The sequence below is a fragment of the Hippoglossus stenolepis genome, chromosome 1, assembly GCF_022539355.2.
Source record: "Hippoglossus stenolepis isolate QCI-W04-F060 chromosome 1, HSTE1.2, whole genome shotgun sequence".
NCBI lineage: Eukaryota > Metazoa > Chordata > Actinopteri > Pleuronectiformes > Pleuronectidae > Hippoglossus > Hippoglossus stenolepis.
This window is the reverse complement of record NC_061483.1, coordinates 25,092,822-25,194,730: the sequence shown is the minus strand read 5'-3', so window position 1 is coordinate 25,194,730 and position 101,909 is coordinate 25,092,822. Positions and strand designations below refer to the sequence as shown.

General features: G+C 40.8%; 3 protein-coding genes across 4 annotated transcripts; all 3 read left to right on the top strand.

Moving 5' to 3' along the window:
- The first annotated feature begins 5,265 nt into the window (after positions 1-5,265).
- Positions 5,266-48,980, top strand: igf1rb (insulin-like growth factor 1b receptor). Its single transcript, XM_035179770.2, has 21 exons — positions 5,266-6,232; positions 12,865-13,431; positions 29,978-30,281; positions 30,655-30,791; positions 32,322-32,466; positions 33,827-34,035; positions 34,260-34,386; positions 34,943-35,178; positions 35,777-35,944; positions 36,039-36,246; positions 37,367-37,674; positions 37,769-37,902; positions 38,652-38,811; positions 38,951-39,050; positions 39,565-39,635; positions 39,726-39,955; positions 40,215-40,322; positions 40,861-41,023; positions 41,836-41,965; positions 42,102-42,236; positions 43,593-48,980. Exons 1-21 carry the CDS (start codon positions 6,142-6,144, stop codon positions 44,116-44,118), a joined length of 4,257 nt encoding a protein of 1,418 aa, XP_035035661.1. The 5' UTR covers positions 5,266-6,141; the 3' UTR covers positions 44,119-48,980.
- A 1,089-nt stretch (positions 48,981-50,069) lies between these two features.
- Positions 50,070-56,080, top strand: lrrc28 (leucine rich repeat containing 28). The gene is made up of 10 exons (XM_035179985.2): positions 50,070-50,241; positions 50,520-50,754; positions 51,262-51,302; positions 51,795-51,832; positions 52,086-52,223; positions 53,465-53,671; positions 53,759-53,861; positions 53,969-54,153; positions 54,505-54,664; positions 54,796-56,080. The coding sequence occupies exons 2-10, from the start codon at positions 50,587-50,589 to the stop codon at positions 54,863-54,865; spliced, it is 1,110 nt and encodes a 369-aa protein (XP_035035876.1). The 5' UTR covers positions 50,070-50,241; positions 50,520-50,586; the 3' UTR covers positions 54,866-56,080.
- A 5,972-nt stretch (positions 56,081-62,052) lies between these two features.
- On the top strand, positions 62,053-100,358 carry LOC118113410 (synaptosomal-associated protein 25-A). 2 transcript variants are annotated; one of them, XM_035163123.2, is made up of 8 exons: positions 62,053-62,211; positions 77,909-78,014; positions 79,270-79,311; positions 87,852-87,900; positions 93,168-93,285; positions 97,038-97,157; positions 97,924-98,068; positions 98,918-100,358. In XM_035163123.2, exons 2-8 carry the CDS (start codon positions 77,943-77,945, stop codon positions 98,984-98,986), a joined length of 615 nt encoding a protein of 204 aa, XP_035019014.1. In that variant the 5' UTR covers positions 62,053-62,211; positions 77,909-77,942; the 3' UTR covers positions 98,987-100,358. The 2 variants fall into 2 exon arrangements, with proteins under 2 accessions (XP_035019014.1, XP_035019015.1); XM_035163124.2 differs by lacking the exon at positions 93,168-93,285 and adding an exon at positions 92,805-92,922.
- Positions 100,359-101,909: the final 1,551 nt, after the last annotated feature.

Sequence of the window (101,909 nt, the reverse complement as noted above, 5' to 3'; positions counted from 1 at the left end):
AGTGTTTTCGAGCCAATGTCCCAATGACATAACCTTAGTCAACACTGTTGAGGGTTTACATTGTTTCTCTTTTTCTTTGTTGCCCATGTTACATTACATTACATTTCATTTAGCTGACGCTTTTATCCAAAGCGACTTACAATAAGTGCATTCAACCATGAGGGTACAAACCCAGAACAACAAGAATCAAGAAAGTGCAATTTTCTTCAAGAAAGCCAAACTAAAAAGTGCTAAAAGTAAGTGCCATATGAGTTCTACTAAATGTATTAGTTTAAACTTTTCTTTTTTCTTTTTTTTTATTCAAGGTATAGTGGGAAGAGATGTGTTTTTAGATGTGTAGACTTCTGCTGTCCTGATGTCATTGGGGAGCTCATTCCACCATTTAAAGACCATGTGTCATCACAAGTTCTGAGACTTTTCCCACATCACATCATTTTGCAGTCTTGTGACTAATGCACCAGCAACTGAGGCATCGGGTGATTAGTGGACCTTTTGTACCTTTTGTCGCTGCCTTGAAAACTGAAAGCTGGGGATGTCCCACCGGCGGAACCTTTCTTTGTTATGATGTTGTAAGCTGGAGAAAAAAGCTGAAAGGAACAACGTTCATGAGTCAACCCTGGCCGACACTCAAACCACATCTATGGCCTTAGGAATGGTTTGGGTTGATTTATAAATAATTGATTAAAGTAATATGGTTATTTGACTGACAAACAAATATTTATAATCTTAAATTCAAACATTACAGTTGGTGATATCTTAATAAATCATTAATCCTCCATACTTAATCAGGGTTACTGGGGTTCATATGGGATAAAAAGCAAGTTCTAGCAGAACTGATGAGTCAGGGATGCATCACGGTCTCCTTCATGGGCAGCAAAGCAGCCCCAAGTCTTGATGTATCCCATTGGGATGTCAAGTCGTCCTTAGTTCCATCAGTCCATAGCATGTTCCTGTAGATTTATTGTGGAGGGTCAAAGTGATCTTCAGCTGTGCAGTGATTTTATTATGGTGCCCTGCCATGGACACCATGCTCCATGCACCATGATTTATTGATTCCATCTCCAATGATTCCTTTAAGCCTTTAACTGTCACCACACTCATCAATTTAAATTGTGCCTTTGGAGTCATCATAAGAGTAAACCCACAGGACTAAATCGTCCTCCATCTAGACAGTTTGTCTAACTGTGGACTTTTGTTTTATTCTGTATGTTTTATTGACTTGAAAACCAGGTGACCCATGTTGCCAGCAAAGATGCCATTCAGTAACGAGATATAATTAATTGAGTAAAGTAAAAATAAATAGATAAACTGAACAATGGCAAAACATATTTTGTGTGTACATGAGGCTATGTCACAATGAATACACACTTCATCCTTTGTTTTTCATTTCCAACTCCTCATACTCATACTTAAACTGTTTGATACAAATTCAAGCCAGCCATTCAGTTTAGCTTCAGGTTGTTTGTAAACCAGCAATCCATCATGATTTCTTCACAAATTGGATTTTCTGGTTCGATAACTGGGTAAACAGTGCTGGTCTGAATTTGAACCAAACAGTATTTGCATTTTACCTCAGGTGCCGCTGACATACTAAACTTTTGGGGAGTTCAACTCATCAAGATCATTGTGGAACTCTTTCTAAAGCTTTAGGCAAATATTTTACATCAGCAGATGCTTCTGCTCAAAATGTCAGTTTTTTAAAATTTGTATTCACACCTCCAAACTTGTTTCCCTGACTGTTTGCTGACTCCATGACTCCAGTTACCTTTTGTCTATGTCATTAGCTGCGGGGTTCACACACTTTATCTTTTGTGAATGTTGAAATGATGTATTCATGATTTGTGCGTTATGAGTAAAACTATATTATTTGTTCAGAACTGTAACTAAGATAGATGTGTGACCATATTTAAGACAAATTATACACAAATACAGTTGACTTAAAAGAGTTCACTTTTCCTTAAGTCTTACTCTACAGAAATATTCCATGCAAGGCCTCACATCTATTTGTGGGGTTGTGATGAATTTAGCTATCATAGGACATATTACATTTGTAACCTAGAGTTATCAAGATACATCGTTTGCTGGTTCTCAAAATGAAGATCTGTGCAATCATCCTGTGCCACTGCACTCAGGTACTTTTCTGTACCCATAATATCCCATCTGTAGTGAAAGATGTATAGTGTGAACATATTCTCTGCATTTAATTTTATTTTTTTCACTTAATTTTTATAATTTCACATGTTCACCTGCGTTTTATCTTATCTGATCTCATCTTGTCTCGTCTCATCTTATCTTACCTAACTACTATCTTAACATACATGTCAGTGTGGGAGAAGAGTGAAAAGTCACTTATGAGAATAGACTGGTCTGTCATCAAGATAGACCAGAGACTCAATACAGTGTCCACAGTTTATGGAGTAGACAAGTATAATGCTACACAAAATCATAAGTGTCTTGTAAGACTTGTGTCTTGTACAAACCTTTGGGGGGATGGTGGTCCAGTGTCACTCTATCAGCCGATCCTTGACCCACAACTAGGGTAAGTTCAAACCGGCCCGACACCATTCTGTATTTCTGCATGATCAGCCTTCTTCAAAAGCTACAGCTACATCAAAATGTCAGAGCACATTTCCTGTTCTGATTTCATATCCATTAATTCTCTGTTGTATGTTTTTCATCATTAGTGCTGCAAAGCCACCGTGCTGTTGTCTGCATATCATCTATTATTTCCCCACTAAATTCCCTTCCTCCTGCATGAGCACAGTAGAAAACAAACAGACGCTCATTAGCATGTGTGACCCGTTGGTGGTAAACAGGCTTATTTCCACATGAGTGCAGTGCGAGAATGGATTCCACCGGGATGGTCGAGGTAGGTGGGCCCGCCGGCTGCCTTCATGGGGACTTTAATAGGCACTTAACAAATGCAAGTGGACAAGCACAACATTCTCTGGCACAGGGGGGGTCATGTTGGTACAGTGAGCACTTGTTAGAGGGTGACTCACTGTATTTGGACTCTTGGGTGGTCACTGATATTCACTTCATTTTTAATGTGCATTTTTTTCCCTTTCTCCTCTCAGTGCTAATTGTTGGATTGTGATGGATGCCGAGCGCTGTCTGCCAGGGCTGAGGTAATGTGTGGCGTCCAAATAATGCCTCTGTGCTCTGCTCTGTGAAGTGATGAAAGCAGCCTGTAATTACAGGGATAATCAAAACTGTCAGGGGCTCTTCTATGGACGGTTTTGTTTACTGTCTACTTCTCTCACAGCATCACAAGCTGCATGGCCCTCCACCTCCTCAGCCCCGGGCCTCAGACCTCCAGAGATCATTGCAACTGTACCTGTCGGGGTCTCAAACAAAGTAAAAGTCCCGCAGATTTTTGACGATTTCTCCACAAAAGAAAAACTAATATGATCAACATCTAAATATATTCAGTTCAAAGGGACGCAACTTGACTTAGTTTTGTGGCTTTTATGGAGCTCAGTAGGTTGTGAAATCCCCTGTTAAGCTCTATAGGTTGGATAAAGCCCTTACACCTCATGGGGTAGGGGGTCTATATCCACTGTGACCGGCAGTTACAGTGCATGTTACTGCCGGTCACAGTGTTTTTAGAAGGAACACACAAATGTATTCATACTTTCTCAAATAGTAATTATAATAATAACTTAATTGATATAGTAAGTGCAGCACAACAAGAAAACAAACAGGTGGTATATAACAGATATAGCCTCAAGGTGGCAGCATTTAGGTGTCCTGATGTGACATATGGATTTGAGAGGCTCATTTTCACAACAATGGTTACATAGTGTGTGATTGGATAACAATAAGATAAAAACAATAGCCACTTCAAGTTAAGTAACATGGACATATATGAGCAAGGTCCTGTGTTGCATCTAAATGGATGACAGGCCTCACTATATCTCCAGTTTGCTGCATGTCCCTCTCTTAATAGAATATGTTGCTTTACACTGTCTTTACAATCTTCATCTTTTGTTTTTCATTTCCAACTCCTCATCCTCATACTTAAACTGTTTAATAGTAACTCAAACCAGCCATTCAGTTTAGCTTCATCTTGTTTGTAAACCAGCAATCCATCATGATTTCTTCATGAATTGAATTTTCTGGTTCAACAACTTGGAAAACAGTGCTGGTCTGAATTTGAACAGTATTTGCGTTTGACCTCAGGTGCCGCTGACTGAAGGACGTTTTTGGGAGCTTAACTCATTGAGATCATTTTCTTCCTAAAGCTTGATGTGAATATTTAACATCAGCAGATGGTTGTCGTTAAACTCAAAATGTCTGTTTGTTTTTTATCATCCACACCTCCAGACTCGTTTCACTGACTGTTTGCTGACTCCATGACTCCAGTTAACTTCTGCTGATGTCATTAGCTGCGGGGTTCACACACTCTTTCCTCAGTCTCCACCGTTGTCTGGGGCTGTGTACAGACCTCAGTACACACGGCCCTCTGCTGCGTGTCTGTGAGAAGCAAAACAACCCTGATCCAGGACCAGTCTCCTGGATTTCCATCGCACCGCAACGGAGGCGGCACGCCGGTGAGCAGAGAGGAGAGTGAGGCACGAGGTCTCACTTCGTCTCTATTTTGGAGACGATGTGGAATTCTCTGAATAAGGGGAAAACAAATGATTTATTCTGTTATTCGGGTGTCTCAATGTGTGGGCTTCTGCCTGATCAGTCACGGACCCCCACTGATGTGTCTGATGCGTCTGTAGAAATAAATATGTCGTTGTGAAATTGTTTTCTCCTGCAACTATGATATGTTGTGGTGATACAGATGTAGTTTATGGTTTGTTTTCTTCTGCACAAATGATATGTTGTGGAGATACAGATGTAGCTCGTGGTCTGTTTTCTCCTGCACATATGGTATGTTGTGAGGATGCAGATGTAGCTCACGGTCTGTTTTCTCCTGCACATATGATATGTTGTGATGATACAGATGTAGTTTATGGTTTGTTTTCCCCTGCACATATGATATGTTGTGGAGATACAGATGTAGCTCGTGGTCTGTTTTCTCCTGCACATATGCTGTGTTGTGAGGATGCAGATGTAGCTCACGGTCTGTTTGCACACTGTAAACACACACACACACAGATAAATCCGGCCCCTCTCGTGATGAGTACCAGACCGGTCTCTATGGTAACCGCTCTCCTACGGCGGCTCGGCTGCAGTGAGGGGAGCGACGCCCACTCTCGCAGACCCGAGGGCGGAGTTTAAAGCTCGAGTGATTCATCTTGAGAAACGGAGACGATCTGTGCGCACGGCGCCGTGTTTACAGCGGACACGGGCAGACTGCAGACTGTGCGTGTACCTGTGCATTCATCCAGCTCCGCGAGCCGATCACGCTGCCGATGCATCGACGGAAGGGGGCATTAGATCAGAGGAGCTGAGCGACCCCCGGAGCAACAAGGTCAAACACTCCGGTTCTTCCCCCCCCACACCCGTTGACATGAAGGTGCATTACAGCCACCACAACAACGCGGTGCGTGTGTGCATGATGCGAGGCTGAGGAGGAGGAGGAGGAGGCTGCTGCGGTCTGAAACCAGATTTTATCCTGGATATTTCGACACAGGCGTCGTGCCGCTCGCTTCCACGGGCTGTGTATGTGTTTTAATATGACACCGTGTGCTGCCCGCCGCCTCTTCCCATCCCGTGTTTGAGGGGGGGGGGGTCTCACCCGTTCTCTGCCTCCCGAGGATCCTCCAGCAGCGGGACGTTGAGCGTTTTTTTTCTTCCAGCTATGGAGCGTGAAGATGCGGATTACAGAGGAATCCCCGCCGCTGCTGTAGCCGCATTGTACACCCCGACACGGCGCTGTTTTCGGCAGGAACAAGCTACACTATGAATTCGCATTTTCAGCCTAGAGGAATAAATCGGTGAATTTAGTCTGGAGCACGGTTGGACTCCCCCCCCCCCATTAGGAAACGTGTGAGAGAGAGAGGGCGCTATCCCTGCTAGCCTGTGTGTAGTAACGCTAGCTTCTAGCTCCTTTAGCCGGCTAACTGCTAAAAGGTGCTGGCTGGGGGATTGAAAAGCGATTTAATAATTCCGGCCAGGCTTCGCCGAGCCTTTCCCCCCCTCGACATATTTATTCACAGGGTCTGGGGGGATTCACTCATTCCAGGAATGAGGTCTCGAACAGAAAGGAACCGCTTGACCTTGTTTTGGGGTCTGATGCTGGGTCTGTCGTCCTGCCTCCGGCCCGCCACCGCAGAGAGTAAGTAACGCTGCTCCACACGACCCGACCCTGGTGCTCCAGGCTTCAATACTGCTCACACATGTGCAGTGAAGTCACATTTCGTTACAGGGGAAACACAATATTTTGAGGTTGTATGTTGTTTATATAGTACTGCACTGTAAATAGAGAAAACAATCATTTTCTTGTGAATTTATATATTAATTTTTATAGCCAAATATCAGTAATATTAGTGATTTCTTAATATAGAAGAATAAATATGGTCTATCACAGTGTAATTATGTGGTTATAGGATAATATAATTATAATCTGTATCAAGTATTACACAGAAAATATTTGCATGTAGGAAATGAAATTTCATCTTAAATGGAAAAAACAGTTAAATATGTTTTTTTGTGCAAATACATGTGGTTAATTTCATTTTTGGTAACTGCTGTGCGTCTTCACAAAGTCACCTTGCAGTGCTGTAACTTAGTTTTAAAACAGACTGCACAGATAAATCTGTTTTAAGTGTGTTGGTATATACATGATACCGGGACTCAGCCAAGGCCAGTCCAGCTTTATTTACACCACATTGTCAACTCTGAGTCATGGTGTGAGGAGGACGATTCAACAAAAGCTGATGGGGAAAATTGGGACACAAATTTGAATTGAGCAATAAAAGAAACTGGGTGATTAAGTTAGGTTGGTCTCCTCCCCTACATCGAACAAGAATGGGATTTATATTTTCACACTGAGAACATTCATAAAAATGTTGGCAAACATTAGACTGTGGTCGCTGGATCTGTTTGTACCAATAACTTTGACAAATTCATCTCTTTAGACGTTAAATTACATAAACAACTACAACGCATACAAAATGAGCATGCATAGACATATTTTCTATATACATGTTTTCATTGTTGGGAGGTAGAACTTGTTGTAGAAGGATGGGGAATCCCAGTATTGATGTTTTCATGGTTTTAGGATTTTGAGGGGCAGCTGTACGAAGTTAGTGGTTTAGACTTGATTTGGCACTCTAGAAGAATTTTCATTTAACTTTAAACTTTTCAAAGTTTCTGATGACACAACCAGTTCTATGTATTCTTTAGTATGTAGGTGTTCTTTACCTGGGGCTGTTCATGTCAATATTACTCCCTCAAGATTTAAAGAATCCAATGCACAATATTTGTCAAATGGCATCACTGTGCTTCTTCCTGGCAGTGCACCCCTCAATTATCCTCCTTTGCTAAACAAACCTGGGAACACCTTGACCTTGGGAAAAAAATGTCATGCATGCCAGACTGCTGCAGTTCCATTGATCAGACACAGCAACATCCTCCCATCAGGCAGAAGACTGGAACCACACAGCCTGACGTTAAAGAATAGTCCAGTGATATTCCATTGAAGTAAAAAGTACTGCTTTGGAACTCTGACAGAACTTTGGGACCAACTATGGCAGCATATCGTGACTCACAGCATCTGTCAGCATGCAAACCTTCAGATTTAACTAATTTAAAGCTTCCATAGCTTTGTGTTACCATCTGAAGTGTTGCCATGTTTCCAGCTATACTGTAAACCAAAACTAGGCTTCCCGATTCATCCCATTCACCGTGACATGTTGGGGAGGGGCGGGTGGGTCAGGGGGTTGAACCAGGGTCTGGGTTTTAAAATAGTACAAGCCAAAGTACATTCACAGGCAAAACAGACTAAGTTCTGTTGATTGGAAAGAGTGAGGAGCTTGTGAACTGTGTCTTATGGGGTTTACTGTTAGCCCCAGTGGTCACAGGACAAACCTGGGAAAAGCAGAGGTGCTCCCATCGAAATCCTACATTTATTCTCAATGCGATGTGGAGCTGTCTAAAGGTCCCTTGTGTGGCTAAACTATGAGCATTCCTGCTGGTTTACTGTATCAGTTGGGACTAAAGAGCAGCTGGCAGGATTGGGTTAACCAGGTTCAGCTTGGCTACTGCACACACAACTTTGCAGATGTACCAAACAAGTTTGATCTGTCAGGAAGGATCTGTTTCTCATGCTTCCCTGTGCATTGCTTCTCACCTTGCCTCTCATGTGTAAAAGTATTTATGAATATGTTCCCCCTCGGGCAGTCTGTCTCTAAGAGGATGGAAATGAGGAGTAAACAGACTCGCTGCAGTCTAGTGGCAGTGAATGAAGCACCAGCTTAGAGGGCGTATTGCTTCCTATTTCTTGTCATATTGGGCTTCTAGTGGATTTCCTGTGATTGTCTGCGGACAGTCTGGGTTCCGCAGTCACCCGGGGAAAAGGTTATCAAAAGTAAATATGTGGTCTGGAGGCTCATCAAAGCGGCAGAGATAAGCTTGTGTACTCAGCTGTTTTAAAATGTGTCGCTGTGGTAGTGGTGCGATACCTGCTATTGATATTTTCATGTTGCCAGTGCACAAGATGAAAATTTGATCAGAAGCCTTTGCTTGGGTGTTTCACAAGCGTGGTCAGGAGCAGTTCCCATGAAAGATGGCCATGCTGGCGTTGCAGTGAGGCCACAGAGGGTGAAGCGTCGAGGCTGCGGTGATGTAACATCACTAGGCAGTGTGTCTTTTTTACAGGCCTGGGTGTTGGGATTGTATTAACAGGTATGCAACTCACTCAGGGCTGCTGACGGTGTGCACTGACAAGTAGATTATAGAGAAAGACATGACCGCCATACCAGCACACTGCCTGCTTTAAATCACACCAAAGGAATTTTATAATGGCACACACACCAAAGGCTCTCACATCCTGTCTGGAGAAGATTTAAACACCTAAAGCCAATTAAAATGCCAAGTAAAAATAAAGGCCATACAACTTCAATGCATTTTCAGCAGTACACTACAAGCAACTAGCCACAGCTCTAGTGTGCTTTGAAACTTCTGCCACAAGCAGGGTTGAAGGAGGCCAACTTTGGGAAAGTTTATATACTGGTTGTATGTGGAGTTTACTGGGCTAAAACATGCCCAAATTACAGAACACGCTTAAATTGTTTTAGCCACTTTTAGCCACTACTAACTTGATTTTCACAAATGTGTCTAGCTTTCATTTGAACGATTTATGTCCTTTACCCCTTTTTCAGAGTGTTGCTGCCAAAGATATGTATTGATATGTGCAGTGGCATTGAACTGGATAATATGTATAATATATGATTGGGAATAAGGAATTTCAAATTTTCTCCCCTTGTTATGGAATGTGATATAGTTGCTAGTTTTTATTTTCCAAAACACATGAAGTATGAAATATAAGGAATTTTTTACACTTGATTGTCTACATCTACTTGAGATTGTAGATTTATGACCTGTATCCAGATTTCCCCCCCAATTCTAGTAAACATTAAGGTAGAATCAGCTTGTTTGGTATTTTGTCACTAGTCATTAGCTGAGGACTTTGAGTTTCATGGACATCAGCATTAAGCAGATACTTGGTCTCTACGCTGGTCACGACCTGTGTGGCCCGAGCTGCAGGCGCCTGAACCTGTTGCTTCATGCTTTGTGTGTAGTTTTTTAAACTTTATTCCCAAAAATGTTTTGCAAAGCCCTGAGTCATAATTACAATCTTAAAGTTCAGCTTCACTTTCTCTGAGCTGCGTCCAGATCTGCTGTGATGTCAGATATATTTCATTTCCTTTTCATACAAGAGATGCTGGTTTGACTTGCCACAGCTGAGCTGGGTTGTAATACATCGCCCCTAGTGTCATGTTTCAGAGTTGCTCCCTTGTACAAAAAAACAACATGTGCAATTACAATATGTGATGACTGATTGCTCTTGAAATTAGTTTGTATCACTTACCTGCAGTTTATATTTGGGTACTGCCATACAACCATAGTGGTGTATAACAATCACAGTTAAGTCTTTCCTATATGAGGGGAAAAAAATGTTTATTGACCACAACAAAAATGTTTAATTTAGTTTTCAATGTTCATGAATCACGATCCAGCAGTAAGAAAAAAGGTAAAATCGGAATACTGTTTATTGAAAATATAGAATGGTGATACTGGTGTGTAGCTGATAAGTCATAGACCTGTGTCGTGTTAAACTACGCCGTCAAAAAACGTGCCGGGAAAAACTTTCATTGCCAGCAGAAAGGTTCAGCGTGTTCTTTCGGAAATTAAATTAAACAGTTCCAACTCTGTGGTTTCTGAGAAAAGACTACTTATGTTTTGGAGAACTACAGATATTCATATCGGCAGAACTGTCCGTGACTGACTTCATAACATTTAGCCCTGAGACATTTACAGATTTTTACAATATTCCCATTCAACATCAGTTTGTGGAGCAGTCTTTCTTTCACGTCATTCCACTGCTTAAACTTTGGTATGTTAAATATTACACTATTAATTTTAAAGCGATGTGCCCATCCCTGGGACATGGCAGCTAGTGTAGGATTATGTATAGCCAGAGTACATTGCTCTAGATCCAGGTGATACTTGTAGGGCAATGCCATGAATGAAAAAAACTGACATTTATTTACACTCATTAAACCTGCAACACCAGCCCTAATGTTTGATTATGAAAGCTTAGAATTTAGAGAACAAATTTGTTGTCTGAGAATGAATCATCTTTCCAAAACCTTTCAGGGCCACATTTGTAAAGTAGAACTTTAGACCAGCATTAAAGTGGTAGTGTGACAACCTGTTAGCTGATTCGTATGAGTTTTCCATGACTCACTGCCCTGCAGCTTTTGAAGTGTAAATCCTCCTCACTGTGATGTGCGATAATGGCCTCCATATTTCTGTGGGTGCTGCTGGGGCTTCAGGCTAAGTATTGTTTAGAGTACACCACAAAAGTGGGAGTAAAAGCTGAAGAGGCAAACACTCCACCTATCAACACCGATCATATCCATCATGCCGCACCAGACTTTTTCTGATAAGGGTCAGGATTATTTAAAGGCAAAAAAAGGCAGAGCAGTGCCCTTTTTAATACTTTTCTTTATAGTTGTTTTGGTTTGTTCCATTTCTTTGTCAAAATAGAGTCAGACTTTACTCATTGTCTCAGGAAATTAAAAAAGTTCAAGAAGTACAAAACAAATTTCATGGGAGGCTCAATGAATAAAGGTGGGGAAAATAAGTCATGTATAAATGAACAGACCGCTCAGAGATACAGTGGTTTTGGGGAATTCTGTGTTTTTCTCTCTTTTCCAGAGTCAGACACTAATGAATGTCTCAGGAACAGACCTATTATGTATTTAGTGTAGTCTGACCTTATCTCAAACAACAATTATCAAGTAACCAGGATTGCATCAACAACCAGCATCAACAAATTGAGCAAAACTAGATAAATAAACCAAGGTGGGATGAGGAGGTGCCCTTTTTCATCCTTGGTCTGGTTGGACACAATCTCAGACTATACAGTATAGGGATTACCATTACATTCATGGTTCCCATAGGATGTATCCTACAAACCTGCATTACTTTTGTTTAGTGCAACCAACAGATTGAAGTTTTCACTTGAACTGTAAAATATTTCAACATCTGTGACAAAATGTGGTATTGCCATTCATGTTTCCCAGGTGCTATATTCTGTTGACTAAAGTCATCATCTGAGTTTTCCTCCAGCATCAAAACATTTGTGGTGTTGTGACAACTTTTAGATGGGTTGTCAGTTCAGCGTTTCATGTATAATGGTAATAACTGGTGATTTCGTATCTTTTCAGCTAGCTCGATCATCTAGTCGAAATTGAAAGTTGTCCACAACGTTGGTTTACGTGACTTAAAAACAGCCCTACCCGTAGTTTAGTTTAGTGCTAAATAACACGCTAAAAAGCTAACATATGATTATGAAACATAAAAAACTAAATATTGTATACACTAAACATAAACACTGTAGTTGTGAGTATGTAAACATGATTTTAGCACAAAGCTTCACAGAGCTCTTACCGTGGCTCCAGGCTCTTTATTTCATGAAAAATGAATTTGTTGTGACACTCCTCCACGATTCTTTCTGCTCTTTGTTTAACTTCTTTTCAACCCCATTTTTAAAAAAAAATCATATTTTCTGTATTTGATCAACTTACAGTGTGTACATATTTTATGGATGATGTTTTTATGGCAGCATAGGCTTTTACTGGAATTGTATTATGAAAGCTTCATAAAAGCAGACAATAAAACAAATAAAGTGGGTCATGTTAGGTAGACACAAAGCAACAATAGCCTGAAAGCAGAGCAAACTAACCTTTATTGCACTGTTAAAGTACACTTAAATAGAACACGACCCAAGTATTTACTTTGTCACACAATGTGAAGTTGACATTGAAAATGAGAACAGTTAGGCAAACATGTTCTGTCAACAATAGCTGGGCTCAAGTATACTGTCAATATTTAAGAAAGCTATTTGCTAAATACTTCTTTGTAAATATCAATATTCCTGAAATGGAGAATGTTTTGTTGTATATTGTTACATTTAACAGTTATTTATTGCTCTGTTTAAATAGTGGGTCAAAACATTTTGAAATATTAAGATCATCTGTGAGAAGGTGTTCTCATGCATCGCTTAAAAAGAAAAGGTAGGGTAGTTTGATTTAGCTGAAACGACATATTGTGATGAGGAGACTGTTTTCCGTGGAAAGAAAATATATATCAAAGAAACAAATATGAATGAATGAAGGAAGTGGGTGGTTGGATGTTTATGTTACTCATCTTACCCTCTCCTTTTGTTTTCCCCTGTAGTCTGTGGTCCCAGCATCGACATTGGCAATGATATCAGTGAATTCAGGCGTTTAGAGAACTGCACAGTGGTGGAGGGCTACTTGCAGATCCTCCTCATCGGTGACAAAAACAACAATAATATCAACCTGGAAGTCTTCCGCTCCCTCAGCTTCCCCAAGTTGACCATGATCACTGACTACCTGCTGCTATTCCGGGTGTCTGGCCTGGACAGTCTAAGTGCGCTCTTTCCCAACCTTGCCGTCATCCGAGGACGTAACCTGTTCTACAACTACGCCCTTGTAATATTTGAGATGACCAGCCTGAAGGACATCGGCCTATACAACCTGCGTAACATCACCCGTGGTGCCATCCGCATTGAGAAGAACCCTGAGCTGTGCTACCTGGACTCTATAGACTGGTCACTCATCTTGGACGCGGAGTTCAACAATTACATTGCCGGGAACAAGCAGTCCAAGGAGTGCAGTGATGTTTGTCCAGGCATCATGGAGAATAGCCCGCAGTGCAGAAAGACCATGTTCAACAACAACTACAACTACCGCTGCTGGAATTCCAATCACTGCCAGAAAGGTAAGCAGACTGTCACACATGAAAGCTCATTAGGGATTTGAATTGCAAATAGATTGTGGAGACAGTCTAACCTTTGGCCTGTTTTTGTAACTTTGTGATTGTAATGAACAACCCAGTGCCCATAGCAGTGGCCTGCCAACGGTCACTTCAGTAGTTGTGTTTGGGCTGCAAGGAAGGAGGAGCGCCGAGGAATGTCGTTATATATCTCAGGTGTTTAAATCCAAGTTAAGAAGACATGAATAAAGAGCTAATTAAAGGTATCAGTGCCGACAACGGTTCTGCCTCTGCCCATGTTGTTGTGGGTTTTCTGAGTATGAGCATTGACACTCATTGTCAGCATCTGTTTAATTAAATACAAAATTACGTATATTCTAGGTTGGTTACCTGTGGCAACACAATGTGCTGCAATTCTCTCAAAAGAGGCAGTATAGATCAGGTGTGTAGAGACAGTTATTTTAAGCTATTTGGTTTAATTCAAACGTTCTCACCTGCATTCCCTAAACAAACTGATTTAAAGCAGCAAGTAGATTGGTTTATAATTAAACCACTCAAAGCATAGTGAGTTTGAAGTATCCCTTTAATTCTGTGTTTACGACTGCAGTGTTTTCGATGACTTGTTTTGCTGGTGCTTTTCAGACGATGTGTTTTGGCTGACTTAGTGTGTGTGTGTGTGTGTGTCTGGCTGAATTGTTTCCCTGGTGACTGGCGCCTTGCTGCAGACTCAGCATGATGATGTTTTCAGTCTTGTGACATGAAACTGTCGCAGGACTGGCCTCGATCGCATGCATGTACACACACATGCACGCCCGCACAGTCGTCATCATTTAAACGTAGTTGAAGCAAAGACAAAGATGCAGGCAGGCATACCTAAACATGCAAATTACGGAGATGCAAATATGTCTAACGTATACGCATACACCTGGCCTGCTTTGTGCGTTGTTGTAGTGGCAGTGTGAGCATGCTGGGAAAGAAATCCAGGGGTGGAATATGGATGAAGGGATGTTAGATGGATGGAGGTGTTGGAGGATGATCCAGGGGGTGTCAAGTGGAGGAGTAAAAGTTGGTACTATTTATTAAAAATAGAGACCCCTCCTCTTTTTCTTTATTTGTGGAAACTTTAATGCAACTCACTTAGAAACATGTTTAGGTCTGTATGTAATGAGAAACTGGGCAGGGCAAATTAGACTATGCCGGGTCACCACAGTCTTGGTAATTATTGGGAAACACTGGACACAGTATAATTCCAGATCATGTAACTAATCATCATATGGATGGTGACCTAACGTTTCCACCATAAGTCCTGTCGACAGCTACCTAATTATTTATGTGACTGTTAGTGTCTTCTTTCAGCAGCAATCAAATGAGCTGGAATTCCTATATCATCAACATTACAGGTGAAGTGATAATGTGAGGAGTGAAAGTTTATCAAATATAATATTTGTATTATGTGACACTAGGCATTGTTTTAGGATTTGAGGCATTTTGTCTACGTATCTTTGTTGTACAATTGGTTAGGCGCTCAAGTGTAACAGTGTGGTGCAGTTTCCCCTGGTTGGAGGACATCTTTCTGTCTCCACGCTGTTGAGACTAGACTAAAACATATTGTTTTTCACAGGGCGGGGGTTGTGAAGGACAGGAAATAGATTTCAATATTATTTTTAAATAGCCAACTACTTCAACTGAATACCTTGGGTGGAAGAACTTCTATTACCAGTGCTACTGCAACAGCTGCTGCTACTACTGTTTCCATTACCACTGCCTTAACTACTAAGCCATCTGCCAATTCTGCTACAACTAATTATATTACTACAACTGCTACGTCTCCCACTAAGACTTCTAACAGTTACTTCTACCACTTGGTGCCACTACAACCACTGTTGACACTACTAGGCATGAATGCTGGGGCCATGCTCTCGTTGACAGTGGTGTGATGTCCAACAGACATTGCTACACTCAGGCTTCATCCACACTACTAAGAGTTTTTGAGCTCCTAAAACTAAGAAATTTGGAAATGCTGTTGGCCCCATTTTAGTTTGAAAACTACAGGGCGTCATTGTAGTCTGGACAGGCAAAAACATTGCTTTCGCAACTGCGTCGATGCGTCGTGTGGAAGTCAAAGCATGGACCCCACCTGAAGTGCAACCTGAACCGAAAAAAACCACCCACGATTCTCTAGCATAGGACACCAATAGTCGGGCCGCGGTCCGGACCGGACCCAGAAACTGTTATTAGATCTTTACGGAGCGTTTATATTTTAACCTGCACAGCTTTTTCCGTCTTTACAGTAGTGAATCCTGGCAGCACACGGTAGAGTTTACTTCTGTCACTGATCCAGAGAAAGTAGGCACAAAGTAAAAGGGTTAAAGCTGTTTAGTTGTTAATGTTTGTTGAGATTGTCTATATGTGAAATGTAGTTATATATTAAGGAAAAGGGGAAACTCAAACTACATCTTTTTATTTATTTTTTCAAAAATTAAGCCCTTTATTTTAAGATGACTTTTTCATAAGCTCTTTGTTTTTTATGCAAACCTTATTTTACTTGAAACAAGAAAAGAATATTTATTTTATTATTAGAGTACACTTCAGTTCAGTGGAAAAAATAATAATAAACATTGTTGAAATTCAGTTTTTGACTTTATACAGAGCCAAGTAACTACTAGGCTACTTCAAGACTATTTTTTGATAGACTGCTAAACTTGAATTTACAACATTTTGATATTACATTTTGAATTTTACTTTGGTTTTCATTTATTTTGTTGATGGACAGCTTAATGTAGATTGATAGATTCCCTTTTGCTTGAATGGAACAAGCTCTTGCACAAATTTTTATTTTGGAGAGATATGGGACTGTAAAAGGCAGATTAGCAGTTCAGACTGGGCTATTTTTAGTTGTGGAATAATGCCTTGCAGTGCATACTTTGTTTTTTGTCAGATTTGTTTGTATTTAAGAGAAGATTATTAAATAAATATAAATGACTCAAACTTTGATTTTTGATAAATTCATTATTATATAAATCGAGTAATACAAAATAATCATTAGATTAATCGATAAAAAAATAATCGATTGGTGCAGCCCTATTTTCAGGTGTGTTAGTATGTGAGGGGTCATTACCGATGCAGAGCTAAATGGTTTGTGTAGACGGAGATCATTTTAGTTTGGAAACACTGTTTCAAAATGAAAACATTGTATTATGGACCTAGGCTCAGACCTCTGCTACACTCTTGACTAACTGCTGCCAGCACAATAAAAGTGTAATTTCAGAAATGTATTCTTAGTTTAGAAAAAGAAAACTCGGCAGTTGAGTGTTGAGGAAGCATCACCCACTATCCTGAGATATGGGGTCCAGATAAATTCCCCACTCGGTCTCATGGTAGCAGTTTGTTCCCGGTCATATCTCAGAACCTGACTAACTGGATGGGATAGTTGCAGGCATGGCTAATGTGTTTGTGTTCAGCTGGCATCCTCTTATCCGTGAGGTTGACATGTCTTGTTAAGTCTGTTTTAAATGGACTAAATATAGAAGAAGAAGAGAATGACCCCGTGAAGATGCATAAGCAGTCTACCACGCTCCAGAGGGAGTGTGTCAGCCAGGGCAAATGGGCCATCAGTTGCCACTGCCGCCGCCTTAAAACAGAATTGATCTCAGACAACATGAGCTCCACTGCTGTCTGCACTGCAGAGACTACATTGTTGGGCTATTTATTAGGCACTTTATTGGAGAGGTCTGGTGGTAGTAAAGCCAGGCTTCATTAAAGTGACGAAGGCCGATAGCAGAGTTGTTGTGAGGGCTGACCACACAGTGCTGATTTCCTCAAGTTGTTGTCTGGCAGCTCTAGCCCCTTTGGATCAGAGGTTGTCTACACATACTTACTGTACAATCCTTTTGTTAGTAGCACGTAGCTTTGAAACAAGTAAAACCTGGTGCTGCTGTTCTTTGAATTATGACTGGTTATTTGATATTGTGTGAATAGCAGCAAAAACTGTGACCACAGTTGACCATATTATCACAATTGTCATTTGTGACCTCTGATAAGGCCCCCTATTGAGCTTCAGTAGTCTTATATGTGATCTATTGTTTAAATGTGTGCCTTGCTCTCCGCCTGAATGCCGGGCTGACATGAGAGTCAACTCAGAGGCATTTTATTTTCAGGCCCGGTCATTCGTCAGATCAATAAATGACAGAAGGGAAAAGTGCTAGGCCTGTTTTTGTAAAGTTGATACAAAGGACATGCTTTCAGCCTGAGCGCATTCATAAAACTGTTACAGGCAAAAGAGGGTTCAAGGCCTGTTTCCTTCTCCAGGAAAGTGTTGTGTTTTTTTGTCGTAGTGGTGGGGGATACATTCTCCAGTGTTTACTTCCCTCATTTGTTGTTTGGAATCTGGTTTGGGTGTTTTGTCTCGTTCATAACTCAAAGGCTTCTTCCAAAAAAGAGCCATGTCTGTGCATGCTGGGACACAAACACACTGTCTCTTCACACACTCGCTCACGCTCTCTCTCAAACCCACACGCACACACGCACACACGCTCTCACATTGAACAGCATGGGGGATGTTTTTCCGGTGCTTTGTATGGTCTGAGGAGATGAAAGCACATCATTAAAGTACAAAGTAGGTCTTCTGGGATTTACTGGAAGGAATTTTTGTCTTTTGTTAACCCCTGACAGAAGGGATTACACGTTAAACTAGAAGGATTGTCTTCAGGGCTGTTGTTTAGCCTGCCACTATATTAATTGACCATACTTGACATGTCAGTGTTTGCTCATTTGTAGTCATTTAGCTGACGTATCTTCCTGGTGAGACAGTGGACCCCCTGCATTGATATTCTGAGTTCGCAAAAGTAACTTTGAGTGTACTTCATGTTTGAATGATCTATTTTTGTCTCCTTGTTTGAATTAATTTTTCTATTACAACATGTATAAAAATATATGTAAGTAAACAAATTATTAAACTTAATGCCTTTTAGTTTGTCGGGATTTAATGTTTCTTGGTTACTTACAGTGGTGGAATCAAAAAAGACAGACAGACAGAAGCATACACTACCACCTCACCCCACCACACTACCAACAATTTTTCTGCCCTAAAATATCACTTTAGCCCCTATCCCGTTGGTCAAAAAACCCACTTACCCCCATCAACATCTGACTTTTGTCTGCAATGGGAATTGATACAATTGGCTCTCACTCCCGTGTCAAATGACTGTACAGTAGACAGGTTTTGTAAAAGAGGTATTTGAAAAGAGCTTCTTGGGGTGAGTGGGTAAGTGCGGGGACTTGGACCCTCAGATGAAATGGTCACATGCTAAAGATCAGTTTACCTCAAACAGTTGTTTTAGTTTTGCCACACAATTTAAGTAGCGAAATATTCAACGGTCTGTTTACACACTCTGTTTTTACAGTAGAAACTGCTTCTGTGATTTTACAAATGTGTATGTGAAAGACAGTTGGTCAGATAGTCTGAGTTCTGTTAAGCTAAAACCTGGTTCTATGGATGCATGAAGTTATTTCAGTGCCTCCAGAACCAGTTATTGAAACCCACTTGCTTAATTGATGCTTCTTTCAGCTACACTTTCCTCATGCACTTTATACAACCAAAAGTCTGCACTGCAAATGTGCTATATATTTCACTCATTATTTTCCCTCTGTGAGAGAGATTCAGGTGTAGTAGGGATTAGATATCAGCATTGGGTGTAACACACAGTATTGGTCCACTAGTAATTGAGATCCAACCTGGTTCAGGTCCAAATTCTACTCGGTCTAATTGGGTCAGGTAGGGTCTTGTTTTACTGCCGCAAATCTCAGGTTTATGTGGTCAATATGTCTAATATCTGAAAAGGTTCAAATGGACCTGGATTAATCCAGTTAAAGGACTGGTGTATAGAATTTAAGGGAAGCTACATGTCCTTACCTCAGATTCTTACTTGCTGAAATCATCCTACTCAATGATGTCTCTCACCCGAGCCTTAGCCAGCTCACCTTGCTGAGGTTCGTTGTTTGATCCACGCTGACAATACGCTTTGTAGGCTAAGACCACCGAAAAACCAACAAAATGTATTTCAAACAATTAATTCAGCATTCCGGATGTAAATTCCAGCGAATAACAATGCATTCCATGGGTCACACGGAATAAGAGAAAGTTATCACAAAAGAAGTGTCATTCCTACATCTCAATCGACTCTAAAGGGAGAAGTATGCATATGTCAAACCCTGTCCTAAAGGGAGCTACATGCATATGTTGCAACTGACAGTGTCATATGAAATGCTAGCACGAAAGCATGGTTCAGTTTCATCCGGATCAAGGAGGGAGGCAAAGGACTGATACAGCTGTAATGTAATACAACAAGATGAGTGATGTTAAAAAAACTATTTGTAATTCAAGTAAAATCTTTTTCAAGAAACTGGAGGTCAGACCCATTCTTTTTGTATGCAATCCGTAAAATGGCATTAAGATCTTGTCCTTTGAGGATTGTAATAACAGCTTTATACTGTATTAAGCTACAGCAGGCATTCCCAAAAGACGTTATTGATCATCACAACTAAATTCACAACAACTAGTCATGCACCCCTTACCCTCACCCAGAACCCAGAGGCTGACAGGGCTGGTAATTATAGGGGCTGCTAGTAAACCAGGCACATCCATGACTACTTTTAGTGAACAGTCACACCCATCCCTGGAATTCCTGGAAGTGAACATTACTGGTTTGGCTGCGTCAAAGTGCCTACTGTAATTATGTGGCCTTTAATTGTGCTCTGTTAACACCGTCAGGTCGGGATGAGCTGCGACCAGGGAATGAGATGAGTCTCTTGTCTGTGGATTTGAGGTTGGTTGGAATTTGCCGGGAATAGTTTTTTTCTTTTTTTCCATCATTTCGCTCTGACGTGATCACAGGAGAAAAACAATAAAAGAGATGAAAAACAGAACATTTTTGCCCTGTTGGAGATTTTTTTAGTTCTTTACTTAATGGCTGTTTTCATCGTCTGTATTTATCAGGGATGTAACAAGCTCCATATACTATCACAAAGAACAAAAGCATGAACAGACGGCAACTTTTATTCATTGATAATACTGTTCTTTCTCTTGTTTCTTACCCACGATTATAGAGGGGTGTCCTGGAAAACCCAAATGCAGGTTTCTGATTTGAGGTTTTGTTCTAGTAACATAACAGAGAACCCTCCAGTTTAAGGAAACTTATCTTGATGAGGTGTGGTACATTAGAACACAATAGTTTGGGAAATCTCTTTATCAAAGAAATGTGAATGTGCAAAACATCCAGTTTGTTGAACTCTGGTTGAAATTATAGCCTTCGGGCCAGGATGCCACAAGGTGAACGGGAATCTTATCCTCTGCCTCCTTCATCCTTTCCATCAAATTCCAGGGATATTTCTGCCTTCCCACACCAAGTAAACACTCTAACACAAAGACTAAGGAATGTGGACAACTCATTCGTGTGTGTGTGTGTGTGTGTGTGTGTGTGTGTGTGTGTGTGTGTGTGTGTGTGTGTGTGTGTGTGTGTGTGTGTGTGTGTGTGTGTGTGTGTGTGTGTGTGTGTGTGTGTGTGTGTGTGTGTGAGAGAGAGAGATTTGGAGTCAACAAAATGTGGAATTCATCATAAAGCAATTGAGCTGTATTTATTGTTCTAGAAATATTGTTCCATAAACATGTGTTATGTATGTGTTGTAGCAATTACAATGTTGGCAGTGGAACACCTTATAAAATATATTATTTAATAATGAATGAGATAAAATAATTGATTTAATTTTAGCTTACAATTTCAACAGTTTACCCATTAATGTTAGTTATTTATTTTAATCATTTACCAAGTACCTTTAGCTAAATATTTAAACGTTTATAGCACTTTGTTTGCTAACACACCCTCTACACATGGTGTTCATGAGGTACAGAGGACTCGATATTATAAATTTACTTTTGATTCACATTGTAATTAACACTTCGGGGAACTATCCCTTTAATCTACTTAGTTGAGGTACAATCTGTCCACATATCTCTAAGGAACTATAAGTACCCCCGTGTTGGAAACCCCTACTCTAATCACCACTCTCAGACACCAAAGAAATTGACCAGCATTCATGCTGCCTCATCACTCAGAAGGTATAAAAGGGAGATTTGATCTACAGTCTCACTAACTACAGTCCATCTTGATTTGATGTGACGAGGTGACAGGCAGCAGGATCTTGTGTGAATCCTGTTTTATTGAGGAGGAGTCAGGGAGAGACACATGTCCAGCTTATCATCACCAACAAGACTGATGTTCTGCAAGTGCTTCACCTGTGTTAGTGTTTTTTTTTTTCTCCCACTGACCACACTGTAATTATGCACAGGAAGCTTTAGACCACACATCTCCTGTGGGATGGCTCCTTACACTAGGAGGAGCGAGGGGGGATGAAGAAGAGGAGGGAAACCCAGAACACCGTTTGATATTCTTGTCAGCAACCGTGTGCAAACTACAGCTCTTTACCTGAACTGAACAGCAGCTGCTTCACGTGATCACTGCCTGTACTTGTTCCAAGTGTCTCGTTGTAAAACCAATCTAAATATCTGATTCTGTTGAAAAGTGAAACCTCCACTATCCCCCCCCCTTTTTTTTTTTTTACTAGTGATTAATTCATTAATTTAATTACAACAAGACCCAATGAAGTCATCTAATTGGAATCCTAAAAGAAACTAGTTTGCACCAGCCAATGAAAACTATACCTCATTTTCCCGTTTCCAATAATACTTATTGTTTCCATCCAAATGCTGTGCAGGTTGTTTAAACACACTTCTGAAACTTCTACTGGACACAATGTGATACAGTGGTACATTGTGTCATTTTGTTTGAATGTAGTGATTTTCCTTGTTCATGGATTTTGGCTGCCCAGACACTGTCTGTTACGGTCGATGATGTGCTCACTCTTTGTGGCTGTCTCTGATGCTCAGAGCACTTTATGAGCCGTCTGTGTGTCAGGCCCAACTGATTGGCAGGTTTTGATGTCTCGTATCTGCTGGGAGGCTCAGGAGATGAACCGGACAGCACTGCTCAGCCATGTAGAGCTGTGAATGGACCGAATGAATGGAGATCCTTGTTCTGCTGAGGCGAATCAGCCTGTAGACACGACACACGCTACTGACTGACTGGTTTTCTGAACGACTGATTCACTGACTAAACCTTCACACTGACAGACTGTCTGCTTGTCACAGAGCAGGCTTTGTCCGGGACTGGAAACACCGAAATATTGTTGTGTTTTCTGTCCATCATCAACTTCTTGTTCTGCATCAGGATACTGTGTTGGTGTTGTTTCCCGAACGAGCCCGAGTACTAAAACACACTGGGAGGTCACAGAGTGTGTGGAGTTGGAAAAAGGGCAGGGATAACTCCACACTCACTTGATCACACAGTCAGACACACACATACACCAAACTTTGAAAAAATAGGAAAAAGAAAGTAAGTCTGGAAACATCCATTACCCAATGTTTTCATCTGTTCTGAGTGGATTCTGTACGTTTATACAGATTTTATTTTTCTGGGTGAGCAAGGCAGCACACTAGTTAATAATACAATGTTTGTTTGAGACGTTAGACTAGGGCCGAGGCCCATTTCAGTTCGGGCCTGGAATCACAGCTGTAGTGCACATACAGTGAGTAAGAGCTGAATGCTGATGAATGAAATGGTGCAGATCGATATTCTTTTGTCTGCCGCTCAGTTGTAACAGACAGTTTCATGGCCCTGGTTATTTTTGTTAGTGGTGAGGGAAGGTCAGGTTCTAATCCCACAAAGCTCGAGATTAAATATTTTCCTTTAAATTTAAGTGACATGGTAAATGCCTGACTTCAAATGTTTTACTTAGGTCTCCATTATTATTACCTGCACCAAGGAGGTTATGTTTTTATCTGCATTTCCTTCGTTGGATCAGGGAAGAATCCATTACGTTTTGGATCAGATCTGGATCAGGGGGAGCCAGAAATGTTTTTCACTTTCTTTAAAATTCTTGTGAAATATGAAAACGTTTTTTTGTTTTGTTTCAACATTTTGTTGTCTGTCTAAATAATCTCCTCAAACCTTGACTCAACAATTAGAAACCATGGGCTCCTATCAGCGGTGTTGTGATAGGCCAATAGGCCAATGAGCCAAGTCCTGGAAGGCACATGCACGCAACATGCTCTTGCACACTTTGTATACCTGTACCTGTCTTCATTCAGACAGTACCTGTGTTATGCTGAGTTCTGGCTGCCTGGCAAGGACAGTAAAACCTTATCAAGGCACCAACGTGGCGTGTTTTCTCTTGATGCTCCCAATGGCCAGTGCAACTATGACAGACTGGTACGTTGTGAATGTGTGTAGGAGAGATAGAGAGATAGCACAGGTTAAGGAGAGGCAGAGCAAATCCATGCACTGGCAACTAATTACCTAGACTTGAGATCAATAATCGAAAACACTGCTTTACCCGGTATTTAAGGTGAAACATCCTGACAATCACTGATGAATTTCTGGTTAGTGCTGTTGGGATAGAAACCAATACAGATTCCTATCTGTTCAGACTAGGGTTGCAAAATTCCGTGAATATTCAAAGTTGGAAACTTTCCATGGGAATTAACGGGAATATACGGGAATTAATGGGAATAAACTGGAAACTTTGGGGTAATTTATACTAACTGTATTTACCTTGTCATATACAGACATAAATATAAACATTTTGTTTTGTCATAAGCAGACATGCATGCAAACATTTCTAATACAAATTTTAAAAATGACATTTTTGACTTAATCCATTTGTGAGTAGAACTCTACCGTCTCTATGTGGATCTCAGGATAGAACCCGGTCAGTGAAAACTTATCAAAACCTGCAGGAACGATGGACTTAAATATGAAAATCTGACCTCAGCAGTTTCCTCTATGTGACAGTATGTTGGAGATGAGTATTGGTGGTTTCTGAATATATTTTTACTTTAGAGGAAATGGATGTAAAGTGCAAAGGGGAAGTAGTTTTACACATAAATGTCAGTTAATGGGAAGTAGTTCACAGGTGTTAAATTTCTCCTGTGGCTCAGTGGAGCAGAAAGCGATGTTGATGATGTCATCGACCATGATCAACCATGATCTTGGTTGTTTTAACCAAGATCATGCTGCAAGATCTAGAATTGCTAACGTTAGCCACTTGCCAGCAAGACAATTTTGTTCCTGTGGACTATAAATACCTGTTTGCGTTGTCAATCAATAATGGATACAGCGTGCTTTCTCGGACAAGAGGACTTCGGACTTTCATTTGACGCATTTGATCATGTCGGGTTGAGAGAAAAATAAAACAATCCATTAATTCTGTCAATTTGGTTTACAATAGCTAGCTACATCCTTTTCAAAGAAACACAGCGTGTGCTGCATTCCATACATCTTTAAAATAGAGTTTTGAATGACGTTTTTATTGCTCAGCCTTTAATTTGCGGTAATTACTTTTATTTTTGATAAGTAGCCCAACTCTCGCTTTTTTGATGGACCCCAACAGCCGCGAGTAATCGAGGTGATGGTGTACTTTTGTGTGGACATACATACATCCTACTCTCACTGCTGTAAAAAGTTAGCCTACTGTATACAAATAAACTTGGTATTAAAATGAACATGGCTTCAGTGTAACAAGTAATCAATATGCTAGGTAATGACAAAGACGTTCAAAAACAACAAAGTCATAGGTTTACGTTTCTGGCAGACAATGTTCCCAACTAGCTGCATCCAGGTTCCAGCTGAGCTAGGCTTGCCTAGTCTTGTTTTCAACTACATTTAAGTTACCTGTTATAAGCTAACATTTGCAACCCTAGTTCAGACATCCGACTCTCCCTGTTATCGTGGTACTGAGTCGTTCTTCTGCTAAAGCCTGGAGCGTCATCAAAGCAACCCGAGTCTGTGTGGTACATCCTGTTCTTATCACCTCAAGGAGGGGGCTGAAAATAAGGATTAACAATCGGAAAGGCTTTTAATTCTTATTCCATCAGCTGACCTCAGAGAGAGAGAGAGAAACAGCTACAGCTACCTGCCACATCCACTGTTTAACCAGCTGGCACGATATTTAGAATCGAATCGGAAGTTCTCTTAAGTTTTTTTTCTTCATATTTGTGTGTGCTACTTTTTCAAGGCTGCTAGAGTAAATGAGTTCAGAAAAGACAGACATTTTCCCGCCATCCAGCTGGTGACTGGTGTGAGTTTCTCAGCCGACCTTCCTGCTGGGCTGGTATGTCTGTTTCCCTGGACGCCTCGTATTGGCTTTTTGACCCACAGCAGTGATCTTTATCCCACAGTCGAGTGAGTGCCCTGTAATGACAGAATGGACTGCAAAATGTACAGTAACTTTTTTACAACCATCCCTTAAGTTTCTAGTAACCCTTTCTGACTGAAGCAACGATACAGGAAATACGCTTCACTTGTGTGGATGGATACATTCATAGATTTGTAATATCAAATATGCAGAATTAAAACAATCAAAATATCTTGTGTGTGTGTGTGTGTGTGTGTGTGTGTGTGTGTGTGTGTGTGTGTGTGTGTGTGTGTGTGTGTGTGTGTGTGTGTGTGTGTGTGTGTGTGTGTGTGTGTGTGTGTGTGTGTGTGATCTCCATCCTTAACTATCCTTCTCTATTCTTCCTCTTCTGTCCTCCTTACCACATCTAATTCCTCCTCTTCCATAGTTCATTCTACTCCTCATCCATCTACATTCTCCTCCTCTGCCCCTTCCTTTTCCTCTTAATCCTTCACCTCCTCCCCTTGAGCTGTAGCTCTGCATTAACCTCTCTCTTAAAGTGTAGCAGGGAGGAGACAGAGGATAAAAGCTGGGATCTATTATGTAGCAGCCGATGTACACTGTGTACCCATCTACCCCTCCACCTCTGCCCACCCTATACTGGTCACTCAGTGAGGAGGCTTCAGACTAGCAGCTCCAAACCGAAGACAGGGAAGATCTCCCTCCTCAACCCCCCCTCAGCTCTCTACAGGCACATTGCAAAATTACACCTTTCCAGCACAGCTTCCATCACCCCATGCAGGGGTCAGAGGGCGAGATGGAGTCGGTGGGCGGTGGGGGCTCCAAGCAGAGAAAGAACATTCTGTACCAGAGAAATGCAGCACTGGTTTTGTCCCGCTGAGCACGAACAGCCTGCTGAATGGTTGGTGGGACCACACAGTCTGAAGGGCCTGATTGGCTTCCGTGTCAGTCGGGAGGCAGCCCGGAAGGTCATCTCATGGTCACTGCCTGATGGTCAATCTTTGTCCAATGGGAAGCACAGTAGATTTCTTCTTCCTGAGTTCAGATCCAGTCACCCACTTTTCTAAATGGGAAAGTGATGACACTGCTCAGACACTGTATTAGATTTTTGAACCATGCATATTAGGTACTTCCAAGCAGGTGGGCTGAATTCAAGGTAGTTAGTGTTTGGTTAGTATTAGTATTTGGTCAGATAAGTGTGGACCAACAGTAAAAAAAATCAAAAAAATCTATCACTTTTTTCTCCTGTGGTATTGTTGCTCAAAATGGCTACTGTCATTTTCTCTGTCGGTCCACAAAACACATGAACGTGCACTGCCTGACAACTGCTAGAAGCTGACTTTTTTCTATGACTCGCTCTCGAACTTCTGGCTATCATCTCTGCTTCAGTGGTGTTTGTCTCTTCACCTTATGCGCAGTCGGAGCATGGGCCTGGTGCACGCAGGCAGGCAGGTCGGTCAGTGACAGACAGGTACGCCAGCCAATCATTTTAACTTGGTCTGAATGAAATGATCGGTAGTGAGGGCCACAGACACCAGTGTTTTAGCTTTTTTTTTCAGACAACATACTACCCCTACCTCTACCAACCCATATCTTCATGAATGCATAATATGATGCACATCAGCAATTCTGCCAGAAACCATTCAATCCATGGCAGTAACGGTGGTACACGTGCATGCTCACGAAGGTCACTCACACGCAACAGATTCAGAGTGACAGATTAGTTATCTGGTGGGACAAAGCACTGGATTGCATGCCACAACTGCAGCTGAAACTATGAGGTCTGACTGTCTGCTTGTATGGTAAAATTGTTATAGACCATAACGCGAGCATGCAACAGCGCTGTACACTCCCAAGTTAGAGAACTCTTATCAAAATATTAAAGGACAACATATGTCCAAAAATAATGGCATGAAGAATCCAGGTCCAGAGAACTCTTATGTTATTATTAGAAGTGTAACAATGTTTTGGTTCATTTTGTTGCAGGTTGAAGGACAAATCAGAATATGGCAGGCCGCCGAGTCTAGATAATGAATGGGAAACACTGGAAAACACCACACATTGTTTTCCAGTGTGGAAATGCTGGTAATGTCCTGATGTGTTTAAAACGCCATATAAACAAACTTTATTGTTATACATGAGAGCTGCAACAATTAGTAAATAAGTGGGAAGTATTTTCCTGTAGGATGAGTTGCTGGCACGCAGCTGTAAAGACATGTTTCCTAAAAACCACACTTCCTTTGAGTGTTGGGTTCCAAGTTATAGAGGTAAAAGATCAACCAGATGGTTGGAACTTTTCTGTTGTGTCTTAGGCCCTGGGAATGACTTCCTATTCCAATTTGACATCTGTTTTCTTTTTCTTTTTTTGAAGACGCTGTTCTTCAAAGAGCTTTGCATTCGGCGTTCAGCTCTTTTCAGTTCATCCATTTTGAAAACCGTAACAAAACAAGGATAAGCTGCAAGTTCGACGACTAAAACACCGATTCTGGAGTCATTAGGGATCACTGAAATTGACTGCTGTTATTACAGTAACAGTATACAAACCCTTTGGCCCTGGTGTCTTCCGTTTGTTCGACACAGCTAATAGAGGCAACATGTTGAAACGTGTCTCTGTGTTTTTATCTCTCAGCATCCGACATGATTTTCCATAACTTCTATTTGCCTGGTTTCTCTGTAAACACAGCCTCTGGTTAACCTAAGCAGATGACATCATGACAATTACAGTCTTTTGTTCGTGGAGTTGTTTTTCATTCAGATATGCCTGCCCCTTTGTTTATGCCCTGCACTTTAATAACACACACACAAAATTTCAAGAAGTGAGTTTCTGTTATTCCTTAGCAGTTGGTGTTTGTCTCTGTGGCAGATAACAAAAGTGCTTTGAAAGAAACGTTACGCTCTGTGGATTCTTTCTCCGTCTCTGTGGTGGTAAGGGGCTAAATGGAACCTCTATCTTTGGGAGGAACTGCAGTTGAGTTCAGCGAGGCCAATTCTGGACCCAAACATGGCATCATTTACTTCCCTGCTCTCTCAGTTAAGGTGTCAAATTGGGAAATGGGCTGTTGTTGTGTCTGCTTGCTCACTGTCTCCATCATACTTGATTTAAATTCCTCTACTGTCAAGACAAAGGCAAGCCGGGAGGTGTGGCTCCGCTCCATACGTAGGTCAGTCCAGTGTTTTCCCTCTGTAGCTTCCGATCAGTTTTTCCTGTCATCAGTTACAGTATCCTCTTATTTAGAGGGACACCACAGCAACTAGAGGAGTTATTTGTAGCTGTGCTGGTTGGAAAACCCGTACCGGAGGGGCTTTGTCACTGTGGATCTGGGATGAGCCTCGCACTGCACTACTGGGCTCAACACCAGCAACTGAGTTGGACAAAAGCTCTGACTCGCTGTTTGTTGGATTTGGTTTTGTTGGCTGCATTTTTTTTTACACATACAGAGTTGTTGGTTGCCTGTGAAGCAGTTTGCACGACTTCCTTTTGATTGTCGGTTTTTATTTGGTGTTTTACAAGCTCTATTCTGAGCTGGTTCACATGTCTGTACACACTCATCGTCAGTCATTCTCTAGTAAGTCTAAATCATTTGTTCAGGACTGTAGCCAGCAGTGTCGTGCCAGAGGCTAATTTGAGCTGAGGACTCAGTGCTTGTGTTTATTTGTGAGACTCTTTCATTTGCTAAAAATGGGGTAATGCATCTTTACTCTGTGTTCTTTGTTGTTGGATTTAGATCATAAGAACAGGGAGACTCAGGCAGGTTGTCTGTAATACATTAAGCAGATGTGTATTTTAGCTAGAGCTGCTTTTTTATTGTCATGATTAATTGAAAGTCTAAAGGATGATGAAAAATATCCATCAGAGACAAGTGCGACCTCTGTAGTTGTCTTGTTTTGTCTGACCAAAAAATCCAAAACCCCAAGGAAAACCCCATCCTTCCTGCTACAATAGATCTAGATCAACACTCGGAACTGATATTACCAAAAAAACATGGAGCTTTTAGCCTTAAACATTCTAGGAAACACTCAATTTAGAATATATTTTGTTGCATAGTTATTAACCTGAAAACTGCTTTATCAATATTAATATAGCCTATTAACTGTGTTCTGGGCAACTGTGATATGTAAATACTGATATGAGATCAGTGGATATTCTGCCAAATGAATCCAAATGTAATCACAGGCATGAAAAGCTGCCTCCCATGGAGTAGTATCGAATGGATGTCCTAATGTGTCACTTATGATTTGTAGGGAAAAACATTAACTGAAATATGTTTTTAGTAAATAACTCCCCTTGTCTCTGTCTCCCTACCAGAATGCCCTGAGAAGTGTGTGCAGCGAGCTTGCACAGCGGACGGCGAGTGCTGCCACCCTCAGTGTCTAGGCAGCTGCACAGTCCCCTTTAACGACACAGCATGTGCCGCATGCGTGCATTACTACCACCAAGGGCGCTGTGTGGCCGACTGCCCTCCCGGCACCTACAAGTTCGAGGGCTGGCGCTGCATCAGTGCCGAGCTTTGCTCCAAAGTCCACCTCCCAGAGTTCGACAGCTTCATCATCCACAGTGGAGAGTGCATGCCCGAATGCCCGTCTGGGTACACGCGCACTACACCCTACAGGTGAGCCGTAGTCTACCCTGAGCTAGGCTGGAATGGAGCCACTGGGTGGAGGTACTCGGATTGTTGGTCTGACATTGGTACCAGTTCCACACCCTGTCATTAGTCTTCATTCTTAAGTTTCATCAGGGCAAGAATAGAGTTTAATACAACAGCTACGATAAAAAGCCGCTATTTTCTAGGTTCTGGTTAAATCTTGTAATCATCTGGCTGGTCTTGTGAAACACTCGACATAAACTGTTTCAGGGACAGAAATAAAAAGTAAAAGGTCAGGGGAGACTTTAAAGACTGAAGTTAAGCAATGTGTGTCAGTGAACTGACGTACTGCACATTTAGCACCTCCTGTTTCTCACTATCACTCTCTGTCTGTCTCCAGTATGAACTGTACAGCCTGTGATGGTCTGTGTGATAAAGTGTGTGAGGAGAAGGTCATTGACTCCATGGACGCTGCTCAGTCTCTCAAAGGCTGCACTGTTATTAAAGGCAACCTGCATATCAACATCCGCCGAGGCCGTAAGTACCACAGCACGATACCACAACAACACGACACCTAACATTTCCACTGCTTCCAGTGTTCGTTAAAGGAGGACAGAGGAGTTTAGATTCAGTTCAGCACGTCCTACATGTTTCTCAGCAGGTCTAGATTATGTAATGACTGATGACATTACAAAACATTACATATCATTAGGCGGCAAAGTGACTTACAATTAATGCATTCAACATCTATGAGGGGCCATTTAGGGGTTACGTATCTTGCCCAAGGACACTTGCAGATGGGGAAGACTGAGGATCGAACTACCGATCAGAGTTTCGTCCTTATTAAACTTAATCCTCTGAAGAATAATTTTATGCACTTAGTCTTTCAACTAAAAACATAATGATAAAGACGTTATTCATCAGTTTCCTCTTGCATGTTAAAATGACTTGGGGACTAAATCATCTTTTTGTATTTGTATTATCAATCTGCTAATTCCAGAAATCTCCATATATGGTTCAAATATCTTTAGAACCATTCATCCTATAGGCTTCACACTTGTATGTGTATTGTTAAGGGCTTTGTTGAATGTGGTGCGATTTGGACTTGAGATACATTCAATATTAATACAATTTGAATAAACATGCAACCAGCGCTCTCTAGCAGTGGCGGCTGGGACTGCACTCATAACTGTAAGTGACGTTGGTGATCACAACAGTGTGTTCTCAGTAATGGGCGCTCTCACGACAATGTCAACGACAGCCGATTCTGTAGTTCTCGGAGTTCGGTTCTATGTACTGAGTCGAGCTTCACCGAACTTTCAATAATCAGGTGAACAGCTCCTTTTGTTGCAGCAAGGGCACGTGTTCTGTGCTAGTAAAGGCAACGCCAGAATTAGTCCTGAAAAACTAGGAAGTCATAGTTGACTGCTTCAGGTTTTCTCAGTGACTGATGCCCATGTTTAGAGGGCAGGGTGTTGATAGGGTAGATATATTAAAATACAATTTAATAATATAAAAAAATTAAACACAACATTGCTGAATGTAAATGAAGATTTATTCAACCCCAATATATTATCCCCTTTAACAAATAAAAGTATTTGAAGATTGAGTATGTGTTTGCTTAAGTAGACTGTGTTGGTTAAGTTGTTTTATTATTTCAAAATTTGAGTATCAAAAAACTAATCTCTGTAATTCTTGTGAAATAGTTGAACTCTTGTTCATCAGTCCTGATTATCTACACTCCAGATATCAGCGCAGTTAATCAGTAGATCACTACTAGGAACTGTATAATTAGACGATTTGAAAAAATCCTATTCAAGGAGGCAAATAGGGCAACAAAGAATTGAAGGGAAAAAACAGTAGCAGATAGAAGATGTAAATCAGTTGAGGAGGTTTTCAGTCTCTCAACAAATACCTCAAATATACAAGTTCTATTTAGCTCAAACATAATGGTGTCATGAACCGAGTTAAGTCAGTGATAAAAACTGAGTGTGTAAATTAGACTATATGAATAAGATATGTGAATAAATAATTAATAATGGGAGTTTGTCTGTGTGTATGTTTTAGACAACATGGTGGCAGAGCTGGAGAGTTTCACTGGTTTAATTCAGAGGGTGACGGGATACGTGCGGATCAGACACTCTCACACTCTGAGCTCCCTGGCCTTCCTCCGCAGCCTCAGATACATCGACGGAGAAGACCTTCTGGATGAGTACGAACATGCACACACACAGATGTTAATATATGGTCACACTCCTAAGTTAAGTTCTGCTCTATTGTTCTCTCACATTCATAAATTAATGAAAGAGGATTCCCTTGAATGGGTGTTTACTCTAAACCATTTTCAGACATGGACATTGGAAAAATTCCTCTAACAGTGGAGTCCATGTCTTTTCCGGAGTTTGCCTTTCACATATGAACAACGCCGCAGAAGATTCTCCGTGTCAGACACGTTCACAACAACAGGCAGGACGTAATATGTTAATTCCACTGCGGAGATCACGTGTTGTTGTTGTTTACAACACTTCGACTCTGGCTTCGGCCCTTATCACCTAAAGCTCTTGAATCTCTTTCTCATATCAAGTTTGCATCTTCATCTTTTGTTTTGTTCATTTTTGCGTCTGTCAAGACGTGTTAGAAACATTATCATCGCGCCCACTCGCTCACAATGAATCCTCCGGATAATTTCCTGCTGTATTCTAGCATGGGCTTATTCTGACATTATCCAGAGTTTTTGCTGGGGGATGGCAGGAAGAACTTGAGAAAATGTCCACAGCCTTTGACAAGGACATTTGCCTTCTCACATACAGCCCCTCTGGATAATTTCAGGAGGGGCTGTATGGGAAAACAGCTCTAGTGACTATTCTCAGCATCAGGCAGACTTTGAAAAATTATGTTTTGTTGCAACACTCTAACAAATGTGAGGAAAGAACCTTGTGTAGTGTTTGTTTTATAATGTGGTTGGTCAAGGTCATCACTGAAATGTTATTTTGTCTGTGAGGACGAAGACAGACTTCCATGTTTTGGTTTGAATAACTGTACTGTCACCAAAGTATATAAAAAAAACTCACTCAAGAATCTTGTTTTTAACTTGAACGAATATCAACTGCATAACCCCCTTTTTATAAGACCTTGAATGCAGCTTAACTTACAACCGTCCAAGGAAAGGCTCTCTCAGGGTCATGGAGTGGCCATCACTCCCCCCTCTTTCTGCTTCTCCTTGAGCTCACAGGAATCTTAGCATCCCAAGGCACACATTACAGTCATTCCTGGATGTCTGGGTGTTACCCAATGACTCATAAAAGCTCCTCTCCCCGTTTCTCCTCTATACCCCTATACCCCCTCTTCTCATTTCCTCTGTAAAACCCCCCTTTCTTTGACACCTCATTGTGCATTCTTTCCATTAAGCACTGAAAATAAGGCATTGTTCTTGGTGGGAAAATTGGTCCACAGCTTGGCACAAATTCCGATACACACATAACCTTAAGCAGAAACAGTACACAGTGAATATAGAACTAAGAGACTCATTGTTGACTATCTTTCATTCATCCTCTCCTCTTTCCACCCTCCAGCATGTACGCCTTCTCAGCGTTTGACAACCAGCAGCTCCAGTATCTTTGGGACTGGAAACAGCACAATCTCACTATCAAAACAGGAAAGCTGTTCTTCAGAGCCAACCCGAAGCTGTGCAGGTCTGAGATCCGCAACATGTGGAACAAAACGGGTATCCAGGGCCGCTATGATGAGAGCGATTTCCGAAACAACGGCGACCGAGCCAGCTGTAAGGGTCAAATGAGCATTAGTCTTACAACCACAAAAATTGTAATTGCTATGTCCAGTACATGTGCAGGAGATACTCTACTTTACTAGCAGTTTCCAAACACCTCCTGAGTCTGATGTGTCAGTATTTACTGCATTACTCTGTCAACATGACTAGTTGCTGCACATTTTAACAGAAACATATTGAAGTACTTTGATTTTAACTGTGTTCCCACTCCCTCCTAGGTGAAAGCACTATCCTGAAGTTCAAGTCCAACACCACCAGCAGCACACGGATCAAACTGATCTGGCAGCGGTACCGGCCTCCTGACTACAGGAACCTCATCAGCTTTATTGTCTACTACAAGGAGGCGTAAGTGTTTCAGAGTAGCCCCAGTCATTGGCTTCTGATCGTAGCAGTGATCGGCGCTGCAACTCAATTTCCCCAGCTTATTTTTACACTGCTCAACAGGATTTCAAATGCACTGAGCAATAAATAAAATAAACAGTAAATAAACGGTCAATGAAAGTCAATATCTAAAAATTACTGTACAATAAAATACACAAACATTCATTGCCCTTTACATTCCAACACCTGGAAGTTAAATGCACATCATCATGTCACTAAGAAAAAGTGCAGCATCAGCTTCTAGACTGCCAAAGTAAAGACAAAAAAGAAATTGGTCACCAGTTTGTGTTTCATCACTGCTGATCGGATCCGATAAAAACTTGTTTTTACTGCAGAGTCATTTGACCCGGGAGTTAATGCTGATTATATCCATTCTCATTGCAGAAAAAAGCCAGATGTTAGTAGGTGTCAGTGGGGTTTTTTATCTGTGGAAAAGGGGCTTATATTACATGAATGTAACTAATTAACAAATTTAAAAGGTTCATGATTATCTATTAACCTAATTTCTTCTTCTTTCCAGGCCATTCCAGAACATCACAGAGTTCGAGGGGCAGGACGGCTGTGGCTCCAACAGCTGGAACATGGTGGACGTGGAGCTGAGGCTGGACAAGAACTCTGACCCTGGCGTTCTGCTGTCTGGTCTGAAACCCTGGACGCAGTATGCCGTCTTCGTCAAGGCTATCACGCTGATGGTGGAGGACAAACATATGCCGAGTGCCAAGAGCAAGGTTGTCTACATCCGCACAAGCCCCTCAGGTAAACATAGACTGAGAGTAGAGAAAACACATGTTACTATGATCCTAGAATGGCTGCAAATGATATAGAGGCGCTAAAAGAGTGTAACTCTTTTTAACTAAACCTCCATTAAATCTCGCAAACATTCATCGTGCATGAGTGTTGGGGAAAGGTCAGACCATCAGTAGTGTTAGGAAGTTTTAAATTACGATTATATACTAATGGACATTAGATTTCCCTTGTTAAACTGTGATATTAACAGACTATACACATGGGATTTTTGCGATAACATTCCCGGGTTTAATCCAGATGTACTGTAAGGAGATGAGGAAGAGAGTTTTTAAATAAACACAGCTGCAACTCAAAGAGATGGAGAAAACCCCATTTACAAAAACTATAATACAATTAGATGAAAAGGAAGGGTGCTTTAAACAAATCCAGCTGCAGTGGAAAGATGTAGCAGTGCTGTGATGTCAGTGAATCACATCTGCACTGGCACAATCTGCATCCTACCCTGAAGGAGAGACGTTTCCTAAAAGCTGGTGGAAATCAGGTTTCTCAAGCAGCCACATGGTGACGACACTGAGGTCAGAATAATTTCAACTTTTATCTCTCTCAGCGCCCTCCATGCCTCAGGATGTGCGGGCATACTCTAACTCCTCGACGCAGCTGCTTGTGCGTTGGTCGCCCCCCATCGCACCAAATGGAAACCAGACTTATTACCTGGTCAGATGGCAGCAACAAGCCGAAGACAGAGAGCTGTACCAACACAACTACTGCTCTAAAGGTGCGCACATAGATAGACATACAACTTCATCACTCAACTCTACTGCTCGTTGTGTACATTGGTCATGAAACACATCCTCCTACTTCTCCTGCAGAGCTGAAGATTCCCATAAGGATTGCTGCCATAGGTGTGGGAGACCAGGAAGAGGACACCAAGCCCACTAAACCGGATCCTGAGGGGGGAGATAAAGGTCCCTGTTGCCCCTGCCCCAAGTCAGTGGAGGACCTGGAGGCTGAAGCTGCTGACGCCTCCTACCGAAAGGTCTTTGAAAACTTCCTGCACAACTCAATTTTTACACCAAGGTAAGCTACACATCATCATTATCTCATTGTTTAGCTAAGCTTTTTTTGTATAAAAAAGTGACAACCTAATTTTATTCACAAATTTGATGCTGTGCTGCTCACATGTAGTTTTTGTGCAATATCTCTATAAATTCAGTTAGCCATCCCGAGCTGTCCTTTGCCATCATATAATAATGTTAAGTGTTTAAACAACAGAAACAAAAAGGGAGAAGGGTCCAACATAACCCTAACCATAGTCAAACAACCTCGTATTTCTATCCTTGTGTGGACACACATTGACATAATCCATTCCCTAGCCCCTTACCCTAAGCCCCCTATTACAACTAACTCTAAACCTAAAGGCAAAACTTAACCCTCTTTAAAGTGAGGGTTAGAAAGGCTGAAATGTCCTTACCCTTTATGTTCTTGTAGGATCTAAATGGTCTGTTCAAGTACACACACACACACACACACACACACTGTTGATCTTAATAAGAGCTCAGCATGTTTTGAGGAAATAGATGGATGTCTTTATTTCTATATTTGAACTCTACTCATCTGATTCTAACTGACATCTCAGAGATTTTTCTACATTTGATAGAACTATTTAAAATTCTTAAAGAAAGAGTTTATAATTTTTCCCCCCTAAAAATAGGAATAATATTGAAGATAAAAACTTCAAAACTTTGAAAGGGTGCATTCTTTCAGATACATAACATGGTCCACGTTGAGGTGAAAAAAGAAAATTAACTCCTCTTCTATTTAAGCACAAAAAAATGTAATACACATGCTCCTGGAACAACTTGGTAAACGTTCTTTGCACTCGGGTCAAGTTTGGATGTTGTGGAAGTGGTCTGATGTCACATGTTGGCATAAACTGTATCCTTTGCTAGTGTAAGTGTTACAAGCTGTCAGTAATTTTATTCATGCCTAACAAGTTTAACAAGTTTCACCCCAGCTTCTGAAATTAAGGCCAACTGGTGATGACAGAAGGAATATACCTCATACACTCTGAGCTGAGCGATGATTTTTAGTAACTGTGACATCGACATTGAAAAAAAAAGGCAGTAAACAGTCAAAATCTAAATTTTCTCTCCTTCCTTCCTCCTTCTTCCCTTGTATCTCCACCATTCTCTTCCAGGCCTCCAGATCGTCGCCGCAGAGATCTCTTTGGCATCGCCAACTCCACTCACCCCCGCCGCAACCGTCTGCACACGAACAGCAGCAATGTCCCTCCTCTCCAAGCCGCTGGTAACAGCAGCACCCTGGCTGATGTGGAGCCAGCGGACAGAGAGTTTGATTTCATGGAGCAAGCTGTGACGGAGCGCAGGCTGCAGATCTCTGGCCTGCAGCCGTTCACTGTGTACCGCATTGACATTCACGCCTGCAATCGACAGGTCCAGCGTTGCAGCGCGGCAGAGTTCGTCTTCTCCAGAACCAAGCCTGCAGGTTAGAGAAGTGTAACTCAACCACTGGGTGGTTAACAGTGTTGCTGTTTTTGTCATTTGGCCACAATGCTAACCTTTTTTTCTGTGTTTTCCAGAAAAGGCTGACGACATTCCGGGCCAGGTGACCTTGGAGGGCCATGAGGACTGGGTGTTTCTGCGCTGGCCAGAGCCACCTCACCCCAATGGACTCATCCTGATGTATGAGATCAAGCTTAAGCTGGCTGCTGAGGTAAAACAACATCTCCACATCGTCACTCGTAACCTGCTGGAGGAAAATTTATTTAAAAGAAATCCAAATTTATCAAAGTGAAGAATTAATTTATTTATCAGATGGGTCCACATTTGAATAAAATATTGGTGGAGCTTCTGTTTGACCAGTCATTTAGTTTGAGGAAAATCAATATCCTCTTCATGCATAAAGGACTTTGGCTTCATAGACTACATTAGTTGTTTTTCACTCGGATGGATTAGTACGAATCAAAACTATCCTCTTGAACTTGAAAGATTTTCTGCATGATTAAATACAGGTAATCATGCAGAAAATCTTTCAAGTTCAAGAGGATAGTTTTTTAATATAAGATGTTTTTTAATATAAGATGTCCTTTTGATAGATATGATTTGTTGTTGATGCTAAATGAATGTATGCTCAAAGAAATTTGATAAGAATTTATCCAGTTAATAGGAGTGAAATGTTTATACCTAAGAAACTTTCTTAAGTGACGACAGCAGGTTGCACAAATATTAACCAAGCAACTGGCCCAATGAACAGAGATGAGTCTTATTATTCATCAGTCATGAGGTAGAAAGAGTTTACATCTGTGAACAATCTGTGAACTTCCCATTAAAAACAGCAGGTCATGGATTCTCTTTTTTGGATTAGTCCAATAATTCTGTCAATTGTAAGTTTTCTTTTTTCTCTCTTTTCCTCACTGTGTGTGTGTGTGTGTGCGTGTGCGTGTGTGTTTGTGCGTGTGTCAGACTGAGAAACATGAGTGTGTCTCTGGTCAGATGTATCTGGCCCAGCGTGGCGTTCGGCTTTCCAACCTCAGTCCAGGAAACTACTCAGTCAGAGTGAGAGCCACGTCGTTGGCTGGCAACGGCTCCTGGACACACATTGTGGATCTCTATGTAGCTGAACGTAAGACACACACACACACACACACACACACACACTCTCTGCATCTGTACACTGAAATTCTCCCTCCCAATTTTCTAATAAAACACACCATATGTAACACTTTTGACAACAACAGTAATTAAAATGTTCGACCCAACAGGATATGAAAACGTCCTCTATGCTATGATCTTCATTCCCATCGCCATCATCCTCTTCATCTGCCTGCTGGTCACAATGCTGGTGGCCTTCAACAGGAAAAGGTGTGTGATTCTGTGTATTGTAGTTATGTGTATAGAGCATAGTGATTGTTTCTTCACCCATAAATATCTTAATACAAAACGCATTCAAAGAAAAGCTGTGGAAGCTGAGTGACCTCACCAAGCCGAACCAAAGCAGCACAAGTCCTATAATATAAACACCAATATAATGTATATAATATAAAGATATTTTTTATAGATGTTTTAGGTCCAGAAGATATTTTGGTTAGTCTCTCTTAACAGCTATCTGCATATTCAAATCTGTTTATAGAGATCAAACTGTAATAGACACCTAAGAAATAAACTGTTTTTCTTATTGAATCAATTACTGATAAATTCAATTCCTCCAACCCCAGTAGCTTTTAAACTGAAATGATACAGTACCATGTTCTTTTGGAAACATATATCAATGGATTGTACTCAATGCAGATCCCAAAAGTATATAAGCATATTGTGTGAGTGTAAAGTTAAATGCAAGTGTGTATATTGTAAATGCTTCTGTTTTTTATTTGGTCAGGAATAGCGACCGTCTTGGAAATGGAGTCCTGTATGCCTCAGTCAATCCAGAGTACTTCAGTGCTGCAGAAAGTGAGTGAAATGTTAATGTGACTAATGTAGTGCAGAGTTTTATTGTGTATTGTGAGTTTTAATACATGAATCTTTTCACCTTGTGTTCAGTGTATGTACCAGATGAGTGGGAGGTGGCGCGGGAGAAGATCGCCCTGAGTCGAGAGCTTGGCCAGGGCTCGTTTGGCATGGTGTATGAAGGCCTGGCGAAGGGCGTGGTCAAAGATGAGCCAGAGACACGAGTCGCCATCAAGACTGTCAACGAGTCCGCCAGCATGAGGGAGAGAATAGAGTTTCTCAATGAAGCCTCCGTCATGAAGGAGTTCAACTGTCACCATGTGGTGCGTACACACCCAAGCACAGACATCCAATGACATGACATGCACACACACACACACATCACCCAGAAGGATTCTTAAACATTAGGCCACTGGATGTTCCTCCACTTTGTCCTGAGACTTTTAAACCATTAGAGAATAAACAAATGTTTGAATCCACATTAGTGTATTGAAGAATAAACACGAGGTCGGATCAGTTTCTGCAGGGGACGAGATTGTGAGTTCATTCTTGCTTCATGGCGATGTGTTGTGTTTATTGCAGGTTCGTCTCCTGGGAGTGGTCTCTCAGGGTCAGCCCACTCTGGTCATCATGGAGCTGATGACACGAGGAGACCTTAAGAGTTACTTGCGCTCCCTCCGACCTAAAGAGGTACTGTCTGACTTATTAACTGCATCTGCTTCTTCCAACCAGAGAGAGGTGGTGGTCAGCCCTCCTTTTGGCTATAATGGTTTATTTATTCCTCTGCTACTATTGAAGCTTTGTCTCTGGTTGTGTGTGAGTGTGATAACTTAGGGCAACTTATCACCTTTTGGTTGTTGGATAAAATACACCACATTCAGAAACCTGTGATAAATGGATTCAGCTTGACCGATTTATTTGTTTATCTTTTTTATTTATGATTTATAATAAACTGGTTAAAAGCGCTAAACTGTAAATTAGCAAGCCTCAATTACATTTCTGTGTCATAAGGGTTTAATAATTACATCTATGGAACCATTGCCAATTTAGATTTTGTATTCTAAAACTTTCTACTTTTCATAAAACTCCATATTATGTAGAGAGGAAGTTTAGGGAACTGTATATAACACAATGAACTTGAGTCTTAACCCTGTCAGATATTTAACCATCAAGACCTTGTTCTTCACGTACAACTTACTCTTCTCTCTGTCTGTCTTTCTATCTGCAGCAGCAGTGGACGAGCCTGTCTCTCCCTCCTCTGAAGAAGATGCTTCAGATGGCAGGGCAGATCGCTGATGGCATGGCGTACCTCAACGCCAACAAGTTTGTCCACAGAGATCTGGCAGCCAGGAACTGCATGGTGGCTGAGGACTTCATCGTTAAGATTGGAGGTAAAGCACTGTAGGGGCATCAGAGGTCACCGTCGCCTGAGAAACTGAAGTGGGAGGGAGTTTAGTGCTGGCTCATTAAGTGGAAATTAAATGGTAGCTACTGCACAACCAGATTATCAGGGGAACATTAATCCCAGTTAGAGTATTTCATGTTTACAAAAGTGTGTTCCCGAACACAAAAAGACCTGGAGGAATTCTGCCAGACCCAGACCCATCTATCTTTTGAAAGTTGGGACCTGGACAGAACCGAGAAAATGCTGGACCAATCCCAGTCGGGAGACACAGACCCTATCAGCACAGATTTCACATCTGATTGCTTTAAAAAGTTAACGTTAAGTTTCAACAACAAACTTTGTGTGTCACCTAATGTATTGTTGGCAGCTTTCTCCCCTGTGCCTGGCTGTGATGCATATAATCCATCCTCCAGGAAAGTTTGTAAACATAATGTTAAACAGCCCTGGAAATAGAATGTGGATCTGAACCCACACAGGTCCTGGGTTGTACCTCTAATCTTAGAGGTGAAGTGAACCTTCTAAGACCAGTGGTGTACATGTGTCAATACGTTTTCATCGTGTGTGTACTTTAATACCAGCACAGAGTGATCTGTAAAGGATCATGCTTACAGTAATATGTCTTGGTTTATTACCTTGGTAAATGTCGCCCTCCTATGTAATATGGACCAGACAACATGTAGAATAACAAGAAGTATGAAGACATTTACATCCAGTGTCTGGTTTGTTATGTTGCCAGACTTGCCTTTGTTCCAGTTTTTCACTTTTGTCATTTTCAATTCTGTTTGTGTGTAATTCTAGATTTTGGCATGACCAGAGACATATATGAGACGGATTACTACCGCAAAGGTGGTAAGGGTCTGCTCCCTGTCCGCTGGATGTCACCGGAGTCCCTGAAGGATGGGGTCTTCACGACTAACTCTGATGTTTGGTGAGCGCGCGCGCGCACACACACACACACACACACACACACACACAGCTGCTTCCTTTTCTGTGTTAACTGCTTTCAAAACTGTCTTGTGATCATAACTGTGATAATGGAAGTCGCACTCTGTCCCCCTGTGTAGGTCGTTTGGGGTTGTACTGTGGGAGATTTCCACTCTGGCTGAGCAGCCATACCAGGGTCTGTCCAATGAGCAGGTGCTCCGCTTTGTCATGGAGGGAGGGCTGCTGGAGAAACCACAAAGCTGTCCTGACATGCTGTAAGACACAAACACACACACACTTCTCTGCAGAGAAACACATCAACAAACTACTTACCTACAAACTACTATCTGGGCATCTTGTTTTCTTCTACTCCACTAGCTCAATCATACATGACTTCTATTCATTCTCACAAACAGTGAAGCCTTTCTGCTGCTCCGCTTCAGCCTGTGGGTCGTTGGGATTTCCATACCACAGCCCTTCTGTTTGTCACTGTGCGCTCTTGTGTTTTCCATGATGTGTTTGTACTTAATATGAAAGAGCCTGAGTATAAACCCACATCAAAAGAGCTGTGAACGTTGCAGATAAATTTGGCCACCAACCACAAAAACATTGAGGGTGGTGGAGTCATGAGGAGAACAAATGTGAAGCCACGGGGTTTGTTGTGAGAATAATGACAAGGGCTTGCTTTCAAAATCAACTCTCTGTTCATGTGTGGGTTCTCTAACAGCAATCACACACACATATGCTTCTAAACTACAAAGTGATGTATGGCATAGTTTGTAATAGCATACACAGTATCCACTTAAAGGTACAGTTCGGCAATTCAGAAAATAAACTTCCTTCATTAAATTAATTGTAAGATAATACCTTATATAAAGTGCTTTAATATTTTAATTGTTGTGTACGTTGTGACAAATTAATAGCTGAACAATGAATACAACTTTGTTACGTCACATAGTGTCAAACAAATAACAGCCCTCACTGACCTGTCCCAAGTCAGTTGATTACATATTGTTGAACAGGGGGCCCAGTCCTGGAACTCACATGCAGCATGCTCTCCTGTAGGAAATAACAGCAAGAAGAACTTGTGCTCCACTCACTCTGGATCCAAAATCTTGCTTACCAATCTCATTGTTTCTTAAGAAACTACAATGACACTTAAACTGAAAATGTATTCTTGTAAATTTACAACTTTTTTTCCTGTAACATTACTTTATCCTCAAAATCGTAGATTTGAGATCCCCCTTTTAAGTGGCTGTAATGCTTTGCCGTACAGACGGGGCTTGTTTTTTGATCGGCCCACCTATGCAGGATTTCTCAGTGATCTTCAGTGTGACTATTACTGATGGAACCATCGTCAATGTGCTTGTGTGTACTATATGAAATAAAACCACTATATATGGCCATCAATATTGATACTGTGTTAAGCTTCCACAAATAAATGATGATATAGTAAACACTGTAAGTACACTAAAAGTAAAACTTTTAACCACAGATTACATGCTCTGTCACAGAAGACAGGCTAAACCTAAAGAAGCTTTAGCATGTTGGTAAGAAGAGCTAACGTGTGTGTGTGTGTGTGTGTGTGTGTGTGTGTGTGTGTGTGTGTGTGTGCGCTTGTGTGTGCGTAGGTTCGAACTGATGCGAATGTGTTGGCAGTTCAATCCTAAGATGCGTCCAGCCTTTGTGGAGATCATCAGCAGCATCAAGGATGAACTGGAGCCGTCGTTCAAAGAGCTTAGTTTCTTCTACAGTGCTGACAACAAGCCGACCGAGGAGCAGCAGGTCCACCTGGACAAAATGGACAGCATTGAAGATGTTCCTCTGGACCAACCTTCGTCCACACAGCCACAGCAATCCCTTGTCCCCCAACAGACCCCGCCCTCCCCAAGCTCAGAGGCTCCACCTGCCCCCTCACTGAGCCCCAGCTCCCCTTCCTCTCCCTGTACATCAACCGCTGCCATGGACAAGCAGGCGTCAGGCCAGCAGGCGGCCAACGGGCTGTCGGGTCCGAGCCTTGCAGCAGGGTCGGGGCTTGGGACGGGCGCGGGCGCCACAATGCGGCCATCTCTGGAGGATCTGCCGCCGTATGCACACATGAACGGTGGACGCAAAAACGAAAGGGCCATGCCCCTCCCGCAGTCGTCTGCTTGCTGATGGGATAGACACGCCCACCAGATGGCAAACCCTGCCCCCTGCTGCTCTGCAGAACCTGATGTCACAGTGGGTGTGATCTTTTTTTAAAAATATATATAATATAGATAAAACAGCAAAACCATCCCTATTATCTGGGTGTGGTCACTCAGAGAGGAGCAAAGACTCACAGGAAGTCGGAGGAACTGTTTTTTCTGTTACTGTTAGTTCATGCTCTGCTGTAACTCCATACACTCTTTTCATATTATTCTACTTGTGGTTTCTACCAGCTGGCTGTCAGATGTGACACTGCCCTCGCTGCTGAGTGGAAAGACCAAAAAAAGAAAGAAAAAAAAAAAACAGTAAAAGACAGGAAAATATAAAAATAATTGGGGGAGATCTCTCTGTCTCTCTCTCTTTATGGATGATCTTATTTTATAAATCGTTGTTTGCTACTTTTTATATATATTTCCAAACGGAAAGACAAAATGTATAGGCCTTTATAAACGACTGGCGTTTTGATCGCTTTTGGGCGGGCATTATGGTGAAACAGTTAAGCATATCAAATGAAGAAAAGATCAGCGTCTTCGTCTGTCGTTCAGTAGACTTGTTGCCGCAGGATGGGTCTCAGCATAATGCCAGGTCGACAGCCATTCTGCTGAATCTTAAACAACCAGGGGGAGAAAGGTCAAATCTGCCAAATTTGTTGCCAAAATTGTACTTTTTGTCAAAGGATCTCCTCTGCAGTCTTGCCCTGTAACACACCGGATTGACAATTGAAGAAAATCAAAAGCACTTGGATCTGTTACCACACTGTTAGTACATTTTTGATGACATGTCCCTCTACAGTCCTACACCACTCCTCTATTGCTGTTTGATACACACATACTGTACTATATCAGATTGACGTCATAGACATAGGTTACATCAATTTATCTGAAATTCAGCCACATCCTGTCGCAAGTGCTGTTCTGTTACAGTTTAACTGCCAATACAAGTCAATAAAGAGGCAAAAACAAAAAGAGGTGAGGACTGCAAAGGGAATGAAGCATAAAGAGGAAGATAAATATAAACACTAGATCTATAAAGTCTCTCACTCGGCGTTAGCTCCTTGTTCAGAGGCGTCCTTGCTGTATACGAACAGGTATTTTTTTAGACTAGCCATTAGTCTCCAACATTTACAACATCTCTATGTGGGCAGAGCATTTATGTACACACCAGTTGTTTGTGTCACTTTTCTAACTTTTGTATGGTAGGAGACATTTATCATGTACAGAACGAAGCTGCTATTCCTTATTTCTCTTGTGGTTGTAATATAGTTAATATCTATATATAAAAAGAGAACTCCTTCAGGTTGGATCTACGAACGTTTCCACTACAGTCCATTTTTTAATGCTTGTAACTGTATAAAGTGTATCTGACCTAGTTTCTTTTCTGTGTTTGCGTAAAAAAGGTATGACAATTGAAATTGTGTGTTTTCAAAACACCTGTAATGTCCCCTCCCATCTGACGATAGGACAGCGATGGTGCCAGTGGCCATCGAAGTTCTCATGTTCTCTAGGGACACCTCTCTAAGGTTTGGACTAGACCAACTCTACCCATTATCATACTCAGAGATTAAATCGTCACTGCTGAGTCCCAACTAAATCTCAGGTCAGAGAGAAAAGTAAAATCCTTTTCTACGTTCTTTTTTGTGCTGTCATACCCAGAGACATCTTGTGTCTCATTCTATGTCCCTCTAACTCGGTTATTGCATTTTCTCTCATCATTAGGCAAGAGCAATGTTTCTTACATCAGCCCGACACCAGAATGGGGTTTCCAAGTTTTCAATGGGTCCTTGCACTTCAATGAGTCTAAATACAACTGAATATATTAATAAATAATACTGTTAGTTAAATAATTGAAATGGATCAATGGAATTTTTTTTTTTTTACTTTTGTTTTAATGTCCCGTCATTAACAAGAAACTTTTAATTGTTTGTTTTATAGTTCATATATATATCACTCAGTGGATAAATAAATTTAAACTTAGCTTAACCTTATTTTACACAAGCTCTATTTTTATTTTTCAACTCCTTGTTTTCCTTTTTCATGGTCTCACTGTAAAATATATTCTTTATATGTCCCTCGTTTTTCTCGTGTAACATTTTTTGACGCTAAAGCATTTTAGCCAACACACAAACGTCAACAGAGTTAGCTAGCTAATGTTGCTCAAAGCTTTTTTATTTTACTTTGTTTATTTCGATACATGCGTCATTAAATGACAAACAAAATTGATGGAGACAAGAAACACAAATTTAAAGATTAAAAGAATTTATGAAAACAAATGCATGATGCCTTCTTGCTAGTGTTAGCTAGCTAATTAGGCACATTTAGCTGCAGCTGGTTTGCTAGCTGATAGCGGCTCTTTGTGTTTAGCTAGCAGTAATTTTAGGCAAGCTAGGCAGATGCTACGCACACATAGAAATGCTGGACTATATTATACATGGACACAGCAGTGTTGTCGTCATATCAGCATTGTTAAGTCTTGTAAATATAGATGATTAAAAGAGTGCCAACTTAAAAAAGGAAAACTGACGTACTGGAGAATATAATGAGCAAGTGAAAGATAAATAGAGGAGTAAAATTAATCATACTGAGAAAAGATTAGTATTTTCCTTTTACTTTCCATTGTGATTATTTAGATAACAGTATTATTGATGAGTTCACTGGTTCTAATAATATTTCATTCGTTTTTTTGGACCTTTCAGGCTTCATAAAATGTTTGCTGTGTAAAAAAACTGTGTTGAAGATGCAGAGTAAATTCAAAATGGAATTGATTCAGTTCAGCAGCAAGTGTGAACATCTTGTTTTTCTGAAGGCAAGTGCAAAAAACAAAAGAAGAAAAAACCCTGTCTGTTTGGATAATTTCACTTCCTGCTAATCAATGTTTCTCTTGAATCAAGGGTGCTGCTGGAGTAATCCATATTATTTATCTGTTTTCAACATATTAGCATGTTTGTAGAAGATTGCTGAAGTTAAGTTGGATTGAGAAATGGGTGGAATTATCTAACAGCACTGAGAATTTCTTTGAAAATGCTTTAGGAAAAATAAGATTTCACACCCGAGGATGATGCTAAACCTATTAAACAAATCCTGGACATGTTCTGTTATTAGACAACTCAACCTGACTTCGACAAGAGAGCTAACTGAAGGTCCCATGTGCTGAACATCTAAGCGTGTAACAGACAATATGAAGAGGCGTATAATCAGAGAGGACCACATGGAATAGATTTGGCTCATTAACCTCAAAAAGGTGTGTTTGGATTTTCCCAGCCCAGATGTTTTTGGTTATTTATGTTACTTTTCATGTGAAGTGTTAAATCACTGTACAAATTCCCCACAAGTTTTTTTTCCCCCTTCTAATATTTTTACGTTCTTTTGCTATTTTGGGGGAAGGTTTTGTTGTTATTCCTTCAACCATCCATCTACCTCACTGTTTTTTTTTTTTCTTTTTCAATCTATATACGTGTACAGAAAAAAAAAACATTTCATCTCTGTTGTTTGGCTACGACGGTCGTCTTAGTGAGAGCTGTTGATTAGGTCAAATTCAAACCACAAACCAAACCATTCTCAGATCATTCAGGCTCCTAATAGATCATAAAGAAGAGTTCAGTAACTTTTTTTTGGGGGGGGGGGGCTTAGAATAGACTAAAAGCCTGGTTTTATTTCTCGGATGCTCGCCTGTGAGAGGAGCTGGAAGAAGGAAGGAAGTGCAGGCCCTGCTGTGAGAGGCGGTAGCGTGTTCCTCCCTTGCGGTTAAAACCTCCTCACCTCCTCCCTTTCTCCACACTCCCCTCTCCCTCCCCTCCTCCCACTACTTTGAAGTGTAGTTCCAGTTCGTGGCTCTCATGCGTTGCTGTTACTTTATTACATGCATCTGTTTTTTGGGGGGTCCTTTGCTTGACGAGAAAATAGGTTTAATCCATTTCCCAAATTGCAACTGTATTTCCTGTCCAAGTAGCTGGGACATGATTTCTTTCTTTCTTTCTTTCTTTTTTAACAACAAAATGTAAACATGTTATTTTGTAAAGAAACACAACTGAACTTAAATATAAACAAGTACAACTGATACTTAAACTTTCAATTTAGTTTTTGTGTTGCACAAATTCAAGGAAGTCATTTCTGGCTACCATATATTTGGATCAGGTGTAACTTGAGAAACACCTTGAGTGTGTGAGGAGCTGGATAAAGATGTTGTATTAGTTTTTTTCCTCGTATGTCAGTTTTTTTTTTTATACCACCATTACAGGAATTACAGGTACTGTTCCTTGTGCCTAGACCTGTTGCCGTGGTGATCATAATCCCAGAAAAAAAAACATCCTTACTATTCTTCTTCCCACCCTCACAGGGCAGGCTTGTAATTTCAGGCTGGGAGTCTCAGTGATATGAGTCCTCCTGTCCAGTCCGCCCACAGCAGCAGACTGTGGGGGTCTCGTGCCGGTTTAAACTGACGTGATGAGGGTATGATGGGTATTTCACTGTTTGTGGTCTGATTTTTGCCTCACTTATACCACTGGAACACCTCACAGAGCGGACTTCAAATAGAACAAATTTCTTCTGTCTTTGTTTTTTTTTTTTTGTTACACCGATGGCCAATTTGTTACCAAGATTTTGATGTGTAAATTATTCATAGCCTTCCAGCTCTTGTGTTTCAACTGCAATGATCTGTTAGACGAAAGTTCAATTTTTGGTTTTCTTTTGTACATGCTGTTGTAAGAATTTTTCCTGTTATCAATATAATCTGAGTACTGGGGAAATGATTGGCTGAAGGAAAAGAGAATGTCTGTTTCTCTGATTCTTTTTTTCTACATGAGATTTAAGATGAATAAAAATGTATGCAAACTGTTTCACTGCTCATCTTTCTGGGAACTGTGTCTCTTCTGTGCACCAATGTTGCTGCAGTTCAACTATTGCTAGTGAGGGTAAAATACCCAATCCTTCATGTTCAGTTTATCTGGTAGAGTTTGTGCAGTGCATTTAGGTCGCAGGGCAGAAACTTTCAGAGGCTGTGCATGTGTATGTAAATACACTATGTACTTGACAAGCTCAAAAATCACAGGCATCCAACGTTTCTCATCCCAAAGACGCTGAAACAATTTACAAGCTACACATCTAAAATTCCATTTTGAGAAGTAGCTGCATGTTACAGGTGTGCAGGTGTAGAATTTCTAATGCAATTTAGATAAGTGACTTCCAAATGAGAGTACTGAGTCAATGTGATTACCAGCACAGCCCAATAGTGGCAGAGCTAAATATAAAACTGGATCTCCAACAGAAAGGTGTAGAAAGATGCAGAGAGATCTTATTCCAAGTAACGACTTAACATAATTAAGTAATTAAATAAGAGTTTGATGCATTCACTTTGTAGCTGTTAGATCACATACAACAAGGTATTTCTTACACATTAATAAATTAACTATTTTGGTATGTAAATGCAACTTGCCTATGCCAACATACTTATCTGAATGTAGGACTTACAAAACAATACGTCTCAAAAGGGGAAAAAGTACATTTCAAGCAAGGACATTATAAAGATTGAGTAATTGGTACACAACCTGTGTTTAAAAGTAAATCCTGTAAACCCTGTAAATTAGTATTATCACTAAGATGTCCTTAAAATTTCCAATGTAAAAGTTATCTTTAAATAAAATAATTACTCTTGCATTATCATGACTGATACATGCATACATACCTATACACACAGGAATAGAAAACGAGTACCTTATTAATACCAAGAGGGAAATAAAAGTGTTGCAATTTTCATAAATCACAAGAAAATCATATTTTACATATTGTTTGTTTTGTACTAAATAAAGATATCAGTGAGGTGAAAGCACAACATTTAATGGAGTGAAACTGCACTTGAATACATTTCTATATAAATACGATGCATTGTAACGTTGTACCAGCAGGTGGCAGCCAAGCACCGTTTAGGAGAAAAGAGGAGAGAAGAGGAAGAAGCTGAGTGACGTCACACGTTGTTGCTGCTGTACGACCCTTTACGTCGCGAGCTTCATGTCTTTTTAAAAGCACACTTCTAAATACAGGCAGGTCCCGAGTGTGTGTGGGGATTAAAATGAAATAAACACACTCCCGCACAGTTAAGGTAAATAACTTCCTTCCTGTTATTGAAAGCAACCAGCTACTAGCAGCCTATTAGCTAGCATGCTAACGGTGATGGGTATGGAACATGTCAGCTAACAGCAGACGCTAGCTACAGGCTGCAGGCTGTTGGTGCTGCTGCTGACACTCACTTCAGCTCCTGAATCAGCTGTTATCTCCTGCAGCCACACAGTTGTGAGCTTAGCACAGGCCTGAGTTTAGTGTAACCTTGTTCCGTTGTCGCTGCTGTGTGACGATGCTCCTGCTCTGTTCTCCTCTCAGTGATGCCATAGACGAAGGAGGCAGAGCCCAGTCTTCTCCATCAGGGAGGAGAGAGGTCTCCTCAGCAATGGCCACTGAACTCCACGAGACCATATTCATGGCCAAACAGGAGCGCCACAAGAACCTGTTCCTCAACTACAAGAACCTGAACATCTTCCCCGTGGAGCTGCTGAAAGATGAAGGCCTGCAGTATCTGGAGAGACTGTACATGAAGAGGAACTCGCTCACTACACTGGTAGGCACACAGCAGGACGTGATGGTTTCACTATGTCAGACATCAGCAGCAAACATTTTACCCAAAGTACAAATGAATGGACACAAATGTGCTTCAGAAACTTTTCTATGTGAGGTAATGCAAGTACGTCCTTGATTTTAAATATACTTAATTACTGAAGGTAAAAGTATTTGTCAAGTGTAGCCTATTCCTTAATGCAGGAGGTGGTGGTTTAATGTTATCTGCACATACTGTTTCGATAAGAGCTTCAGATCTCACTATTGGTACTTTTAAAAATGCAAAAACAATGTGAACATGACAGATAATGCATTGTTAAAATGTAGTGCAGTTGAAAGTACAGATATCTGCTGATATATGTAATGGAGTAAAAGTGAAAAGAGCCTGAAAATAAATCTGCTTAGGTAAAGTAGAGATACATGGAAAATGTACGAAAAGTTCAGTAATGAAGTAACTCTTGTATTCACTGAGTATTTCTGCTCTTTCTCTCCCTCTCTCTCTTCCGTTCAGCCTGACAATCTTGCTCAGAAGCTCCCCAACCTAATTGAACTGTGAGTGCTCGGCTAAACTGTGTTTTTTGTACAAATAATCTAAATTATTTTTTAAAGTTATTTTACTCCAAAGTGTTGCTACGTCCCTTCACAAGCGTCCTTTGTGTTGTGTTGTTATTATTGGCTGGTATAATATGATAGGTGCATTGTGAATTTTGCCGGTCCCCCACAGATGCTGCAGATGTCAATTGTGAAGTCTTTGTAATTTGCATCTGCTGAAATGATATATTTTAACTGGCTGGTTATTACACAGATAGAGATTACACCAGCACCTCACAGACACGATAACAAAAGACCTCACACTATTGGTGAACTTTAACCAATGAGATATCAAATAGCTAAGTCTAATTTACTGCCCATCCTAATCAGCAGTCCCTGGTATAAACGATATTGTATCTTACTGGGACCTTTCCTCGTTAAATACATGACTGAGTAAACAAATAAACTGAATAAAAATCAGTTTGTATATTAACATTTGTTTTTCTTTTCAAGGTATTTGCACTCAAACAACATAGTGATTATTCCTGAAGGTAAGTACACAACACGTCATCATAACATTCCTGAGTCTACACTTATTTCTATCTTTCTTTGTCACTTCGTTTTCTTTAAACAGCAGATGACACTGATTTATTCGTACTGATATGACACAATAGATATTTAAACTAGAGAAAATTCCAACCTGATGATTATATTTGACTGGTTATTTGTATCTGCATGTGTGAGAGGAGTTAGAAGAAGTTTGTCTGCTGGACATCATTTATGTGACTGTGGTTTGATCCTCAGCTATTGGAAACCTGGCCAGGCTGCAGTCCTTGGATCTGAGCAGTAACGCCCTCCAGCTCCTCTGTCCAGAGATTGGCCGACTGAGGTCCCTGCGGCACCTGAGACTGTCCAATAACCAGCTGAAATTCCTTCCTCCAGGTAAAGACCAGCAGCTGTCTGCCTTGGGTTTTTTCGGTTATGTCTTCTTCAACTGTACCAAATTTTACTTTGTTATTATCATTAATTGGTTTGAAGAAATATTCAGAAATAGTCTTATAGAAATGAATAATATCAGTTTGTATAATAAAAGCATTAAGTCAAAAACATGACACATTTGAAGTGTCAAAAAAACCAACTGAATACAAATTAAATGAACTGCCTGTAACAGATGAATAAGATAAAAGCCGACGTATAAACTTAAAGAAAAGCATCTTTGTGTGTATGTGTGCTGCACCACACAGGTCATGTGCTTCACTCTCTAAATGACAGTTTAATATTTTACACACAGTTTAAACCCAAGCAAATCGATTTAACCTTTTATCTGTACCAGGTACAAAGTCATGTTTGCGAGCTGACATTTAATCTTCTGATGTAACAATTCCAACTGTAACTGTGGGTGAGTTGTATCTTGTTGGCCAGCAGAGGGCAACAGCGACACTCAAATAAAATGAAGTCACTGTCCTCAAGAACAAGGTGCTGATAATATAATCTGTGAGTGAAATATTAACAGAAACCATCCTAACTAAGATTATTCTGTTTCGTAGCATTTATCTCTTGAGAAAAAATATGAGTTTTTGTTCAACCTCACATTTAAAAGACATATCACAATTTTTCATTTTTATTAAAATGAAAAAAGTTAGTGACATGTCCGTAATCTATGATTGTTTATTGGGAAAAAGCTAAATGTTAGAATAAAAATGTACCCATCTACCTTTGAAAGACTTTATCTCAAAAGGTAAATTGTGTTGATCCTTGTTGTTTCATTACCATGAAAAGTCTAGTTTACAGATGTTTTCACAACTGTCTCTGTCAACATTTCTTTTAAATTGACTGAATCTTCTCACCCACTGTAAGTAAGTGTCTGCAGAACAGGACATTTTACTCAGAAACGCCCAGCCTGGTTATCAGAATGTTCTTTCTAGGTTCCAGACTATTTAGAGAGGTTAGATGAAATTAACTGATCAGCTGATAGTCAGCGTTATAAATGACAAAAGGCTTGAATGATCAAAGATTATTAAGGTTAATTAATATTCTAACTTTTTTCGTATAAAAGCTTCACTCCACTCAAGTTTTATGCTGTTTTATTAATTTGTTTTAGATTATTATTTTTTTTAATGTAGAAATCAGATTTGTAAAGGTTGATTCAGTCTTTCTCTCTTGTGTTTGTCTGATGTCTCCAGAGATCGGTGATCTGCATGAACTGGAGACTCTGGACGTGTCCATGAATCAGCTGATGTCTCTACCACATCGTCTGCATCGCTGTTTGTCTCTACAGAATCTGACAGCCGACCACAACCTGCTGTGCCGTGTTCCCCGGCAGCTCTGCTGGCTCCACCGCCTCAACCAGCTCTCCATGGCCGCCAACCGGCTGACCTTTCTACCGCTGGGTCCGTATAACCTGTTATATGTGCGTTGCCATAGTGATGTAGATGAAATAAGCAGGGAAATGTGAATATGCTGTATGTGTGTTTCAGATCTGGGCAGATCGCGGGAGCTGCAGTTTGTTTTTGTGGACAATAACGTGGACCTGAAAGGCCTCCCCTCATACTTGTATAACAAGGTCATCGGCTGCAGCGGGTAACAGCTAACCTGGAAAACTGCAAACATGCATTGGTTGAATGATGGAGCTAGATTATAGAAAAGAGAAAAATATGATGGAAAGGTCGCGTGTTGGTTCTGTGCAGGTGCGGAGTGTCATCGCAGGTGTTGGAGGGCGACCTGAGAGAGGTCCCGGGTAAGGCGCTGAGTCAAGCTCTGGTCGGGTTATCAGCTGAAGTGAAGGTGGTTGGCTCAGAGACGGAGAACGTGGTTCCCCTGGAGGAGCTCGCCATGAGGACACTGCACCGCATCTACCACCACCGGCCAACAGGTGAGGTGGAAAGTCACACTGTAGCTGTGCCTCAATTCTGGGGCCACATCTTTCAGGGGCTTGAAGACCCATTGTGTTACAGCGGCGCAACAAGACTGTCCCACAAATGTTTCCTACACGTTTCAGTTCATTTCAGTTCAGCCTCCGCCGTCTATGTAGACTGCATTCTATGAAGGAGGCATCCCCTGATATTGGACACAGCTTCTGTTTACCTGTGTGCTCACCATACTGGCTGGTGTAGAAATGTTTGAAAGTAAAGCTGAGAGCCACAAAGAAACATAAGCAATAAAATAACAGATTCTGTAAGTATATTCACTCAGTAAAAGTATTTCCTGTGTTGTTGTTTTATAGACCCGAACTTGCTGCCTCCCATCACCCTCCCAAAGAGCCTCCTGGACCTGCTGCAGTTCCCCCTGGGTCACTGTCACCGCTGCAGCCAGGCCATGTTCACCATCATCTACCCCAAACTATTCCCCCTCCGTGACACCGCCCTGGCAGGAGTGCACCGCAGGTTAGAACAAACACACCTCTGTTCCCTTTTTGGATTTTCTACTAAAACAGTATGAATCTTGGTTTATATTTGCAAATTAATTCCTCTCAAGTAACCTCTCTCACTCTGTTTCCTCACTTTTCTCTCTTCAGGACGACTGTGAGTTTTGTGGCCTATTGCTGCTCCAGTCACTGCCTCCGGACTTTTGACCTCCAGGGTTGAATTCCCTTTATTCGCCCTTTTACACATTCGATGAAGAAGCTGTTGACTGGGTGTCCAGCAGGTGTCAGATAAAGAGCTTGTTGTTTGTGTGGATCTTGAATCAGTGTGCTGCCACAGGGCAGGAAGTCTGTGCTTGAAACAAAGAACCACAGATTTGCAGCGTCTGGGGATGTTTGATGGATCAGATCATGGACACAGGGCTCGTTCTGCAGCGTTTCAACATGGTAGACAAAGACTCAAACCTACATGGAGCTTCTGTCGGGAGTCAAACTTGAACGATTGCACCGCTGTGTGTGTGTGTGTGTGTGTGTGTGTGTGTGTGTGTGTGTGTGTGTGTGTGTGTGTGTGTGTGTGTGTGTGTGTGTGTGTGTGTGTGTGTGTGTGTGTGTGTGTGTGTGTGTGTGTGTGTGTGTGTGTGTGTGGTGAGGGTCAACATAATAACTACTGTGTGAGGGCTGTGCACCACTGGGCTTCTGTCTAGAAACTAACAGTATTATACCTAATGTAACTCACAAATGGGCACTTTTTAAGAACAAGCACTGTTTGATATTTGTGAAATCAGTAACTTCTCACACAGGCATCCCATGTGTGTGATTGGGGAGTCAATTCATATTATTAATATGGTTCATTTGACTGATTACTCAGGACTATTTGAAGGCTTATAATTTAAAATAATATGCATCTGTGTGATATGTGTAATTTACAGCAGCGGAGAAGAACCTACCACATTAACTTTCCTAGAGAAGCCATGTGTCTTTGAGCATGTGACACTCGTCTCACAGTGACATCTGAATTTATACACTCTGTCAACATGACACATTTCATGAGATCAGACTTATGGTCGTCAGTGTGACTTTATTTCTAAAATCTTGTCTCCAGTCAATAAGATGAGCCAAGGATTGGTTTCACATATTTGTTAAACGGATACCAGAATGTTGTCAGTTCTTTTCTAAGGCAGGTATCCATTTTTAAATGATGGCTGGTTTTGGAGAAAAAAGTAAATATGTCATTTATATTTTAAAAACAAATTTTTCCATTACCAGCATTTAAATTTAATATCAGTGTAAAATTTCAGGATTCCACATAGATTCTTCAGAGGCACCGTTCGATTCTCTCGTTGGACTGACGCCTGAGTGTTGATATTCATGACTATGTTGTACAGTGTAAGTTTTGTTTTGATTGTGTTGCTTTTGGCAGTAAATGTTGACCGATGTTTGAGCTTTGTGAATTTTTTACACTACAGACACAGTTTGTCAGGGAAGCTGCATGGAGAGGTGTTGATGTGGCTGCTTTTGTACCACTTGCTCAATGGTAAATTACACTTACAAAAGAACCCTTGTGACAGTTTCATTTAAATACATTGTGTTTTGTTTTCCACTGTGTAGCTAAATATCACATTCTAAAATATAATTTTTGGCTTTTTTAAAGTTGCTCAAAGCTGATACAGCAAGGTTTAAATTCATCCAGCAATCATCTATGTAACATTTATCTAGTGTACTTGTTCAATACTTCCTTTGACAAGTATTCTGATGAATACAAGCAGGTTTAGTTGGTTGTTCCCCTGAGAACCACGGAACATGGTTTTGTAGGAGGAGGATGTGTGGGGTTGCAGGTCATGTAGCTGAGTCAACTAAAAAATGCATGTTGCCTGAACTACTCTAAACAAATAGGTTATTCGTTTGCAGTTAAACTTGATATTTCAAGTTCACCCAACATTTTACTTAAATGAGCTGAGGTAATAAAAAACCTCAAATCTCCTGGTAGTCCCACAGTGATTCAAACTTACAACAGCTTCAGTGTCAACTCTCTCACTCTTGGTTGTACTGCAGATGATCTGTCTGTGTTTGAAGTGAAGACATCTAGAGCGTCTTAGCCTCTCGCTGGTGTCCCTGTAAACTGTCAGATAATTAACTGTAATTAAAGTGGATGGTTATGCGTCTGGTCAGCAAGCTGCACTTGCAGGTGGGTCTTTGCTTCAGCCCCTGACTCAGTCTTCTCTGCTGCTCCATCCGTCCTCTTCAGTTAGAAACACTCCTCTGTGCAGCCTCACCTGACTCGTGTCCTCAATGTTGTTAATCGTCTTCAGCAGCTTCTTGAGATTCAGGATGATACATGAATGATGCATCTGGTGGGAGAGTGACACTAAACAAATACAAAGACCAAAGTGAGGTGAGGTGAGACGCCTTGTAAACTTTAAGAGTCTGTAAATTTAGCACATAAGTCATAGTTAACTGTGAAATTAAAACGTTCTGTGGCCAATAACAAATAAATCTAAAGTTCATGTTGTACATATCTTTTTCTGGTGTTTTTAATATTTCTATACTGTTCCCTATTATATATTTATGTTTATGCACAAACATACCACAGCAAATTCCAATGCTTTCATGGAATCCATGTTAAATGTGTAGAAGTCAGCAAGGGACAGAACCATTCAGTGCTGTGAAAAAGAACGAGCACTTGAAATATGTATGTCAGTGATAATGGAGGGCGCAGCAGAAAGGCGAGCGGCTCATTTCCCAAGATCGATGGCGTGTTCAGATGAGTGTGAGGCTGTGATCTGCTCTAGCTGCTACTTCAGCTTCCCGCCCTCCCTCTGGGACTATCACATCTCTGCTGACTGCACGTATGAAACATGTTCATATAAAAACACACGCAAAATATAATGGAGGTGTACATAAACACACAGGAGAGAGGGACTTATTAAAGAAGAACACAACATAACCAACCTGTAACCTCAGCTGATATTATCCAGGGAAACAACATGATATTGTTCATCAGGAAGCCAAATGAAATTCTGTGCAATATACCAGCACCATGTGATCCCATGAGTCCAAGAGACATGTTTAAGATCCACTGAACGCATGAAGGAAAGGAATCAAAGAAATGGAGATAAAGGTGTTTGTTCTCTGCAGTGGTTTCTTTCATATATTACTAATATCACTGACCATACCTCTATCATTATGTGTATATTATATTGTATATTATCTAGTTGGGGCTCATTTAAAACTAGTCACTACAATACATCATCCAGTAACTACATCACCTCAGAATTCCCCTACGTTTGCAGTGTTGGCAGAACTGGCTTCTGTTATTCTACACATTTTTAATGGCATGAGCTACAATCTGTCCTACAACTGCAGTTCTACATCCCCCCCGGTGATGTTTTTCATGATTCATATTATTGTTCTAACTAGGTCGTGTGTTGAGTTGTATTTATTTGCTGATTGTAAATGTCTCCTGTTCCCGAAATTCTCTGAGACTGCCTGATTAAATAATGATTACTCTAGATATTATTTCTTAGGTCACACTGGTTTCAGTATAAACATGCATGTTAATAAAGTAAATGAACTAAGTGCACTCTACATGCTCTGCTTCACTGACACATTATGAAGCACCGTGTGACATTTGGATGCATCATGCAATCCTGAAGTAATTTCCTGTGGTGAGTCAGGCAGGGTGAAGAGTGAAGGGGGCGGGGGGGGGGGCAATGGGTGAAGCAACAGACTCCAGTAGTGTTCAGTCTTTTGTAGATAATGTGGACTGTGAAATGTCACAACATGAATACAAGATTCCAATTTTGTTTGTAGTTTTGTGAATTTCATTACCACCTTCATTTCCCCACATTGATGTTGGATAGTACATGTGTGGCATTCATTCCAGTCCCTGAGTCTGAGTCTGAATCCAAGTCACCAGAGAAGAGTGCGACTAGTGTCCCCATGTCCCAAGTCTATGTCTATTAGGAATAATGCTACAGTATTAATATAGCTTTCCATAACAAATCATTATGGTCTGTTACAAACTAAGTAACACTCAGTAGGACAACTCAACAGTCCCGTTAAATTCAATCAAACTGCAAATTCTCATAAATCCATGAATTATTCTTTGGGAAAACAGTGAAAGTGTCAAACAACACCCTGTCTCACGAGGTTTGGGTCCATGTCTGATGGTGGAGTCAACTCAGACGTTAACCAAACACTCAGCCACACAGGCGCTGGAGTTTCCACACGTTTGTCCTTTATGAATATAAGCTACACATCAACCTCACCCAGCCTGGTTGAACAGCTACTGTCTTATCACACATGAACCAAATGACGGACACGTGTATTCGAAACTCGTGGTTGAGAGGCAAAGAACAACAGGCACTCAGAGACATGTGTCTGGTCCGTGGGCGGCGCAACACTCAACCAACCTGAGAGACACATGGCGCCACCAGATGAGGCTGCTGTTGTATCTAGGCAACACAGTATGTTTTAAAGGAGCATTCCACGGTTTTTACTGTTACAATGTGAAAAGGACTTTTTGGGATCTGCATCAGAATTGCATGGGATTTTTCTTGACCTGCACTGAATCCTTCCACCCAGTTCTGTTGGTTTTTGCTCCATCTTGCAAACAAACCAGCAAACGGACAGTGGAGAAAACATAACCTTCTTGGCAAAGGTTGAAAACTAAAACTGAAAAAAGTCTGAGTCTCCAACTTCTGACTGTGAATGTTTGAGTTGAGTCGGACTCAAACCCAGTGGAGCTCTTCATCCACATCTCTGCCTCAGGACAGCACATGAAGCGTCTTTTTCAGAGCTCCTCTGTGTTTGCTCATAATTTACAGTTAATCGATCTGCCAGAGCAACATCCTCAACACCGTCTGTAACACAGACAAGAAATCAATCTCCAATTTATGTCTGTTTACTGAATGTAGTGTGTTGTGCACACAAGTGGATTCAGTCATCTTGAAAGCACAATAACGCCCGAGGAGAAAATGGTTTAATGGTTTAATGGTTTCTTCAATGGGCTGGAGAAGATGGAATAAACCAATCCATCACATTGGAAGATCAGATCCACTGATGATCAGATCTGGAAAGCAAACTGGATCATCTGCTGTGGAAGAGAAATGTCTGAGTGTTTCTCTGAAAACTGGAAAACAGCAGTCATGTCTCCCTGGAGCCGTGACGTGCGTTCGTTCAAATGAGTCAAGTGACAACTGACGTGAGGTGAGAATCAGCCACAGACAGAGCGGAGGAGAAAAATCATACCCTGTTCATCTGTACATCTGCCCCCAACCCTCCGTCATGCCACAGCATGTCTGTCACACGATCTTTTCCAGAGTGACAGAAATAATTAACACTGCGCTTCTGACCTTTGACCTTGACGAAACAGGTTTCTGTATCCACAAATCACATTTATTCTCACTGTGGCATTGACTGTACCCTTCAGCAGCTCGAGGACTTTGGGCACATGCATATTTAGGTGAGGGTGTGAATGAAGAAATCAACACCCTGGCTGGATTTTATTTTTCTGAAACACTGACTGTGTTAGATTTGATGCTCTGCTTGCATGATGATAGCAGTTAATATAACAAGCCTGTCCACCACAGCTCATCATCCTGTTTTTTTTTAGCTTGGCCTCCCACTGTGTAGTTTTGGTTGTGCTCAGTATTCACATCCCCTGCCTCATGGCACTGCAAAAAAAAAGCAGCATGTATTTGATTATGTAAAGTCAAAGACTCCAGGGGCAAACAGCTATACACACGAAGGAGAATCTCAGAGAGCCTTTCTGTCAGGGAACCATTCACACTGGTGCACACTCATGCACGTGCACAGTTTGTGCAGGCATACACTGGGATGCATAATATTAGTAGGATAGTTGCACGCTCTATTGTGACATTCACAGTTTAAGATGAGCATGGACTGAGGGGAGGAGCGTAATGTGAGAGCATTTGATGTGTTTCTGAGATTAGGGCTGAGATTAGGTCTGCTCCTGCAACAGAAACATATATGATGTGTTTAAGGAGCAGGTCTGAGATCAGGTCTGCTCCTGCAACAGAAACATATATGATGTGTTTAAGGAGCAGGTCTGAGATCAGGTCTGCTCCTGCAACAGAAACATATATGATGTGTTTAAGGAGCAGGTCTGAGATCAGGTCTGCTCCTGCAACAGAAACATATATGATGTGTTTAAGGAGCAGGTCTGAGATCAGGTCTGCTCCTGCAACAGAAACATATATGATGTGTTTCAGAACAGGTCTGAGATCAGGTCTGCTCCTGCAACAGAAACATATATGATGTGTTTAAGGAGCAGGTCTGAGATCAGGTCTGCTCCTGCAACAGACATATATATGATGTTTTTAAGAAGCAGGTCTGAGATCAGGCTTTTTAAATAATAAAATCAGCCATTTGCTCGGACACATTTTTTTCTCATTTGTTTCATCTATTTCAAACTCTTATTTTATTTTTCACTTTATTGGAACTCACCACACTTTCCAGAGTGAACATGACTCTGGACTTAAGTTGCACAAATTAAAATCCTCTCAGTAATCGCTGAGCTGGAACCGTGCCTGGTTCTGTGGAAACTGACTGCGGTCAGCAGCCAGCAGGAGCCATCATGGCTCTGAAGCTGCTGAGCTGCCCCACTGATTATCCCTCCGACATCTCTGACGTCAGAGGGCGCGGCCATTTTGTGAGCGCCATCAAATGCACACAATGACAGGAAGTAAGACGACTCGACCCTACAAAATAAAATAAAGAAGAAGAAGAAGAAGACGAAGAAGAGGAACACGGAGAGAGTAGTTCGTTTTTATCCTCCATTAGACTACACTGAAGTTAGGTCTATCTGCAGAGGAATCATTTAAATATGAGCTAAATCCTAAATATGGATATCAACCCATATACATATTTAGTATATATGCGATAACATGCCCTTCATTATTGTCTGATTGATATTAAATAACTCATTATTACACGTTTACTGTTAATCTCATGTATAATAATATTCTAGTACTTTTCTAGTACTTTTCTTTACCAGAAACAGGTGATGGAACTATTGTGAGGGGGTCGTTGTTGTTGAGGGGACAGTTTAGAGAGAGGGGATGTGGATAACATTTTCTCCCTCCCTCATATTTGGGGTTTCCGGTAGTTTTTTGACAGTTTGAATTTAATAATGTGTAAAGAGGTAATGTGTAGGTTGATGCTAAATTACAGTTGTGTTTCAGTATCTGACTTCATTAGCAGCCTCTGTTAGAGATGGAGCCAGCCACACCATGTCATGGAGACAGTGTTCGTCTGTACACCATCTGTCCTGCAGCTGAGGCGACAGAGGCTCTGGAAATGTTGAGAAAAAGGTCATTTCAACTTGAGGTTTTATTTTGTTAAATGTGAACAGGAAGTGTGCGGTGTCTAAATCCGCCCGGTTTGACGCCTGGTTGTGAGGAGGACGGTGTGTTTCCACCGGGGGAGGGGGGGGCAGTCCCGTTAACGGAGCGGCAGGACGGACACACGCTTCACCGAAACACATAAAGTACAGTAGAGAGCAAGAGGAGGAGAAGAGCGGAAGAAGCTTGAAGAAGCTTGAAGAAGGTAGGTTTGGTTAACTTTATAGATTCATTGTTTGTTTTCCTCAGCGAGACTTACTGGTAAAATCAGAGCATCAATTAAAGTTCGGTTTTTCCTCAAAATATGAGGCTGTAAAATATAAATCTTTCAGATAATTTACCAGTAGCTGTCTTATCCAGGTTTTCTCCCACAGCTAAGGTGTTTGTTGCTGCTGTTATAGTTGTTTGTGTTATTCGTAGCACTGATTCGTTCTAAATTGATATTACATGAAGCCATTTCTAATGGTAAAATCACTACAAATGTCACTGTGGTGTCAGGGCTGGTGCGTGTGTCTCTGTAACTTCTAGTTGCGGCGTGTTTTTGTGCAAAGAGGCTGTGTTTGGATGTGAGTTTCGGTCCTAAATGAATTAGAGGATTAAGGTAGTTGTTTGTTGTAAGGATTAAATTAAAGGGTGGTAGAGCCTCTGCCTCTCAGGCTGGCTGTGTCGCGGCTAAACTGCTCGTAGAAGAGTGAGTCGAGTTCAGCACCTCGGACAGCTCCAGCACACACTCCATCTCTCTCTCTCTCTCTCTCTCTCTCTCTCTCTCTCTCTCTCACACACACACACACACATGCACACACAGTGCTTTGTCTCTGATTTTTAAAAACTTATTTTAATAAAACAAATATGAAAGACTCACCAGTTCCCTGCTGTTCAGGACGTTTATGTGGTTGTGAACAAGGCAGCTCACTCATGAGCATCAGGAAAATGATACGTTGGTCTGCGCTGGAAACAAGTGACACTATGGTCTTCTTTGGAGGGTTTCACAGTGGATAAGGAAGGAGTTACTTGGAAGGACACTGTTTTGTGTGGTGTCTTAGTTTTGTCTAAAGGACTAGACATGGTCACAGAGTTACTGAGGAAGAGGAGGCTTATCACTTATGACTTCCTGTTTCCAAACTCAATCAATCAATCAATCAACCAATTAATCTATCAATTAACCAACCAATTAATTAACCAATTATTCAACCTATACATCTGTTCATGTCTTTGCTGATCCATCTGTTTACATGTCTACATGATAAGGATCAGTGATACAAGCTCTCTCTCAGGTCAAAGGTCTCAGTGCTGTTGTTGTTTGGTATGAGGACATCAAGAATCAGGCATCAGTTCTGTTCCTGTGTCTCCAGTGGAGACTTAAGAGACAAAGCATCATTTCACAAATGTGTTCTCAGTCAGTTCAACCTGAAAGGTCTTGTAACTGCATCAGTATGTGTGAACTCATGCAGTTGTGAAGTTGTGTACAATATTTTAATGTAAGGTTATAGTATAGATCGACATCAAATTGAGGTTGAAGGTGGTGCAGTGATTTTAGTAAATAGTGGGAATGAGTAGCATCTTGATTCCAGGAAAAGGATCCTTATACAAACTTTTGGCCCTCTCAGCTTCCTGTCCTGTGTCTGTACCTGGTCTAATGTCAGGGAGGACAAAGAGCTCAGGCCGACTCTTAAGTAGATCAGCACGCGTGTGTGTGTTTGTGTGTTAGACTTGTCTTTTTGACTTTGTCGTTGGCAGCCCGGTGCTGTTTCTAACAAGGAGCAAACAAATAAATTCAATTAGGGCAGGAAATGACCACATAGCACACGACAAACTCTTATATGTTAACCAATCCAAAAACACATCCAACCTCCCATGATGGTGGTGAACTGGTGAAGAAGCTGGAAACCAAAACCTGATAGTGAAATCGGGGTGTAACCGGTTTTGTAAAACCCTTGACTGCAGATTACTCTACTCTAACAGGCACCTTGAAAGAGCAATCACAGTCTTATTTTGGTGGAAAGATGATGTGAGCTGTGTGTTCACGATTCTCTAGAGGTGAGACGCTGTGACAAACAGGAAAACAGAAATCACTTTCATGGGGAGAAAATGGTTTCGGCTTGAACTGCTGTGCCCCCTCCATAGCACCCCTCACTCGCCCCTCCATCTCTCTGCACACAAACGGCGAGAAATTACCACCAGCCTCCAGCTCCATCATCTGTTGAGAACACACATAGACTCTGAGTTACACACTTTCCTCTTGTCCCCTTAGAACCACATTCACACAGTTTCATTTATCCGCCTTGTTACTTTTTCCTCCACTGCCCTTGTTGAATTTCAGTGTCATCAGCTATACAAATTATATATCTGATGTCTAAGAATGCATAGTCTTCTTTTTCACTGCATGTTGCTCACGTATTAGGTTTCAGCAGATTGAATTCACAGTCCTTTCTTTTATACAGATTTGTTTTGGATCTGCACTCCATTAAAACATAATAATGCTCCAATAATGTACATCCTTGTCAACATCCACTTGTTATTAATGTCACTCTTTGTCAGCTTTAGTCAATCCCCTCTTTTCTTTGAGGGGGAGATGTTTTTTTAAAAGCGCTGCAGGATGTTTTGGTCTCACCCACGCGGTGTGTATTAAGTGTGTTGAGTCATTTGTGCACAGAGGTGCGTGCTCCAGTCACGTAACTTTAAACTGGATGAAAACAAAGGAGACCTGCAGCTGACTTAACCAGCAGTGACTTGTAACTTCAGTCGTGGAATGACCTGATATTCTCCCCAATGATGAAAAAGTGAGTTATATAAACGTGTGCTGCAAATGAGTTCTCTGTATTCAACTCAGCAGCAGCCAGTCACAATGAACAACAGGAGGGAAGGTTGCGGTTGCTTGTGTACGCCAGCACAAAGGAAAAACTGGATTCTTTATGGTTTTAGCCTCGACTCAGGACTTCAAAGCCCTGACCTGAGACCTGCTAGCCCCTCACAAAACTGTTTATCTACTGTAGCTTAAAGGTCCTCTGTGGAGTTTTGGACCACTAGAAGCTCTATGGAGCAACGTTTGTAAGAGGTTCTCCTAGTTTTGTTTGTAGCTCGCACGTGCATGAAGACGCATATGCACACTCACAGCCGTGTGGGGGACACGATATACACATTTCTGCTGCTGGTTTGCACGCTACGCAGCTGATTTACTTTGACAGTATAGTGCCAACAAATACAGCACTGCCCCTTTTGGTACAGCTGAGAGGGCAGAGAACCATTATTTAGAGAGATGTGAACAGACAACCACTGTTTCCCTTCAGGAACACACACACACAAATAGACACACACTCTGAATTATGATCCTGATGCTCTATCGACAAAGCAGTACATTTCAGATGTTTGAATTGAGATGCACCTCTCTGATCAGATCTGTGGGAACCTGATTTATGGGTCAATGACGTATAAGGATTTTCAACAGGCCAATTTTAAAATACAAAAAAAAGAATATCTATTATTATCTATTATGAACACGCTGCACATGGCGAGCGGTTTTTATTTTGCTTGGAAGTGGCATCTGGCATCTATAACAGTTATAAATAAATAAACACATAAATAAATAATAAATTACTAATAAATTCATAATAACCGAGATAAAATTACATGTTACATTTTTGGGGTGGTATTTATTCATGATATTGTACAAAAATTCAACATAAACCGTTGTTTCTGAAATATTTGAAAAAAATACTCTAATTGCATAGAAATATTTTCCAAATACTAAAATAAAGTACTTTATGTATATAAATCATTAATTGAATTTAAAAAAGCCCCAAAACTCCCAATCTAGGACATATATCTATCATGTAAAACACTCTGCAATGGTCGCACCACATTTGGTCGCACCACATGATATTTTTCTAGTTCAGTCAAAATTTACAGGCACATAATTGGCCACCTAAAGAAAACAAACTAGGTCAGCACAAAAGGTCACTGTGTATATTTTTAGAAATAACTTAGAATTCATAGTTTTTTTTAGGTCATACCACATGATATCCAAATGTGGTAACTACATACCAGCCGTGAAAAAGGTAATTTTTTTCCAAATTTGAGAGAGAGTTACAAACCTGTTGCTGCTTCCATGGCTCCGTGGCAAAATGGTTTATGATGCAACTTCCTGTCTTTGAATGGATTTCAAAATCAAAGTCCCATATTGTTCATTTCTTGATGGTCGCACCACATGATATTTCATAAAATGGACATCATCTGACAAAGTTTGTTTGTATACTATGAAGGAAATATAAATGCAAATGCTTTGTAATTTTGTACAGGATTACAAAAGACTTTGGAAATCATGCCAAATATGGCAGAAAATAAATTTGAATAGATTTTGAGTAATTTCAAAGAAGTTTTCACAACAGCAGTCATGGCCGGACGGTCGCACCACATGATATTTTGACACTTTAAAAAACAGAAACATTTAAATAACTAATGGTTTTTGGAAATTTAAAGTGTGTACATATACGGAACAGGTACTACATATATATGGTATTTCTTTATGTATTTAAACCTTTTTTTAACAGAAGAAAATGCAGTCGGACAGAAAATATAGGCGTCACGTCAATGACCCTTGTGTGTCCGCTACACTCTATGCTCATCAACCCTGTAAATAATATTTATAAATATCAGTCAAAAAGATCCCAAATAGGTCGTGGAAATACATGTAGAAGATCCTTGGCAGACATTTATTTGCTTGATATTATGAGTGTGTTGTGTATATTATGTTTGTGTATATTATGCAGGAGGAGTTATCTTTTTTTGCAAGCATGTCTTCATCCTATATATCAGATATATGTACAGCCCAGAGAATGAGTTTAGGTATAATAATAATAATAATAATAATAATAATAATAATAATAATAATAATAATAATAATAATAATAATAATAATAATAATAATAATGATACATTTTATTTGTATAGCTTACTCAAAGGTACTTAACAGGGTAAAAACGATGACAGTAAAAACAATAACAACAAGGTAACATTATAGCAGTGGTACCTATATCTTTTTTTATTATGTTCTGTGCTATACGTGCCTGTCACCTCAATGTTTGTGTGAGTATATAAATGAACAGCGTGTACGGTGCAGCGTGGTGACAGGTGTCCATTTGAATGTGTTCATGTGGGAGGAGAGTGGAGGAGAAATGGAGGAGAGGAGGGAGTGTTGGATAGTGTGTGTGTGTATTTGCGTGTAATCTAGGTTTTGTGTGTGTTTGTGAGAGCAGAAGTGAGAGAGAGAGCGGCAGTGAATGCCAAAGAAAGAAAAGGGAAAGCATGTATGAGGGAGGGAAAGTAAAAGAGAGGGAGAGTAGGCCACGTGTTATGTAAGTCTTGTGAGGCATCTCTCTCTGTGTTTGTGTGTGTGTGTGTGTGTGTGTGTGTGTGTGTGTGTGTGTGTGTGTGTGTGTGTGTGTGTGTGTGTGTGTGTGTGTGTGTGTGTGTGTGTGTGTGTATTCTGTAGGCCTTCAGATTAATCCAGCAGGTTTTATCCTCAGTGAATGGGACAGTGGGGCTTTGCAGTGATTATCCCTGCAGGCCACAGATGATTGCTTTGAATCTCCTGTATATGTCCCACACTACCTCACTTCCCAGCCTGCATATCTGTCTGCCTGTACATCCCTCTGCCCTCCTGGTTTATTAAGATCATGCTGACACAATTTTAATGTCTGTAGGTGGCTGCAGATGCTAAATGCATAAAATGTCATTATAATTATCCTCCTGAAACAGGTCCAAACAGTTTCAGGAGCTGTTGAGGGTGTGTTCAAAGTGCATCTTCTTTCCTCTGTGACCCACCTCTGCACATCTCTATCTTCCCGCCTTCGTTTCTCTGGATAATCTGCGTGTCTCAGTCCTTACCCTTCCGCTGTAGCTTCCCCCGCCTGTCTGTCCTCTTATAGATTATATAACAAGGAAATGTCAGAAATGCAATCTGCTCCATCATCCCCCGCTCAGCCGAGACATCCTGCCCCCTCCGTTTGTTTTGAGTGAAATCCTCTGTCACGGTGAAGGTGGTAAAAATCAGCCCTTGCTGCCTGGTAATCACATGGCCACCTTGTACCTTTTTACTCCATCACTGAATTGCAGCTGTATGCACTTATGTGGAAAATAATTTAAATGCAAAGATTTGGGTTGATTGTTGATGTGTTGGGGGGTAATAACATCTAATATGCCCATTATCTTAGAATGTCACTGCAAACTGTCTCCAATAGCATGCTCAGGCATTTAGATTTCCTGAGAGATTTTCCACAGCAGATTCCTCCCTGTGTGTCCCTCCTGTCTCTCCATAGGGAATGTTTTAATTCAGTGAGGCCATATGGTCACGGTGGGCGTTGCTCAGGGCAGAAAAGCAGCGTCGTATGAGTTGTTTTCTTCTACCTTGTTCCACTCACATTCAGCCACTGAGATCAAAATGGATGAAAAGACTCTGTTATAAAGCTGTTCTTTGATGCATCCACTTATTTACACTGTATGTTTTATCTAATGAAAACCTTTTTTAGCTTATTTGATTTGTTTAATTTCATACACTAATTTGGAGTTTACATGTTTATTGTTTCACAGTTAGAACAATCCTCTAATACATCATACATATAATGCTTCTCTTTCAGCCACTGTAGTTAAATATTACAGTTTTGTTGTTCACATATCTTTACTTTATATGTTTTAGTATGAATATTGAATTAAAATTGTGACCAACTACATCTACTGTAGATACAGAGAGTACAGATGATATTATCGGCCCTATCATTTCACAGTTTCACTGTCTGGATTTGAAGTTATTGTGAGGAGGAATGGGAACAAATTGTGATTTTATGCATCCAGAGTTATTCTTTACGGGATTCATGACGAAGGCAAACTCACAGTGACATGACTGTAGGCTCCAATTTTGTGTCAGTGCAGATCAAAAAGATGGAAGCTAAATTTTGTTTGGGGCAGGGGCAATTATTTTTTATGTTACTGTGAACCAGCAGTGTGTCAGGGTCTGCTGAAGCAAAGTGAGTGCACTCGAAAACCATGCTGAGTGTATACATGTGTGTACTGTGTGTCTGTGTGTGTGTGTGTGTGTGTGTGTGTGTGTGGCCGTTGGTACATGCATGGTTTATTAGCAGTCAGCTGTAAAATGGTGGAGGTACTGTCTGAATAGTTTAGCCCTCAGGCTCCCATCATGCTCTCTGGCCTAGTCATGTCTTGGCATATGTGTTTACTGCTTATAGGTCAGCGACGTACAGTATGTACTTGTGGTGTGTGTATATGTGTGTGTGATAGAAAGGGAAAAACTAAAGACATGAGTGCGTCTGTTCAGTTATAGATGAGTTGTTTCTGCACATGCTTCAGGTTCTTATTTAGCTAAATGACAAACCACAAACTGTAGTAGTGTAAAGGCCAGTGCCCGTGCTCCAGCTTCATTTGGCCCACGTCATGGTGTAAAACCATGGATGTGTTATCATACACCAATGTGTAAAATGCTATTTTCGTTTTGCCCTGAGTCAGATGTCCTTTGCAAAGAAACATTACTCATTTGCTAGAGGATGGATTGAAAATGTGCTAAACTAAAACCAAGTGCTGAAACCTTCCTGTGGTGTCAGAGTTGTATATTAAATGGTCACAGGTCACAGAAAATCCCCTTTAATCAGTTTGACCCTAAATTATCAGTGAAACAACTAGTGTGTTGACATGTGTAATGTTATATGAAGGCTGTCTGAGAGTGCAGAGTTGATGATGTTACATATGAAGTGCTGCAGTCTGAATGATAGGTTTAATTCTATATATGATTCTGCTTAGTCCTGACCAAGCAGGTTTAAAATCAACTGATAGGCTAACAAGGCATGAGGGAATTCGCGGGGTACAAGAGCAGCTGAGCGTGTGTCTGTGTGTGTGTGTGTGTGTGTGTGTGTGTGTGTGTGTGTGTGTGTGTGTGTGTGTGTGTGTGTGTGTGTGTGTGTGTGTGTGTGTGTGTGTGTGTGTGTGTGTGTGTGTGTGTGTGTGTGTGTGTGTGTGTGTGTTTAATTGAAGGTTATCAGCCTTTCTATCTTAACAAGTCTTTCTGATGCCTGGATAAGAGTTGGTTCTGCACAACTGTGTGATCTGTTAAAGTATATTGACTGCAAGACAAAGTGGAAAGAGGTTAAACCGGAGCAGTGCATGTCTCAGAGCAGAGATGTCGTTTTATTAGGACAACACCATCATGTGATGTTTGATTCATGGGCCAGATTAAATCATTTTCAGTAATAAGCAAACATTATTATACATATAAAATAAATAAATAGACCCACTGATACTAGACACACACACACACACACACACACACACACACACACACACACACACTTACATTTCATGGAGACCTAAACTAACCTCACTTTAACCTTAAAACATGTCTTCACCTTAATATGTAATGTTTTATTAAGGGACTTGGGCTTTGTTTTCATCTGACTGTGTAAAGGGATTAAGCACCAAACAACATGAGTAGTAGCAGAAAACACACACACACGCACGCACACACACACACACACACACACACACACACACACACACACACACACACACACACACACACACACACACACACTGCTGTTGCATTAATAATGTTGACCTGGCTCTATCCCGTGAATAATGAAAGTTGCTTCTGCTTTGATGTGGTGAGATGTTTGATGCTCGCAACACCTATATCCATACTTACACACACACCTACACACACACACACACAGGGCCATGTCTGCGCTGCTGCTGCTGCTGCTCTCCTTATCGCCCTTGAACCAGTTCTCACTGTGTGATGTTTTCAGTTTCTCAGTGTGTTAACCTCCTACACATGTACACATGTATTCACAGTGTGTAACTACAGTCTGCTCCTCTTTCAGTGTAAATGGACATGAGAGACACTGAGTCCCTGTGGTGCGACTCTTTCATAATTACAGAAATTATTATAAAGTCATTATCGTGAGGTTTGTAGCTACAGTGTCATTGCTGTACTAATTTCCATCAGATAGATGGAGGGCAGGAGGTTAAGTCTGGTGCAAATAGAGGAGGGAGATGGGGACTTATACACAGGGTTCACGTCTGGTTCCTTCACTTCTCCACAATTATACAAAGAAAGGAGAATTACAGAAATAGCACGACCAACTCTCAGTCCCACTGTGACCACCGCCTCACTTCCCACCTCCCCTCTAACGATTCCACAATAATAAATGCATGAAAGACTGGGAAAAATGCAAAAATCCCCCAGATTTAGGTTAGTGCTCCTACAAACCCGTGAGAAACATACAACCGAGCAACTGACAAGCTGACCTGGTTTCCGTGACAGTGAGATTCTCTGGAAACCAAGGTGCCCTGATGTCCTATTTCCTCCACAAACACTGTTTCATCTCAGCTGAACATGACGCCTGATTGACAGCAGCCTCTTCGCTTCAGGGTGGAGGCACTTTATCATGGCAGCCTGACAGTCTGCTGCAGAGCATGTGTCCTGTCATCCTTTAATATACCTGCCTGCTTTTTCTTTAAATCTCACAAAAGAGATTCATGTAAACTAGTGTTTTCATAACAATCAGCATCATGACTCAACTTATTTTCAGGTCGATGTTAACAGAACCTATACCTGCAGAAGCTTTTATACTGTAGTTGCTTTATGTATGTATGTAATCTTTATATTTGTTACTTACCATCATCTATCTAGTTTCATGTTCTGTGCTTTTCTTTGTTCTGATGCTGTTAGTGAGACTGTTTGTCTGCTGATTGCAATGAAAAGAGGAGGTAATGAACGTATAATTGGCCACAAGGCAGACGGAAGTGTGTTCTTGTGGTCTGGGTGTTTCAGCCTCTGCTGGAATGAAGGGAGAGTGGTGTCTGTCTCGAATCACAGATATAAGGTCTATGCTGTATGTCAGTCTTTTGTCAATGCTACTGCCGACTTATCCAAGTATTATTCATGTTTTTCAACTCAACTGCTTTTCTGCAACGATCAGAGTGAAGTGTTAAATGTCCACAACTGCTATTATGCTTAATCGCATCCTGTTCGTACAGTATTAGCGGTATCACCCTGGATTTACTTCTTCATCATCGTGCTGTAATGCATTGCTAATGCATTTACACTCTGACAACACTGTAGAATCCTGCATCTTTCATATCAGTGTGTTAGGAATAGTTTTAGTTTAGTAAATGCGAGGGTGACATGGTGGTGTGGTGTCTAGCACTGTTGCCTTACCTGGTTTGAATCCCAGCTTGGCCGGGGTCTTTCTGTGTGGAGTCATATCTGTGTCTGCATAGGTTTTCTCCAGCTTCCTCCCACAGTGCAGAGACATGCAGATTGAGGTTAGGTTGATCGGAAACTCTGTATTGACCGTAGGTGTGAATGTGAGTGACTATTTTGTTTGTTTCTGTATGTTTGGTCCTGTGATACACTGATGACCTGTCAAGTTTGGAGATTGGCTCCAGCTCCCCCCACCCCCCTCAAATGATACGTGGTAAAGATTGTTGTTGGGTGGATGCATGGATGTCGTAATGTGACCAACGAGTGTTGAACATGCTGCCTTTACAGCTAAGTTTGACTGTTTTCAGGCTTTTCAGTGAGGAATTTTCCATTTGTATGTTCCTTTCTCTTTGTTGCCTGAAATAGCTTCTTATTGTTGCTGGATTCTTCTATAATTGGGGCTGTGTAGCTGTGTGTTAATCATGTCAGCCCATGAACTGTCCCCCTCTGGAGCTCTGGAGCAAAACACTACACTGCTCTGTTCTACTGTCTACACACATGTACACAAATGTGCCTGTAGCTCAAATGACATGAGATAGTGTAGCTGTCCGTTGTGCTGGTACCAGACGGTTTTGTGGAAAGGAAAAGATGTGATGATGGACGGGACAGACATGGTCCAAGGACAAACAGAGACAGACAAGTACATTCATGGAAACAAATTCAGACTTTTGAACCAACAAAAGAAATACAGAACAGATGAGAGTGTACATATTAGCAGCTGGACTTGTCACTGTTTACTGGGATGGAGCGGGATTAAGTCCAATTATAAAACACAACAACAGCGACAGATTCCGTCACTCTTTCGTCATCTAGAGAAAGTTTTTACTGGCTTTGCTCATCGAGGTCATGTTCCGCCTCTATCCCTCTCTCATCCTCTTTCCACATGTGCCTTCAACAGCTTTTAGCATTAATGCTATTAATATTTGGATCAATAATTCATTGGTGCCCTTTTAACGTCTCCGTGTGTATAAAATGCACTGATACTTTAATTTGTTACTTAGTTTTTCTTAGACACACTCTCTTAGTGTTGTCTTTTTGCTCTGTACATCCAGACATCACGTGTAACAGTTACTGAGGATTTTATTCTTTTGACGCTGTTGATGTAATGAGAGGCTCTGTGGTTGGTAAGATTTCAGAGCTATTGTCTGTTTCCAGGAAATCTTATCACTTCCTGTACGCCGCATGATTTGACCTCAGTTTATCATTTAGCTACAGACTGAATCAATGCTGCGGTGGCTCTTATTTATAGCTAAACATGTAGGGTATGGTATTATTACATAGATATTATATAATGTATACTCTTGTCTCGTTCCTGCACACATTGTATATTTTCAGGGAGGGCATGGAAAGTGGATGACGTGAAACAAAGAAAGCAAGAGAAGAGGAGATGGAGTTAGAGGAGAGGTGTGTGTGTGTGTGTGTGTAGTGTGTGTGTTTGTGTGTGTTGTGTGTGTGTGTGTGTGTGTGTGTGTGTGTGTGTGTGTGTGTGTGTGTGTGTGTGTGTGTGTGTGTGTGTGTGTGTGTGTGTGTGTGTGTGTGTGTGTGTGTGTGTGTGTGTGTGTGTGTGTGTGTGTGTGTGAGAGAGAGGGAGAGAGGGAGAGAGGGAGAGGGAGAGAGGAGAGAGAAAACAGTGGAGAGTAAATCCTCTTTCCCTGCTGACTTTAATCTCTACAGGCTGAGTTCAGGCCTTACAGCAGCCGTCAGTCAAGATGAGTGACAGCCCGCAGGGCCACAGGTGGGGGATGGGGACGGCTGGACCTTGCATTAAATCACCTCCACTATAATGTGTGTGTGTGTGTGTGTGTGTGTGTGTGTGTGTGTGTGTGTGTGTGTGTGTGTGTGTGTGTGTGTGAGGGTAGTTTTTTTTAGAATGTATTACCCTGACAGTAACACGATGCGAGGAGCACGCAGTTTGATTTTGGTTTTGTTACACACTGTAACTTGTAAACTAAGTCAATAAAATAAGTCGAGATAGGGAGCAAGTTAATTGAAATCTTAATATCTTGTGTGTTACCTTACTCACAGTCAGTCAGTGATGGAGCAACTTGCTGACATTTTGAACTTCTTAGCCCTCTATGGCTTTGTCAATCAATCAATCAATCAATCAAGAATTTATTGTCATTTCTAACCAACAGTAAAACTATGCAGTGTAGAATTAAATATCGTTTCTCCAGGGCAGTGCAATTTCAATAGTATCTAAAAAACAAACAATTAGATTTTATAAAACAAGAAACAAGCAGTGTACAATAAGAGACCTATGAGCAAGACATTATGGCCGAAACAACTGTACAAGTGTAGGTGACATGAAACAGTCTAGGATGTGGGAATAACAGCAGAGTTCAGAAGTGGCAGCTATTTGAGTCCGACTACCCGTGGAAGGAAACTGTTTACGAGCCTTGTTGGCCTGTTGTTCCACCACTCTGGTCCAGACTGATGATATTCAGACGCTCATGGTCTCCAGAGGCTACCGCCTGCTGCCTTGAGTTTTCCTGTTGCACTGTGAGGTTGACGTGTTTGGGTTCTTGTGGAATATCTCAACAAGTGGATGATTTGCCAAGAAATTTGACAATGTTTTATATTACTGGTTTAACACTGCTGACATTTCCACCAGCCTCACCTTCCCACTGTGGCTAGTGCAAATATAATGTTGGGTAAATGTTAGCATGCTAACATTAGTTAGATTGAATGTAAAGATGGGCGATGTGTCTCTATTTTATACCAGTGAACAAAGATAAAGCTAAAATATCCCAGATACAGGTGCCACCATCTTGTGCTTTTGACTTCATTTGGAGTCGGTGTCTGCACAGTAGCTATCGGGGGATGGAGCCACAGTATCGAGGTCCTGCAGATATACTTGCTTGATCAATTCACTGTCAGACGATAGCTAATGGGCTCCTCGATTGCTGTGCATTGATAGTACTATTAACAGTAGATTGACTTGAGATGTCATAGTGTTTGCTTGACTGCTTGAAGTGTCCCAGTTTTAAAGTCAGGATCTTGTAATCATGGCTGTAGACACTTGTTATAACATAGAATGAATCTGATTCATTTATGGTAAAACAAATCAAATGTCAATGTCATCAAGCAGGAAAGCTGTGCTGGACAGCAGTTAAACCAGAGTTAAATGGATGTGAGTAAATGTACAGGTCAGGAGAAACAAGAAGCTGGGCTGTACGTGTGACTTAACAGGAAGCAGCTCCACTGTCAAGAGATAACCAACCAATGACTGATCAATAACCCAGCAGAGTATTACCCGGGGCAAACGGATGTGGTGGGGAGAAGATGACACATAGAGCATGTGAGAGAACACAGTGAGATGACCAGTATTTAATATTTAGCTTAGTTTAAGAGGACGCTCTGTTTTATGGGACATGCATCAGTGGAACATCAATACTGTTGCCACTGACAACACGACCACAGCAATGCTGTCAACAAGTGGGCATGAAGGGAGCATTGCCATGGATATGATCAGTCTTGGTTTGCTGCCATTTTGGAAACTTCAGATGGTTTTTCTAAAATGGAGCAGATGGCTGTGATAGTAACCTGAATACATTTCTCCCAGTGATCTGATCTATATCTGTTCACAGTTCATATGGTCTGAATTTTAGAAATCTCTACTTGCGTCTGAGCAGTTTATTACTTTTATTACTAAATCTGTGAATTTTCTCTTGTGTGACATGAACCTTGTCTGCTCTGTGTGGATCACATGTAATGTTGCTGATTCATGACTTGCAGCATATGTTGCACTCTGGATTACAGCATCAGCCGAAAGTCTACGATGTAAAATGTCAACATAAATATTTTAAAGTTCAACTACTGTATGTACTGGGCAGAGCTGACCAAAAAGCACACGCACGCACGCACACACGCACACACACACACACACACACACACACACACACACACACACACACACACACACACACACACACACAATTATAGAAGCACTTTGAAACGGCAGTTTTTTTCCTCTCCCTCCATTTCCTTTCCCGGCACATGTTCAATTATTAATCGGGCTGACGACGCCGCTGAGATGGAGGCAGAGACAGACAGAACAAGCAGATACTTTATCAAATATCCAGCTGTGACTCTACCTGACCTTGTGTCCGCTCACCTCAGTGGCAGGAAGTCATTGACAGATGCCTGAGACAGAAATCTTTAAAAAGAGGCACTGGCTGTTTTTGCTTTTTTTATCCCCAAAAAACATGAAACCATACTGTAGCATCCGTCTCCTGCTGCAGTCCCAGTGTTTGATTGAGTCCAGCAGTCGGTGGTCCCTCAGTCCCATTGCTACACTGTACACTGCAGTGGATTAAATTACATGAAGCATTAATGATCCCCAAGCTGAAAGCTGCTGGGTGGTTAAATTTATATCAGCGACAACACACATTAGAACAAAAACTCTTCAATGTGAATTGTGCAGTATAAATAGAAGTGCTTCAGACACACAATTGAGATCTGATTGGAGCAGATCAGATTATTTGCCTCTTTAGAAGGTTAATTGTTCAGAGCGACAGCAGCAGCAGCAGCAGAGTGAGAGAGCGAGGAATTAAAGAAACACATGAGACTGGGCTGAGCTTTTCTTTGTCTCCTCATCTTCATCCCGACCAGCAGTGGCAGCATGTAGCGCTCAGCCTGCAGAATAACAGCCATCAATTTTTCATGGACCATACCTCCAGGTCTGCTGCGTGTGGCTATATGAAAAACTGTCTGGCAGCGCACCAGAGGAACCAAAATAGACCCCGTCTCTGTCCTGACACTTTCTTTTCACTGATCGAGTGATGAAGCCCCTCCTTCGTTCAGCTTGATTTACTGTTGATCCCTTCACACTGTAACTTTAGTTCAGTTAACACATTTGCTGCCCTTGTTATATCTCATGCTTTGGTGTTTTTTGTATTGTGCCATAAACTGTGAACAAGCAGATATGACAAAGCCTTTTCCCACTGGTGAGCTCTGACAGCACTGACCTTTTTCGGAACCATCTTAGGAACCCAAAGAAGCTCACCTGGGCTGATCCGTAGTTCCAGTGTGAAATAGATATTTGACAAGTGTTGACGTCAGGATTCAGACGGGGTCATGTCTGGTGTGGAAAGAGTGTTTGAAGTTGTGATCGTACTGTTACAGACCAAGCTGACAGAAAATGCCTTGAATCTAAAAGATAATTCACTAGTTTTTGGATCAGAGCTGTGCTGCTTCTGTGATACATTAAGGATGTGTAAATATATTCATTTGAGTTCATGTGTGTTTTTGGTATTGTTGGGGACACGTTAAGTAACAGGCTTCTATAGATGCAGACCTAGAAATGGCCTCAGTGAATAGTGTTTGTGTTTCATTTGAACAATTTTACTATAAAACACTATTTTAGAATGCGTGATGACTTGATCTATCACTCAAGCTCCCTGGTTTGTATTTCATGTCATGTACCCGGGGCTACTCACACTCAGCAACGCTTCCCTTTGTGTTGTTTTGATGCACACCAGCTAATCCTCTAAAGGCTTTTACTAACACTCAAGGTCACATGATGTCCATCAAATTTATTTATTTGTTTGTGTAATAACCTGTTTTCCTCTCTCTCTCTCTCCCTCTCTCCCTCTCTCCCTCTCTTCCCCTCTCTCTCCCTCTCTGTCTCCTTCAGTCTTTCTTGTCAAGGTCCAAGTTCAACAGTCATCATGGCAGACGAAGCAGACATGCGCAATGAGCTGTCCGACCTGCAGACACGCGCAGACCACGTAGCTGATGAGGTGCGGTTTAAGACACACACACCTGTGTAAAGCTGGATTAACATGCACATTGCACATATGAAACACACACACACACACACACACACACACACAATGATATTGTTTGTTCAAATAATGAAAAAACGATAATACATAACTTTCTATAAATTAATTTTATTAGTCCTTCCTTCAAGCCAAAAGTATGTGTTTTCATTTCTGTTCAACTCCAGTCTCCAGTCAAATGATGATAAATGTGGTCATGGTCACTGGTTGAAAGTGAATATGATTTAAGAGATGTAAACTTTCTTTCCATAAAAAGTATTTCACACACTAATATCTCTGTGGACATGCACAATTCAGTGAGATGTAACCTGGGAGGTGCGTCTCTAATCAGTCAGTCAGTCAAATAATAACTAATTTGCACATCTGACGCCATAAAACAATCTATTAATTTTGTTTCTGTTGTAGCATCCTCTTCAAATATATAAATAAATGAACATGAAACTTACTGCATATGTGTGGGGGAACATGACAAACCAGAAAGAAGAAAAACCGAGAACATTTGGTCAAAACTTTCTCTGCAGTCTGAACCAATTTTTGGTCTATGACATGACCATTATGCTGTGACATTTCAAAATGACCTGTTCTCATAAGGACACAAATTAGTCTCCCAAGCCTCCCGGCTGCAGCTCCTTTACTGTGACCCCCTTTGGTTTAGTAATTTGTTCAGGACGTCTCCTTAATCAAGACTGTGATGGATTTTTTTGGGATAAGGGAGAACTTTCCCGTCTTTAATGAGTTGAGAGGAGCTCAGGAAGAGCAGATAATTCTGTGCAGCGGAATAATAGAGAAGCTCAAATGGCCTTATTAAACATTCATGAGGAGATAATGCAGGGCCAAGAGGCTCCATAGATGTGATGGGAGGAAACAAGAGGGAGGAACAAGGTAGGTAGGGGATGGATGGATGAATGGAGATGAGGAGATTACCAAGGGGAAACAGTGAAATAAGGATTAGGAATGAAATAGTGTTTGGTTAAAGAAATGGATGGGAGGATCATGCAGAGGGCAGGAAGTTCGCAAACAAAAGGCAAAAGATGAATCCTGGAGGAGAGAAGACGAACAGTCGAGGCTAATTATACGAGTCTAGTATCGTCTATATAATTCTAATATTAATATTATAAACCCATACTTCCATCTGAAGATATCTGTCTCTGTTTCTGCTCTCCTCTGGCTTCTCAGCTAATCATCTCTCTCTCTCTCTCTCTCTCTCTTACAGTCTCTGGAGAGCACTCGGCGTATGCTGTCTCTGGTTGAGGAGGTGAGTCTGAGGAGCAATCACACACATCACATCACCAACCACAGCAGCAGCAGGGGAATAAACATGCTCACATTGGTCAACTGTTGACATCTACCAATACCGTCCCTGTGCTAAGTAGTGAAGCAGTTTTTTTCTCCCAGTGAACAGTTTAACAACTCTTCTTTATTTCTACAATATGTCTAAACCTCAATTTTAAGTTAATTCAATGATTTGTCCAAACATAAAATGCCTCAACTTTTGAACCTTTTATATACTTGACACAGATGCTGGTTAAAGAGAAATGGCGTGTGAATGTCGCACATACATACTATAGCCTTAGGCGGGGTACATCATATCTCCAGTCTATGACACGGTTGACTCATAAGCTGCTTTCAGACATGCAATGAACTCCGGACATTTTCCAAAACTGTTCCTGCCAGCCCCCTTGTAAAATGTCTGGAAAGTATCTAGTAGATTTTATACGTCATGTCCTGCCTCCTGCATGCTCTACCCATGCAGGTGCCACCCCTCATCTGAATGTAAGACATTTTTCCTGTAGTTGTGAACATGTCTGACGCAGACAATCTCCTGCTCCTTCTTCACAAATGTCCAAACCCAATATCCTTGACATTTTCTAGAGTTCATGTCTGAAAAGACGTATAGAGACAAATAGCTATCCACATTCACATCCACACGAACATGCAAAGTCTTCAATTAACCTAAGCTACATGTCTTTGGACTGTTGGAGGAACCCTGAACCTTCTTGTTGTGAGGTACTAACTACTGCACCATGCCGCCGACCCGACAGAAAATATTTTCACATCTAAAATATTTAAAGTATTCACTCATGTTTAAAATGTTTCCTCGTATTAAATTTTTCTTCTCAATTGTAAGTAGTTATGGTGATGCAGGGAGCTTTATTTTGCATGGAACTGTTGTGGGCACATATAATGATCATACTGACATTGTAAACTGAAGCCAAATGTTCAGCTATTCACTGAAATGATCAAAAGAGGTGCTTGGAGTCAGAGCAGCCTGACCTTGTTGCACAGTAACCATCTGTAGAAATGTAATGATGGAGTGGACAGCCAGGTGTCTGTGCTGGGTTGGTTCATCATGCCGTGAGCTGCTTTGTCTGTGAGATTTCAGCTGAAGAAGAAAAGGTTCAGCAAAGATATCTCTAATAGCCAGGTTACTTGGGAAACGTGGGGAAAGAACCTCCTTGTATGTATTGCTATAGTACAGATGTGCCCTTTTCAAGTCTTAACTACCACAGTGTCTGGAGAGGATGACTGTTTTTTCAATGATTGTTTAAAGGTGTTTTCGAGAAGAAATTGTGTCTGTATGTCAAGAAAAATGTGCATTAAGTTAGCTGTAAGTGCTGCCAATGATGCAGATGTTGTTGGCATTAAATCAGCATGTGTTTTGGGACTCTAGTTTCCGTTACACTCCTGCTGGCCTAAGAGACCAGCCACATGTCTAAATGAGGAACAGTCCTGCGGCTGACAGTGACCTGCACAACAGACAGGCCTTGTCACTGACACTGACCTTTGAAGATAATGCCAGGAGAATGCCACTGGTTCAGTTCAACTGCTGGTCGGTGTTGTTATTATATCTAGAGGTTTGTTAGCTCGGAGTCTGTTCCCCTGTGACACTCCCAGACTGTTGTTCTGGGGTTAAACACCAGTGAAAGAGAAAGAAGCAAACAGATACTGTGTCATTTATCTTCCCTCCTCTGTCTGACTGACAACGCTCTTTATCCATCTCACTTAGCGTCTCTCCAGAGAAATAGGCTCAATATAGACTGCAAATAGGCTATAAAGCAAATGGATTATGGATGAGACTCAACAGCTGCCTTCTTATATAAAACGGTCGCTGGGTTATTTTTTTCAGTTAGATGTTATAATATGCTTTTCTCAAAATGTCTTGATTTAATGAAGGTCACCACTAATTATGAAGCTGTTATAAGTCATGAACTGTGGGAAATGTTTAGAAAATGGGATCTGGACATTTTCCAGAGTTCGCAGCAGGAGATTCTCCAAGACAGACGCGTTCACAGGAAGATGTGCAGAACTTACAGAAGAGGTGCGACGTCTGGGTGCAGCGTGCAGACAGGACACAACGTATACATTTTGCTGTTGCACTGAATTTATAGCTGGTCCCTGACGCCAAAAGTTCCAGAATCAAGACGACTTTTCAAGTTTACATCTTCATCGGCGTGTGTGGCTCCTCTTTTTCATCCTGAGATATTTGTATTCTTTAGTTGTTTTTTTCTTCAGTTTTTCTGTTAGAAATGTCAACAGACCCATTAATTTGTGGTGAATCTTCCAGACATTTCCCTGCTGTATTCTCACATTAGCTCATTACTCTGACATTTACCCGAAAACATTTTCTACCAGTGGGGCTGGCAGGAAAAGTTCTGGGAAATGTTCTGATCAAATGACATTTCTCAGATACAGCCCCTGAGGGTGATTTCAGGAAAATGTTACCTACCTCAGTGCTGAACGCAGCTTGAGACAAAGTGACTTTCGTTCATCAGTTTTTATTATTCTGCTGTATTGCCACTATTGGCGTTACATGCAGACTGGCTTCCAGCTTTGAATCATTTTGGTGAAGCTGGTGATTCTGTTCCTCACCTTACTTACATTGAACCTTTCCCTTACACAGGGAATTGTGAGGACACGCTAATACTCCATGACCTCGTGTTAAACAGGCTTATAGTGAAGCTTACACTAATAGAATAAGTGGAGAGCAGTCGGGAAGCAGTCACACCACACTCGTCCAATCATCTATGTGAGATCTGTGCAGTGATATCCGCCTGTTCAGGCCTGTCCAGATCCGAGTCTGGTCTGCAACTCTATCAGATATATGCATCTGTAATAAGGTTTGATGCTTTGTAATGCTCTGCTGAAAGGCTATTAAAGGACAGTGATGGCGTTTAGCCTTAGCTGTCTTGTGTTTCCGCTCCGAAGCTCAAGCGGTGCCATTAATATTACCATTACCATGTATTATCATTCATTCATTATTAATGGAGGGCAAGAGGAGAACAACTCCTACAAGCAAAGCATAGATTAGTCAAACTCAATTAGATTGGTTGCAAGGCTCAAGATGTTTATTTGAGCATCTCAACTTAAGTTTTCTACCACACAAAGGTGGCATGTTCAATATACTGTACTTTATCTGTTGTCTCTCGGATTTGCTTGTTGTTGTCAAGGGCTACTTTCTCGTGCTAATTTTAAATGTTTGGAATAACAGCTTCATCCACTTAACTTCTTTGCATCAAGTCAAGATGTTAAAACTTCCAATTCCAAGCATATCATCGTACATACCAAAATATTGAACTAGTCATTTAATCGTTACCAGTACCAATATGACCAATAACTATAACTAACAGATACCAAAAACAGTGGGACATAATTGTTTGTTGTTTAAAAAAAAAAAAACTGCTTCTCATCCAATCTACTTTACACTTGCTGGATGCATTGCTGGGTACCCGGGGGGTGCGGTGTCAACTGTCAAGTGTTTTAGATGAGTGGTTGCCAAGACCCCAACCCTAAATCTCTATATATTTATATCTGTAATATAATATGTCCTTGTCTCATGTAAATGTGTCCCATAATTCATTCTCTGGACCCGAGTACAAGATGACCTTAAGATGGCAGGGAATGTCAGGGTGTATCTGTATCAACTGGCTGACATGTTCACCTTGTCGAACGTATAAAATCTGCATGTCTTCTGAGTTTGATGATGAAAGGAATTGTTTGTCCTTTTTAGAAATAAACTATTTACCTTTAGAGTTATGTGACAAAATCAATAGTTCTCTAATGTTTCTGATGTTCACACTCTGTAAATGTCTCTATAGAGCTAGCTGCCAGTTGGCTTAGCTTAGCACAAACACTGGGGTTAGCCTGCCTCGGGCTCTGTATTTATTATTAAGTAATAAAGTTGCAAGATATGGTATCAACCCTTTCATCTTACAGGTGAATAGTCGTATTTCTTAAAATGTATTAGTAAGTAATTACACAAATTATCATTCAGAATAATTTGTTGTAAATGCATAATTTACTGTGATGCAGCTGCCTCTATGACAGTATTGTTTTGACTATTAAAATCTACTTTTTTAATGAACTCTGATTCACTGATAAGTTATTAACATTATAAAAACAGCAAATATTGGTGCATCAATAGAATTAGCATAATTAATTATATTGGGGATAAATTGACTTTGTAGAGCAACACATTCTTTTCTCATTTTCTCAAGACCGATCCAGAGAGGTTTATATTAAAAGTGTTATCTTCACTCAGAGCCTGCGAGCAAGAGAAATGAGACACTGGATCAGTGGCTCGGAAGGAAATGTGAAGAAAGTGAGAGAGATGGAAATGAAAAAGAGAAAGGCGAGGAGAGTGTAAGAGATAAACGGAGAGATAAAGAGAGGAGTCTGTGAAGGACATCAGTCCAAATCCAGTGTGTCCATGGAGCAGTCATCTGATTTCATGAGCAGCATCAGGCCCGGGGTCAGACAATATATTACGCAAGCTGGACATGATATCACATTCATGAAGGCTGTTATAGGCCTTAAAACAGGTACTCTTTAAAAAAGCACACCATAGCCATTTTAATTTCAGATTTCAGATCAGAAATTTGATAAAAGTAATCCAATGAATACATTTATTTACGGCTGTTGTTGGGACACCTGTCTTGTTCTGCCTCGTCTTGTAGTACGCCAGTCAGATAGCCTACTTGGGATTTTACCACATTTGTGATTGTTTTCAGTCGGTAAAGGAGAAACAAGATTTAAGGTCTAGAAGACTTTTTAGGATGGATATTTTGAAGATGTATAGTCCTACTCTAGACCCAAGGTAACTTGTTTGAATATATGCCGACATTTTGGAAAATTCTACCACAGGTCACCTGTGAAGTAGCTTATTAGGACCTATAGTTATGTTTTACTGTTAGCAGCCCTCTTGTGGCTGTAGTAGTTATGACAGGAGCAATGCTTTTTCTTTTATCCATGACTGTTGCACAACCTTAAACACATTTTTGCTTTGGTAACCATGATAACAAGCATCCTAACTGTTTCATAAGCGTAACTGCATATATTTATTATCGTAAACATGACAACAAAGGTCAGATATGCTACTGCCAGCACTCACTGTGTACTATTGAAAGCATGAGGACCAAGGTCTGGAGCTTCTCTGGAAAGTGCTGTTTCCAGAGGCGCTCCTCCAGACAGTATCAGATGCTAAGGATCAAGGACATGTATGGTTGTGAGGTTTGAGGATGTTTGGCTTGATTTGCCTCTTAGCCAAAGAGTTAGATGAGAAGATTGACACCTTTCACAAACATTATCTCACACTGCCGTTAACTGCTATATTTTCCTGGAGCTGACAAAGGTACATGGACACCTTTAATCAGCCAACCAATAATTTGATTACATTGATTCCAAAATGTACGGCTCCTCTATTGATTTGTGTTTTGGTATCAGATGTCACCTCGGGTCACCAATGGCAGGACAGCAGGTGGACATCTGGGTCGTTCTGGTGCACTTGTCTCTAAAGTGACTGAATTAGAATAGGAGACCTTAGAGTGGATATCTCAGCGAAAAATCAATACCAGGCCACTGGGGATTCTGTCTTAATGTCAACAGACCTCCTCCGCTTTCTCTGTGTTGCTTATTTTTCTTTTCGCACTCTTCTTCGTCTCTTCTTCCCTGCAACTATTTTATTTTATACAATTTCCTGCCCTTAACATTTCTTAACTGACGTTGATTGTGTTTATTCTAATGACTGTAACTGATACAGACACCACGTTAAGTCTTTAAGCAACACCTTCAATTCACCAGAGGCAACCAAGGTTTTATTTGAAGACATTCATTTTATCAGCCAACCAAATACTCAAATAGACTTCTTCACACCACCACCTCTGCTTAGTACAGTACACTTAGTACATCTCTATAAACATATTAACTTCCTGAGCAGGTGGTGGTTTGGGTAAAAACGGCAAAAACAGCATCAGGTTATTAATGGAGACGTTGTGACTCACTGCATCACGGCAAAGTGTGAATAAGGCCTGATAGTGTGTGTGTCCGTGTGTGTGTGTGTTTAACTGGCCATACAGAAAGAGGTGATGTCACCGCATCACACTTGGCCAGTTGGCATGGTCAGACATCCTGTCCTGTGTAGTGTCCCTCGCATGTCTGTGATTTCCCATGATTCCATGTGGGTAAGCAAGCAGAATCCCTCTATCAGCAAACATTAGCTCTGCTCAGGTTCCCATGCTGAGGATTATATAATTATTCTTTACTTGTCTGCAAAGCTCATGTAATTAAAACCTTTGAACTTCACTCTCACACAGATCCATGACCATTGGAAGATTTTTTTTCACAATTAGTTTGATTGATACATACATCAGTGACACGTCTAGATGGCCTCCAACTCTGAACTATCTATCTATCACTGCTCCAAGAAGATCAGAGCACTTTGATCCAAAATAGCTGATGCATGAACTGAATGGCCTTTGGACTTTAATATCTGTTGGAGCAGGCCTCTGGCTCGTGGAGAGCACAAAGCTGTTGTTTTGTTGTACGCACGGTGGCTAATGTGGTTATTGTGTGCTCACTGAAGTGTGTTATTATGTGATAAAGCCCTCGCGCAGACACAGAACAGCGTATTTGCATAGATTTCTGTGTACTGTGCGCACATTCTGTATGTGTGTGTGTGTGTGTTCTTGTGTGTCTGTGCTTGTGCCAACTCTGTAAGCCAAATCAGAATGTAACATTACTGGAGCTTTGTCAACAAATCTCTGGTACCAGCCCAGTGAACATAACAAATATAGCACATGCCATTTGGTGGACGAGTTTATCCAGAGAATCTGTGCAGAATTATCATGCATGAATATTTATGACAGTATGATATTTTTTTATGCCAGAATCTGTCTATATGCCTCTATCATGTCTCTAATATAATTTATTTAAACAGCTAAACTGCAACAGCAAATATAGTTTTATAGGAAACATAATCGTGACTGGATTCAATTTTCTATTTACATAATGAGGACAGGTCTTTAATTAACATATTTATGAATAAATCACACGTCTTTCTCTGATTCTTATTTTTGAGTCGTTTTTAGACAGGAAACAAAGCAAATCTACTACTTTGACCATTGAGAGCTGGTGTAGGTCATATATTTCTGCCCTTATTGAGCAATAATTCAATAATAACCTTTCAGCATAATGTAAACCAAGTGATCTGACAGAAAACTAAATGTCTGCACCTTCTCTAGCCTCTATTTCCTGTTTCCAATCTTTCCTGTGATGTGAGACTTTGACCAATCACAGGGCAGTTCAGAGAGAGGGCGCTCCTATTGGCTGTTCTACTAAGCAGCTGCACGTGCACGTCCCTATGGTGAAAATCTTACAGGAAGGCTCACTATTCTAGCCTTGGCAACAACTGCCAAAGAATCTTAAAAAGGATTGAATAACATTTAAAAAAAGAGTGTTGGACAATAAATGCACTAAACTGCATGTGGGTCATCTGTCACAAGCGTGTATGAAGCATGTGTATCTGCCGTGCTCATCTGGTGGGAGGGGCTCAGGACAGAGAGAGAGAGAGAGAGAGAGAGAGAGAGAGAGAGAGAGAGAGAGAGAGAGAGAGAGAGAGAGAGAGAGAGAGAGAGAGAGAGACATGTTAGTGTTAAACATTCTGGGATGACAATCAACATATTTTTCTAGCGATCCCACCAACTGTAGTTTTGTGCAGGCTGCACTGAATCACCCCAAACTACTGTGGCTCAAATGCAAAGGCTACAACACAAATGCAAAAGCCACACAATGGAAAAACAACCACAACAGAGATGAGTGACAAAGGATGTTGACAATGAAACGAGCCTAGTTACTGCTGTCAAGTGAGCCGTCGTCTGTGAAACCCCAGACAAGTCAGTCACCGCTTAAACTGAGATGCTTGTCTGTCTGAGGTGCGATGGTACATGGTGCTAGAAGCGCCCGGAAAAGGGAGATAGCAAATGTTCTTACTTTTAGCTTTTTGGTGCTCCAAGCACCGTGTTATGGTTTTTGCACTTAATGTGTGTGTGAGACATCTCTGCCACTGTACCAACAACACATGTGTAGATGTTGGTTGCAGAAACTTGTGCACTTAATTTTTTCTTTGGATAAAACTTGAGATATAATGTGTTTTTTAGTGCATTTTAGAGGTCAAAGCACATGTTCTTACCTTTGGACAGAACCAGGTGAGATGTTTGCTGGCTGTAGCTTCATATTCATATGAGATCAGTATCAATCCTCCTTTTCAACTTAAGTAGTACATGTCCAAAAATGTCAAGCTGTCCCTTTCAGGTTGACCCGTTCCCACTGTGCCAGACAAGATCTGTCACCCTGAGAAAAAAATTATTTCAAATTGCAATTTGACCCCCCTCTGCAGTCCTGATAGCTTTGCTCTATTCTGCACAGTTGACCTTCACTGACCTGTCACATTTATTCCTCTTTTCTTTCCTCCTCACTTCTCTTTGTTCTTTTCCTCTTTCTCCCTCTTTCTCTGTTTGTTAGAGCAAAGATGCCGGCATCAGGACCCTGGTCATGCTGGATGAGCAGGGAGGTAAGCTGGTAGGGAAAGATCACCTCACACTGTCTCTCTTACATTTGCTTTCACTGGTAATCTGCTCGACCGATTCTCTCCTGCTGCTGTATTACGCTGTATAATGGGAGAGTCGTCATCAGCGGTGCATCCGGTATAACACTGTAGAGTCCCAGTAGACACCAGGGAAAATAACCTTTATGGTTTAATAATGACTAAAGCAGGAAAATAATTCATTTCTATTTAAGCTTTGGCCAAGTCTATATTACCTTAACTTAAATGTGAGCTAATTAGGCCAACATTATTATACTGGATGTTACTGTTGAGCTAGCCTTCTGCTTTGCTTAGACAAGTGTATATTGAGTTAATATTATATGTTGATTATATTTTAGCTAATGTTATTACTTATAAGTCCTAGAACAAATAGATCAGTGTTTCTAACAATGCTCTCTGAAACCTGGTTGACATGTTTTCCAGGCACCTGACTGACTGAGAGGTCAGAGGTCATCTGGTAATACATATATTTTAATGTTAACCTTCCTTTGAGGTAAAATATCTACTAATTTGACTGGTAACACACTTGCATACTATTTTTCTTATAGTCCTCGACATCCTCTCCAGGTCTGCCAAGTCTATGGCTCAGTTCATTAAGAATAACAAGAGCACTTCACTGACTTTACAGGTCCAACAGTTTTCTATTGTCTCACAGAATCCTACTCGGTCCCTTTGTGTAACGTCCTCTGTGGTTCTGGCCGAGCTTTTTAAAGTCTGAAGACATCACATAAGTGACATCACATAAATCAGCAGTTCCAAGCCACGTTTGCCTGTCACCACTTAACTAATGTGTCCATTTGTTGCCTCTCATCAGTGGTAATGGCCTTTTTGGACATGAGCTGTGAACAGTTTAACCTAAGAGTGTTTTTTCTTGTTCAGATTGCTTCACATGTAAGATGTTCACAAGGGTTTTTGAGTATTAAACCAAAATTTAGAGAAAAAATAAGTTTGATATAACAGAAAATATTATCAAATGTCGTTATGCTACACTCTGCTACAACTTATAATAACTGAGATTAATTGCACCAGAATGAATTAAGTAGATATTTTACATATTACTAAATTAAAATGTATTTTGCCACAAAAACTTGCTCTTATATTAGCGATTAGTAGTTAAATATTTACACCCAGAGCTGCCAGATGTAGCTTAACCGACAAAACTAATGTAAGTTTGTTAATGGATTTTATTGTGACTATATTATGACTTATATGGAATCTGGACCACACATTTGACCTCACACTTTATCAGCATTTTAAGATTTGATTTCACGAAAGAATACCATATTTTACAATACCAAAACATTATGTAAATGACATTGGCTTCAACGTCTCATAATGTTGGTTACATAACCAGAATTGGATATTTCCTTTCACTCTAAACTGCACAAATACGAAACATGCACCTAGCTATACCTGCATTTACATAAAGTCAGCAGTCAAGCTGAATATACGTTTATTGTTGAATCCATGCCAAAGCTATTTATGTAACTTCCTGTTAACAATGGTGATTGGCACTGAACAGGTTCTTTACACATGACTGACATTTTTACTGCCGAGCTCAGTTCTGAGGTGTTAATGCCACAACCCAATTTAGCGAATCAGTAGTTTGAAAATAAGTAGTTGCTACTAAGATATTTAGGAGGGAGTTTACTCACAAGCACAGCAGTGTATGTATAAAGATGGTGCATCCAAATCCTGATGTTTGATAAAATGTAAGATCACACAAATGGATGATTTTAGTCATATCAAGTGTTTAAAGCTTTAAATATTATAGAGATTTAAATGCTTGACATCATGAGCCTGGACAGTGTGAAGAAACAGATAAACATGAACAAAAGAGGAGAGAAATGGCTAAGTTTGTCCGACCCACTAACAAGCTTGACAGGATAATTTCAAAGTCCTATTTTAGTCTGAAGATTTTTGCTAAATGTTAGAAGACTTGAGATAAAAATAACAGTTAATACCTGCAAGGGTATAAACTGGTATTTTCCGGACAGGGGCTGTTGTTTTCTGTGCAGATTAAAGGAACATTTATTGGGTGCAGCAGAGCATCTATTCATAGTGTGTGTGTCCTTTATATAGTTCCATGCGTGACAGAGCAGCCTAATTGGCCTGTCAAAGGAACAGATAGCTGCTGCCTCTCTCTCTCTCTCTCTCTCTCTCTCTCTCTCTCTCTCTCTCTCTCGTCTTCCATCTGGAGTGACGGCTGCCACGGTGCACAGGATGCCAGATTTACACACAGATTTACATTACCTCAGTTTATGTCCTCTATACCTGACCCCCCTCCCACCTGTCTATCTCTCCTCCCCTTTCTTCTCTTCTTTTCTCTATTTCATGTTTCTCTTTTCTTTCCCACGATCACCTGCTCTTCCTCGCTTTGGTTGACCCCCTCTTCTTTTCTCTTGCTCTTCCTTTACCTGAAGATCCCTTTGCTCACATTACTGATTAAGCTGATTCTTGTCTTCATTCTTTCTATTCATCCTTTGCTCCTCTCCTCCTTCTTTCTTACAGCTACTACTGAACTATACATGCCTCTTTATTATTTGTCTCTGACATATATTCAATGATATTTACATCAGGACTTCTCTAATTTCCATGCCTGTCGTAATTAATAGGATGTTTTCGAGCTGTAAACAGGAGTGTAACTGCCCTTTACACATACACATACACACATACACACAGTTCATACATAGGAGGAGGTTTGTCTCGCAGTGATGTACTACCTGTGCTGGTGGTCTCACTGCAGCGAATGACTTGCTCCCTGCCTGACTGTTACATGCACGTTGACCCAAATTACACCTCAGTCAGGGCTGATGGATTGCAGCTACGCCTCACTGAGCTCATGCGTGTAGCGAAATAGTGACTGGCGATGCTTTTGCTCGGAGCACAAATCACTGGTTTCATTGCAACTCCTGCCGGTTGTAGATGTACGAGGAACATGGTTGATTTTGGTTCGTAATGATGAACTTTAATTGGCTGAAATGAATAACTGGAGATGGTAAGTTTACATCTCCATCACAGTTTGTCCCACTGACTCTTTTTTTCTGTTTCGCTCGGACCAATGTTCAGTTATGGGGCAACCAAATAATAGATTCACTTACACATCAGTTAATGACACACGGCAAAACCACTTGTACACATCAGTGTCTCATTTTCATCTTCATGATGTTGTGAGTAAGTCAATTTAGCTGGTGGACAGTTCAGTTTAAAGAGTTCTGTCTTGCAGACGAGTTAAGGTAGTCTTAATTTAAACCTTTTTAGGAAATGTGAAGAATCAAATCCAAGATCTGAATACGATAGAAATGTTTGAATACATTTTGAGTCTTTTGTGCAGACATGCCTAAGTGCGTATTACAATTCAAGATGGAGATGTTAACACCAGGAATGCAGCACATAGACAATAAATGCAAAATTGACAGCTAAGTATTACCAGCATTGCTTTAATTAATTCAATGTGGCTTAATGCCAATTAGCTGCTTGAGTTTTCAGGCTCACTGTCGTGACTTCCTCTGACATTTAAATGGAACAGAGCTATTGATCGTGCTGTTAACACCTGCGCAAGTCAGAATGACTGCTGTGGAAATTTCTGGGTTTTGCACTCGGTCCTCGGAGGAGAGAGGGAGAGGAGAGGAGAGGAGAGGAGAGGAGAGGAGAGGAGAGGAGAAAGGAGGAGGAGAGGAGAGGAGAGGAGAAAAGGAGAGGAGAAAAGCGCAGTCCCCCTGTACTAACTTTTCCCACTTATATAGTTGTCTTTATGAAACATTTATGCCATTTATTTGTTCAGATGTTAAATACAATTCAGGATGTATCAGATGGAGCAGATGTTTAGTAAGGAACATGTAGTTTTCCAGTCCCTTGTTTTGTAGCTGTCATGGGGGCCAGGAATTATTTATCACTTTTTTTAACATTGTGAGAAAAGTAAATGGAAACGGCAGCTGCCAGATAAGTTCAGTGGAGTACAAAGTTTGTCACTGACTTCTGAAGGATGATAAATGTAGTAGAATTAAATTTAAATACTATATTTAGATAAATATAAGTAGAGTACCTGAAGTAGGTTTTAAGTAAATGCACTTAGTTGCATTCTGCCACTGATGCCAAGGTCGCCACTTACCGGATGTTGCTAATGAGTTCAAACAATGATCTACTGTAATGCAGCAGCTAACCCTAACCCTCATGTGTGACGAGTTTCTTCTGGAAGACAAAGTGGCCCTTTGCACTGATGGAAATGATTGCTATGCTGTCCTGTGACCATTAAAAAGCCAGGGAGAGGACGTGACCTTGAATCAGAGCCTCTCCGTGGCTCTCTAACCTCTTGATCACCTGAGTGAGGAGACGTGCACGGCTTCACGTGCCTGAATCATGCCGTGCGTCATATTCATTTTAGGACTTGTTATTTCCTCATTCTTCTTTAAAAACCCTGTCACATTTGAAATGGGTTAGTTTCCGGTTTACCTCAGAATGTGGGTGATGTGACTTAACATCATCACAGCCTTGTCTTTCACTCTCTCTGACATTCATCTCTGCTTTCATCGATGTGCAGTCGTATTCAGTCAAAGTGGCAAAGATAACATCAACTTCATGTGCCGATGCAGCTGGAGGAAGCATGCTGCCACTACCACTCAGATGAAACACTTACTCAGAAAACAATTATGTTCCTCTGGATGGAGGTAGGAAACAAAAACATAGAATCATAAGGGAAAAAACACATGCAAAGCAATAGATGAAGGAATCATTTGGTTTATAGGTAATCTTCATGCTTGTTGCCTGCTTTGCCTTCTGCCTCTAGCCAAAACACCTTGCCTGTAGCGTAGAGCGCCAAAAAGCAACCAGTCAACTTTATTTCACTGCTCTCATGCCTTTGTCCCTACCAGAACAACTTGATCGTGTGGAGGAGGGCATGAACAAGGTGAACGCAGACCTGAAGGATGCCGAGAAAGATTTAAAAGATATAGGACAATGCTGTGGTCTGATATGCCCATGTATTAAAAAGTAGGTACCGGCCGGGAGCTGTGCGCTCTTGCCTGTCCAGTGCTGGTGGTGGTGGTGGTGGTGGTGGTGATGTCTGATGTCTCTCTTGTCACAGTCAATGTCTTTTTTTGTCTCTTCTCCTTTGTCTCCCCCCCCTCTCTACTCCCCCTTCCCTCCTTCCCTCCACCCACGACCTCCTCCTCTCTCTTCTCTTCTCACGTGCTTTCGTACTTTTGCTGGAAAAATGACAATGTGTTGGTAATCAGAACAACTGGAGCGCATCGAGGAGGGGATGGACCAAATCAATAAGGACATGAAGGATGCAGAAAAGAATTTGAACAATCTAGGACAATTCTGTGGTCTATGTTCATGTCCCTGTAACAAGTAGGTGCTGCCTGTGTCGCCCGACTGCATGTGTTTCAGTGCCTGCCTATACCTGCCTCTCTCTCTCTCCGTCTGCCTGCTTCTGGGGAATAGAGCATGGTGACCTGTGGTGTGAGCAGTCAGGCCCATAGCCACGACAACACACTCTCTGAACAGGCACCAGCACTGCATGCACGTGTGGGGGTTTGTTTGCTTAAGGGGAGACTGATTGAGTGAAATATAGCGTGCATGCATGAACACTACACACATGCACAAAAGGGCCGATGCCACTTTATTTGCTCTGCGGCCTCCGAGGCTGTGTCTGTCCTCAAAAGCCCTTCATTCCACATTGGATGAGAGATTCTCTTCCAGCAGGTAGCAGCATCAGCAGGGATCTTACAACAACACCCACCATCCCCCTAAACCCCACCCAGGCACCCACCCTAACACCCTGCAGCGTGATGCATCATGCTGAGTCCAACCAAAGGAGAAATCAACTAGCTGCCTTCTTTACCACATTTTGCAGCCATTTGGAAATCAATGGATGTTGCTTTTTTATGTTTTATATAAATAATTGATTGCAATAAATTAAAAGTAAGGTATCTGATTTAGTATTTGGGAAATTACTTGTTTTCTAGCTGCATGAGGAGATCAATACCACTTTCATGTCTACATGGCCAATATGTAGGTGGAGCTAGCAGACAGTTAGCTTAGCACATACCTGCAGATTGACAACAGGTCATAAAGCTAGCCTCAGCTAACAAAATCCACCTAGCATCATCTCGAAAATCCATTTTTAATATGCATCAAAAACAAACCTCTAGGCCCACACCTCTGTCACTGAGTTCAACAAGATGTGTAAGATGTGTTTAGTGCTGTTTTGATAGATTTTCTTAAATCTGTGAACAGTGTCATGTTAGCTGTTTCACAATCAGAAATACTTCATTGATCCCAGAGGGAATATGGATTTCATTACAGTCGCTGCAGCCAACAATAGAAATATATACAGGCCAAGACAATAACAGTAAATAGAAATAAATAATATAGGTAAGAGTATAAAATAAAAGTGCATTATAATACAATATATAAAATAAAAAGAAGCTGAGTAAGAATATGTAAGAAAATAATACAGTATTATATTTATTTACTCTTCTTTCCAGTTTTTTGATGAGCTTACTGTCTGCTGGTTGGAGCTTCATATTTAGTGCACAAATATGAGAGTGGTATCTTCTCATCAAACTCTCTACAAGAGCATATAAAGCATATATCTCAAAATGCTTGACTAATGATGTATTTCTTAAAGGTTCAGTGTGTAAGATTTAGGTGAAAGAGATCTATTGGCAGATATTGAAAATAAAACAATCCCAGTGCTGTTTTCATAGTGTGTTTCATCTAAATTGTATTAATTGTTGTTTTCTTTACCCTAGAATGGGCCCCTTATATTGAAATACTTTATATTTATATCGGGAGCAGGTCCTCTCTACAGAGGCTGCCATGTTTTTTACAGTAGCCCAGACTGGACAAACTAAACACCTTTTGAGTTTTGATGACAACTGAAGGCTACCACAGGTTCTCTTTCATGTTTGAAAGGGGAGGGTGAGGTGAGGAGTAGTCAGCTGCAACATGCAACTTCACCACTAGATATCACTAAAGTCTACACACTGAACCTTTAAGTCTGATTGATTTTTTTATTTTTAATCTTGAATGTATATTTGTATACATCGTTTATATATATATTTATATAAGCTTTTTATATATATATCAGGGTAATGTGAAGGTCATGCAACTTATTAAGATTCAAGCAAAATAACTTCAAAATCAAAAACGCACACTGAAGATACATTTAAAACAATGAGAGCTACTAAATATCAAACTAAAGATGCTTGAGTTGGCTGTTCCCTCTCCTCCCTCAGGACTGTCCTACATAATGAAATATCATGCATGAGTTAGGCAAACTATTTTTATTCGGACACTCGATGGATTTCAAATGCATGGTTTTGCCAAACTCCTGCGTGATCTGTTCTCTGGGCCTCAACAGCCAAACTATGGCCACCGAGTCATGTCTGAGCTCACTACACTCTGGGACCACTACATGTACTCTCTCTCAGAGCTATAGAAAACACAAGTGGTTGAGGAACCAACAATTAAAGGGCTGTATTTGGGTTATTTTGTTTTCGATTCACAGAAACATATTTCTTAGTGGATGCTCTTGAAATGAAGTGATGCCTTAATGGTGCAGTATATGAAAAAATCCTTGATTTTCTATGTTAGATGTGACCTTGAATGGTACATTTTTGTAATACTTTTTCTTTGCCTTCTCTGTGTTACTACAATTAATATGTCCATGGAGAATAAATATCATCAACAGATATTTTAACAACAGGTGATTCTTTTCTCCAAAACAGGGCTGAGCAGGATCTTGACATGTAACACATGTAACTAATCTGCTTTATTTGCATCACAGCAGTCATTTTATAAGAGGTGGTGTCCGTTTTTAAAGAAACTACCTGTTTTTACACCTTTTGTTTACTGTATGAAGTTAATATTCGGGATTTCCTGCCTCCATTTGGTCCGTTTGGGTCCTGCTTCCACACGTGGTGGTTTTTGGGTTCAGATCTTGTCTATTCTATAGCTCTCTGGTCCTCCCCGTCATGAGCCACTCGTTATGTAATCCTGTGGTTGTGTCATGTGCATCATCTGAGCTAGACTCTTTATACTGCAGCCCTGGGTCAAATAGCAGAGGAAAAAATAATTCTTGCTTGTTGTTACAAACTGTCTGGAGGGTCCGATGGGTGTGATTTACTGCCTCAAGACAACAATGTTGCATGTGTGCAAATCATGTTTATAAAAATTCAAAAAGCAGTTGTGTTATTCTCAATGGTGACTTCCATCCATAAGGCACTCCATGCATAACAAAACAAATGCTAAGAATTACATTCAACTATTTGACTGTATGTGTATTATCCTAATTTGCATCCAGAAATGAAATGAAGGGCTGATCAATGCTACTGTGTTAAATTCCTGCATGTAAAATGATCACATTCACTTTATTTAATTTTTATTTTTTTGGGGTTGGTTCTCCACAGTGGATCTAACTGTTTGGTTTTCTTTTAACAGATACAACATGTATCTGAACCTGTCCCTCTCTACATGTTTTCCATTCCCGTGTCAATGCCTCTGCCTTGCATGTGCTCTCACTCTGCATGTTTACATGTACTGCATGTGCGTGTGTCTCTTCTGGTCACTGTGTTCTGTGTTTGTGCTCTTCTATATGTGCTTGTGGGAGAGTTTTCTGAGTCTCAATCACTTCTTAACACAAGCCACATGTGAGCTTATTGTGCTCAGATTCAATTGATCTGCATGTGAGATCAATTATTCACTAACAGACTGCAAATGCATGTATATGACTTTTATCATACGTGGCATGTTGCTTTTTCGTGGGCTGATTGGCTTGAAACCTTACTATACAATGCATTCTAAACATATATTCATGTATATGTTTTCATAGTAAGTCGCTAGAAAACAGGCACTTCTATAGACATACACAGTAACACTTCACTGCACATGCACATGGCACACACTGTGGCCGATGTACTCTTAAACATACACCCACAGTGCACCTAGTCTTGGTTACATTTTCAAACAGTTGAATAAGTGCACACACATACATGTACACAAACAAATACATCTACACACACACACATACACACAAATACACACAAATACACAAGACAACAGTTTCACTGGCCCTGACTGAAATGTGTGTGTGGCAGGATTAAGGGCGGTGGCCAGGCCTGGGGAGCGAACCAGGATGGGGTGGTTAACAGCCAGCCTGGGGCTCGAGTGGTGGATGAGCGTGAACAGATGGCTATCAGTGGGGGCTTCATCCGCAGGTAAGTTTACTCTATGTGTGTAGGTGTGGGTTTGCGTGTGTAGCTAGCATGCTCACTTCTTTCTGTGTGCTTGTGTTTGCACATATTTGAGTGTGTGATAGTTTACAGCTACAGTGCTATATGAGGCTTTTCCCTAATTAGATTTAGACCTTCAAAGTAAAACATATCATTCACCATTATTGTATATTATTGTATAATATGGTGGTATATTATTATTATGGACAACATATCAGTCACTTTCATACTGTTTGCAGCAGGAACAAAGCATCAATAAAAATCAAATCAATAATGATGTTAAGACCCTGACAGACTGAAAGAATCCTCAGAGTCACCGGGACACATTCAGTTCAGTCTGCAGCAATAAGTAGCCATGATTCATATTTAGAAAAAAACATCAGAGAAAAATATTTGCACGTTTACTATTGAATGTTATTCCACAAGTTTCCAAACTTTTTTGTATGTGACCCTGAAAGCAAAGCCTGTTTAAAAAGTGCTAAAAGTATCTAAAGATAGCAATTATTATAGATAATTCCAACAAAATTTATGACGAATTTCGGTAAATGTTGGTGATTTTTGTGACACACTGAAGGGGTCCTGACTACAATACATAACTCAAGCATTTTCAATCTTAGAAAAAGTCATGTAATGTGCTGTCCATCCTACTATATATATATATATACACTTGTTTTGTACCATATTGTACTGTTCAGTTTCTGTACAACACTGGGCAATAATTATTCCCACTTCCTCCTCCTATGTGCACCAGGGTAACAGAAGATGCCCGGGAGAATGAGATGGACGAGAACCTGGAGCAGGTGGGCGGCATCATCGGTAATCTGCGTCACATGGCCCTGGACATGGGTCAGGAAATTGACACGCAGAACCGCCAGATTGACAGGATCATGGAGAAGGTACTGTGCAAGGAGCACTACATGTATCGACCACTGAATGGAAGAATATCAGAGAATTTTAAATTCATGGTTATTGGTGGATACAAGTCAATTTCAGTTGTTACTAGGCAACAACCTCTCCAAGTTGTTGGAATAGCAAACAAGCATTTAATACAAAGTTGGACAACGATGGTGCCATTTAGAAGAGTGATTCTCCAAAATAAAATATACAATACAAAATATATAAAAAATACAAGTACACTTTTGTTGTATTGTAAGCTGCAAAATATTCCAGACTACTTTTTAAATTGTGAAACCAGTTCTTACCGTATTTACATTAATGCTTTCTTTACAGCATCAGATTTAAACATAAATAAATTGTGGTTGTAACACTATATTTTGAGGATAATATAAGACATGATAGGCTTTATCAATCCTATGAAAAACATAGGAAAACAACAAAAGTACATAATTTAAGAATAAAGTTAAAAAAAACATACAAAACGACAATGAGAGTCTGCAGCAGGCTGCCACCCAGGAGGAGACTTTGGGGAAATAGGGCTGGTAATGTGAGTAAATGAAAGGCTAACAACTGAGAAAACAATGTAGCTAATATAGTGTGCACATTATAGCATTTAGCTGATATTTAGCATGCTAAGCATTAGAATATGTAGTAGCGGATGGAGTTTTGCTGGTTCTGAGCAGGTTAAGCCTGGGTTTGACACACTAATGGAGAATATTTGATTCATCCTTTGTCCAGTAGTTCAGCATGTGCCTCTTTATTAACCTTACTCCCACCTCCACCAATAAGCACTGGCTTTACAACTGTTACCTGAGCTGTGTCACAACCTGTCGTGTTTCTCCTTTCAGGCCGATTCCAACAAGACCAGGATCGACGAGGCCAACCAGCGTGCGACGAAGATGTTGGGCAGTGGCTAAACTGCGGCGAAAAAGTGCTTTCATCCCTCTTTTAACCCCAGAAACCCTGAAAATAACAACATCAACCAAAACCCAGTCCAGCACCCATCACCAACGGCGCCCACTTCCTTGGCTCAACAGCAGGCGCTGTGTAAATCATGCTTTTATTGTGATACTTGTAGTTTGCACATGTACACATATCATACGTTCCTCAGCCCTCATTCCTCTCATCACTGCCCGTCACCTCCCTCAGCCCCACCCCCCTTCTTATTATCAGTGTTGTTCTGTGTTGCTCTTTTAATTTTGTTAAGAAATAATAGTTCTGTCACTTAACATCCACTCAAACTCTCTCTACTCTGTACCAATGATTCTTCTATGGCTTCATTGATTCTAGATCACGTGTCCTGTTTTCTTCATTGCTCTTTTTCTAAGCCTGCGTGTAATATAAACTGTATGTACAACATGTCCTCACCCCCCTGTCAGAATTCTGGTGTCGTCAATGTAAGACACACTGTGTATTCATCAGTTATGATGTGATGCTACATGATAGGGCCAAAGTAATTTGCCGTTAATATAATGGACATGAAACCTGCACATGTTCATAACCAAGGCCACTATTTAAATACAATTATTTAATGTACATATGGAGCTGCTTGGATCTTAAAGACATAGTAGACCAAGGTATTTCTAAGTATTTGAGCCTCTTGGATGAAAATGTGACTGTTGGAGCAACCAGTATTGTGTCAACCCTATTGATGGAGCAGTATTAAAACAATTTGAGGCCATAGATTGTATAGTATGTACGTTTTCCTCAGGGAGCTAAATCTAACCATTCAAAAGCAAGGGTTGAGTTTTTAATCAATATGTTGTAATTCACAAAAAATCATATATGTATCATAAGGCTATATGTATGTGTGAAAAACTGCATTTGTGTGTTGTCTGATTATTGAGGAGGTCTTTGACCATCAGACAAATATTGGACATTAATCATAAAAACTAACATAGTGATTGATGATGAAAAGGAGGTGGAGCGTTGCTAGGGATCATAGTTCAACAGCAGTCGATCCCACTGTTACACAAAGTTACAGGATATTTCTACCTATTCACATACCAGGCCAGACCGCTTTACCCGTGTGTCCACCCGAGCAACTTCAAGTAGTGCGTTAAATGTGTTATGCATGTCCATTTACGGCTAGAAGACACTGAATATTTCATATATCCAAACCAGAAATATCCTAACATGGCAACTGCATGCTACATATGTAGGCCACGCCGAGGAGAGGCCCTTATTTATCTGCAATTGTGCCACTCTTTTTGTTTCATGTCTCTTTACCTTTCCAGACTGTGACATCACTGTAAAATAAATAAAACCATCATAAACGTAGAAAACAAACTGAGCGTCCTTTGTATTTTTATGACACTGGAACACGGATAGAGTTTATATTGTGAGAGAATGATTTTCATGGTGGATCACTATGGTTACTTTGAACTGCAATGACAACTGAAGAGCTAAACTGACCAGATGAGCTGTTCTAATGCACTTACACACCTATTTAACCTGTATACACGTTAATTCAGATATTGAAGTTTACAAAAGCCTTTTTTAGGTGATTAATAATATATTCACAGCTCAAGGGAACATAAATGCAATGAGAAAGTGTGCTCTCCTGTGCTGCTCCACAGCGAGGTCAGAGAGCTTATCCTCACCACTGGTTTTAAAGGCACTTTGAACTAAATGTCTAAAACATGCAACATCAACATATATTTCAAGCACCTGTCTGTATCTAGCATGGAGGAAAATATAAGAGCGTCAGAAAGAGAAAGAGAGGAAGAGACAGAGAGGGAAAGACATGCAGCAGCATATTACACTAATGGATATCTAGTGTGGTGCCCTGGGCTTAGGATGGATTAGAGTTTACCATGTGACGAGGAACACACACACTCGCACACACACTTCAAGTTGAATCAACAGCAGATACACACCACAGCGTAATCCACTATACCTTGCTTACATCCATTTCCCTGCTCCTCTATATCTTTGTTGTGTGTGTGCATCTTCACTCAATAAAAGTACATGGTTGATGTTAACATCCATTTAGAAACCATACATACATGGTTGTTTTTTGGTTTGTTAAATACATATAGATGTTTCTGCTAAAATAATAGCGTTTTGAAATGATCGGATCTTCTCCTCACATGCACTTGTTTTAAAAGTGATTTGAATTGGATAAATAAATCAAACAAATTTGTTTTGCTGTTAATTGAGCACTAAAATCTCTGGTTTGAACCAGGAGCTCCCCCTGCTGGTGCCTCACGTCTTTCAAATCGCATTTTTTTACTTATCCATGCGATGATGCTGAAGAAGAGGTGCTCCTCCAATTTAACATATTAAAATGAATGTATTCATCATGCAGAGTAATAAAAAAAAGCCTATGACAACTGGTGTCTAGTGTCGTGTGGAGCACTGGATGAGTGTGGCTCATAATAATTTGTTTGTTTTACACCTTTCTAATAGATGCCTTGTTTTAATCATAGGTTTTTTGCTTGTTTTATTTATCAGATGTGATGTTTTAATCATGGATTTGTTGTACATGTAGTTTGGATGGTTTATTTAATGCATAGGAATTATCCATAAGTATTTGTAATTATATGAGATAGGTAATCATTGTATTTCAGATTGGCTTGTAAAAACTTGCTAGGGACAACTGATGATAATACTGGCTCATTACAGTGTTTTGTCTGTTGATTAATGAGCACTGTCCCAACCCAATATCATTTTAATAGTTATTAACTTATTCAAGTTAAAATTGATACAAAACAAAAGTAGCTGCTGCCCAAAGGAGGGCCATTTAGTCTTGGGAAGTACCAAACCAATTTCTCCATAAATATTTCTGGCAATGATGTAATTCAATTATTGAGCGTTGATAAATTAAGAATGTGTCAT

Coding starts and splice junctions, on each gene's coding strand:
- igf1rb (XM_035179770.2), top strand. CDS start 6,142: ATGAGGTCTCGAACAGAAAGGAACCGCTTGACCTTGTTTTGGGGTCTG. Junction 39,051..39,564: donor GTGGCCTTCAACAGGAAAAG/GTGTGTGATTCT, acceptor TTATTTGGTCAG/GAATAGCGACCGTCTTGGAA. Junction 41,024..41,835: donor CTTCATCGTTAAGATTGGAG/GTAAAGCACTGT, acceptor GTGTAATTCTAG/ATTTTGGCATGACCAGAGAC.
- lrrc28 (XM_035179985.2), top strand. CDS start 50,587: ATGGCCACTGAACTCCACGAGACCATATTCATGGCCAAACAGGAGCGC. Junction 51,833..52,085: donor CATAGTGATTATTCCTGAAG/GTAAGTACACAA, acceptor TTTGATCCTCAG/CTATTGGAAACCTGGCCAGG. Junction 54,665..54,795: donor CTGGCAGGAGTGCACCGCAG/GTTAGAACAAAC, acceptor TTCTCTCTTCAG/GACGACTGTGAGTTTTGTGG.
- LOC118113410 (XM_035163123.2), top strand. CDS start 77,943: ATGGCAGACGAAGCAGACATGCGCAATGAGCTGTCCGACCTGCAGACA. Junction 97,158..97,923: donor AGTGGGGGCTTCATCCGCAG/GTAAGTTTACTC, acceptor TATGTGCACCAG/GGTAACAGAAGATGCCCGGG. Junction 98,069..98,917: donor TTGACAGGATCATGGAGAAG/GTACTGTGCAAG, acceptor TTCTCCTTTCAG/GCCGATTCCAACAAGACCAG.